Here is a 122500-nt window from a genome sequence, read left to right on the forward strand (position 1 = left end):
TGAAAAATTGTCCCTGCATGTTATGGCCCGTCTAGGCGCGGCCAGACCACAACATAAAGGGTGATCCATCCCCGTCCAACCCCAAGCAGCACGTCACACACTTAACATTTTGTGACAGTGATTTATTTACCACAAGTGCAGTTAAACAAAGGAAGGGAGCATCATAACTTCAGGGTGAACCCAAGGCCAAAACAACAAACAAAAGGTAACCTATCTCAGGAATAAACACAACTTACCTACTCAAAAGAACTAAACCAAACCACAATCACTTTCCTCCCTGCCTAACAAAAACAGGAGAAAACCGATCAAACAAAAAGGTGGTCCACCCCTACATAGAATAGAATAGAATTCAACTTTATTGTCATTGCACATACACAGGTACAGGGCAACGAAATGCAGTGTGCATCCATCCAGAAGTGCTTTAGTGATATAGATATATTACAATTTATATTAGCAATAATATAGATATGTGAGTATATTACAGAAATGGGTCTATTATGGTATGTTATAATGTACACGGTATGAAGTATGTTGTGAATATTCTATAACTATAAGTATGTACAGGCTGTAGTGAGTACAAGCTATGTACAGGCTATGAACAGGATATAAATATGAAAAACTATACAGAATATGAAATAAATAACTTTACAGAATCTGAGATATACAGCTATACAGAAATGGGAACTATGCAAGTTGTAAACAGTTGTAGGATTAAAGATTATCGAATGTACAGAATGATTATTTACACAGAGCTATACAGTAGTGCAGTTAACTGGAAATTTCTATTTGCAACTTTACACAAATTTGGTTTTGGATCCTCTTTCATAAACTGGTTAAAAATATTATATAATTCCCCAACAGCTTGTGTTAGAACAAATGACCAGACATCCTCCAGCTTCTGTCTCTTGAGGGGCACCAGGCAGGGATGCCCACTCTCCCCTTCACTATTTGCAATTTTTATTGAACCACTAGCAGCAGCAATTAGACAGAATTCAGTAATTAAGGGCATAAAATGCAAGAACGTGGAACATAAAATCAGCCTTTATGCGGATGATGTGTTACTCTTTCTCCAAAATTCACAAACCAATATCTCTGGGGTGATTGAATTGATAAACTCTTTTGCAAGAATATCAGATTACTCAATTAACTGGTCAAAATCTACAGTCCTACCGATTAATTGCTCCTTCCATAATTCCTCTTCTACACCACTGCAATCGGGAAATATAAAATATTTAGGTATTAATGTTTCTCCCAAGCTTGCAGATCTAACTAAATTAAACCATATCCCACTTTTAAAGAAGGTAGAAGATGATCTGGCTAGATGGAAATGTCTACCCATATCACTCATGGGAAGGGTTGCCGCTATAAAAATGATGGTCTTACCAAAAATAAATTATTTATTCTCAATGATCCCAACTAAACCGCCACAAGATTGGTTCAGATCTCTAGATTCATGTATGTCCAAATTCCTTTGGAAAAATAAACCCCCACGTATAAGCTTAAAAACACTACAAAAGACCAAGGATAAAGGAGGACTAGAACTGCCTAACTTTCAGCACTACTTCTTAGCCAACAGGCTTCAGTTTATCTCAGGATGGCTAAAACACACCCTCTTAGATGAACCTTGGCTAGATGTAGAACAAGCACTCTGCAATAATCTAGAGATCTCAGACCTACCATTTATCAGCTCAAACATCCAACGACATGAATGCTTTAAAAGCATCAACATCAGCTCTTCTCTGACAGCATGGTGGGAGTTTCTAAAATTGACGGCGTCTTCATTAATCCCATGCAAACGTACACCTATCTGGAACAACCCTGACATATTACAAAACAATAATATGATAAACTTTTCAGATTGGAGTGGTAAAGGAATCAAATATTTAGAACATATACTAGAAGGAACAGAATTTATTTCATTTGACGGACTAGTTACACAATATGGGATCAACAAGAAAAGATTTTTAGAATATCAACAAATTAAATCCATAGTAAAAAAGAAATTTAAACCGGGTCAAGTTGAACTACAAACACCACCAAGTGTGGTTCAATTTCTTACTCTTAAACCCCCCAAATTACTATCCAAAATATACAGAATGCTTTCTAAAACAGATGAATCAATATCACTTCCTATTGCAAAATGGGAAGCGGATTTATCAGTTAACTTAGACCTAAACTTCTGGTCTCAGATTTGCTTAAAAACCTTTCATCTAATTAGAAATCCCAGTCTTCAATTAATTCAATACAAAATATTACATAGAGTGCACTATACAGGTCATCGGATGTTCAAGATGGGCTTTAGGTCTACCAACAACTGCTCACACTGCCAAACCAACTCACCGGACAATTATATCCACGCTCTTTGGTTCTGTCCACCAGTTCAGAAGTTTTGGCGCGAGATATGTGAAGACTTATCGAAGTGTCTGAAATGTAACATTCCAACTTCCCCCTTAGTGTGTTTGTTGGGCAGCTTAGATAATGTCACTTCAGAAAAGAATATAGCCCATATGGTTTTCACTGCCCTATGCATAGCCAAGAAAACAGTCCTCATGAACTGGAAAAATAAAAATAATCTTAATTCTAACCAATATAGAAATTATCTATTAGATTACATTAGTCTTGATACAGCCTCTGCCACCACATCAGATCAATTGCTCTGGGCTCCTTTGATCAGCTCCATCACCTAGTGGGGGTGGGGGGTCATAGTTTGGTCCCGCCTTCACTGTTGTGATTGGTGTGGGGGTAGGGACAGGCTTAGGGCGTCGGGGGGTTCCCCGGAGGCATCTTCCTTGGGGGGCTCAACCCGGGGTAGCGGTCATGTCCGGTTAGGGGCTCTGTTGGCTCTCAGGTGACTGTTTCCTCGCGGCTGCGTGCAGCGGGGCTAGGGGAGGGTCTGTGCTGACGGACGTGGGTTACTGACCTGGTAGCCTGGCTGCCCCTGGGTGGGTCCGGGATGGGCGTGAGGTTCTGGGGGCGCTCCGTCTCTGGGCTGGGACCCGGACCGGGCCTCGGGGGCTTGGGTCCTGGTTGGTGTGTTGCCGGGGTTGTGGGCGGGTGGGTGCATGGGGGCCCAGCCCTGGAGCAGGGTGCCGCCGGTGCATCGAGCCACCTGGGGGGCTCTTCAACTGGTGGGGGAGATTGTCACATCTTGCAGGAGCTTTCCTCTCCTCAGGAGCTCCCTCTGCAGGAGGGGGAGATACAGGAGAGGTGGAGGAAGATCTCAGCCTGGGTGTTTATTGTCTTATGTAGTCTGGAAGATGAGTGGATGGTGGGGTGGGTGCAGTTTTCTCTGTGGTGGGGTTGGGTGGACTGTCCCGGGCTCTGTGGGGCCGGGCGGCGCTGCTGCACTGGGCCCCGGTCTGGATGGGCCTGGGCCCCCTTTCCCTGGCGGGTCGCGGAGTGTGGGGGTGCCTACTGGGGTCAGCGGGGGAGCTGGCCCCAGGGAGGGGTCACTTGCCCCTCCCTTCCTTCCCTCCCCATCTCCAGCTGCCTCCCTCTTCCCGCTCCACCACAACCACCCACACATGCAGGGCCTTGGAGTAGGGGTATGTCACCAGGGTGCAGAGGAGGCTACCCCCCCCCCCCCCCCCTCTGTCCCCTTCTGGCTGCCTCTGCCTCAATTTTATCCCACAACTTAGACATTCACATTACTCACACTCTCATTACACATACATATAGGATCTTGGGGGTGGGCACGATACACGGAGTCCAAAGTACCATCAGGGTGTACACCCCACCCCTGGCATCGTTGCCCACCTCTCAATTTTAAATACACATAGACATTGAGGGCTAGCAGGAGGGACCATGCGCTTACCTGCTGCTCTCTGGCAGGTAGCTCCAAGCCCTCCTGGGTTTTAAATGCACCTTAAAACACACATGCATCAACACTACAATGAGCGGGTGGAGGGAGGTTTGGAGTCTTCTCTCACCCCCATTCTCTGCGACCTGCTGGAGCAGGGGGGCTAGGAGGAGGAGTTGGCCGTCCGACTGCGGTCTGGAGTGTGGAGCCTTCCTGCTGCTGCGGAGTCGGGGCGGTCTGCCTCCCCCCACCGCAGGGAAAAGGGAAACACCACCTGGGTCTGGGTGCAGTTCCCCCCTCCAGGGGCGGGGGCACCTAGACCCGGTTTGTAGAGTACGCTTGGGGAGTGTGATCGTGTGTACAACGTCTCTTTATGTCTGTCTCCAGGTTGGTTGAGTGTGGAGTAAGTGCATATGAGAGCATGAGGGTGGGAATGGATGTTTGTATCTGTGTGTGCCTGTATATCTGTGTCTATATGTCAGGTTGGGTGTCAGGCGCCACCTCTCTGGGGACATCTCAGGCCCTCCAAGGTTTGGAGGCCTATCTCCCCCTACCACCACTTCCCCTGCCAGTGGCGGACCCCCTCAGACATCGGTGCGTTGGTGGTTCTTTGTGTCCGGGGATGGGCGTCCAGGTACACACCGGCTCACTCCTTGGCGGCCGCTTATCGGGGCCTGGAGCCTGGGGCTCGCTCGGGCCACTTCGGAGGTGGGGTGCCCCCGGCCTCTCGGCCTGGGGCTCGGTCACTCAGGCACGGCTGGCTGCCGGCGGAGCTCACGGGCGCGTCACTGCAACTCCCCTTGGCTTCTGCTCCGCGGCTGCTGAGTGAGCCCTCATCTGGGACTCTCCTCAGCTCTTTCTGGGACAGTGGCGCGGCTGCCCCTCTGTTGGTCTTCCTTGGTCTCTTGTGTTCTGGGGGCCTCTGGATGTCTGGAGTTTTGATCTCCTCCACACCTGCTTCATGCCCTGGAGGACGGGGCTGTGGCCCCCCCACACCCTCTAGCAGATTATTACATGAAGGAACCTTTTAAAAAACAAAAAACAAGCGCGTCCATGCTCACAGGTGTACACACGGGTGATCACACCCACAAACTACACCCTTTTTGGCTCCTACCTCAAAGCACACTGTGTTCTGTTGATCTTATGTGCTGCACAATAATGTTTAACATTTAGTATTTACTGTCATATTCCCATATATCATTGTGATGTTGTTTATTCTATTACTCTTGTTCTCTTCTGCTTGCTTTCTTTTTTCTTTCTCAGCAGGTGATCCAGGTGACTGATATATGCATTTTTTTTTCTCTGCCCGTTCTGTTGGTTTTTGTCTTTTGCCCTTCTCCCCCGTCCCTCTTCTCAGCTGTTTCTCTTTCCCTCTTTCTTTCTCCCCTTCTTTCCCCCAGTCAAGTCTGTCCCGTATTCAGTAAGTGAAAATAAAAGAAACAATAAAAGGTGAATCAAATGGACCATTACGGCAAGGCTGGGATGGTCAGTTTGGTAAAGTAAATCCGTTGGGCATCTTTCTTTGCCTTTAGACAACAATTCTGATGCAAAAGAGCCAAACGGGACAGGCCAAAAAAAAAAAAAAAAAAAAAAAAAAAAAGCAATAATATAGATATGTGAGTATATTACAGAAATGGGTCTATTATGGTATGTTATAATGTACACGGTATGAAGTATGTTGTGAATATTCTATAACTATAAGTATGTACAGGCTGTAGTGAGTACAAGCTATGTACAGGATATGAACAGGATATAAATATGAAAAACTATACAGAATATGAAATAAATAACTTTACAGAATCTGAGATATACAGCTATACAGAAATGGGAACTATGCAAGTTGTAAACAGTTGTAGGATTAAAGGTTATCGAATGTACAGAATGATTATTTACACAGAGCTATACAGTAGTGCAGTTAAGATAAGTGAGGGTGTAGATAGTTTCTACAGAGGCTATATAAAGTGCTGGTGGTTGTGAGTGGTGGTTCAGTCCATGTTATTATTGTGTGTTTGAGGGTACAGTTGTCCATTGTGGGTGTGTGTATGTTCAGTCCATGTGTTAACGTGGGTCAGATGTCAGGAGGCAGAGTTCAGGAGTCTGACAGCTGTGGGGAAGAAGCTGTTCCGGTACCTGGTGGTCTTAGTCCGGAGGCTCCTGTGGCGCCTCCCAGAGGGCAGGAGGGTGAAGAGTCCATGTGATGGGTGACTGGGGTCTTTGATGATTTTCCCAGCCCTTTTCAGACACCGCTTCCTGTAGATGTCTTTTATGGCAGGAAGTGGTGCTCCGGCGATGCGCTGGGCAGTTTTCACGACCCTCTGCAACGCCTTCCGGTCCGAGGCAGAGCAGTTCCCGTACCAGACTGTTATACAGTTGGTCAGGATGCTCTCGATGGTGCAGCGATAGAAATTCACCAGGATGTCTGAGGACAGGTGGTTCTTCCTCAGAGTCCTCAAGAAGAAGAGGCGCTGGTGAGCCTTCTTGACCAGCTTGGAGCAGTTGGTCGTCCAGGTGAGATCCTCGGAGATGTGGACTCCCAGGAACTTGAAGCTGCTCACACGCTCCACAGCCGTCCCCTTAATGTGGATGGGTGGATGTGGGTCAGCATTCCTCCTGTAGTCCACGATGAGCTCCTTGGTCTTCTCAGTGTTAAGCAGCAGGTTGTTTGTGTCGCACCACTCAGCCAGACGATCCACCTCCTCCCTGTAGGCGGCCTCATCGTTGTCACTGATGAGACCATGCTCTTACATTAACATAATATAGTGACACAGTGAACGGTCTGCCGGTTGGGTTGGGCCGAGGATGAATGAATTGGCAGTCCCTGGCGGTCTCTTTTTATCCGCTGCCTCCCAGTCCTCAGCCAATCGGTGTGAGCCATCCACCCTGGATGCACCAATCCCGGAGGAGCACCTGGACACTCAAATTCACACATGATTACGATCACAGTCGTAACACTGCAAAAGAACAGTTTGTTGCAGAATGTGTGCCTGATGTTCCAGACGATAAGCGAGGGTCCGGCAGCGACAGGAAGACACCTGGGATGAGGCGATGTTGCTTTTTCAAACTGTGCTAAAAGTCATTGTGGTTTTGATTTGACGTATGCATATATTGTATCTGCTTAACGCATGAAGGGGCGTTATAAATTTCCCTGATGATATAAAATAACTGTTTTGTGTATTGTTAAGAGAGATCTACAGCTGATGTTTTGCAGTGTACATCTCCCACACGTGTGTTCATTAAAATCATCGTTTGACTCCACCCGGCCGGATCAGTGTTGTTATTTGGATTGCCTCCTGTATCCCTCCTCAATATTTGAACCCTTAACACGGCTAATCTAGCAAACGAATTAACAACAGAGCGATTTTAGATGTTTTAGAGCTATAAGATGATAAGCTGTGTGTCTTTTTTTATAACAGTGACATGGTTGTATTTACCTTAATTAAACGAGTCGTGGTAAACCAGCAAAAAACTCAAGCCGCCAGGCTACGTAAAAAGTGTAGGGGGGCGTGTTTGCGGTCACGTCCAGCAGGTGCGTGGGCGGGAGCGTTACACAGTCGCCCCACCTCAAGTCATTACTGCGCAGACTCTGGCTCCAAATTTGCAAGATGGCAGCCTCCACAAGAGGGATATTTTGGCTTCATTTTTGCACAATGGTAGGAGGTGCTGTCGCGTCGTCCATGTTTTCTACAGTCATTGTTACAGACACTGTGGTCGTGGTTCGTGAGGCAAACCGTGTGCAGACACATGGAGGTGGGGGTGGGATAAACAAAAGGCAAGCCTTTATTGTTTGGCTGAAAAAAACACAAACAAAAGGTGAGGAATAACTAGAAAGGAACTAACAAAACTTAAAATAAAGAACACGAGGAACAGTGGAAAATGTTTCCAAAAACCTCACAAGCGGGAATGAAGAGACAGAGACACAAAACACCGGGAACGACAAACAGACGATCCGACGAGGGACGCAGGGAACGAGGAAATAGCAAACGGGAGGGAGACACAGCTGCGACTTACCAGACATGACGAGACAGGGAGGAAGCAAAACAGAAAACTTCGACGTAGGACGCAGACTGTCAAAGTAAAACAGGAAGTTGACCGGGGAGACAGAGGGAGTGAGTTACATGGAGCACAGGAACACAGGAACAAAAACCAAAAGACAAATATTGAAGTCAAAGACGATGATTCAGAAAAACAGTGCATCAAAGACCCGGGACCGCCTGCATCACCTCAGAGCGACTCTCTGTAGAGACAGAGCTCTACAGGTGTGATGTTTGCTCTGACAGCTGATGGAGAAGGTCAGGAGGAATGTTACTGTGTCTTTGTCGATCAGAGAAAGCAGATGATTGGCTGCTGAGAGAGGAACCGTAGTACTGCATGAGGAAGTCAGGAGTGGCAAACAAGTCTGTGAGGAGTGACACATGGCTTCAAGGTGGGATTACATCAGGGATCTGTCCTTCTCATTTGCAGTGCTGACGGACAGACTGAAGGCGTCTCTGTGGTGAGAGCGGGTGGAGGAGAGCCTGCAGAGGTGGAGGTGTGCTCTGGAGAGAAGAAGACTGAAAGTCAGTAGAAAGAAGACAGAATACGGGTGGACAGGTGAAGCTACAGGTAGCAAAGAGAGGCAAATACGTCGGGTCAAGCAGAGAGGAGAAGAAGAGAGTGCAGGCAGGGTGGGTTATAAAATCCTTTACACATATTAAACTCATATTAGACTCGGGAATTCATCTGACTGTGGCACAAACAAACAGTGACTACCAAAGATGACTTTAAAATATGAACAAAGTCAGTATGTACACGAGTATTTAAGAAGAGTAATTATTTAAAATGATGCTCCAGTTATAGAAGTGTGTATAAAATGGCCGTAATTCCTGAAGAGTTCATTAAACAATAACTGATCCCGGGAGGTTGATTCTGTTCATCTGGATGTTTTCAGTGGGAGAAACCTTTGTCTGTCACAGTCGTGGATCCTTCAGTCTCAGCTGACTGCAGGTTTCTAACCTTATACACAGGACAACCAGCCCACTGTTCATTCAGTGGAGCAGTCATTGTGCAAATGTCCTGTTTCTAAGGTTGGGGAAACCTGCAGGCAGCTGAGACTGAAGACGTCACCTGATGATGATGAAACGTTTCTCCCACTGAAAACATCCAGATGAACAGAATCAACGTTGGGATTTACTTACCTGATTGAACGAGTATTAAGACATTTACTGTTTTATTGATAAAAACTGAAAGTGTGCACATCAGTCTCAGCTTGATTGATCAGTTTAAAATCCCCTGTGGTGGATCACAGAGGCAAAACTACAAATAATGTGTCGTTCAACTGGATGAGAAGCTGGAGAGGTCTGCCGGCCGGACGCTGCCTACAGAAAGAGTCTGAGCCGGCTCAGATCCTTCAGTGTGTGCAGCTCTGAAGCTCCCAGCCTGGAGGAGGTGATCAGTGACTCCCAGTTTCAGCAACAGGTTCCTTCAGCCTGGCTGTGTGAGGGAACAGGAGCTCGTTCCTTCTGCTGCTGTCATTCATCCACTGGTGTCAGATCCACACATGTGGAACGGGATTAGTCACACCTCATAGTTATCTATCAATATCTCTGCTTCTACGCTCGTTTTATACGAGCGCTTGTTGTTGGTTATATATTTGTTGCTATGACAACTCAATTTCCCTCTGGGATTGATAGTCTCTCTGATTCGGACTCTGTTATCCAAAAACGAATGGCCCTGACTCAGTATAACACCAACCCATCAATCATTCGATCTGATCTACTTACTGTGGAGGTTTTAAATGCAGAAACATTTAAAACAATAAAAAAAAAAGGATTAAAAAGCTGAAACGCTGGTTTCTAACCGGAACTCTTCAGTGGGGTAGAAGCATACAAGCAGACAGCTCACTCTGTTGGTGAGATCTTTATGAAGTGAAGCACGGGACCCACGTCCTCGCTGTTTACTAACGTGCTTCAGCGACTTTTAAAATGTTAGGCTGTTGTAATGAGCAGGTTTGTCCTCTGGGTGGTGCTCTCGTTGTTTGGGTGCAGGTGTGGAGTTCAGAAACAGCACAGGCTCATAAAGCCCGTTCCTATCCAAGACCTGCCTGCTGATAACATCCTCCAGTCCTGTGACGATGAGGAGCGACTGCAGCAGGTGTCTGGTGATGAAGACCCGATGATATCACAGAGCCTGATATTTCTCCCAAACGTTGGTGCTCCATATGTGGTCCCCACAGTCACCTGTTCACAGGTGTCATCTGTCATCCTCTCTTTCAATGCAGCCTTAAACCAAATGTGCAGTGAATCCGTGACGGCAGAGCTGACACCTGAATCTGTTCTAACAGACTGAGCATGTGCGCAGCAGCACTGACCTCAAACATGAGATTCACTCTTTGATGCACGGCCGAGCTCTCAGGCCTGAGTCTGCTTAGAAAGGAGTGCAGAGGTCTCGCCGAGGCTCAGGGATTAAAGCTGGCACCGTGTAATCTGAGACGCGCTGCAGCCCACCTGCACACTTCACACACTCTTCACCAGAACTGGGAAGTAACAAAGTACAAATACTTACTGTACTTAAGTAGAATTCTCAGGTATCTGTTCTTCAGTAATTTTTCCTGACTACTTGTTACTTTTTTAAACTAGTAGCTGTACTTTCTACTCCTTACCAGAGGTGGGTCGAGTATCCAAAAATTGTACTCAAGAGTAGCGTCACTTTAAAATATTACTACTCAAGTAAAAGTGACAGGTAGTTGGTGAAAAGACTACTCAAGCACTGAGTAACTGGTTGTAATGTCTGATTTATTTTTTTTAAATAAACAAAAATAAATAAAAATACAAATTGTAATATTTTCAAAAAGAACATACGTAAAAACATCCAGATTAAGTTTTTCACAACCTAAAGCTTTTATAACCAATAGCTACAGTAAATGACATACAGTGGCTTGCAAAAGTATTCGGCCCCCTTGAACTTTTCCACATGTTGTCACATTACAGCCACAAACATGAATCAATGTTATTGGAATTCCACGTGAAAGACCAACACAAAGTGGTGCACACGTGAGAAGTGGAACGAAAATCAGACATGATTCCAAACATTTTTTTACAAATAAATAACTGCAAAGTGGGGTGTGCGTAATTATTCACCCCCTGAGTCAATACTTTGTAGAACCACCTTTTGCTGCAGTTCCAGCTGCCAGTCTTTTGGGGTCTGTCTCTAACCAGCTTTGCACAGCTACAGACTGAAATCTTTGCACATTCTTCTTTGCAAAATAGCTCCAGCTCAGTCAGATTAGATGGACAGCGTTTGTGAACAGCAGTTTTCAGATCTTGCCACAGATTCTCGATTGGCCCACCTCCACCTTTCCATGGAACACCAGCTTCCTGCTGGACAGGCAACAGCAGGTGAGACTGAGGAGTATCACATCCCACACCAGACCATCAGCTCTTCTCCCTCTACACCAGAGGTGGGCAACTCCAGGCCTCAAGGGCCGGTGTCCCTGCAGGTTTTAGATGTGTCCTTGAACCAACACAGCTTATTTAAATGGCTAAATTAGCTCCTCAACATGTCCTGAAGTTCTCCAGAGGCCTGGTAAGGAACTAATCATGTGATTCAGGTTTGTTGACCCAAGGTGAGATCTAAAACCTGCAGGACACCGGCTAGGGTTGCCAACCGTCCCTTAAAATACGGAATCGTCCCGTATTTCGAAACAAAAGCACACGTCCCGTATTGAGCTAATAAGGGACGCACTTTGTCCCGTAATACAGTGAGAATCAAAAGTAGTCTATAACTTTTAATGGAATTAACGCTTTGTTTGAAAACATAATTCCCAGCCCCTCTCCTGCTTTGTGACCAATGAGCTGACAGCACACTTACGAGTATTACAATTCAGATTACCGCTCATCTCATTGGTCGAGGAAAGGTCGCTTACGGAGAAAATACCGGAAGACAACAAATGACCACAACAAGAAGCATGGCCAACAGGGAAACAAACGCAGACACTGCGGTGCAAGTCTCGGATGACAGTACACCTAAAGCTGGGCAGACACTGTGCGATTTTTTCAGTCACGTTATTCAGCTCCTGCTCAAACTGCACGATTGACTCGCAGTTGGTAGGTCACGATGCAGGTCTCACACTATACCGCCCGATGCTCTGATGCGACCTGAGTGCTCACACTGTGCGTCCATAAAATGAAGGTTATAACAGAAAATCTGTCGCGCTCTCTCTCTCCGTCTTACACTCACACAGACACACACACCACCACCATCAACTTTGCTAAATTGCTAATGAAAAACATTGATCGGGCAGCTGTGACTGAGCAGCAGTGTAAATCCAACTATTTTCACGGTTGTTGTGGTCGTGATAATTTTGTGATGCCACATCGAAAAGGCTCGGATGAGCTTTCCAAAGTTCTACAAGTTGTGCCTCCATCGCTTGTGTCCAGATCACAGGCTGCACAGCCGTGCTGCTCCATCTTTTACACCAACGTTTACGTGTTTGCGCGCGAGCAGTGTGAGCGGCTGTGGTGAGACCCTCACGAGCGATTGATGATCGGGAGCTGGTCGTGAGGTGTTAATCACTTCTCGTTACCCCACGTATACTACACGATGCACGATGAAGGCCAAAATCGGTCCGATCACTCAAAAATCGGCTCAAAATGGGCCTAAAACCGCACAGTGTGAGCCCAGCGTTAGAGCAGCAATGTTTGTTCCCCTCAGAGAAAGGGAAGAATGGGAAAAGGAAAACACCTGGCTGGAAAACGTTAATATGGGCATGTGCAGTGAATATCAGCTCTATGTGGCCAGAAGTGTGATAATATAATTTATTTTGTGTAATAAACAACTGCAAGAATAGATGATTACAACAAATAGATGACTAATACATAAAAGTAATACATAGATGAATAATGATGATGAGTTAAGATGCGTAATCATGGGAACAAGCGGGTTTACAAACAGGAGCAGCTGATTAGCATTAGAAAAGCTGAAATAATACCTCAACTGAAGCCAATTGTACTAAATGCACTAAATGTGCACTGTTACAAGAATGTTTTTCTTTCTATTGTTTTCTATTATTTTAAGTTAAGCAGGACAGAGTTCTTTTAAAGAAAGATTTACTTATATTCTCAAAAGTTAAGCATGACAGGCTTCTGTTTAAGAAGGAGACCTGTTTTACTGTGTTAATGTTGTCATTTTGAGCTAAAAATAAATGGCTAAATGATCATTTGTTTCACATGTGTTCATATCACAAAGAATACACATCTACTTAAATCAAATTCAAGTCAAATGGTTAAAAAAATAATTTCACACACAAAAAAAGAGCTAGAAAATTCACCACACTGGGAAGGGTGAAGACAACTGGGTCGCCCGGCCCTGGCCACGAGGTGTCCCTTATTTATTTTTCAGGGAGTTGGCAACCCTAACACCGGCCCTCGTGGACTGAGATTGCCCACCTCTGGTCTAGCCTCCTAACGCAGGCTGTTTAAACCTAATAAGCTGCTGTTTGACATAATAAACCCTGTCAACCGCAGTATTGCCTTCTGGTTTAACAGTTAGAGCAGTAGAGACGAGCTGTGCTTACATGTGTGTGGAACTTTAGCTTCATTAACCAGGCTAGCTGTTAGCTTGTAGCTCATGCTAGCTAACCAGTGAGAGGTTAAAAGGACGGCCAAAGCTGCGGACACAACACCCAGAAACGTATCTCACCACAACGTAGCGCCGAAAATATGATGTGATTCTAGCTCAATCAAACTGATTGCAGGAGGAAAACCGCCTCCATATCCTCACAGTCATGTGACAGACCTCTCCACATGAGAGAGGTGGACAGGGTCCAATCCTCGAGGCCCAGTGTCCTGAAACTATTAAATGTCCTCACCACAACACACCAGAATAAAATTATTAGGTCATTAGTGGGACTCTATAGTACTTGACTGCATGCTGAGGTGGCAATTCAGCCATTTAATTCATGTGTGTTGGACTACGCCAACATGAAAACACAACATTAGACTGACATCCACCTAACCACAGTTAAAAAGAAATTTAGAGTAAACTTACCGTGATGCGGTTAGACGAGTTTTTTCATGCTGAAATGTCGGTTTGTTTTGGCTCACACTGAAGACGCGTTATATAGCTGTTCTTTTGTTCTACATTTAAGTGAAACATGCTTTGTATTTGAGGCCAAGGGTGTTCATCCTCTTCAGTTCTAGTGGAGACGGTTGCCTCTGCCATGTTTTTATGTGTTTCTTCTTTCTTGGGTCGCTCTGCCCGCCATAGTGTATAACTGGTCGTGTAACTGCATGGCTACATCTGATTGGTGAAACTGCACTGGTGGCATGATCTATTATTAGTAGCATTATCTAATGTGTGAAATTAATTATTTTAACAAGTTGAATATTGCCAAATATAGTGGAGTAAAAGTAATGTTTCTTCTTCACAAATGTACTCAAGTAAACGTAAAAAGTATGGTGCAATAAAAGTACTTTTAGAAGTACTTAAAAAAAACTTTTTATAGGAATTCATTCATTCATTCATATGAATTTTACATTTGCTCAAATCTGGATGAATCCAGGTGTGTACATCCACAGAGAGCAGCAGGTCAGCTGATCACAGCCTGCACGCTAAGAAACTACTGGAGCTCTCAGTGGAAATGACTTTCAGTCTTTCCCCCACACTGAGACATGACAGCTGATTTAAAGGTTCCTCCACCTGCTGAATCCACGTTAACCTCTGACTGTACACATATTCCTGTTTGGAGACAAAGTCCCCCTCTACAATGTAGGCAACAGGAAATAGAGACTTGTTTTTATTTCTATGCTTTTTATTCTGATTCAAGCTGAGAACAATTAGAATAAACAAAGATAGACTAAAGTTTGTATTCCCATCTATCTATCATTTAATAATTATGTTAATGTAGCACAAGGTTCAGTTAGCTTTGCACAGTAAGATCCTCCAGAGAACTACTTTTTACTTTGTTACTCTGAGTACATTTCAGAGCCAGTTCCTTTTTATTTTTACTGGAGTAAAGAAGTTGAATCAGTACTTCAGCCTTTACTGGAGTATTTTTCAACAGTAGTATTTCTGCTTCAAGTTAATTAGAAAGGTACTCTTTGTCTCAGCTGGAGCCCCCCACACATGTATGTACGTACGTACGTCTGGTGTTGCTTTGCTGCTTACCCTAACCATAAAAATGAATGCTTAACCCTTCTGCCTTCTTGGGACCTTTTTGTGCCACTGCTATGTGTTAAATGGCTGCCATTTCCACTGTGTTCAGTGGAATATAACCAAACTTGCCACAGGATAGTTTTTACCTGGCAATGTTAATATTCCAGTGTGAATTCCTTAAATCAGCCTAAAATGGCTGAGCAGCAGAAATCCCCACACCCATCACCCTGGGGACCATTTTCTGCCCATTGACTTCCATTATAAACGCTATTTTTCAACCCCAAATTATCATCATATGATTTTATTTTTTCTTCTTTTCTTGGATGTCAATGAAGACTCAGGGCCTTGAAGTTTTAATTTTTAAATTGCAAAAAAAATGCAAAAAAAATAATGGCAGGTCAAAATGTATGTTGGTGCCAATCTTTGGTCCATCTAAAGGCCTACTTATAATGACAATCACATATTACTTCAACTGGTTTTTTGTGGAAATATTTAGTTTCGTTTTTTGGTTTTTGGGGCTTATAACACAGGGCGCTCATGTAATAACACTGGGATTTGAAGGGTTAAAACAACGAAAATATAATTAAAACTTTACATGAATATTTCAGGGAGGAGTAGTTTTACAAGGTTGGCTAATTTAAAGTGGAATAAAATATGGATATATGGTCTTTTTATGGCGTGGCTGAGAATGGTCCCTAGGGTGATGGGTGTGAGTTTTTTAAAGGATGGCAGGAGGGTTAAGCCTGAGCCTAACCACAGTCATAACCCAGCTGTAGCCCTGAAATCACATTTCATTGTGAAAAAGCCTTCAGCTCTCATGGGGACCTGGGTTATGGTCCCCGTGAGTAGAGTAAATTTCAGATTTTGGTTCCCACCATGACAGGGAAAACCAGTTCACAGATACAAACACACACACAGTATTTTCATGGCTCTGCTGTTTATATGCGCTCAGGCCAATTAAAGGCTCCTTATGCAGATTTTCAAACATCTCTGAAATGCTAAAGTCAGACGGCTTCTCTCCTCCTCCTGACGCTCGTGAGTCATCTGTCACTCTGTTCTGTGGGCGTCTGAACAAACTGACTCGCTGCTGAGGCCAATTTGAGGCGAGAAGAAAGATTCTTGCCATCTGAATGAAAACACGGATCTGAGCGGAGTCGGTAGACCAATCAGTGAGTCTATGAGCGGGAGAGTCCGCACACCACACCTCCGACCTCTACAGCCAAGTCAGGTCACGTTAGTGGACTCGTGTAGCACGACTTAGAGGGCCAGGCTCGAGACCGTCACACATGTTCGTTTAAATCCTGCAGATGCGATCGTCACCTCAAACCCAGCGTCAGAGCAGTGGGGAAATAGTCCCCTGTGACAGCTGTTTGACTCCACCCTGTAAGGACTCATCTTCAGACCATGTGAGAACACGCAACATTAAAAAGTTAAGAGGTCACAAACATGATTTATGGATAAACCTCTTCCATTAATAAAGTTCTGACGCTCCATTTAAATGAGAGTCTCAGGTGAGCTCAGGTGTTCAGGAAGTTTACTCTGTACAGGAACATGCTCGTTGATTTGGTAAAATCCCAGTTGCAGGTTTTTGTATCAGGTCTAAACTGCTCAAAAGAAACACATGAACAAGTAATGTAATGTAGACAGACATCCTTTTATTGTTGATGTATTTTTAATAGATATTCAGTCAAATTCAGTGTTATTTATGTTACATAAATAACTAATAATAATTATAATATAAATAATAATTATGTAGCACTCGCCTAAAGGTGCTTTATATTATAAAAGAAGTGATCCACAGTGGGTACTGGTACTGTACTGTTGAGGATGGTGAGCCGGGGTTCTCCTAAAGTCAGCCGCCATCTCCACAGTCTTGAGTGGGTTCAGCTCCAGGTGGTTCTGACTGCACCAGTGGACCAGCTGCTCCACCTCCTGTCTGTATGCAGATTGCATCGTTCTGGACCAGACCAGTAACAGTGGTCTCCCTAACCCTTCACGAACTTCAGGTATTCTCAGATGTTCTTCTGAGGTGCAGTCGTCAGTGTAGAGCAGGGGTGGGCAATTCCAGGCCTCGAGGGCCGGTGTCCTGCAGGTTTTAGATCTCACCTTGGATCAACACACCTGAATCACATGATTAGTTCCATACCAGGCCTCTGGAGAACTTCAGGACATGTTGAGGAGCTAATTTAGCCATTTAAATCAGCTGTGTTGGTTCAAGGACACTTCTAAAACCTGCAGGGACACCGGCCCTTGAGGCCTGGAGTTGCCCACCCCTGGTGTAGAGGGAGAAGAGCTGATGGTCTGGTGTGGGATGTGATACTCCTCAGTCTCACCTGCTGTTGCCTGTCCAGCAGGAAGCTGGTGTTCCATGGAAAGGTGGAGGTGGGCACAGTGAGATGGGTGAGCTTTCGATGGAGGATATCTGGGATTACGGTGTTGAAGGCCGAGCTGAAGTCCAGGAACAGTATCCCAGGTTGGTTGGGGCGATGCAGTTGTGTGTGTTGGAGTCCCAAACTGACTGCATACTCGGCCAACCACTGTGCCCAGTTTCTCCTCGGGGTTGGCTTCCAGCTTCCTGGTTGGGTTGTTATTCCTGAATGTGGAAACAGTCTTGATCTGCACACACAAGTCCTCAAAAACATCGTTTCATGATGTCACAGTTCTATACCTCCACCCTGTACGCTGTCTCATCCCCATCAGAGATGAGCCCAAACATGGCGGTGTCATCGGCATACTTGACGATGAAGTTGGTTGGGTGGGTAGGTGTACAGGGTGTACATCAGGGGCTGAGAACGCAGCCCTGTGGGGATCCGGTGCTGACAGTGGGGGGAGGTGGGGGCCAAGTACTTACAAATAATTAGTAATGCATATTAATATCATCATTATCAACATGATGACTAGGATAATGAAAGACACCAGGTACAGCGATTGTCTGAATCCACTGTTATTTGTACAATCTCATCATCAAGTTTGCTGATGACACCACAGACTCATCTCCCTTTGAGATGAGGCAGCCTACAGAGAGGAAGTCCTGAAGTTGGCAGCCTGGTGTTCAGAGAACAACCTGGCACTGAACACCAAGAAAACCAAAGAGGTCATTGTCAACTTCAGGAGGTACAGCACTGACTTAACCCCCTTTACATCAACAGGGAGTGTGTGGAGAGGCTCCACAGCTTCCGGTTCCTTGGTGTACTCATCTCCACTGACATCTCCTGGACAGACAACATCTCAGTGGTCGTTAAAAAGGCACAAGAGCAGCTGCACTTCCTGAGGGTCCTCAGGAAGTAGAAGCTGGACTCAGACCTACCTTTTACCGCTCATTCGTGGAGAGCCTGCTTACACACTGCATCACAGTATGGTACAGCAACTGCACTAAGGCGGACAGAGTGAGGCTTCAGCTGCCCTCTCCCCTCCTTGATGTACATTTATTCCTCCCGCTGCCTCAGCACAGCAGCAAACATTATCAAGAACAGCTCCCACCCTGGTTTCAACATGTTCAGCCTGCTTTCCTCAGGGCAGCACTACAGGTGCATCAACACAAAACCCCACAGACTCAAAAACTGTTTCTTTGCAAGAGCCATAACCACCCTGAACTCACACATGCACTGACAACACAGCTCCAGCCCCCAATCCAAGGACTACTATACACAGACAACACAGCTACCATCAGCACTGTGCAATACTGAGTTACGTGCAAAAACCCACACTGTAAATACATAACATTATGTATTTTTTCCCCCAATATTTGTATATTTGTACTGGTTATATGTTTGAATACTGTTCATATGTATGTAGTGCTGCAGAACTTTTGCCTCATGTCTGCACTGAGCAGGAGATGCTCTGAATCTCATTGTACATGTGTGTGTAGTGACAAAAAAGGCATTCTATTCTATTCTATTCTATTCTATTCTATTCTATTCTATTCTATTCTAATAAAAGATTTTTCCTCTCTGTCTGTTTCTGTAGTATACAGTGAGCATGTATACATGGGGATTAAACAGGCTTAGGTTTCTTCCAGCTCCTTTTTGATTATGTTATTTATTGTGATTGTTGTTTGTATAGTTTATGTTTTAACATGTTTGAAATAAGCCCTCACAGACAGAAAACACTGTCTGCTTCTTGGGGATAACAGGAAAACCTGAACTCTGGGTCTCACATACGATCATGTAGGTCATCCTGTCATCATCATGAATAAATAAAAAGTGAAATTTTCTGATTCTTTTCACCTGCTGACACAAAGCGACTCTTCCGCCAGAGGACTCATCTTTCTCACATCTAAATAAAAGAAGAGTCCCTGAGCTATGAGTTACAGATGACAAATGAAGTCAGGTTTAATTTAGCTGCAGCGGAGTGTGAGTGAGTGAATCTGTGGGGGTGAATGCCTTTGAATAGCAGCAGTGAGTCTGCGTTCAGTGATAGAGTAGCAGTTTGTAGTGGAGGTGGTGTCGAGGTTATTGGGGCTTCTAACAACACTGACGTGTCCTGCAGCCTGCCCACACAGAAAAAATAGATCTTTCAGTTTGACTCACACGATGATCCTCCACCTCTCATCACGTTTCTCTGGACGTCTTCCCTCCTCGCAGCCCGTCTGCACGTTCATGTCGTCACTGCCTCCGTCAGACTGTATGCACGTTTGATCAAAAACACCTCACCTGTAAAAATAAACTAACAGTCCTGATGGAAGGAGAAGGTCCTCACCAAGAGTTTAGCAGGGATAAATTTAGCCAGCGCGGACAGAACAAGCTTCATTAGATTACATCATGAATAAACCCATGAGGGCACCATCTGCGTCATTTTGGTCTAACTTCATCCGCACTACTGGCACTGCAAACTTATGCAGCACAGAAACTCTGAGGAGCTGCTCTTTCACCAAAAAGTGACCCTTGATGAGTTGCTCGTTACACCTGGTCAGGAGAGTTTTGTGTTGGAGGGCATCATAGAGGATCTAAGGTTTCATATTGTCCTCCTGCTCACTGCATCTAGGTTTCAAACCTGTGCAGCATTTCCTGTTGTGGACAACGGATACTCCACTGGCTTGACCTTTGGAGTCCACCTCCTGTGGACTTATCAAACACAGAATAGTCAACCTCATTGGGGGTGAGACTGGGGAGCTTTTCGTTTGAGTTTAATTATTTCAGCATTGTGCAGAATACTTTGAGGAGTTCCACAAAAGACAGCGTTTTCTTTGGATTAGTGGGTTTCATTACTTTTGTTTGGTTAGCTTTAGTGGATGTCCAAATCCATGTATTGAAGACATAAAAAGTCCTTTGGGTCAAGTTTGCATGACCTCTGCATCCCTTAGGTATGGCTGATCTGCCAGGTTTCCTCCTAAGTGCAGTGGAGAATGTGGGTGATGCCTCAGGAACATTTTCCTGATTTATAGGGTGTAACCGGTTTCTGCTTATCGTCTGGTGCAAGTCTAATCAAGTACCTACCACAAGTATCTGTCTAGACTAGGATTGAGATTTATTCTGGATATACTGGCACAGACTCTGTGGCATTATCGTTACTGCTGCACTTGTTCTGGTACAGATGTCTATGGATTTGTGGCCTAACAAAGTACCTGGTTGGAATAATGAAATGCTTGTTTGGTTAACATGGCTAACATGACAGGAGAGATTACAAGGAGGCACAAGAAGGTCCATAGACCGTGACAGGAAGTTTTATTCTGGCAGCTTCTCTGTAGGCACCTTAGCTGTGTTCGGAGTTTTTATGAGAGCTTTGTTGAAGCTTGGTTCCTTCTTTCTTGGCATCTTGGGGATGTTTTGCTGGACTAGAGAATCTGGAGGAACCTTTAGGTATGCCACTTTGGTTGGCGCTTATACATTAATTCTAGATTTGTTATTGGTTGCTGGGCTTTTGATAAAACATTGTGGTGATTTTTTATTTTTGTTGCTGCAGACCATGTGATGTTAGACATTTGTGATGACCTCTGGCAGTCACTCTGCGACCAACGTTTTGATTTGGTCGCAGGGCTTAACAACTTCTTACTGAAACTAGCTGCAAGGATAGATCTGCCAGATGGGGCAAGACACTCCTTGCACTCTTCTGCATCAGTTATACAGTTGGAAACATCTTGTAACATGCACCAGATGTGCCATAGCAAAAACCATATCTGCCAGTCGTGTACTTCCCTTTACCAGTGGGTCCCTCGTTCTCAATGTGATCCTTTTCTTTAAGGCTCCTGGGTGTGGGACCTGGACCTGCTGAGATCGGTGGGGCTGCTTGGTAGAACAGACTCTGCGTGGTATGAAGTTTCATGTAATGGGACATTTACCATGTATTATGTCATCATAACCCCTGCTTTGTGAATAAATCTGCCTTCTTTTACCTGACAAATAATGACAGAGCTCATTTTTTAGTGTCCTAAGCCAATACTGAAAGAGCAGGTGGGGATGACTGAAACATGTGAAACAGGCTCTGTGACCATCTGTCCTCCAGTCAACCCAGTGTAGTGATGCTTCAGTTTCTGACTGCAGTGACTGCCTGTCACCCACTTAAACCAGTAAACCCAGTGAAACCAGTGTGTGGGTCCAAACATTGCTCAGTTAACATTTCCGGCTGCAGAGATGCAGTGAATGAACTCTGACTATTTGCTCAGTCTCTTCCTCTCCAACTGATTTTATCTCTCCGAACAAACTGAGCTAGTTTGAGGTCAGCCCTGCAGTGAACTCCAGCTGATCTGTACTTGGTTCACGTCCGGTCACCCAGGGCCTCCCCTCGCTAATGCTCATCCTGATGTAACAGCTGATGGTGGAGATTGTGTGCTTTGCTGTGATACTGGGAGATGCTGCTCAGTGTGTACTTCACTGTGTGGTTTACTGTGCCAAGGGCTGAAGATGAATGTGGGAATAAAGAAACATCATTGACTAACTTTTTGTTTATATTGTGCCACCAACACATAATCCATCCACTTCACTGTGCTGTCATCAGCTTAAAGTCACTGAACCTGAGGCAGGTGACTATGAAGAACGTTCATCACAGCCGGGCCTTTTCAGTGTTAGCTGGTTCGATAAAACAGCCCAGTCAGAGATGAAGGGTATCACTGTGATGGTGAATAGGCCAGCAAACACATGTTGGATAACACCTCCCACCCACTCCATGACATGCTGGTCAGTCACAGGAGCTCGTTCAGTGAGAGACTGAGATTACCGAAAAGCACCACTGAACGACACAGGAAATCATTCCTGCCTGTGGCCATCTCCCTGTACAACGCATCCACTTAACACACTGTTTGCTGCTACAACTACACATGTTTCTTTTCCAAATATTTATTTATAAGTGACTTATGTATGTATGTATGTATGTATATATATGTATATATTGTACTATTCTTAGTTAGCGTATTGTCTGTCTTGTCTTAATGTTGGTTTAAAATGGAGCACTGTAACAAAAAATAATTTCCCCCAGGGATCAATAAAGTATTCTGATTCTGATTCTGATTCTGATTAACTGGGGAAAGGAAATTCTGATAGTCATTGTTTTTAAAATGAATGTTAACCATGTAGGTATACCTATATATATATATATATATATATATATATATATATATATATATATATATATATATATGTATAAATGTGTGTGTGTGTGTGTGTGTGTATACACACACACACACACACACATTTATACATATATATATATATATATATATATATATGTATAAATGTGTGTGTGTGTGTGTGTATACACACATATATACATACACACACACACATACACACACACACACACACACACACACACACACATTTATACATATATATATATATATATATGTATATATATACATATATATATATATATATATATATATATATATATATATATATATATATATATATATATATATATATATATATATATGTATAAATGTGTGTGTGTGTGTGTGTATACACACATATATACATACACACACACACACACACACACACACACACACACACATTTATACACATATATATATATATATATATATGTATAAATGTGTGTGTGTGTGTGTGTATACACACATATATACATACACACACACACATACACACACACACACACACACACACACACACACACACATTTATACATATATATATATATATGTATAAATGTGTGTGTGTGTGTGTGTGTGTGTGTGTGTGTGTGTGTGTGTGTGTGTGTGTATACACACATATATACATACACACACACCACAACTAAAAGGAACATTAACAGGACAGAACACTCAGCATTAAGGGCTCAGGGACATTGTGACAACGGACCACAGGAGTCACAGACAATATATACACAAGAAAGAATCAGGGCAGAGAAGAAACATGTGAGGAACACAGCTGAACACAGTGTGACTGATGAGATGGGAAGCAGAACAGAACACAATGCACACAGGAAGAGTGCCATGGCAGGGATCACCGGTGTGTTTTTAGAGTGGACCCAAAAGCAGAAATGGAAGAAATGAACTGAAGTTTAAACAAAAGCGAGCCTTTATTGTGACTGATGCAAAAAAAAACAGATAAGGAAGGCGAAAACAAAGGCGGACCTAAACTACAACTTAAACTGGGAAAAGACATGAATATGAAACTGAACGGGAACATGCAAAAATGTAACTGTGCAATAATCAAAACAGCATGAACAAGAACCTGAACAGTAGGGAAAAAAACTCTGTGACCTGACGTGAAGACAAAGAACAAAGGAGACAGACGACTCAAATACACAGGAGGATAATGATGGAAGTGGAAACACCTGGGGAGACACAGCTGACACTAATGAACATGACGCCATAGGGGGACCAAAACTATACACACTGGACATGGAAACACCAGACTCTTCAAAATGAAACAGGAAACATGGAGCGACGTAAACATGACAGCACAAGCCGGACAATTAGAACATGGAACCGAGGAGAGACTAACGGACATGCATTACTGAAAGAAAAAACACTGAAGACAAGAAAAGACTCATACATCAGGACATGTGCTAGACTCAAGTACTCCCTCAACTTAACCTATTTCCAATATAACATAAGAAATCAAAAATACAAAATAAACTCAAACTGCTGGTGCACAGAGCCAGCGCCTGACAACGGGAAACTGAAAAGATAACACAGGAAGTACGAGAGACACACTGAGGCTCAGACTGACCACATACAGAGGGCACGAGCACAGATAGACATCAATAACACAGGAAACTAGACCCAAGATGACAAGGAAACAGAGGAGGAATGATAACAAACTAAGAATACAAATATTAAACAGGGATCACAACTATTGCATCGAAATCAGGGAAAGAATCGGAATCGAAACACCCTGAGTCACAGACAGAGTTTCAGTAGTTTACAGTGTAATTAATCAGATCTGCCATTCAGATATTCCAGAGTACATGTGGCCTTTAGCCTTTAATACTTGTAAAATACATTTACAGTGTGTATTATCGTAGGGTCTTTACCTTACAATAAGGCTCATCAAACACAGTGAGGCAACTGTCGTCATGATATAAATTCAATTCCTTTTTTCAGTTCAATAAAAATGAATTGAACTGATGCCCGATGTAGACCTGTGGAAACCAAACATGAATTCTCACTAACGTTATATATAATGTCATTAATTATAAACAAAACCTTCAGGAATGATTTCTGTTTTACAGGCAATACATCTATCTGTTATCTGTCCCGTCAACTCTTTCATACAGCACAGCTTTAGTAACCAAAGGGTATCCCACTTGTTTCTAATGGTAATAATGTATTGTTTTATACAGAGGAAACATGCTACACATTTCACAAGAACACACATTTTAACCAAGTGTTAATAGAAATATAAAGGCTCAGAGCAGCGTTGACTCCTGTTTTTTTTTTACAGTATATGTTCTGCCTGTTCATGATGGTTTGTGTTATTGGGGATCTAACCCGTCAGTTGTAAGGATCTCACTTTGTTTAGAACAAAGACAATGGACTGATGTTATTGGTGGTTTTCTCATGTAATTGCCATCTAAACCATATCTCTGTTTGTGTGAATTTAAACAATTTAAGCTAAAAGTTAAACTCTCACAAATTCCACAAGTTCAAACCTTCCAAATAGTACCTCTCTGAGCTGAAGCTGGTCATTGTCCAAAGAGTTTCATCAGTGCCCAGAGTGCTGATAAGCCTGATAACCTCAGTAACTGCTGGAGTCTCTCCCAGGATTCAATGGGTGAGGGTACTGGCCCTGTTTCCAGCCAATCACAGGCATCTTAGCTTAAATGTTTCTGCATTCTGTTTGGTTTTTTTCTGTACTTTTGTCTACAACCCTTTTTCTCAGCCTGCAGCTCTGTGGGCACGTTTGAAACTGACTCCTGATGTTGTGTTTCAGGCTCTTTTCATCAAGTGTTTCTGTGCTCCAGTACCCAGAATTCTTTGGGTTTGCCTCAACAGTCTTTGTGGTTCTTAAACCAACTTGTTAACTCAGCGATGAGTTTGTAGGTCAGTGAACAAACAGAGCGCCACCATGCCAGCTGGCTGCTCCGCTGCTTTCAGCCTGCGAAAGGTTTAACTTTACCACTGTCAACAGCCAATCAGGGGGCAGAACAGACAGAGGTGAACGTGAAGGAGCCTCTCAGTCTGCCAGCCATCGCTCCCATTTTTACCTGAAGACAAAGAGCTGGCTCTCAGATTTCTCCATCGCTCTGAATGGCTTTGTGAATGTGTGAAAACAGAGTTCAGCTCAGAGCTGAGGGGCTGGGTGTCTTTGAACACATGCATCAGGAGTCCAGCCTGCATGTCCAGGCCAAGATACTGAACCCATCAGGGTGTCAGTGTGTTTGTGGATGTTTGAAAGGTGCTTGAGTATAGAAGAAAAGTATCTGTATGAATGAAGCTTAGAGGAAATGTGCTTAGAGGAGAAAAGAGCTATTTAAGAACAAGTCTGTTTACCATTTACACCATGAATACCATCAGAGAGTAGCTGCCTGAAAGTTTCCCATAAGCACGTCTTCCTCTGAAAAGAGTTAGGGTTCGAGAATCAAATAAAGGCTGGTTGCAAAAAAACCCCCACTTTGAAACCTGAAAACCGAGCGGCTGGGTGCCAGCAATCACACCAAATCTGAAATAAAATGACTGATCTGCAGTAAATGAAATCACTTCCTGCTTTTCAGATCTTCATTTTGCTTTAGTTAGGATACACTTTAGTGATGTTTGAGCCAGCCCAAATCTGTGATATTAACTCATGATTGACCTTAATAAACCTTTTAAAACGGGTGGGGAACTCCAGGCCTCGAGGGCCGATGTCCTGCAGGTTCTAGATCTCACCCTGGGTCAACAGAGCTGAATTACATGATTAGTTCATTACCAGGCCTCTGGAGCACTTCAGGACATGTTGAGGAATCAGCTGACACATCTAAAATCTGCAGGACAGCGGCCCTCGAGGCCTGGAGTTCCCCACCCCTGTTTGAAAGAGTTCATAATGGCTGAGCTGTTCTCATATTTGCAGTGCAAGGTTTGTCCTGAGGGTGGCACGAACTCTCAGAGAGTCATTGAAATGCAAAGACTTGTGTTATTTAGAGTTTTCCAAAGACAGAGACAAAATGTGGATTGGTAGTCCGTTTAATGAGAAAACAATCAATGGAAATAAATTACAGAAACAACATATATTACAATTAAAGATTGATGTGAAGAGAAATGTCTTCAGTTTGTTTTTGTTTCAGCAGATTAAAGGTTTAATCTGACACAGGTGGATTTCAGCCGTTTGTCTCTCAGGAAAATAAACCAAACGTTTGTCTTTGGCTTTCATCTGAATCCAAACTGCGGCAATGCATCTAGAAATACCTATTACTGTGCAAATATCTACATTCAGTGTGTTTCATAACAATAACGAAAATAACGTTTGGCTTCAGCAACCAGATTAACTACTTTCAGCTGGAACATGCTAATAATGTGGAAATGTTCTCTGAGCAGCAGAAAACCAACACTGATGAAGCACACAGAGACATCCACGTTGCATAGTATCCTCAGCACATTCCAATGTGGAAAAGTCTCTCCCAGTATGAAACACAAAAATTCACTGAACACAGGAGACTGTCTTTCCTGGGAAAGAGCATATCAGATGTTTCTTCCTGCAGGTTGCAGGTTTCATAGAATATTTCTCAGAGGTTCTCTGACAGTTTCCAGAGTCTTTTCCACGTCTGGTAGAAGCAGCAGAGCAAAAGCCAGCTGTTCACGAGCAGCCGCACTCCTCCACGATCATATTCTGGATGTCCTTCTTGATAATCTTCTGCTCTTCGTTGTAGTAGAGCATTGACATTGCTCGCAGCCTCGTTGGCACGCAGCACGACTTGATGTTTTGAAATGGGCTGTAGCCTCTCATGCGATAATGGTTGATGACCGTTGAATGGAAAGACAGCGGTGAGCTTCCAATGCTTGCCATGTGGTTTGGACAGTCGCCTTCGCAGTAGTTGGCGTGGTAACCAGCCGGAGCGATGATCCAGTCACTCCAGCCGATGTCTTTAAAGTTCACGTAAAACTCTCGCTTGCAGCAGATGCGTATTTTCCCATCGCACTGCAGAGCTCGTTTAGCTCGGCGCTTAGCCACCTCCTCTTGAGCTCGAAGCGCCACCATGAGGAACGGCCGGTGTGACTGATCTCGTCCCGTGGCCGGTTCACCGTTTGCAGGCGTCAGGACAGGAGCGGCACCTGCTTCGAGACACAGAGGACAGGAAACCCGTAACCTAAGAGGACTGTTGCCGCCGTCCAGTAGATTCTGAACAGTGCGAGGAATGGCGAGGGTGTGCCAGCCACTACGACGGGTGTCCGCCATCTTCTCTGAAACACAGTCCTCATCATCATCGTCACGATAAAGCCGCAGCATCACTTTGCTTCTCAGGCGGTTCATCTTTGACATTTTCAGGAAGATCCAAACGTTTGCCTGCTCCACCACAGACGAGCCACTGCCCTCCCTCGAAATGTCAAAGGTCACCGCGTTTGGCCCGTCGCCTGTGAAAGAGAATAGTTAGGACATTAGCGCTGTGTCCCATTTACTACACAGAGTCAGAAAATTTCAGTCTAAAACAGTGCGATCTCTGATCCTTGACAATGACAGAGGGGCGTTCAGAATTCAGTCTGATAGTCTTTGACCTTTGACCTCTCAGATTGTATTTTAAGTGGAAACTGGATGGGTTAATGTGGATTAGGGTTGGTGTGTCTGAGTTTGGGAAGATATCAAATGAAACGTGCTGAAGACGCCTTAGGAAAAACCAACTTCATCTGGCAGTTTGTTTTTCCCTGAAGGGAAGGGAACAAACGAGGAACTTGAAACCATGACCCCGCTGACGCCCCCAGATAGAAATTTTAATGAGTGAACAAAGTCGATGTTCTTAACAGTGAAAGCTTGAATGGAGCTTCAGCCTCTAAATATATTCAATATGAGGAAAGGCACTAAAAAAAGACCAGGCCTGATTTCAGGGAATGATGTTAATGATGTTAACAAGCCTGGTCATATAGGACACTAACCCCGCCCCCACCCACCCAACACCACCCCAACAAAAAAAAGGCCCGTCCTGTCTCAGCGCTTCCTTCTTTGTCTCCTGTTAGAGAATAATTAGTGAGGCCCAGATTTATCTGAATGAACAGATTATTTACGCGCTAAGATCACTTGGTATGCTCGCCCAAATTACTGTGCACTAATTTGGGCGAGCATCCTTTGAGGGGCCTTTTGATAGAGACAACTATTTATAGAACAAAGCAAAGCAGCAATGTAACGGGTCCGTATTCACAGGAGATTTTAAAGGCTTTGCAACCATCATCATCTTCAGTAAGTCACAGTGGATTGAGAGCAGGTTAATGACAAGCAGCAAAGGTTCTGCCAGCAAAGATCTACTGCTGTTCAGACCAATGTTTCCCTCATCTTTCATCTGTTGAGACTTTCTCCAGCTGTTGTTCTCAGTGAAAATACTCTGTGGATTTAAGATGTTCTCATATTGATTGTTACTCTGAGTCTTTGTGAGCCAAACCAGCAGATCATTCGAACATTCCTGTTTGAAGTAAAGTTTGTCCGCTAATTGGTCACCAGTCTGTCTGATGGACATCGTCAGTGACTGTTTGAACTTTGATGAGAAGTTGATTTGTTAGTTTACATTTTGGGGTTCAGAAATGAAAGAAACAAGGCTGTCGTTCCATCAGAGAACCCTTCCTTGTTTCTGTCAACAGAACAAACACGTTTATTTCACTCGGAGACAAACTGGAAGTTTCAGCACTGCAGTCAAACACATGAATGTGAGCTGAATGTTCTGACCTGAACATGAAAACCTGTGGCTGAAATCTGTAAACACACTTTGACCTCTTTGGATTATTGTGAATGAGCTAAAAGAGCAAACAGACAGTCTGACATCACTGACGGTCAGTGAACCTCTGAAGAGTCTGACTCTACAGACTCCACTGAGTCTGGATCTGCTGACGTTAATAACCGAACCCTAACCCAGCCAAGAGAAAATGTTCCCTACAGACACTCTTTAATCCATCCTGAATGTCAAAGGCTCATCGTGTCTTCAGTTCTTACATTAAAGGGTTTTTTTCTGCCAGACGCCTCCTCGCAGAATTAGCTTTAACCAGTCAGAGGGCTCAGTGGTGAGCCTGAAAACTTTCTACGGCTGTATTTAACCAGAGCTAATAACACTAATAACACTGACCCTGAACTCAGAAACTGGATGTGTTCTCTGTCAGGACAAGAAGATAAACCACGCCTGACGTGCCGTGGGACTCACCTGGCTCTCCAAAGGTGATTATTTCAGATGGCGGTTCGGGTGGTGCTGAATTGCCTGTGCCCTGGCCCTCCTCCTGGATCTCCACACTGCCGTCTTCAGCCACATGGGCCACGTGAAGTTTCTTGATGGCGTTGAGCAGAGCGGCACGAGGAACTGGCTGTGTCAGGTTGGGCCGGGCGCTCAGGTGCAGCATGTTGAGAATGTGACGCTTCACTGCCTCCACCATGTCACTCTGAGCTCCGGACGAAGACGAGTTCCTCCTCAGCTGAGGCAAAGAGCACGAAGGACAGTCAGAGGACACCGCCGAGTCCTGCAGCCGTGGTGCCGGAGAGATGGTCGGAGAGGCATCGATGAGAAGCCATGCTGAGATGGAAAAGACCACGGCAGAAAGAGAACACATAATGGTTGGCGGTCTGATGCAGAGTAAAAGACAGTAGAGTTTTTATTTGAAACAGGTTTGAGATTCTTCAGATGAAATCCTCTGAAATTCAAAAGACTTCAGGGCAGAAACTAGAAACTCTGATGTGAAGTTGCTGCAGGTCTGATGCGCTGTGAGGGATGTTCTGGTGTTGTTAGTCCTCCTGGTGCTGGCCCGGTGGTCCTGAACTGAACGAACAGTGTGCAGGGTCACTCTACTCTTCCTCTCTGCTCTGTTACAGTAATTATACCTCTCAGCCTGTTTAATCCCTCCCTCCATCCACAGAGGTATTTCCCTGTGAGTCACACACACACACACACACACACACACACACACACACACACACACACACACACACACACACACACACACACACACAGTGAGCAAAGTCTCTCAGAATACCTCAGGACTGTTTGTGGAGTTTCCTCCTGAATGAACGTCACGACATAAGAGGAGGAGGAAGGAGGAAAGAGGAGGTAGTGTCCCTGATTCATTCACCACACACACACACACACACACACACACACACACACACACACACACACACACACACACACACACATGAGTCAGCGCAGCGTCATCATCACCTCACGTGGAGGAGAGACTGTGAAATAAATTTTTAGAATGGAGAGAGTTTGTTCTAAAGACCAGTCCTGCACAGAGCAGATGGAGCGTGCTCAAAACAGACTACCACACACGCACACACAGTGACATCAGCACGCCCTCTGCTGGTGGGAGTCAGGACCTACAGCGTCCTCTTCACCTGAGAGGGACCCTCTGAGTCAGTGGCTCCTATAAGTTCACACAGGTCTGTCAGCTCTGCGGCAGGAAGGAGAAACATCGGGAATATCCATGTGTGGATGTCAGTGAACTGACCGCAGATGTCTGACCTGAACAGCTGTAAAGCCTACAAATGTGACGCCATCATAACACAGGTCAAGCGTCAGCTGAAAATGTCACACAGTCACTCGTTTGTTTGATCAATTCAAGATGTCAACTGGCAAGAAGTGCTTTTTTTTGACAAAATTCAAGTGGATGTGAATTTTTGATTGATCTCACTTTTAAATGACGTAATGCTGTTACGTCATTTAAAGCAGAAGCTGTTTGAAGCATCCTGTATAAAGATGAGATCAGCAGATGATTGGACTAAAGCAGGGTTGGGGAACTCCAGGCCTCGAGGGCCGGTGTCCTGCAGGTTCTAGATCTGACCCTGGGTCAACACACCTGAATCACATGAGTAGTTCAACACTAGGCCTCTGGAGAACTTCAAGAGGAGGTCATTTAACTGTTTAAATCAGCTGTGTTGGATCATGGACACATGTAAAACCTGCAGGACACCGGCCCTTGAGGCCTGGAGTTCCCCACCCCCTGGACTAGAGCAATGATGTCAGTGCTGAGACTGACAGTGCGGAAAAGCGATGAAAAAGAACAGAAGCAGCAGTTGAGCGATTACAGATTATTAAACTTACACATAAGCTTCATTTCACTTGCTGGCCCACGTCCTCATTTTAGGTTTGACAGTGTTTTAGTCGATAAAGGTGAATGGCTTGAACATGAATTGAGCTGCGGTTTGGGGAAGGCCTTGATGGGGACTGGCGCCGGCTCCCGGGCCTGGCAGTTCCCCATGCACTAAATAGAAGAGAAGAAGTTAAAGAAAAGGGAAGGGAGGGTGGGGCACATAGACGAGAACGAAAAGCATGTAGAACTGAGGTAACATACTGTCATGGTCCTGCGACCATGACTCAGTGACTTTATGTTTATGTACTTATTGTTATTACTTTCATTATTATTCATGGCTGTTTTGGGATGGTTTGTGTTTGGGATTTTAGACACTGGGTTCTGGGTTTGTGCTCCCTCTGTTGGTCCCTGGTGTTAGTGTTCCCCTGTCTCGTCAGGTTAATCAGGTCCAGCTGTTTCCCCCATCTGTGTGTGATTTCCCAGTGTCTCTTTGTGTATTTATAGCGTGTGATTTCCTCTGCTCCTCGTCGCGTCGTCTGTGTTCCTACCTGTGTTCATCCTCTGTGTTACCCTGCGTACTCTGCATCTACCCTGTGAAATCCTCTGCGTGCTCTCCCTGCTGTTCTCCCTTCGTGTTCAGGTTTGCCACTCCTTTGTGTAGTTTCACCCAGTTTAGTTCATCCGTAGTTCTGTTTTGCCATCTCCTCTTTATGTTTGTTATTATCAATAAATCACCCTCACACCTGAATAAGTGCTGTGCCTTGAGTCCTCCTTCCACTCTCCACACGGCCGCTGCCCCGGACCGTGACAGTACGACGCGACCACAACATGGACCCAGCAGCGCTTAATCCATCCAGGGAACTACGGGAAAATCTCATCGATGCCACACAGGAGCTGATCGACCTGTGGCTGGAAAGCCCGGGTGGCACGTCCCAGCGCGCTGTAGAGAGGCGGCTACAGCGTCTGGTGACCGGTCTCCCATGGCTTCTGGGCTTGCTTTGTTCGTGGGAGCGGGAGTTCCTCCTTCTGGACCTCGGTCTTCACCCCCCGTCTGCTTTTACTTCCGAGCAGTCCGAGGCGGTGAGCGAGCGACATGTTCTGGCTTCCCCAGATTCCGAGACTCTGTTTTCTGGGGCTATCCAGAGCGGGATGGGAGACTGTTCGGATCGCTTACCCACCTTCGTGGTAACGGACCCTTCGCAAGTGGGCGTGTACAGACCCTCTGTGAAACCGAGAGACTGTTTCTCTGCCGCTCCTTCTGAGCCAGGACTCTATCACCATTCTCCGGCTCAGTTCTGTGTCCAGCCACAAGCTTCCCAGTCTGTAGCTCAACCATTAGCCTCCCTTAAGCCACAATTTTCACACTGTTTTTCCACCGCCGTTTCTGAGCAGGGAGACAAACTGTTACATTACGGACCTGTTCCTCAACAGCTGGCAACATTAGTGACTGTTACTCACTCCGGGGCTTCCCCAGAGGCGGGGTTGCTGCCCTCAGCTTACTCTGGACCCCTGGTGGCCAAGATGCCAGCTGTGAACTGCACCGGGCTGTCACTGCCTGAGCAGGGTCAGTGCTCTGCGCAGCTGCAGCCCTCCGTATGTGTGCCAGAGGCCCACGTGCCTACTGGTTTTGTTTCACATGTGCCAGAGGCCCACGTGCCTACTGGTTTTGTTTCACATGTGCCAGAGGCCCACGTGCCTGCTGGTTTTGTTTCATGTGTGCCGGGGGCCCCGGTGCCCACTGGTTCTGCGGCTGTTTTCGCTGGGGGGCCCGAGGAGCCCGTCCAGTCTCCCGCTTCGCCTGCTGGGGGGCCCGAGGAGCCCGTCCAGCCTCCTGTTTCGCCTGCTGGGGGGCCCGAGGAGCCCGTCCAGCCTCCTGCTTCGCCTGCTGGGGGGCCCGAGGATCCCGTCCGGCCACCTGTGGCTGCTTCTCCACCTGTGGCTGCAGCGCCGCCTCCTGCAGTATCATCACCCGCAGCGCTACCACCTGCTACTGCCACGCCTCAGCCTGAAGCTTCAGCCTCGCCTGGTTCTGGTCCAGCTTCATCCTCACCTGGCCCAGCTTCAGCTTCAGCGTCTGCTTCGCCTAGCCCAGCTTCAGCTACAGCTTCATCCACGCCTGGCCCGGCTTCATCCACGCCTGGCCCGGCTTCATCCTCGCCTGATTCTGGTCCAGCTTCATCCTCACCTGGCCCAGCTTCAGCTACAGCGTCAGCTTCGCCTGGCCCAGCTTCAGCTGCAGCTTCTTCATCGCCTGGCCCGGTTTCATCTTCGCCTGGCCCGGTTTCATCTTCATCTGGTCCGGCTTCATCTTTGTCTGGTCCGGCTTCATCTTCGTCTGGTCCAGCCTCCGTGTCTGCATCCTCGCCTGGTCCCGCCTTCGTGTCTGCACCCTCGTCTGGTCCCGCCTTCGTGTCTGCACCCTCGTCTGGTCCAGCCTTCGTGTCTGCACCCTCGTCTGGTCCAGCCTTCGTGTCTGCATCCTCGTCTGGTCCAGCCTTTGTGTCTGCATCATCATCTCCGCCTGCTGCGGTCCCGGCTTCCGTGCCCTCAGCCTCGCCTGGCCCAGCCTCGTTTGGGTCTGGAGCTAAACGGCCGTTTTCTGGACCGCTGGCTAGGCTACTGGCCGAGCGCCGTCGCCTGACTGGCCGCCGTTGCCTTCCGCACGGCTGGCCTCCTGAACTCTTTACGCGCCGCCGTTGCCTTCCGCACGGCCGGCCTCCTGAACTCTTTACGCGCCGCCGTTGCCTTCCGCACGGCCGGCCTCCTGAACTCTTTACGCGCCGCCGTTGCCTTCCGCACGGCCGGCCTCCTGAACTCTTTACGCGCCGCCGCTGCCTTCTTCGTGGACGGCCTCCTGAACTGTGCTTTGGACTCTGCTCCCCTGTGGGTTTTGTGTTCATCTTTGTTTTGGGACTCTGGGGCCTCCGTCTGTGGTCGTGGTCCGGTCCCTCCGTCCTGGGCCCCCTGCCGCCCGCCCGGATCTGGTGGTGTGTTTCTGTGGCTGTCGGGGGCCAGCCCTTGAGGGGGGGGTACTGTCATGGTCCTGCGACCATGACTCAGTGACTTTATGTTTATGTACTTATTGTTATTACTTTCATTATTATTCATGGCTGTTTTGGGATGGTTTGTGTTTGGGATTTTAGACACTGGGTTCTGGGTTTGTGCTCCCTCTGTTGGTCCCTGGTGTTAGTGTTCCCCTGTCTCGTCAGGTTAATCAGGTCCAGCTGTTTCCCCCATCTGTGTGTGATTTCCCAGTGTCTCTTTGTGTATTTATAGCGTGTGATTTCCTCTGCTCCTCGTCGCGTCGTCTGTGTTCCTACCTGTGTTCATCCTCTGTGTTACCCTGCGTACTCTGCATCTACCCTGTGAAATCCTCTGCGTGCTCTCCCTGCTGTTCTCCCTTCGTGTTCAGGTTTGCCACTCCTTTGTGTAGTTTCACCCAGTTTAGTTCATCCGTAGTTCTGTTTTGCCATCTCCTCTTTATGTTTGTTATTATCAATAAATCACCCTCACACCTGAATAAGTGCTGCGCCTTGAGTCCTCCTTCCACTCTCCACACGGCCGCTGCCCCGGACCGTGACACATACAGTGGGGCAAAAAAGTATTTAGTCAGCCACCGATTGTGCAAGTTCCCCCACCTAAAATGATGACAGAGGTCAGTAATTTGCACCAGAGGTACACTTCAACTGTGAGAGACAGAATGTGAAAAAAAAAATCCATGAATCCACATGGTAGGATTTGTAAAGAATTTATTCGTAAATCAGGGTGGAAAATAAGTATTTGGTCAATAACAAAAATGCAACTCAATACTTTGTAACATAACCTTTGTTGGCAATAACAGAGGTCAAACGTTTACTATAGGTCTTTACCAGGTTTGCACACACAGTAGCTGGTATTTTGGCCCATTCCTCCATGCAGATCTTCTCGAGAGCAGTGATGTTTTGGGGCTGTCGCCGAGCAACACGGACTTTCAACTCCCGCCACAGATTTTCTATGGGGTTGAGGTCTGGAGACTGGCTAGGCCACTCCAGGACTTTCAAATGCTTCTTACGGAGCCACTCCTTTGTTGCCCGGGCGGTGTGTTTTGGATCATTGTCATGTTGGAAGACCCAGCCTCGTTTCATCTTCAAAGTTCTCACTGATGGAAGGAGGTTTGGGCTCAAAATCTCACGATACATGGCCCCATTCATTCTGTCCTTAACACGGATCAGTCGTCCTGTCCCCTTGGCAGAAAAACAGCCCCATAGCATGATGTTTCCACCCCCATGCTTCACAGTAGGTATGGTGTTCTTGGGATGCAACTCAGTATTCTTCTTCCTCCAAACACGACGAGTTGAGTTTATACCAAAAAGTTCTACTTTGGTGTCATCTGACCACATGACATTCTCCCAATCCTCTGCTGTATCATCCATGTGCTCTCTGGCAAACTTCAGACGGGCCTGGACATGCACTGGCTTCAGCAGCGGAACACGTCTGGCACTGCGGGATTTGATTCCCTGCCGTTGTAGTGTGTTACTGATGGTGACCTTTGTTACTTTGGTTCCAGCTCTCTGCAGGTCATTCACCAGGTCCCCCCGTGTGGTTCTGGGATCTTTGCTCACCGTTCTCATGATCATTTTGACCCCACGGGATGAGATCTTGCGTGGAGCCCCAGATCAAGGGAGATTATCAGTGGTCTTGTATGTCTTCCATTTTCTGATGATTGCTCCCACAGTTGATTTTTTCACACCAAGCTGCTTGCCTATTGTAGAGTCACTCTTCCCAGTCTGGTGCAGGTCTACAATACTTTTCCTGGTGTCCTTCGAAAGCTCTTTGGTCTTGGCCATGGCAGAGTTTGGAGTCTGACTGTTTGAGGCTGTGGACAGGTGTCTTTTATACAGATGAGTTCAAACAGGTGCCATTCATACAGGTAACGAGTGGGGGACAGAAAAGCTTCTTACAGAAGACGTTACAGGTCTGTGAGAGCCAGAGATTTTCCTTGTTTGAGGTGACCAAATACTTATTTTCCACCCTGATTTACGAATAAATTCTTTACAAATCCTACCATGTGGATTCATGGATTTTTTTTTCACATTCTGTCTTTCACAGTTGAAGTGTACCTCTGGTGCAAATTACTGACCTCTGTCATCATTTTAAGTGGGGGAACTTGCACAATCAGTGGCTGACTAAATACTTTTTTGCCCCACTGTATATAGATAACAACTGGAAGGAGCGTGTTTGGAGATGTGGTCCCGCTCCAGAAATTCAGATACTTTATCTCCAGTTCAACATGGCTGTTGAGTGACTGGCAGAGTCATCAGCTGCACACCTGCAGAAACATTAGGACCCGCACGGCACAGAAAATAAATCTTACTGGACAGAAATGATCATGTGACTTCTTTGTAAGTGACTCATTTCCCCACTGACACTCTACATCTGAACTTCAGGTTTCCCCCACCAGACACACTGACCTGTGGAAAACAGCACTCAGGAGGTAGTGGGGTTTTGTGGTGTTTGGAAGGTTGGTGGTTAGAATCCAATCTGCATGTTGAAAGTGGTCAAAGTGCCCCAGGTGCACCCATCGAATTTACACGTCTGCATGAAAACTGAATGAGGGTAAATGTGCGAATACAGACTGCAGGGTTTAACATGCTGTGAGTGTTCACTGTGGAGAAGCGCAACATGAAACCCACTGATGTCTGAACACGGTTGGCGTGGAACGAATAATTAGCAGCTAACTAACCCTATGAACTACATAACTGTACTCAGTATTCTTACAGTGTCACAACAAATGTAACCTTTATAAGACAGAACTGAAGAGAAGGGGCTCTGAAACAGAGCCTGATGATCAAGAGTAAATTTAAATAATGTTCTAAGCTGGAAACGATCTTTTACTTCAACAACACACAAACAGAACCGCGACAAAAGCAAGACTCATGGAAACAATCCGGTCATTAAGTCTGATGTCATCAGCCGTGCCTGAGCCCAAACTCCGCTGCAGGTCAAATGAACACTGCAGCATCACTGAGAGTTAAAAGCTGTCTAAATTTTTCATCTTTAATAAAATGATCAGCGTTGCTGCTTTACCAGGTGTAACAATTAAGTTTAACATCCAGGCTTCCATGAAAATAAAAATTATTAAATTTAACAGAGTTAGAAGTTAGCAGGAAGTTAGCTCGCTAGCTTCCATCTAAACATGATATAGCATGTTCTGACTGAGAGATTTATGAAACAATTCAAACGTACAGCTCTGCTATCACGTCCAACATAAATGAAGACAGAAAACTAAACGGCAGTGACGTTTGTAGGGTTACTGAAGTTGGGCTAGCTGGTATATAATGATGTGCTACGTGATCGCTAGCGACACAGCTATGTTAGCATAACATTAGCACAGTGAAGCTGGAGGATGAACGCTAACTTTTTTCCACTCGATAAAAGTTAACGTGAGGGTTCAGAATAGTTAGGGACAAATGCAATAGCATGGCAGGATGCTGTAAACGGACCAAACTTCAGTCAGGAGAACAACCGAGATAATCCATCCACAATACGAGGTTAGTCATTAATATACTGCTGCATGGGCTGTAGTTACATCGGAAGGTTTTAAAAACTGAGCTTTAAAATGAACAGTGGTAATAAAAACTGAGAAAAGCTGACAGTGATCACTGACTGTTTTTAGGGGCTTGTTGAGATTAAATAGAACAAGATACAAAACATTAAAACATGTTAAAAACACAAAAGCCTTATTAAGCGTAGAGTAGTTTGGGCCCGGAAGCAGGATTCATCTCGTCATCACTTAAAGACAAGATAGTCTTCTCCAACATGTAGTTTGAGGCTCTGCTGCCCTCTGCTGGTTTTTTCTGGACATTAAATTCAATCAGTTCAGCTTTAGTAATACAGCACCAAGCGATAATCAATCGATAGGGGCCTCAAGGTGCTTCATGCTGCCCTGACAGGTGTTACAGGCCTGGACAGGGGCAGACATTGTTGGCGACACATTGACAAACTGGTCTATAAAGCAGCGGCCCCCAACTCCCAGGCCACGGACTGGTACTGGTCTGTGAGTCGTTTGGTACCGGGCCTCAAGAGTTCAGGCTCGGGTGTGAAATGTATGGTTTTCGGGGTTTTATCGTTAACTCGGCTTCCCTGGGTCTTTTCCCGTGTGTTATGAATAAATTTTCTAAACAATTTAGTGAACTTTATATTTCTTTTGTAGTTGTGTGTCTTTACTTGAAAGAAATATTTACGCGTTACCATAGCAACCAGAGAGCATTAAGGGGCAGAGAGGAGGATGTTACTCTCAATGTTTTTTCAGGAGCACGCTGCTAATAAAGTAAAACATTTACACAGCGAATTCACATTTATTATTATATTTACAAAATACCACAGTTTTTGTTTTGGTCGTATCATTTTATTTTGTTGTATTTATCTCCCACACCTTAAAGGCCGGTCCATGAAAATATTGTCTGAATATTAAACCAGTCTGTGGCGCAAAAAAAGGGTTGGGGACCGCTGCTCTTAAACACAAGCCAGAAAACAAAGTGAGGCAGAAATGATGTCAGCGGGATCACAGACATTTACCTCAAAGAGATCAAAGTCAGCAAATACAGGTATACATTTCCCAGCATGCTGTCTTTTTTTGACTTATTAAATCAAAAAATCTATCTAAATTGTGGTAGACCATTGTTTCATCTGCCTCCACAATAGCATCTCTCACCTTTTCAACAAAATCCAATGTGCTCTGGATGTTCAGGTGTTCAGAGCTGCCTACCAACGGGCTGAGGATCGAAGCCAGAAGGAAGAACTCCCTTTAAACACAAAGTGGCCCATACCTGCTTCATACCCTGGAGGACGGGGCTGTGGCTCCCCACACTCCCTAGCAGATCGTTACATGGAGAAACCTTTGGAATACAAGCATGCTGATCCACACAGGTATGCACACAGGTGTACACACGGGTATTCACAGACGCGGACTACAGCTTTCTTGGCTGCTGCCTCAAAGCACATTGTGCGCTGTCTATCTTGCGTGCTGCACAATATCGTTTATTATTTAGTATCTACTGATATCTACTGCTAGCTAGTTTATTGTGATGGTGCTGTTTTTTTTATTATGTTGCTCTTTGTTGTTTGCTTTCTCTTCTGTTTTTTTTCTCCATACAGGTGACCCAGGTGTTTTGTTTGTTTGTTTGTTTTTTTCCTTTCTTCCCCCCCTTCTCACCGTCTCTTCTCCCCTCTGTTTTTCTTTCTCTCCCTCTCTTTCTTTCATTCTTTCTCCCTGTCCTATCCCCCAGTCATGTCTGTCTCATTTGTAGCAACTGAAAATAAAATAAATTCATAATTATAATAAAGGTCAATCAAATGGACCAATATGGCAAGGCCATGATGATCCACTTGGTAAAATAAATCCGCTTGGCATCTTTCTTGGCCTTAAGACAACAATTCTGATGGCTAAAGATCCAAACGGGACACAAACCCCCCCCCCCCCCAAAAAAACAAAAACCACAAAGTGGCCCCACACAGGTTAGGGTTTGAGTGCCACTCAGATGTAATTATACACACAAACACACACACAGGGGATTGAATAAAATAAAATAAAATATTCATTAAAGGTGTTTTTTAGCTTTGATTATTCTATTAACTTTGTGGTGAACATTGTGTGTGTGTGTGTGTGTGTGTGTGTGTGTGTGTGCGTGTGTGTGTGTGTGTGTGTGGGGGGGGGGGGGGTCAAGATCTCTGTCTAAATAAATAATTAATGTGGGTAAATACCCAGATGACGAAACATGCAACTATTTTCCTGGTAATAACTGAAATGAGTAAAGAAAATCAACAGCCTATTTATGCAAGATCATTCATAATTTTATTGTGGGGGTTATATTGGCTGGGTCGGATTATTGGGGGCTCATAACCCACCTGGAAATTACGCCCCTGGATCACTCTGCTGCTACACAACCAATCACTCCTTATTGATTATTGATCAGAGATCATGACCCATTAGTCCAGACCTGGTTGCAGTGGCGGCTCCTGAAAAAAATCTCAGGGGGGGCAATTTTTATGATATCGACTAAAATGACCCATTTAATGAGTACATCAAACAACACAATTTTAATTTAAATTTAAAATGAACAACCATATTCTGGCCATTTGTATAGATTTGTAAAAATGAACATGAACAGATTTTTTTTTTTTTTTTTGAATGAATGAAAAATAACTATTGAAAACAACAACTGTAAACTGATTGGGGGGGTGGGCTAAAGAGAGAAAGAGAGAGGGATGGAGAAAGAGAGTAAATATGGTTAAGGGTTCTTATTTGTACAAGAACTTTGCTCGTCTGTCTTTCTGAGTGGCAAATTTCTCGATGACCCTGGTGTTGAAATCAGGAAGTTCTTGTGTGAGTTTTTTCTCTATGGACAGCATAGCCAGAGCGTTGAGCCGATCCTGAGCCATATTGTTTCTCAGGAAAGTTTTTATCCTCTTTAAAGTAGAGAAACACCTCTCCGATTCTGATGTTGTCATTGGTGTGGTGATGAGGATGTTAAGAAGACTTACAGTTTCGGTGAATGTGCGATCTAACCGAATTTGGGGGAGGCTGTGCCTCAACCGTTAACAATACCGCTGCCATCGTCTCTCTCTGACCTTATAGCTCACTTAGGCTACTGACTGAGGTAAAATTCTAGAACAGCAAATCTTCGCGCGTTTTCTGCAGGGGCGCAATTTTAAGCGCCCCCAAACCATTTAATTCAGCGACGCTGATAGGTCAAATATTTATTATTTTCCCCTGGCAACCATTTAATGATAGGCTATTTCGCTGCATATCAAGGGCGCTTTGACGAGCGCCCCAGAAGAAGAAAAACACCGTTTGTTGGTTGAACTTTAATGAGTCAGCTGGTGAAAATGTTAAAATACGCCTGGCTGTATATGGGCACACACATAGTAAAACTATCATTGATGAATTTTTTAAAAATATATATTTTTACTCCTCCACATTTGGGGGGGCGGAGCCCGAGCGCCCCCTATGGGCCAGCCGCCACTGCCTGGTTGTTAGGGTTAGCTGTCACACCTGTCACAGCTGAAGGAGCTTCTATGCCAGGGTCAGGAGTTTAGCCCATATGCGCTGTCAGGCCTTAACGTTTGTTCACCTAGAAAAAGAACGTTTTGTTGCTTAATGACGTCAGGACAGGCTTTAGATCACTTCCTGTTTACTGTAGATTTGAGTTAAAACCTGAAATAGCTCGTGAGTAAGCTGCTCCACCTGCAGATTAACCCGTGACAGTCTGAAAGCTTCGCGGACACACACACACACACACACACACACACACACACACACACACACACACACACACACACACACCGTCCAATCAGAGGAGCAAAGAGTCCTCGGCCCCGCCCCACTACACTTACACACCCCTCCCCCTCCCGTGTCTCCGGTAATCCTCCGCTCTCTCTCGGTGCGGTCGTCATGGCGGAAATTAAAACGGGAATCTTCGCTAAGAACGTGCAGAAGCGCCTGAACCGAGCCCAGGAGAAGGTGAGAGGGGGAGGAGAGGAGGAGCAGGTGATGGAGGTGATGCGGAGGGCGGATGGAGAAGCGGTGCTGGAGGCTGCAGGAGGCCCGGTCACCGCCGCTCTCTAATCCGATCGCTCACACATGAGGATCGATGTATTACTGATCATCCGCTATTGAGCCGCTCGGAGGTCACGTGATTAGCTACGGGCTGAGGAGAAAAATCATCAGAAACGGAGAAATCATCAAAAACAAATAGAGCACGTTCTGATTGGCTGAAGCAGATCGTGATGTCACGTGTGCGGTAAAACGCGTCACGCACGTTTTCCTCTTGAAAATTAAAGACGTTAGTGACGTATTTCCCAGGTCCAAGGTCGACAATGTTGTCCACGACGTGATGACGTCATTGTGCTACCTTAGTTTTATTTATCAGGCGCTTTGATGTGATTTCTCTTTCAGGTTCTGCAGAAGTTGGGAAAAGCAGACGAGACCAAAGATGAGCAGTTTGAACAGGTGGTCATCAACTTCCGGAGGCAGGAGGTAAGACGATACCTGGGATAACTAAGTGAAGTGCTTTACAAATACAGGCCATTTACCAGGTCAACTTGGCTTAGTTTACTTACAGATTTTATACAGAGCTGGAAGGTCGAAGACTTCAATGCTCTGCTCTGGATGTACAGCTCTCACTGACACTTGAAGACAAAGGCTGGATAATTACTGACAAATTGGTTAATAAGCTGAACTTGACTGTCTCCATATTTGACCTCATTATAAACCACTGCTGGTGGGAGCAGGTGTCACAGTCAGACAGTGTATATGTAAAAACACCAATGTTTGATCACTGTTTAATCAGCATTCACATTAATTTCAAAAATTCAAAGACTTTCAATTTTATACAGATGTAAATGTGTAACATAAGAGTTGCTTTCAAAATAAAAGCAACAAAATTACATTGTGATTTTCTGGTAAACGGTAAGCCATTCTCTGATGGGGAGAAACTGCATGATATATGCTTTAACAAATTTCCCTTTGACCTGAAAGGGGCCAGGCAGCCACGTGACCAGGTGTTTTTAATGCCCAGGCGTGCTGTAGATGAGATCTCAGCCATTCTAACAGATCTGCAGTGGCCTTATTTTCCAGAGATCTGATTCGTTAGTTGGCAGTTAACAGAATATGTGAGGCGAGTACAGCACCACTTACCATGGCAATGTAACCTGGTAAGACGTAAACACTCTGTGTAACCTTGAAAACACAGAGTTAAACTTTAAGTTACCTGGATTCCAAATCCTGTGTCGTAGAGAGCTCAGTTCATGCCTTTAGTGTGAAAAACCTCAGTTTATGTTTGATTTGATTGATATTGTGCATAATCACAACAACGGTTGCCTCAAGGCACTTTATATTGTAAGATAAAGACCCTATAATATAAAGAGAAAACTCAGACAAGAACTGGTGACAGTGGGAACGAAAAACTCCCTTTGAACAGGAGGAAACCTCTGCAAAATGTGGAAACCAAATTCCTCCAGTGTAAAATAACTGATATCACGTTTGTGTGTGCTTTGCCAGACTGAAGGTTCTCGGCTGCAGAGGGAGATGAAGGCCTACATGTCTGCCATTAAAGGTCTGTATGGTTCATTATCTACGTGATACAAACCTCAAATGAAAGAAACGTCTTCAGTGACACTTTGCATGATTCACAGTTTATAATGATCTTTCATTATCTAATGCTGCAACCTACTTGGAAAGTCAGAGCAGCCACAGAAGTAAACAGTCCAAGATGGCGGCAGTCAACTTTGAATCTGTACTGCCACTGTGGTGTATTTGTGACTCACTAAATAAGACATAGAGAGTACTGACCAGGCTCTATCCATGAATGTGCTGCAGGGGAGTTTTTAAGTACAAAAAATATTATTATGCTGTATTGTCAGTAATAACTGAAGGACTCTATCTTGCTAAGAACCAAAACAAATCCTGTTTTGTTTTCTCACATTGCAAACTTTCTTACTGAAACATATGAACTCAGGAGTGATGCCACTGCTGAATTACGAGGTACCTGGAATGTGGCATCAGTTCATCCTCTGTCTTAAAAAAGCTTTTTTAGTTTCTTCCCCTTCAAGACTACTTTGTTATGATTGGCTGCCCCTCACTAGGATTCTATTCAATATTCAATTCAACTCATCCATCCATCCATCCATCCATCCATCCATCTTCATCCGCTTTATCCGAGACCGGGTCGCGGGGGCAGCAGCCTAAGCAAAGAGGCCCAGACCTCTCTCTCCCCAGCCACCTCCTCCAGCTTATCCAGGGGAACACCAAGGCGTTCCCAGGCCAGCCGAGAGATATAATCTCTCCAGCGTGTCCTGGGTCTGCCCCGGGGCCTCCTCCCGGTGGGACATGCCTGGAACACCTCACCCAGGAGGCGCCCAGTTCAGTTTTATTTATACAGCACCAAATCACAACAACAGTCGCTTTAGGGTGCTTTATAACTAGGGCTGGGTATCGTCACTGATTTCTAGAATTGATTTGATTCCGATTCACAAGGTCCTGAATCGATTCGATCCACGATTCGATTCAATTCGATTTGAATCTGGGAAATTTTGCCTCAGACAGCCAGAAATATTATAATTCAGATCAGTACATTTACATATTTTTGTATCAATAAAAAGGAAGCTGACACTTGCGAGACTTTATCACAGGTGTGAGCATCACAGCAGAGGCCTTTGTGTCAAAGCAGCTGAAGATAAAACACAGAAAACATGGAGGTGATTTTCCTGGCCTGAGATTTTATAAAAATATTCTGCAGTAGATCAAAAACGAAAGAAAATCATTAATCAACTTATGAACATCACCTCTGAAGTTACAGCGGTTTTATTAGAGACACAGCTGAGCGTTTTGCATTTTGCATAATTTTAAAAAGTTTAAATTTGTTCAGAAGCCTGTTGAACGGCAGAAATTAGGTTTTCTTTTTGGAAGTAAGTAAAAGGAAAAAAAAAACAGCGGCCGACAGCGCTGTAAACAACGGTAGACGGTGCGTAACAAGCAAGCGAATAATGCAGAAAACAGATTTCAGGGATAGACGGGAAACTGTTCTTGAAGTATACAGAGAGAGAGAGAGAGAGAGCTGTGCATGAAGTGTGATTTTATTGTGGTGGAAGCAAAACAGCAAAAGTCAGAGGGAGTCCATGACGATGTTTATGTGAAGCGTAGTTTGGATCTTCTTTTGCTGCTGGTTCAGTCAATATTGTCTGGAGAGAGATCAAACTAGCAGCTTTAGAATCAGCGCAAAAAGGGCGTAAACACAAAGCGCGGACCCGCCGACACATCAGAATCAGTGAGATGTCGCCTTTCTTACCTGACGGCACGGACACGGTCGGGGCTGAAAGCCGACATCTCACTGATTCTGATCCGCAGGTCCGCGCTTTGTGTTTACGTCTTTGTGCAGAATCCGTGTTCCTGCTCTCATTTACTGTTTTAAATGTTTGGTGGTTGTTGAAATTTTGTGACGTTCTACCTGAGATTCTGGAATTTTGGGCAAAATACATTTATATAAAAAAATCGATTCAGGATTTTAATGAATCGATATTACATTATCCAAGCCAGCATCCATTTTAATCGATGAATCGATTATTAAAACCCACCCCTATTTATAACGCCTATGAGCAAGCACTTTGGTGACAGTGGGAAGGAAAAACTCCCTTTTAACAGGAAGAAACCTCCAGCAGAACCAGGCTCAGGGAGGGGCGGGGCCATCTGCTGTGACAGGTTGGGGTGAGAGAAGGAAGACAGGATAAAGACATGCTGTGGAAGAGAGACAGAGGTTAATAACAGATATGATTCAATGCAGAGAGGTCTGTTAATACATAGTGAGTGAGAAAGGTGACTGGAAAGGAAAAACTCAATGCATCATGGGAATCCCCGGCAGCCTACGTCTATTGCAGCATAACTAAGGGAGGATCCAGGGTCACCTGGTCCAGCCCTAACTATATGCTTTAGCAAAAAGGAAAGTTTGAAGCCTAATCTTGAAAGTAGAGATAGTGTCTGTCTCCTGAATCCAAACTGGAAGCTGGTTCCACAGAAGAGGGGCCTGAAAACTGAAGGCTCTGCCTCCCATTCTACTTTTAAATACTCTAGGAACAACAAGTAGGCCTGCAGAGCGAGAGCGAAGTGCTCTGATAGGGTGATATGGTACTACAAGGTCATTAAGATCAGATGGGGCCTGATTATTTGAGACCTTGTATGTGAGGAGCAGGATTTTGAATTCAATTCAGGATTTAACAGGAAGCCAAAACAGGAGAAATATGCTCTCTCTTTCTAGTCCCTGTCAGGACTCTTGCTGCAGCATTTTGGATTAGCTGAAGGCTTTTCAGGGAGTTTTTAGGACTTCCTGATAATAATGAATTACAGTCGTCCAGCCTGGAAGTAATAATTGGTGACTGTTATGATTTGGTGCTGTATAATTAAAATGGAACTGAATTAAATTGAACTACAACTCCTGAGTAAACTAACATAGCCTCACAGAAAAGGTTTCAGTTAGATGGCGCAGGTGGGCAGAGCTCTGACCTCACTATTTAAAATTTCCGGACAGGACGATAGAGAAAAGCTTATCTTCTTTACGCAGTGAGTAGCAAAGTTAAATGTTGCCATTGTGACCACCAGCTGAAATTGTACTGTCATTGGCAGGGATGCAGCAAGCATCCATCAACCTGACTCAGTCTCTGCACGAAGTCTATGAACCCGACTGGCATGGAAAGGATGACGTCCTGACCATCGGGAAGGTCAGAGTCATAAAAACATCCCAGAGTACAGAAGAACACCAAAATCCACCTGAAATATGTACCATAAACCTAGGTTTCTATTTTCTGCAGGACTGTGATGCATTGTGGGAAGACTTCCACAACAAGCTGGTGGACTCGACACTGCTAAATCTGGATGCATACCTGCAGCAGTTTCCAGATCTCAAGGCAATCAACAGTTTGGTTAGGGAATGATTTTCTGAAATGGATGCATGTCATGAAAGCTCAACTTCTTTTCGTTTCAGACCCGTGTCGCCAAAAGAAGCCGCAAACTCATTGACTATGACAGTGCCCGACACCACATGGAAACCATGCAGACGTCTGGGATGAAGAATGACCGCAAGATGATCAAAGTGAGTCATTTCATGTGTAGACGGACATTCACAAGATAAAGGATCAGCTGTTTCCTGTTACCTGTGCAGCTGTTGTATCTGTGCAGGTGTTTTGTAGTTGATTTAATCATGAACTTTGTCTGTAGGCAGAGGAGGAGCTCAAAAAGGCACAGAAGGTGTTTGATGAGTTGAATACTGGTCTACAGGAAGAACTGCCTACTCTTTGGGATCGGTGAGTTTTGACATAGCATGCTAGGTTTGAGTGGGCAACTAAAATTTCAGGGTGAGTAACTTATAAGAAAAAAGGTTAAAGCTCCTGAACAACGAGCTCCTGGTTTGAGTCTGGATTTTAATACTGACATCTTAGAGAAGACTGCTTTTGTACATGATCCCTGATAGATTGAACAAGTTATTATTAAAACACTGATTAGTTCCAGGCCATATGTAGCAACCTGCGATGGTTTCTACAGCTACTCTTAGTACCATTGATGTTAAGTTAGACTCTTTTTCTCCAATTGATCTTTCTGAGTTAACTTCAATAATTACTTCCTCCAAACCATCAACGTGTCTTTTAGACCCCATTCCTACAAAACTGCTCAAAGAAGTCCTGCCATTAATTAATGCTTCGATCTTAAATATGATCAACCTATCTCTAATAATCAGCTATGTACCACAGGCCTTCAAGCTGGCTGTAGCCCTTGTGATGTCCTCCCGATTTGCATACAATGCAGTTCATCAGGGGTCAAAAATGTCCCCACTTCATTTGACTGTTTTTTAAAGTATAAAGTATAAATTGTCAATCAATTCAGTGTTACACCTTAGTTTTACTTAAGACCAACACATTAACACAAAATTTACTCAACATTTTACATTTTAGGGCCACCAGACCTTGTTTACAAAAAATACACCCTGTTTTTTAGCGAAAACAAATTGAGAAAATAAAATATTTAATTGTTTAGATAATTTTGACTATCTGAATAACTAGAGAGTGCTGTATGTTGAACTTTAGTGAGAAAGTTTTTTTTCAAGCGTTTATAAATTTTTAATGGCAGCACATAATCACACTGGTGGTCCTCAGGGGTCAAAAATGACCCCACTTCATTTGACTGTTTTTTTAAAGTAAAAAGTATAACTTGTCAATCAATTCAGTGTTACACCTTAGTTTTACTTAAGACCAACACATTAACACAAAATTTACTCAACATTTTACATTTTAGGGCCACCAGACCTTCTTTACAAAAAATACACCCTGTTTTTTAGCGAAAACAAATTGAGAAAATAAAATATTTAATTGTTTAGATAATTTTGACTATCTGAATAACTAGAGAGTGCTGTATGTTGAACTTTAGTGAGAATTTTTTTTTCAAGCGTTTATAAATTTTTAATGGCAGCACATAATCACACTGGTGGTCCTCAGGGGTCAAAAATGACCCCACTTCATTTGACTGTTTTTTTAAAGTAAAAAGTATAACTTGTCAATCAATTCAGTGTTACACTTTAGTTTTACTTAAGACCAACACATTAACACAAAATTTACTCAACATTTTACATTTTAGGGCCACCAGACCTTGTTTACAAAAAATACACCCTGTTTTTTAGCGAAAACAAATTGAGAAAATAAAATATTTAATTGTTTAGATAATTTTGACTATCTGAATAACTAGAGAGTGCTGTATGTTGAACTTTAGTGAGAAAGTTTTTTTTCAAGCGTTTATAAATTTTTAATGGCAGCACATAATCACACTGGTGGTCCTCAGGGGTCAAAAATGACCCCACTTCATTTGACTGTTTTTTTAAAGTAAAAAGTATAAATTGTCAATCAATTCAGTGTTACACCTTAGTTTTACTTAAGACCAACACATTAACTAGAGATGGCACGATACCACTTTTTTATGTCCGATACCGATACCGATATCATAAATTTGGATATCTGCCGATACCGATATGAATCCGATATAGTGTTTTTTAATCAACAAAACTGTTTTTTAAATATCTTGCTGCATTTTGTATAAGTTCATACTCAAGTTTAAAACAACAACTACACTAAAGCTATTCTGTTATACCTGTATGCAAAAAAAAATATTTCATAGTTCAGCAATACTGATCAATCTAATAAACTTAAACCTACACCATCCTCCCTATTCTGGTATTTTAAAGAGTACTTAGCATAAATATTAAGCAACCTAACTAATAGGGTTCCAACTCCCAGCAACAACAAAAATAAAAAAATAAAAAATAGGGAACCACCCCTCACGCTCCACCTCATGATGCTTAATCGACGTAATCAACCTTAATTTGATGCAGTGTGAAAAAAAATGCACAGAAATCAATTATTTTTCAAGAAATATTAAATAGATTCAACATCTTTCTTCAACAAAATTGCAGACTGCACAGATGGTACCTTCCCAAAGGACAAAGTACTATAGCTTACTAGGGTATATTAGACTTAACAGTTACTATATACAGTAATTGACTTCTATTCATTTTACATCAAATTAAAACTTTGGGTGTCAGATAATTATTTATTAAAAGCTCGACATTTTAAATGAGAATAAGAAAGAAAAGTATGTCTTTGTGCCCCCTTTTCCCTGTTAATGCCCTATCGGCCCCCCTGGCTAAACTTTGCTAGCTCCGCCCCTGCACAGTTACCAGCGTCAGCTACGTAGAAAAAGATCCTCGAGTAGAAAGTAATATTAAATACATTCTAACAATAGCTGATCAAGCTTAAACGTGCTGCTGTTGTTCAGCCGCTGGTTTACTCTTTCTGGTGCAAAGTGGGCCAAAAACAAACTAGAGAGACGGACTCGCGACAGAAAAGCCGATCAGCTGATCGTTAAGCAGTTTCATGATTGAAGTAGCAGCAGGAGAGTCAGTCGCTCCATATATCGCTTGTTAAGCTTAACGCAGGAATGCTTTACATTCAGAGATGGACTTACACACTTGCTTTACTTCTCTCGGGATAACTTTGTCGGAGATGAAATGCTGGGTTGCTAGCGAAGCTCCAAATGCTATCCAGACCACCGACAGGTCCCGCATGCCACAGCCGCTCTATCACGTGATGCATACTGCTCTGACGTGCTAACGTTCTGAGGTGAGTTACGGCGTGTTGCAAGTTTTGTGAGGTGCTTTCGTGATATTTAATGGATCGGATTACATTTTTTATTTTTCTCCGATATCCGATCCAGTAATTTAGGTCAGTATCGGACCGATACCGATACGTAATATCGGTATCGGTCCATCTCTAACATTAACACATAATTTACTCAACATTTTACATTTTAGGGCCACCAGACCTTGTTTACAAAAAATACACCCTGTTTTTTAGCGAAAACAAATTGAGAAAATAAAATATTTAATTGTTTAGATAATTTTGACTATCTGAATAACTAGAGAGTGCTGTATGTTGAACTTTAGTGAGAAAGTTTTTTTTCAAGCGTTTATAAATTTTTTTAATGGCAGCAAATAATCACACTGGTGGTCCTCAGGGGTCAAAAATGTCCCCACTTCATTTGACTGTTTTTTTAAAGTAAAAAGTATAAATTGACAATCAATTCAGTGTTACACCTTAGTTTTACTCAAGACCAACACATTAACACATAATTTACCCAACATTTTACATTTTAGGGCCACCAGACCTTGTTTACTAAAAATACACCCTGTTTTTTAGCGAAAATAAAGCAAGAAAATTAAATATTTAATTAAATTAAATATTAAAAAAAAAATAAAAATTAAAAATTAAAAAAAGAATTCTCACTAAAGTTCAACATACAGAGTGCTGTATGTTGAACTTTAGTGAGAATTCTTTTTTTGAACCATTTATAAATTTTAAATGGCAGCACATAATCACACCTGTGGTCCTCAGGGCTCAAAAATGACCCCGTTTGCTTTGACTGTTTATAAAGCAACAAGTATAAAATATCATCCATCTCTGTGTTTCAAGGTTTTATTCAACTTTATTTCAACTCATTGCCTGACAGTTTTCTATATTTTGGCATGGTAGGAGGGCATGAGTCTGAGTGAAGGCAAACTTTCATGAGGACAAAGGCGTGTCCATATTTGACCCAAGTGCAGGAGGAAGCTCAGGTTTATTCCTCTGCACTGGTCCCATCATGGACAGCATTCTTTCTGCAGTTGCAGGCCAAGGGTCATATACAGTAAACAAGCTGTTACAGGTGATTGTTTTCTTTTGGAAACCTGCAATGTTAGGGACAACTCGCGTGTCCTGACTGCAGGACAGACGGTTTGCCATCGCACAAGAGCATGTTCCATGTACAGCTGGACCTGCATCACATGCTGCCCATGTTTTTGTCTCAAAGTTCCCTGGTTTACTTGGATGTTCTGTTGGAGGGGACAGAGTCCTTTGAAGGGGACTTGGTGCTCATACAGTCACATCAGTACCAGGATCTTACATCACAGCAGGAGGAACACCCACTTGTGTTTCAAGTCAAGTCAACACCAACACACACCATACACCTCAAATGGGAGCACGTTTGTGTCATGAACGATGATCATCTATTGTGTCTTTATCAAGAAATTATGTCCTTTTTGTGCTTCTGTGATTAATCTTGTGTCACCTTTAAAACTTCTCTACCAGACTCAGGATGTCATAAACTGGCCGTAGCGACTCTACTGGATGCACGGCAGTAAGAATCAACACACCCACATATGCCTACAGCTGCATTCGGTCCATTTTTCTTCCTCTCTCGTTGTCCCTCCTTGTTCGTCATCGAGTTGGCTGTAGAGCAGGTCATCTGCTAATTGGATGGTTGTTGGTTCAATCTCTGTGTGCTCTAGTCTGGAGTTCTTACCAAGGTGTCATTGGGCAAGTTACTGAACCCCAACTTGGTCTCTGATGCATCCATTGGCACGTGAACGTTAAAAAGCAGAATACAAGCAGAATACACTGTGTATAATGCTTTCAGTACTCGAGTAGAAAAGCCACTGAAGGAGTATGGGACCTGGCACATGTGCTTGGACTGTGGTAGATCATCTTTCTCTGAGGCACATGAGAGAGTCATGCATCGTCTGTCACTGGGAAGGTTAGAAGACCAGATCAGTGTTTCCTCACGTTACTGCAAATATTCCTCTGTCTCAGCTGATTCCTCTTTCCTGCTTGATTCTTTGTCTTCATCACGAAGAAGTCAAAAAACTCAAAAGAAATTGCAGGGCAGCAGAAAGGAGGTGGAGGAAAAATAAAAATACTATCAACCATCAAATATTTTGCGAGCAACTTAAAATGTACAATAATACATTAAGGAATTCAAGAAATTCATACTTCGCCAAAATAATCAGTAATAACAAAAATAATCCCAAGGTCCTCTTTTCCACCATAGATCATTTATTTAACCCTGATTTTAACAGCTCCCAAAGAACCCCCACAGACTCGCTCTGTGAGCAGTTTGCAGACCACTTCAGGGGAAAAATCAGCGCCATCAGATCTGATATTTTATCTAATCGCGATATGATTGTAAACACATCTGAGGGCTCGATTGTACCTGAGGAGACACTGGACAGCTTTGTCCTGGTTAATGCTGAGAACCTTCAGAAAGTTTTCTCCACAGTGAGACCCACCACATGTCTTTTAGATCCAATCCCTTCTTCACTCTTTAAAACACTTTATGGATTTTTTGAGGCTGAGCTTTTATACATGATGAATTGCTCTCTTCAGTTGGGTGTCTTCCCTGCTGCCTTTAAAACGGCGGTGGTGAGGCCCCTTCTGAAGAAGAGCAATTTGGATTGTAATGATTTTAATAACTACAGACCTGTATCCAACTCACCATTTTTAAGTAAAGTCTTAGAAAAACTTGTTTTTACTCAGATTACTGATTTTCTCAATGATAGACAGATCCTGGAGATATTCCAGTCTGGATTTAGGGTGAACCACAGCACAGAGACGGCTCTCCTAAAGGTTTTAAATGATCTTAGATGTAACTGGGACGCCCAAAAGCTCTCAGTCCTGGTGCTGCTGGATCTAAGCGCAGTCTTTGATACAGTAGACCACGCTATTCTTTTAAACAGACTGAAACACATGGTGGGCCTCTCTGGTGCTGTACACAACTGGTTCACTTCCTATCTCTCTGACAGATCTTTTATGGTGAGTATGGATACATGCTCCTCTAAGATCCATAAAATGACATGTGGTGTGCCTCAAGGGTCGGTTTTAGGCCCTGTACTTTTTAATTTGTATATGCTCCCTCTCGGCAGTGTCATCAGGAGGCATGGAGTGAACTTCCACAGTTACGCTGATGACACTCAGCTGTACATCTCCGTGTCTCCTGATGACACCAGACCAATGGATGCCCTTTTTAACTGTATCTTAGATATACGATCTTGGATGGCAGAAAACTTTTTACAGCTTAACCAGGACAAAACTGAAGTTTTAATCGTCGGTCCCAAGGCTCAGAGAGAGAAACTCTTGTCTAAATTAGAGGCATTTTCACTATGTCCTTCACTACAAGTGAAAAACCTGGGTGTTATTTTTGACTCTGAGCTTGGTTTTATCCCACATATTAAACATGTGACCAAAATTGGATTTTATCATCTAAAAAATATAGCCAGAGTCCGCCCTATTCTCTCTCGGGCCAACACAGAGATGCTGATGCATGCTTTTATTACCAGTCGCATTGATTACTGTAATGCCCTGCTCTCTGGTCTTCCTAAGAAGAATATTTCAACTTTACAACTTTTGCAAAACTCGGCAGCTCGTGTGCTGACGAAGACCAGAGGGCGGGCCCACATTACACCGGTTTTAGAATCGCTGCACTGGCTCCCCGTGTGTTTCAGGATCGATTTTAAAGTTCTTTTATTGGTTTTTAAATGTCTTAATGGTCTTGGGCCTTCTTATCTCTCAGATCTGCTTTTACCATACGAACCCTCGCGGACCCTGAGGTCCTCTGGTGCTGGCCTTTTAATTGTCCCTAAAGTCAGGACACATACTCACGGAGAGGCAGCTTTTCAGTGGTATGGTCCTCGTCTGTGGAACAGCCTGCCGGAGGAGCTCAGGGCCGCAGAGAACGTACATGTTTTTAAGAACAGGCTCAAGACCCACCTTTTTAATTTAGCTTTTACTTAGCGTTTATTTATTTTATGCTTATTTATTCTATCCTGTTATTCTATTATTAATTTAGACTTTACCTAATATTTATTGATTTTATTCTTATTCATTTTTTAATCTTCTTACTCTATTTATATTTATATTGTATCCTGTTCTTATTTACTTTATCGTTTTACCCTGTATATATCCTATTGTGTCATATCTCCAGTGTTTCCTCAGAGGGCGCTCTCTGCACCGGGGCTGTGATCGACTGGCTGCTGGGTCTCTGGGGGTCCTCTCAGCCTGGCTGGGGGGCTCCTTGGCCTCCCTCCTGCTGTGTGCCCAGCCTGGAGGCTGCGGTCTGTGACCGGCTCCCGGTGCAGACGGCTCCCTGTTATAGTGTTTCCTCACTTGGCTCATGCGAGCCCAGCCCAATTTTTACTCTTTAAGTGTGCGCGTGTGTGTGTGTGTGTGTGTGTGTGTGTGTGTGTGTGTGTGTGTGTGTGTGTGTGGGAGGGGGGGGGGGTATGTGTGTATTCACATCATTTATGTTAATGAGAGTGTGGGGAGTGAGTTGGAGGGTGGGGTGGGCTGCTTTTAACTATGTAAAGCACTTTGTGCTACATTTTTTTTTTGTATGAAAAGTGCTTTATAAATAAAGATTGATTGATTGATTGATTGATAATTGAAATGGATGATGTGTAGTCCTCTGACACATCTTCTATTTCAGTTTCACATTCTGAAAATTCAAGAAACTTCAAGAAGCCCAGTCACTTTCTCTCCAAGCTCCTCAGACTACCATGTCCTGGATGCCTGAGAACCTACTTGAACATAGTTCAGATTCTTCATCACTTTTCTTCACTTCATAGCCTTCTTCCACTTCTGCAGGTGGCTGATGTGCTTTTTCAGAGAAAGGGTAGCATGTGCTCTAAATATTGACAAATAGTTTCTATATCTTCTAACCCTGGATCTTCCTGAACATTGATTCTCCCTCCTCATTATACTAGAGGACAATATGTGCTTTGTCCTACTGGTCATTGCTTTGCACAACATGGTAAAAAAAAGTATGCTCATCAAAGTATGCAAATCTCCAGTGCAATGGAGGCTTTTGAGGATACTTTCTGTGTATGTATTATTGTAGAGTCTACCTTACAATACGAAACACTTTGATGCGGCTGTTGTTGTGATTTGGCGCTGTATAAATAAAATTTCATTGAATATAGAGCACCTGCCTCCTCATTGTGCTGCCTGTTGTGGTTGTTATGACCAGTGCTTGACCCCACACATCAGTGATCCAAGATCAAAGATGTTTGAAAGCAGTATGGTGTGAAAATACGGCTCTTTGCAACACTTTGTACTTTGGGGTCATTTTTGTCCACGAGGACCACCAACGTTATAAAATACAATAAAAACCACATAAATAAATCAAATTACTTAAAACTTATTCCAATCATTCATAGTATAGTAATGAATAACTTCTGTTATTTTCAGACCATTTGATGAATAAAAAACACATTTTTGATAGCAAAAGATTTCTTTAGAGGACAAAAATGACCCGTGGACATCACAAGGGGTAGTTAAACCTTTACTCAAAAAGCATCTCTAGACCCAGCAGTCTTAGCTAATTATAGGCCAATCTCCAACCTTCCTTTCATATCAAACATCCTTGAAAGAGTAGTTGTCAAACAGCTAACAGATCATCTGCAGAGGAATGGTTTATTTGAAGAGTTTCAGTTAGGTTTCAGAGCTCATCACAGCACAGAAACAGCTTTAGTGAAGATTACAAATGATCTTCTTATGGCCTCTGACAGTGGACTCGTCTCTGTGCTTGTCCTGCTAGACCTCAGTGCAGCGTTCGATACTGTCGACCATAATATCCTATTAGAGCGATTAGAACATGCTGTAGGTATTACAGGTAATGTCCACAAGGCTGCAGGTCCTGATGGCATCCTCGGGCGTGTTCTCAGAGCGTGTTCTGGGGAGCTTGCAGGAGTGCTGACAGACATATTCAACCTGTCCTTGGCCCACGCTGTGGTACCGGCCTGCTTCAAATCCACCTCCATTGTCCCGATACCCAAAAACTCCAACCCATCTAGCCTCAGTGACTACCTCCCAGTAGCACTCACCCCCATCATCACTAAGTGCTTAGAGCAGCTGGCCCTAGCACACTACAAATCCTGTCTCCCCCCACCCTGGACCCCCACCAATTCGCATACCGCCAGAACAGGAGCACAGAGGATGCAGTCTCCATCGCACTGCACTCTGTCCTCTCACACCTGGACAACAACAACACCTACGCCAGAATGCTGTTTATAGGGCTTTGGAGTTGACGTCACGCCGCAATGCATTGTGGGAGCGCAGCTCCATTTTCGGGGTCTACGAATCAAAACAAACACACTGTGTTGGAACGACAACGACAAGAAACATGCTTAAAAGCAGCTCAAAAGAAAACGGACGGTATAGAGACCGATTGCGTCCAGAGGCGAAGCAGCAGTACTTGAAAAAAAATAGAGTGCATCGCAAATCTGGACCCATTTGAAATACGGCAGTGGAGTAAAGACCCAGACGACTTACCGCCACTGTCCTACCCCGATATCTTCACGTATCTTGTTTGTGGAGTAAGCGCTTACACAGCGAACCAGTTTCGTAATTACAAGTCACTGGAGGCGCACATCCAATTTACAAATGGCTGGGTGCAAGATTTGGCTATTTTCAAGCCGCCAAACTCTGAGTACGTCGTCAAAGTAAGTCAGCTGGAGTGCATCGAGTGAAATAGCCATTTTCCACCCCCCACCATAATTAATGTTACACATTTATCATTTAACTGCTAAAATATCGTTATCATATTATATGCCCATAATTGTAAAGTACATGCAAATTAACACATTGATAATCGGGTAAATTATTAACGCCAATTTGTGTCCTTCCTGTCTCATTTCATTTATTGTCTTTACATCAACCAATCAAGTCACTCCATTCTATGTTTGATCGCAATTTCTATAAGTTCAGAGACGATGATATTATTCAGCTATAAAGTGTGATGTGAACATATTTAGAACTTACCGGAATGAAAATGTCTTGAGCACACCAGCTGATATCTGGAGACGTAACAGAACATGATATCAGCTCGTCTCACAGCTGCTATCCAGGCTAGACGCCTTCGTTTGGTAATATCCGATACATGAGCTCCTTCATGTTGCTTCCAGGTTGGGAAAGCATAAAAAGACAATCCAAACTTATTCCCGTGCCGGTCGTAAGATCGAACATTGCAGCCGACCACACAGCAAGTACGAACCATGTCTATGATTTCGCTCCTTACTTAGACCCCCAAAATGGCGGATCGGGCCAAAATCCTTTCCACGCCCACCCCCGTGACATCACGCTCCAAAGCCCTATAGACTTCAGTTCAGCATTCAATACAATCCACCCCTCACAACTCATCAGGAAACTGACAGACCTGGGCATCAGTTCCCTCATGTGCAAATGGTTACTGGACTTCCTGACCAACCGCCCCCAACATGTCCGGCTGGATAACCACTGCTCATCTACAATCACGATGAACACCGGTGTACCACAAGGCTGTGTGATGAGCCTTTTCCTCTACTCCCTCTTCACCCACGACTGCAGACCTGCTGATGGTTCCAACACCATCATTAAGTTTGCAGATGACACCGCGGTGATTGGCCTCATCAGTGACAACGATGAGGGCGCCTACAGGGAGGAGGTGGATCGTCTGGCTGAGTGGTGCGACACAAACAACCTGCTGCTTAACACCGAGAAGACCAAGGAGCTCATCGTGGACTACAGGAGGAATGCTGACCCACATCCACCCATCCACATTAAGGGGACGGCTGTGGAGCGTGTGAGCAGCTTCAAGTTCCTGGGAGTCCACATCTCCGAGGATCTCACCTGGACGACCAACTGCTCCAAGCTGGTTGGCTCACCAGCGCCTCTTCTTCTTGAGGACTCTGAGGAAGAACCACCTGTCCTCAGACATCCTGGTGAACTTCTATCGTTGCACCATCGAGAGCATCCTGACCAACTGTATAACAGTCTGGTACGGGAACTGCTCTGCCTCGGACCGGAAGGCGTTGCAGAAGGTCGTGAAAACTGCCCAGCGCATCGCCAGAGCACCACTTCCTGCCTTAAAGGACATCTACAGGAAGCGGTGTCTGAAAAGGGCTGGGAAAATCATCAAAGACCCCAGTCACCCATCACATGGACTCTTCACCCTCCTGCCCTCTGGGAGGCGCTACAGGAGCCTCCGGACTAAGACCACCAGGTACCAGAACAGCTTCTTCCCCACAGCTGTCAGACTCCTGAACTCTGCCTCCTGACATCTGACCCACGTTAAACTCATGGACTGGACATATACACACACCCACAACCACCTACACACACAATGGACAACTGTACCGTCAAACACACAATAATAACATGGACTGAACCACCACTCACAACCACTAGCACTTTACATACCTCTGTAGAAATTATCCACATATCTCACTTATTTTAACTGCACTACTGTATAGCTCTGTGTAAATAATCATTCTGTACAATATGATAATTTTAATTCTACAACTGTTTACAACTTGCATAGTTCCCATTTCTGTATAGCTGTATATCTCAGATTTCTGTATAGTTTTTCATATTTATATCCTGTTCATAGCCTGTACATAGCTTGTACTCACTACAGCCTGTACATATAGTTATAGAATATTCACAACATACTTCATACCGTGTACATTATAACATACCATAATAGACCCATTTCTGTAATATACTCACATATCTATATTATTGCTAATATATATTGTAATATATCTATATCACTAAAGCACTTCTGGATGGATGCACACTGCATTTCGTTGCCCTGTACCTGTGCATGTGCAATGACAACAAAGTTGAATTTTATTCTATTCTATTCTATTCTATTCTATTCTACTGTGCTGCAGTGGTTTGTATCATATCTATCTAATAGACTCCAGTTTGTGCATGTAAATGGAGAGTCCTCTTCACACACTGAGGTTAATTATGGAGTTCCACAGGGTTCAGTGCTAGGACCAGTTCTGTTTACATTATACATGCTTCCCTTAGGCAGCATCATTAGAAGACATAGCATACATTTACACTGCTATGCAGATGGCACCCAGCTCAATCTGTCCATGATGCCAGATAACACACACCAATGAGTTAAACTGCAGGAATGTCTTAAAGACATAAAGACCTGGATGGCCGCTAACTTTCTGCTTCTTAATTCAGATCAAACTGAGGTTATTGTACTCGGCCCTGAATATCTTAGAAATATGGTATCTAACCAGATTCTTACTCTGGATGGCATTACCTTGGCCTCCAGTAACGCTGTGAGGAACCTTGGAGTCATTTTTGACCAGGACATGTCCTTCACCGCACATATTGAACAAATATGTTTAATTGAATTGGTAATTGATCAGACTATGGATCAGTGACTCATTCCTGCAGTTCCTCTATTCAATTCAATTTTATTTACACAGCACCAAACCACAACAACAGTCGCCTCAAGGTGCTTTATATTGTAAGGTAGACCCTACAATAATGGATACAGAGAAAAACCCAACAATCATATGACCCCCTATGAGCAGCACTTTGGCAACAGTAGGAAGGAAAAACTCCCTTTTAACAGGAAGAAACCTCCGGAAGAACCGGCTCAGGGAGGGGCGGGGCCATCTGCTGCGACCGGTTCGCGACTCAGAATCGAGCGCAAAAAAAGACGTAAACACAGCACCGACCCGACGCATCAGGATCAGTGAGCTGTCGGCTTTTCAGCCCCGATGCCGTGTGAGGGCCGTTGGGTGAGAAAGCCGAGGAAGAGAAAGCTGATTCGGATGTGTCGGGTCCGCGTTTACGTCTTTGTGTGGCATCTGTTTACGTGCTCTCATTTGCTGTTTGTTGAAATAGTTTTGTGAGCTTTAACCTGAGATTCTGTCATTTCTGGCAAAATCCATTTATATTTAAAAGTTGATTCAGGATGTGAATATGAATCGATATCGCTTTATTCAAGCTACTCACCTCTGTCTGTCTGCCCGCCCTGGACTTTCAAACATATACACGGATTACATGAATATCTGGACCACGACCAATCAGAGAGGTCCCGCCCCTGACTATCTTTGATTGGTTTAGACCATGATAGGGGCACAATGTGTGTCTGCTGTTGACCACACGGAGACTTTCAGAGTTGCGGAGTATTTTTTATTTATTTTTTTTGTTACTCGAACAGTTGGTCGCACCAGTATTGCTCTCGTTTTATTGTTTTCTTTTTTCTTTCTCAACAGGTAATCCAGGTGATTGATAGATGTATTTTTTGTCTGCTTATTTAGTTGGTTTTTGTTTTTTGCCCTTTATCCCCGTCCCTCTTCTCCGCTGTTTTTTCCCCCTCTTCCTTTCTCCCTTTTCTTTTCCTCATTCAAGTCTGTCCCGTATTTAGCAAGTGAAAATAAAAAATAAAATAAACAATAAAAGGTGAATCAAATAGACCATTACGGCAAGGCTGGGATGGTCCATTTGGTAAAGTAAATCCGTTGGGCATCTTTCCTCGCCTTTAGACAATAATTCTGATGGCAAAAGAGCCAAACGGGACAGGCAAAAAAAAAAAAAAAGAGAAGAGAAGAGAACCTTCACAGCCCCAAATTGTAGTATTTATAAAAACAACAACAACCAAGTTTTACTTTTGTGTTCTGCAGCCGAGTTGGCTTCTACATCAGCACCTTCAAGAGTGTAACGAATCTTGAAGCAAAGTTTCATCGTGAGATCTCACTGGTGAGTTTTTCATTTCCTAAACCAACAGGGTTGCTTTTCTTTTTTTCTTCGAAATCATTTGAACTGAAAAATGTCTCTTTTAAACCATCCAGGTGTGCAGAGAACTGTACGAAGTGATGACCAAACTGGGAGAGCAGCACTCTGACAAGATATTCACCATCCAAGGGGCTCCGAGGTCAGTACAAGCTTTTTCCATAACTGAGGAAAACGAAGGTAGATCAGCGTTTGGTTTCAGTGTCTTAAACTGATTGTACAATGTGATGGCAGCAATGGGTTTAGAAAAAATCAATTTTATTATTCTGTTTTTAGTTATTCTTTCAACATAAACCAATCAAACTAGAGTTTGGGTGGCTGGGATTTAAAGATAATAGTCCAGTTTCCTTCCACAGTTCAAACACATGCATTTTAACTGGTCATCTAAGGAGCTTGGAAAGAAAAGCATCTGGACTACGATAACCTGGATGACTGAGAACCTTCACAGATTTATTAACTGGTCATTGTAAAGTACCCATAGAGTTTTAATCCACTCATCATGGACATGGATGTCATGGTAATTTGGGGCTTTTAATGATTTCTTTGAACTGTTCTTTTTCCAGAAAGTTCTTCAGAATTTATTTAGGATTAAGACAGTGTTTCCCAAACCTTTTTTGCTACGCCCCCCTTTGTTTTACAAGAAAAATGTTCGCACACGCACGCACAAACACATCCTCCAACCTCACACACCCTTATTTTGCTCCATCGTGGTTTATTTCACACTTCAAACATTTAGTAAACAATTAAACAAATACAAGTAACCTGCAATAAATTACAGGTATTAAGGAAATAAACTACTAACTCTTTTACGCTGTGTCCGCACCTACACGGGTATTTTTGAACACGCAGCTGTTTCGTCCACATAAACGGCGTTTCGAATCACAGAAAACTGAGATTTTTTTAAACTCCTTTTTTGCGTTTACGTGTGGACGAGGAATACAGAGTTCGTCACGCAACGTCAAAGGTATGTGCCTTTTTCCACGTCACGCTGTGGCCATGTTATTGTTTACATGAGATGAATTGCAGAATAGCAGATAGAGACAAAATACTGTTAATCTGACTGTCTGCAGGTTTTACACGCAGTTACTGTCCCTCCATTTACAAAGGCAGAGGCGTCACGGTGTCATTATTTTACGTGTAGTTGTTTTTTCCTGTGTAATAATGTTCAACATTGCTGTCAATACATTTTTCAAAAAAAGGCTCTCTGTGAAAAATGGGTTCAAAAACATAAACAGCTGTGGAATCCTGTTTGCCTGTGATTTGAACTGGGGGAACAAATCGTGTCAGGATCAGCCTGATGTTATTTGTATCCCGCTGTAACTTTACTGTATAAAGAGCAAACATCTCCAACATGTCAGGAGTAGTTAGTCATTACAACAAGTGTTTGTGAACTAAAAATCAAGAATGTGGGATCCTATTTGTCCGTGATTTGGAGAGCTCAGCGCTGCTCCCGACGAACGGAAAATTAATCCTGCAGGACACTGGTGCAGGTGAAGCCAAAGGGAAGATTTGCTTCACCATATTTTCTAGTCTTTGGCTTAGAATGAAGTTGGTTTGGAAACATATTCAGCGATGCTTCATTTCCTGCTTTGCGTTTGTGGGTGCCCCGTGCTAGCAGTGTCTAAGCGTTCAGGTTTTTTTTTCCCTTTTCATACCGCGACCCGCTGTAATGGCGCTGCGCCCCCCCCAGGGGGCGGGCCCCACACTTTGGGAAGGTCTAGATTAAGAGATGGAATGGCTTCTGACACTTCTTACTTGCATAAGTCCTTTCTTTGTGGCTCAGACAGTAAAAATATATATATATATTTTTTCCCCAGGAATTTTGCTCTGTCCTCAGGAGAAGACGTGTCTTCTGAATATAAACTAGCAATATAAAACTAGAAAGTTTCAGAAGAAATTTTAAGTGTGCCTATGCTGCTGCCAATGAGTGTTGTTTGCCATTGCCGGCTACAGGGAGCAAAACTCAGCAGAGCAGCCCTTCTCCACCATGAACTACGGTAAAAACAAACACTGCTCGCGCCTTACAGATGACAGCTTACAGTCTTGCGTAAAGATGAAGTGACTTCGTACAGCCCCGATTTGCAGACGCTGTGCGCAGAAGTTCAGGAGCAAAAGTCCCATTGTACCACGGCAGACATGATGATGTTTGCATGAACACGCTTTCTTAAAGCCTTTGAATGAAAACAAAAGGCTTTAAGTCAGCTTACATCACTGTCATACATATTCCTGTTGGTATATGTATGATTTCTATACATTTTACGTCAGATAAAAACGTTGTTCGTAAGATTCAGATAATTATTAAATAAAAGCCAGATATTTTAAATGAGAATAAGAAAGAAAAGTATTTCTTTGTGTCCCCCTTTCCCTGTTAATGCCCTGCCTGGCCCCCTGGCAAAACTTTGCTAGATTCGCCCCTGCACAGTTACCAGCTGTCAGCTACTTAGAAAAGGATCCTGGTGTTATTTGTCTCTCAGAAACAGCTCATAACTTCCCTTCAACTCATTCATGTCACCTAAAAGGTAAACCTGTTTCTCCATCACCTGTTCAGCTCTGATGATTCAGTAAGGACATCTCCTTGTTTCATCTTCATGTTTCCCTCTCACCAGATATACAAACCAATATCATGACCAGCAGGTTTTATAGCTGTGGCTCCAGCAAACATCAGCTGATACTAGAAATTAATATAAAAAAAATTCTAACAACAGCCGATCAAACTTAAACGTGCTGCTGTTGTTTAGCGCGACACCCGCCGATTTCCCCATTCTGGCGCAAAGTGGGCCAGATGTAAAGGTGATGACTGAAATTAGTCAATTAGTCTGTATCTGCTCAGTTTGAATCCAACAATAAGATGCTGTGCCCCAAAAGCTAAAAATAGTCTCTATCTCTTACTCACACACACACACACACACACACACACACACACGGTGTCATAGTCTATTAATTGGTAGCTTAAAAAAGAAGCTGAGGTCCATATTAGAAAAGCTGCTAAAATCATAAAACTTTACAGAATTGTAATAAATTAGCAATATAAATTGCTGGTCTGTGGTAGTGTATTAATTCGTAATGGAAAACAATAAGGTTGAACCAGGTGGAATCAAACCCACAATGTTTGGTCTGCAGACCCGTGTCATTACCAATTGCGCCACTGACAAGAGCAAGGGGTGCCTGGAAACCAGAGTGATGAGCAGTCAGAATTAGATCGCACTGAGAGGCGAAAAACGCCGTTTTTTTTGGTGTTACAAAACGTCGTGTAACTCAAAAAGTAGTTGGGATAGAAGAATAACTCTTGTACTGGGTCTTGGCATAGGCACACTTATGCACACTAACCCTAACCCTAATAAGAAGAATAAATCTGACGAATAGTAATAAGTATAAATCTGACGAATAGTAATAAGTGTGCCACTCGGCATAGGCACACTTAATAATGAAATTATCAATGTACTAAACATGGTGCATTCAGACTCAATGTCCCCAGCCACCCTTAGAATGCTTGTCCAAGCTCTACAACAGGTGGGAGTTGAAGCTCTGACGTACCAGGGCATCTCCCACTGCTACTGCACCATCACTGAATGTTTAGGTGAAGCCGGTCTGTCCAGCGTACTCCCCCACCACCTGATCCAACTCGCCACCAGGTGGTGATCCGCTCCTCTCTTCACCCGAGTTCCCAGAACATATGGCTGCATAGCTGATGATATGATTACAAAACTGATCATCGAACTGTGACCTAGGGTGTCCTAGTGCCACCTGCACTTACGGGCATCCTTATGTTCGAATGTGGTGTTCACTTTGGACAAACTGTAGTTTGCACAGAAGTCCAGTGTGGGCAGTTGCAAGTTGAGTTTAAAGGTGTTGATTATGGAGCAGGGGCTTCTTTCTTGGATGGCACCCTCTTAGTTCCTGAGATGTTTCCAGTTCATGGCAAGCTTGAGCCTTGGTGGTTCCTGGGTATTCTTGAACCAACCAATTTCCTCTGAACCTGAGGGGGACAGTTTGGGTCTTCCAGACCTAACAAAGTGTTGACTGATCCAAAAAACTTCTACTTAGTAATGTAAAGTTAAAATACCTTACCTTTTAATGTTAAAAGACATTCAGCACCACTTATTAAAAATGTAAGCGGGTGTATGTATACTTTTTTCCTATGTGGATTGTAGAGAATAAAATTTCTGGTTTTTTTTTTTTTTAGGTTACATCCTGGAAAAAGAACAGTTCAGAGAAATGATGAATAGCACAAAATTACCCTAACATTCATGGCCATGATTAGTGGATGAAAACTTCTGACTGCAGCTGTTGTCGTGTTCAAATTTTTCAGAAGGGATTCAGGAGAAATTTCTGTCGGTTAAAAAGATTTAATTTGCTTCAGCAGTTGAAATTACAAGTTGAAGCATTGAACTTCTGTGTGAACCACTGGTCTGCTACTCAGAAAGGATGACTGTCACAAATCACTGAGGACTCACACGCAGGACGCTCCAACTTGAGAAGGACACAGTGGAATTTTTTACACGTTCCACCAAGTGTATGTACAGACAGCGTAGGGAATAGTGCCATATACAAAGGTGACAGGGGTGTGGGCTCCAGGGAATCCAAGGTGGGGAGGATGGGGGGAAAACACTCGCTCCTCTTCGATCACTCACTGCTCGCCACCGGCCACTCTACAATCACTCGCTACAAGGAATCCTCTCAGGGAACACAGGGACGGGTCCGGGAATTTATATACAGAACATACACGTTAGCACAAAGGCACAGAAGTAACAAAGGCTTTATACTTTGAGAGCCCGGCTACACTGACGCGAGTCACACAATGATCCAGCGATGAATAGCAGCCATCCCTCGGCTTAAATGCTAACAGCGTAAGGGTTCAGCTGTTTCCTCTTCACGGGTGCGTAGCCGAGGGCATGAACCCACATTGAGTTCCGCCCCGGCGAGAGAGAGACAACAGTGCTACTGATCAGCTACCTGCTGATCCAAAGGGCCCTGACAATAATGGTGAAACGGGCTGTCCAGCTTATATACTGTGACAATAACAAAAGATTATTATGGCCATCTTCTCCCAACACAAATGCGGCAGTGTGCTCCTCCCATCCATTCACTTCCGACCTCCCATCTGCTCTGATTCCTGGAAGACACAGACACATAAATACACCCTACGTATCCTTGGCTATCTGCTCTTATTGTTATGCTGATTTCAGTTCAGGACATCTTTTTCGGACTTCCTGACCCAGAGACTATTCTAACCATTATCATGTATGTAAGCATGCTGCAAAAACCCTCTGCACTCTACGTGTGCAAATTTTCAAATCCAGACAACAGCGCTGAATGAAGCTCTCAACCCTCAAACACGCGCCAACACACTTATGAGAACATTTGCATTGTTTATATATTAACATAATAAAATGGCTTCATTTAATTATTTTATAAACAATTTAACAAATTTTCAACACTAAGTTTGAATGTGAGTGTGACAGAAGTCTTTGCTTAGTTTCTGTCCTGTTCATCAGTGATTCAGGACCTCTACGACTCGCGAGAACCCCATCACCACCAGAAGACGAGAGTCCACCTGATAGTCCAGATCTCAGCACCAATCATATGCTCCGTCCCATCTCACCTGGACCGCCTCGACCCAAATCTCCAATGCAGGTAAGTGTCAGGTCCCATGTAGATGTTAGTCACTGGATCTAGTTGTGTATCTGGACAAAATAATAATTTTCATTGTTTGTAAAAATGTAAATGTAGTAATTAGTTTTGCACTTGAATATTTGACCGAAGTTAATTTCATAGGTGCAGGTGTCAAACTCCAGTCCTCGAGGGCTGTGGTCCTAAACTTTTCCATGTGTCCCTGCTGCAGCACACCTGAATAACATTAATAAGACTTTATAGGACTTGACTGCAAGCTGAGGAGGCAGTTCAGCCCTTTGATTCGTGTAACAGCAGCTCATGAGTGAATGAACATGGTGCAATAAAAGTACTTTTAGAAGTACATTTTTCAAAACCCTTTACTTCACTCTAAGTTACTTGAGTAGGGTTAGGGGTTGCAGTCAAACTTTATAGTCTTGCTAATTAGCCACTAACGTTATTCAGGTGTGTTGCACCATGGACAAGCTTCAGGACAGCGGCCCTCAGTGACTGGAGTTTGACAGCCCTGGATTTGGATTGTGTTTTTAAAAACATGAAAATTTTAATAATTTTAAACACCCGACCTCACTCACAGCAGTGATCGATCACATGGCCTCATTACCAAAGCATTCAGGTGTTTCCTTTAAAAACAGAACTCTGTGGCAGTGCTGCTAACCAACTTTTGTCCTCCGCTGTTGACGGCGGAAATCTCTTTGCTGTTCCAACCTCAAAGGCTGCGAATAGGAATTTCTGTCAGTGATCAATAATGTCAAAGTCACAGCTCACCATTGTCTTTAACTGCAAAACTCGACCTGATCAGACTGAACAATAATAACAAGCGATCGATGGGTATGCATGACTGATAATGGTGTGTTTGTTTGAACTTCACGGTAACTTTCTGGGACTGTTTTTTCTTTGCTGCACACTTTTGTCTGTTGATTTGGTGAGTGAACAAGAGCTGTCTGTCCTGTGTCTGTGCCTCTGTCTGTAGATCACTACAGCAGTGTTATATACAGTCTGCAGATCATATATAACACAGTAGAGCCCAAGAGTAGAACATCACCTAGTTTCTACTGATGTTCATGAGATCTGACCTTTCCTAACATTTAACGTTCTGTACATGTCAGTGTATGTTGGTGTGTCTGTAATGTCATGGCAAGTTTCTACAACACTGGTTGAGTTTGCTAACGTGCAGTGCAAGAGCTGATATCTTAACCAGGAAATAGTGTAAAAACACCAAAACACGGAGGATCTCAATTGTCAGCCAGCCCATATGAGCTGCTGCTGATACTGAAATGTCATCAGACACCTTAAGACAAAATACAGGAATATCTGAGCATTGGTTCATTGACTCAAATAAAGACGCTGGCTGTGTAATGTGCAGATTCTTATGTATGATGTACAATAATAATTAAGTTTGTTGGTGTACAAATGATCAAAAACATTTTTACAAAAACGAAATACAACCAAAATTAAAGAAAGGAGATTTATCATTTCTAAAAAACATTTGTTGTCTAATTTTAAAATAGAGCCACGGCAGACTAGAGCACACTCTGACCATACTAACGAATGAAAACAAGTCATCACATCTCAGTGATGACTGAAAGAAAAGGAGCACTCTGCTGTTTTTTCTTACTTACAGAACTTTGAAGGAGGGTTAAGATCCACACATGAGTCAGGGTCGGGTCTGAATCCTCCTTGTCAGTCTGACATGGTGGGGGTTCACATTATAATCATGTCATAGACATGGTAAATGGACTGTTTCTTATATACAACCATTCAGTAAAGCACTGTTTTTTGTTTTAAGTGCGTTCTGACATTCACACACTGCTTCAGAGAGCAACATGGGGTGGTATCTTGCCCAAAGATTTGGTATGCAGACTGGGATCAAACCACCAACCTTCCGGTAAGTAGGTGACCTGCCCTACCACTCACCCTGTGGGTGGGTGCAGAACTAACTGAAAATACCAAACAGTTAAATCTAAACAGGCTGAAAGGTGAAACTAAAAAAACTAACCCAAAAATGCTACCACATAATCAGCAACATTCATTGTACACTAACCATTAACTAAGGTACCCAGCACACACACTTAAAAGTTAAGAACAAGTGTCCCGTCCAATCCCCCACATAGTTTCAAAGGAGCCCAGTCTATCAGTCAGAGAATAAAAAGCATGCTCTACTCTCAGACGGGATGCCAACAGGCCCTTTAGACTTTGCACAACATCAGTCCAACCCTGACCTAGCATCTGGTTCTTCCCAGTCTTCCATATTGCCAGCTTAGCTGTGCCAGACAAAAAATTAATCAGAACCAAGGTCCGTCTTTTCTGCACTGAATACTTAGGGCCAAAGACAAACAAAGGTACGGAGAAAGTCTCCCCTAAAGATTCCACCCACTCCTGCAACAAAGAAAATAAACCCACTAGCCGCGGACAACAGACCACTAAGTGCTCCAGCGTCTCCCTTTCTGAACAAAAAGGACAACCCTCCCCAGTGCTTGGGTCCAGGTGGGCTCTGTGTCTGTTCGTGGCTATTGCTCCATGTATAATCCTCCACTGGAGGTCAGCCATCCGTTTCTCAACAGGAGGCTTATACAGGACACTCCACCTGCCTTTAGGGGTAGAAACCGAAGCAAAAAACTCAGTCCATTTTGACTCCCGGATTCCAACCAGAGAGTGGAAATTCAGCACCTTAACACAGCAGAAATAAAGCTGCTTCTTGCCACAAGAGCTGAAACTATCCAGCACTGGTGTCCCCAGGGAGAGAAGCATGCCACTCCCCTCAGGCTGCTCCTCAAAGGCAGGACTGACCATCAATGAAGGGAAAACATATTCGCTGTCATCAGCCCTTTGATCAGCTAGGACACGATCACCAGCAAAGTCTCTCAGTGATGGCGACAGAGATTGCCAAACTTCCTCCATAATTCTCTCCGGCACTCTGTAGGACTTAATGCCTGTGACACCACCAAGTGCACCCAGAGACATCCTTGTAAGATGACCCAGTTTGACAACGCCAGCCTCCACAAACTTGGTCCGTATTGTAGCAGAAGAAAATACAGTGCTGGGAAAAAAGTCATTAAAAAACAGTGGCTCCTCGAAAAGCCACATCCCAGGTCTGGGGTCAGGAGTACGTGCAACCTTCAGCGTCCGCCAGGCGTTCACCACCGAGCTGTAAAATGGCACAAGTCCAGACAGATCCACCTGATCCAACTTCAGAAGAAAGAGGTGTTTATCCAATCCAAGCCGGCCCGCTCTCCTAAGCAGCAACTGAGCAGAAGTCATCCAGCTGTGACCACAGCCATACAGCAGCCTCTGTGCCGTCTGCAGTCTAAAGGTTGCTGTTCTGCACAAAACATTTATCAGGCCTTGTCCCCCCTCCGCCACAGGAAGATACAGGCCCGCCACACGAAGCCAATGCTGACCCGACCAGACAAACTTCACCAGAAGCCGCTGCACCTCTTCCAGAAGACCGCGTGGTGGCACTAAAACAAGCAATCTGTGCCATAAAAATGAGGCAACTAGATTGTTAGCTACTAGAACTCTACCCCTGTAGGACAGGTAGGGGAGCAACCGGTTCCATTTAGACAGCTTAGCCTCCACCTTTTCCCGCACTCCCTCCCAGTTCTGCTGCACAAAGTCATCACTCCCCAAGTAAACCCCAAGAGTTTTAATGCCCCTTTGACCCCAGCGAAGGTTCCCAGGAAGCTTGGGAATACTCGAGAAGTTCCACTGCCCCACCAAGCAGGCCTCACTCTTATCCCAATTAACCCTAGCTGAGGAAGCGTTTCCATACAAAACCAGACATTCCTGCAATTCCTGCACATCCCTTTGATCTGTAATAAAAACATTAACATCATCAGCATATGCTGACATAACGACAGGAGGGCTCTGAACCAGATCTGGCAAAGAGAAACCCTTCAACTTGCTTCTCAGTCTACAGAGAAAAGGCTCAATAGCAATGCTATAAAGCTGTCCAGAGATAGGGCAACCTTGTCTAATCCCTCTCCGAACCGGCACAGGACAACTCAACCCTCCTCCCACCTTCACAACACAGCAAGCATCGCTATACAACAGCTTCACCCAAGTCAGAAACCCCCACCCAACACCAAAGGTCTTCAAGGTGGAAAAAAGAAAATCATGGTCCACACGGTCAAATGCCTTCTCCTGATCAATAGAAATGATGCCAACTTTAGCATTGTACACTTTGCAAATATCAAACACATCTCTCATTAAAAATAAGTTATCAATCACAGACTGATCCAGAATACAGTAAGATTGATCCAAACCAATCAGTAGTTCAATGACCATTTTCAGTCTGTTCGATAAAACCCTGGAAAGAATCTTGTAGTCCGCACATAAAAGGGCCACTGGTCTCCAGTTTTTAAGAAGGGTTAAATCTCCCTTCTTTGGTATGAGAGAGATAACTGCATGCTTGCAGGAAGCTGGAAGTATCCCTTCTATAAAACATTCCTTAAACACGTCCAGTAGGTCCCGACCCAGAAGACTCCAGAAGTGCTTAAAAAAGTCTGATGGTAAACCATCTATTCCTGGAGCTTTGCCTAAAGCCATCTGAGACACCGCCGCAGACAGCTCATCCAAGGTCATATCCCTGTTCAAAACGTCCCGATCCCCTGGGCACAGCTGAGGAAGCCTCTGCAGAAGATCCGAAGCAGAGTCCACATCGCAGCTATCCGCACTAAACAAGTCCGTGTAAAAGGCCACTGCATGCCTTCTCATCTCAGCCAGATCCGTGGTCACCTTTCCATCCGAAAGCTGAAGACACACCATTTGCTTTCTGTGAACCACAGACTTCCCCAAATTAAAGAAAAATGTGGTTGGAGCATCCATGTCCTGGAGCCTGGCGAAACGTGCTCGAACCAAAGCTCCTTTAGCTCCCTCATGTAAAAAATGGTTAAGCTCTTGCCTTTTAGAATGTAGACAATCATTATTCTGCTGACCTAACTGTCAACCAGACACATTCTCCATATGTGTTATCTCTTTTTCAAGGTCCTGCACAGTTCTCATGATATTGGCTGTTAAAAAGAAAACTAGATCGCTGACAAAATACATGAATTTGGGACTTTTCTACCTCCCACCATTGAGTAAGGGAATCAAAATCAACCTTTCTTGATCTCCAGTAATCCCAAAAAACTAAAATTGTCACAGAATATCGATCATGCAAAATTTTTATATTAAACCGCCAAAAAGATTTGGAATTGCTGGTGGTAGATAGAAACGGGTCCATTAAAGCTAAGCGATGATCTGTAAAAACAACAGGAAAACACTGATGGTTAAAAATTCGAGCAGTAAATGAAACAGACACATAAAACCTGTCTAATCTCGCTGCACTAATCCTGCCATCAGTCACTTTCACCCAGGTATACTGCCTGGATGAGGGATGCTTCATCCGCCACGCATCAACCAAATTAATTTTCCGTAGGACATCTGATAAAGCAGAAGATGACTGAAGATGCGGCTCCGCCCCAGTCCTGTCCAAAGTAAAGTCAAGACAACAATTCCAGTCCCCACCCAACACAATACAGTCCCCTTAAGCAGCACCACTTAATTTTCCTTTTAATGTTTTAAACAAAATCTCACGTTTAGACCCTAAGGTTGGTGCATAGACAATAACAAAAGTAAAACTAAAACCTTCAATTTCAGCCTTCACCAAAAGGACTCTGCCCTTTACCATCTCTATGCTGAAAATATTTCCATTTAGAGAAGGAGAAAATAAAACAGCAACTCCTGCGCTAAAATTTGTCCCATGGCTAAGAAACTTCTGCCCTCCCCACCACAGATCCCAGTCTATTTCATTTAAACTGTCAGTATGTGTTTCTTGGAGAAAGACTATATCTAGTCTCTTCTGTTTGATCACCTCAGCTAATAAGGCTCTTTGATTTGCATCCCTGCACCCATTCACATTCCAGGAGGCCGCCCTCACTAAGAACTGAGTGAAGTATGCGTGTTAATCTAAAGGATGATGTTGTTTCTCCATAGCAGAGCCACATCAGCTACGTCTGCCACCAAATGTTTAATCAGTGATGCACCAGTCAAACTTTCTAAACACCAGACCGAGCCCTTCTCAGGTCTCTTTCACTTCACCTCATCGTGCTTTCCATCAGGGCCGAGGCAAATGGTAGAGTGCGTCTCCAATTCCTGGAAAGCACAACAGTTCTGAAGATGTCACAGGAACCAGTGTTGTAGAATCTGCCGTCTGCCATCAGAACAGTTGAAGGTTTTCTTCAGACTGGTTTATTTTGTACTTGTGTGATAAAGGTCTCAGATCTCAGACATAAACTCTGTGTGATCTGTACGCACGTAGCAGCTATCACTGTCTAACCTATGAACAAATTCAAAAACGGTATCAAAATTAAAATAAGTATTAATCATCTATTGAAGTAAATTTGGCTTCATACTTTTACAATTTAGCTGAAAAGTAAACATGTTATGGTGGAGGAAAGTTCCCCAGCCCTGTTTTAAAGGTTGGTTTAGTGCTTCAGCCTCTATCCATTTTCTGTGGGATTCTTGTGTTTTATGTCCAGTGGCAGTGATTAGACACATAATGCTGGTGCAGACATTGAAACAGTTTGTCAGAAGGTGTCTGTCTTTGGCAGCATGTTTTTATTTATTTATTTTTTTCACAATGATCATTAACAGCTCGCTGTGTTCGTTGTAGCTTAAAAAGGGGCCACCGGTGCCTCCTCCACCAAAGGTCACACCAACCAAGGAGGTGGCAGAGGAACAGATCATCGACCTCTTTGGTGGAGAATTTTTACCTGCTCCTTCGCCATCACAGGTATGAGTCCATGTGAATAATGACGGCAGATGTCGTGTGGGTGACAGACTTGCTTACTTGTTTTTGCACTGTCATCTGCAGCCCAATGAACGGCCCGGCGAATCTCTTCTTGATCTGGACTTTGATGCTTTTCAACCAGATGAAAGCGTTTCACCAGTACCACAGGTTCCCTTTATTACCCAAAAGCATCCACACATACACCTGAAAACCATAGCAGTGCACAGGTCTTATTTCTGACATCTCGGCAGGAGCGATTGAGAGCTGAGTCTTCACTTACTGTAATGATGACAATGGGAAGCAAACTGATAAATAATTCACCTGCTATCAGCTAACAGACTAGAAGACAGGTGGCGTTTCAGCTGCTGACACACCTGTTAGTAGCTCTTTGGTCCTTAATTCTCAGATTAGATTTTTATATTTCTTCTTGTTGTAGTAAAAATTACTTCTGAAGATAAGCAGTTTTATATGGATTTTCTTAAACTGTAATATATTTGACAAATCAAACAGTCCAAACATTGTTCCTTTCTTCTTGCCAGTACCTCACAAACTGTGTTAGTTATTCAGTATTTTTGCTCCTTTCAGACTGCTGTACCATGGGACATGTGGTCGGTGAGTAACTAACCCTAACCCAACTACTTCTTATTCTACAGCTTGATTTAATGAGAAAACGATCAAGTAAATCTATAAATCCAGATTGCAGTGGTAAATTCAGTTTTATCCCCTTTTTAAGGCAAATACTCAAGCTGCTCAGCCTGTAAGTAAACTCGCATAGTTCACTCTGTAATACATCATTTATTAATAAAGTTATTCACTCCATCAGATGGTCTTGTTAATCCAGTATAGTCTGCACAAAGTCAACGCTGGTCAACAAATGGATCTTTCTGGGTCAGTTTTTCTTTCTTTGGAAATGTAAATCATTATTTTACTCAGTCGTGTTATCGCTGAAGAGCTGTTGCCACATATTTACAATTTCCACAGTTTAAAAAAACATTATCAAAAAGAGGAGCTGGAGCAGTTAGTTAAATTCAGGAAGCCCCACAAAATTTATTCTGTACATCTGGATGCATCGCTCCAAAATACCGTGTCCAGAAGAACAGAATACATTTTCTGGGCTTTCCTGACATAGATAATTGAGCATTTATCAAGACCAAGACTTATGGGAGATTTCCCCAAGGCTGGTTGTCTTACCCCTGTTTAGTTTAAGACAAAAATATATTAACCACTTATACACCAAAACACAGCATAGGTTCTCGGAAGCTGTAATCTTATAGTGTTTACATGTGTAGTGGTACTAGTAGTATAACCTTTTTAAAATTAGTTTGGGGGAAAAAATCATATAACTGGTTTAAATTAAAACCCCATCATCTCATATTTAACTTTCTCTAAAATGGATTCATTCATGTTGTGAATTTTAGGTGTGTGGATTAATAAAGAAAGAAAACAAACAAACACATACCTAGAACCACCGACTAATTCATTTTGACCCCAAAGAAATTAATGCACAACAGTTGCAGCATGCCTGGTTGCCAAGCAACACTCTTTATTTGCACATGAAGACTGTTTGACATGAAGACTGCTGTATCAGAACAGCTGAGACATGGTGTCTCTTTCAGACCCCAAAATATGCCACTCCAAAAATTGGTCCACCCCAGGGATTGGGTCCCCTGACACAAACAGAGTAACATAGTGTACGCTGTTAAGTACCAGGAGGATTGCTAGGATTTATACATCGGGGAAACCAAACAACCTCTGGCGAAGCGGATGGCACAACACAGAAGAGCTACCTTGTCAGGCCAGGACTCTGCAGTCTATTTACACCTACAGGCCAGTGGACACTCTTTCAATGATGAGGATGTAACATCCTGGACAGGGAGGAATGCTGGCTTGAGGGTGGAGTCAAGGAGGCTATTTACGTGAAAAGGGAAAGACCATCTCTGAATCGAGGAAGTGAATGGCATGTCATGGCCATTGACCAAAGGTCATGACAATTTGTATGTTGTTAACGCCATAACCACATTAACGTGGCAAATCCCTGTTAGCGAGTTATCGCGGATCGGCCCGTGCGTGGGGCTGCACGGCGTCAACGCGTTATTGTGGTTAGATCATTAATGTGTTGATAGTGACTATACACAGTGCAGGTAGAACACAGTTTCCCCCTCCTGAGTCACCTGACGATTTGCCAGAATCTCTCTGAAAGTCTTTTTCCATGGCCTCTCCAAACTCCTGCTACACAAGTTTTTGCTTCTTCCACTGCCTGAGCTGCATTACGCTTGGCCTGGTACGTATCAGCTGCCACAAATTCCACAGGCTAACTGAGCCCGATAGGATTCCTTTTGCAGCCTGGTGGCTCCCTTCATCTCTGGTGTCTACAATTTGGTTTGGGGGTTACCACCATGACAGGCACCAACCACGTTGTGGCCACAGCTCAGTTCAGTGGCTTTGGCAATGGAGGTGCTGAACATGGTCCATTCAGACTCAATGTCCCCAGTCTCCTTCAGAATACTGCCGGAGGTATATGTCGAAGATCTCACGGGCCTGGGCCTCTGCAAGGCGTTCACTCACTATATGAGTTTGTCTAGCGTCCTCCCCTGCCGCCTGATTGAACTCACTACCAGGTGGTGATCAGTTGATGGCTCAGCAGCTCTCTTTACCAAAGTGTCCAGAACATATGGCCTTAGGTCTAATAATACGATTACAAAATTGATCATCGACCTGCAGCCAAGAGTGCCCTGGTGCCTGGTGCACTTATGGATACCTTCACTTTGTTTGTTATGGACAAGCTGTGATTTGCACAGAAGTTCAACATCAAAAATACCACTCAGGTTCAGATCCAGGAGGCCGTTCCTCCCGATCTAGAGTCATTTCTTTATCCAGAGTTGCACTAACTCAGGCTTCTTTCAAGACAGATGTGACATGTCCCAACTGCTAGTCTTGGTAGCTGAGGATTGGTCAGACAGGGCCTCCGCTACTGGCTGCAGCCTGACACCCAGCTCCTACGGCACTTCCTGCAGTTGGTGGGCCTACAAGAGGACGGGCCCATGTCCCTTTTGTCGGGTTGTGCCCCGCCAGGCCCCATGAACTAAGGCCCAGCCACCAGACCCTTGCCCTCAGGCACCATCCAAAGGCCTGCCTTCAGGGTGAGACCCCAGTAACCCTATCCAGGGCAGGGTAAACTGTTCCCTTAATGGTATACTACCATTGGGGCCCTGCAAGGGGACATAAGCCCACCTGACAAAATAACCCCTAGGATCCCTGGGACACACAAACCCTTCCACCATGATAAGGTAGCGATTCATGGAGGGGAAACAAATTAGGCATAATATCAGAAAGTATATTTAAAAAGAAAGCTCTTGAAAGAGCCATGTTGGGTGTTTTGAAGCTTTTCCTAATGGCATGTAAATCAATTCCTGGAATCAGATACATTTCTAAAAGGTATATAAAAGGAAAGATGGGAAAAGGGAGGATATTCTAAAGTTAACCAGAAACTTGGGAAAAAATATCAATACCAGTGGAAAAGTACCTCCTCTTTTTCCTTCAGAGAGTTTGGATGGGAGAACTTTTCAGAGCTTCAGTGCAATGTAGGTTTCTCCACGGGGAACTAACTTGCTGGAGATCCTGAGGTGAAAAGCATAGAAACCACTTCCATATTTTCTGGTCTTGCCCACAAATCAGCACATACACAAGACATTAGAAAAAAACATTTAAAGTAACAATTCTGTTATCATTTGATACCCTGTACTTAGTTTCCAAATTTCCAACTCTGGAGGGTGATAAGAAGTATTTGTTAGTAGCCGGTAAGAAAGCACTCAACAGGAAGTAACTAATTAAATCTCCCCTTCAACTGAAGTCTGGGTTGATGTGATTTACAATATTTATGTGATGTGAGAAGCTGACTCTTATTTTGAGACAGGAGTTGGAAAAAAAATCACACTCATCTGGAAACTCTGAACTCACTACACCAGATCCTCTAAGATTTGAATTTTAATAAATAAATAAATTTATTAAAATGAACAGATAATTTTCTTATCTCGAGTAAAATGCTAGTCACTATTCTCCACTGGTTTATTAGTTTTGTTTTCGTCTTTCCTTCTCTGTTTTGTTACGCTAATGATAATTATGGACCAAAAGTGCATTCAACTCAATTGTAACACTTATATTTTCTGAAAGAAAACTTGAATAACACACATCTATCTATCTCCTAGACTTCAGGAAACACAGCCTGCCTCTCCATATCAATGTCACTGGGGTGAAAAGAGCTTATGGCCACACATTCCTTGACATTCACATGTCATGGACCCCTGAGGTGGATGTAAATGCCACAGTGACAATGGGCCAAGCAGTGGCATTATTTCTTCAGGGTGTTTAGGAAGGAACCGGCTGCTTCATCACTAAAGCCTACAGAGGACTGGTGGAGAGCGTTGTCATTACTAGCGCCATTGTATGTTATGAAAAACACCACTCAAGCATAGAAGGCTCTCAAGAGAGTCATAAAGGCTACAGAGAGAATTATAAGAGCTAATCCTCCATCAATTGACTCAACATACACACAACTCTGCAAGAAAAGAGCCCAAAACATCATCAGAGACAGTTATCATCAGGGGTCACACGTCCTCAGACCAAAACAATCATGGATCGCATGCAGCTCGAGATGCAGGAGAGTGGACGTGCTGATCACGAGACGCTCTCACAACTGCTTCTTTCCTACTACAGTCAGACTGATGGCAAAAACTAAATAAGGACTAACACAAAATCTAAGTTACTCAGTGTGATATATATTTCAATGTGCAAACCCTGTGAAAATGGTCAGGTACAAGGCACTAGAATAAAAATGCAGCAGCTAATGTCTAATGGGACTATGGGTCAGAGTCCCATTGAAATTAAAGTTATGGCTATATCTGCATTCATTAAAAAAATAATCATCTACTTTACATCTAAGATGACTGCTGAGTTGTACACGTTGCTTCTTCAGGGACCTGACCGATTCTATAGACTACAGTCAAATGAAGGCAAAATGCCCCCCAAAAGTCCAACAGTTTGACTAGAAGGTTTCTAATCTAGTGGGGTTTTTTTCTTTGATTGTTTATTTTAAAACTTCCCCTTGAAGTTACATTGAAGCAGTGCAGGTGCTTCAATCAGAAAACTGAAACAGTTTGATCAGCTGTGACTGGTCATCTTTGTGCAGACGACACTGTATTCTCATTTCCTTCCATGAAACCACATGTCTGCCTGATAACATGCTGTGTTGCACAACCTTGTACTGAGGTTAGAGTGGGGAGGGGCAAACTTTAATTCATCATTCGCTACCTGTCCAAGCAGGCTGCAGATACCGGCTTTGTCGCTGACTGGTCTGCTGATTTTGGTTCAGTGTCAGCCAACGGAGAAGATGCTTCAGGAGCTGAGGAACCTGCTATCCCTGGAGGTCCGACTGTGGGGCAGGAAGGGGCACAAGAAGGGGTGCAGGGTGAGACTCGGGGCTGGCCCCAGGGAGAAGGGATTCAGCCAGGTGGAGAATCAACAGCAATCACCCGGGACAGTGAAATCACACCAGCTGAAGATGAGGTTAGCTGCTGGGAATCTCAACCTAACTCCAACCTTCATTCCTCCCTGTGCTGTGGAGAGGATGATAGTACAGGGCAGGCAGATTCAGGGGCAGATGAATTAAGGAAGGAAGATCGCAGAAAGTCTACCCCGGGACTTATATTCACCAATGAGTACGGTGAACAAATTGAGGAAATTGCAGAGGACAGAGGAGACAAATGGTCCAGGTCTCCTGAAGGGTCAGGATCTGAATATGAAACTGCTGAGGAGTGGGGTGATGGTGGTCAGGGAGGAGGCTGGGCAAGTGCTGATGATGAGCTTTCATATGATGATCGAACCCAAGAGAAGAGCCAGAAGGTTCAGGCAGGTGGAGCTGTCCCAGGAGATTGTCCTCAAACAAGAGAAGTTGTTTCCGATTGTTCTAGTATTGCAGCCAAAAGAAACAGAAATAATTCATCCGAAGCAGTGCCAGAGAGACCAGATGTTTATCAAGATCACTGTGAAACTGAAGGAGAAACAGATGAAAGAGTTTATTTCTCTGAAACACAGGGAGGTGCGTTTGATTTTGATCTTATCTCAGAAAAACAGGGAGGAGGTGCGTTTGATTCCGATCTACTTGCAGAAACTTGTGGAGGAGGTGCGTTTGATTCCGATCCTTTTGCAGAAACACAGGGAGGAGGTGCATTTGATTCCGATCCTTTTGCAGAAACACACGGAGGAGGTGCGTTTGATTCAGATCTTATTGCGGAAACAAAGGGAGGAGGTGCGTTTGATTCCGATCCTTTTGCAATAACTCAGGGAGGAGGTGCGTTTGATTCTGATCCTTTTGAAGAAAAACTGGGAGGAGGTGCGTTTGATTCTGATCCTTTTGCAGAAACACAGGGAGGAGGTGCGTTTGATTCAGATCTTATTGCGGAAACAAAGGGAGGAGGTGTGTTTGATTCCGATCCTTTTGCAGAAACAAAGGGAGGGGGTGCGTGTGATTCAGATCTTATTGCGAAAACAAAGGGAGGAGGTGCGTTTGATTCCGATCCTTTTGCAATAACTCAGGGAGGAGGTGCGTTTGATTCTGATCCTTTTGAAGAAAAACTGGGAGGAGGTGCGTTTGATTCTGATCCTTTTGCAGAAACACAGGGAGGAGGTGCGTTTGATTCCGATCCTTTTGCAGAAACTTGTGGAGGAGGTGCGTTTGATTCCGATCCTTTTGCAAAAACACAGGGAGGAGGTGCGTTTGATTCCGATCTTATTGCAGAAACACAGGGAGGGGGTGCGTTTGATTCCGATCCTTTTGAAGAAACACAGGGAGGAGGTGCGTTTGATTCTGATCCTTCTGAAGAAAAACAGGGAGGAGGTGTGTTTGATTCAGATCCTTTTGCACAATCACATTGTGGAGACAAAATGGGTGGTTTTGAATTTGATCCATTTGCTGAGACTTCAAAGAAAGCTGAGGCTGTGTTAACTGGGGATAGAAAGAGTGGGTGGGATTTTTCCAACAGTTTCTCAGCCATCTCTTCAGGGACCGGGGCTCCTGCTTCCAGCAATACCTCCTGGCAGGAAGGTAGTGGCAGCAAAAATTCTGCATCCATCTGTGGAACAGCAGCAGCAGGAAATAAAGAAGTAAACAATCCCCGAATTCACAAAGAACCAGAAAATTCAGACATGTCCGAAGATGAGGCGGCAAACCGGAGATTTGGAAAGTTGTACCAAGAGCTAGATACAGAAAAGGAAGAGGTACTTGACTCCCTTCCTTTTGTAGTTGAATGGTAGATTAGAAAAGAATAGAAACAAATTTCAAACAGACCTTTCCTGTCTACCACCCTCCCAGAGACTGAGAAACAGTGAAAGTCCTAAAACCTGGACCTCAGCCTGAGCTCCTCCTGCCTCTCCTTTTGCTTGCCTCCATCTCTTACTATCCTCTGCTTGTTCATTCCATGTTTACACCCATTTCAAAACGAGTCCATCTTTTTATTAGATTGGTCTTACTTGAAGGCTTCTAATATTATTAATACTAACATATATCTCTGGAATTCAATTTAGGTGACCAATACATTTAATGGATTTTCACAGGTAATTTTATTCTAAGCTTAAAGTAATTGGATCCAAAACACTGAAATGAATCGAGTTGTTGTGATTAGTGTCTGGGTTTTGGTAGAAGATCGTTCTTACTAAGTCAACTGAAAGTTTGGGTTTCACCAATGATTCGCTCTAATTCATTGTCATTTTTACTATTTTCTCTAGTTTCTACAAACAATTTTCAGACTTAGAGTAGAACAACGTAAAAAGATTAGAAGCAGGAAGGGGTCAATGCAGAGTTCAGAGATCACTGCCAGAGACTAGTGACTTTGAAAGTAGATGGCGAACCCAACAGCTTACTTCCACAAAGCCAAGAAGCCTTTATTGTCCAAGTAATGTTAGTCTCCTCTCCAAGTGTCTCTGTTCTATGTCACAACAATGTTTGATGAGAGTGTTCTGCAGATGTACTGAAAGTAAAGCAACAGCACTCCTGCTACATTTGAATTTTTCAAACGTAGCTCCTTAAACCTGCATTTGAGTTAAATTTGGAGATGGTTGCTTTCTCCAAAGATTCTAACCATAGCATGTTAGAGAAGAAATCTGAGAAAACTTTCACGGGGGGAAATTCTCTATGTATGATAACTCTGTTGAAATCATGGATCTCACACTTTAAGTGGCCTCATAGGACCATAATTTTTGAAGGTGCAGTTGCAGAACTTTGATTGCATCTTATCCTACATCCCCATCTCTTAAATATTTCCCTTTTATTTGTGAATGCTAAAAAATGATGCAATTCTCAGTCAGTCAGTTGTGACTTGTTTTTCTCTTTTTATTAAACACATGCACTCTTAAGGATCCATCATTTTTCGCAGATTTTGATAAGATGGTGAGTTTTATAAACATTTGTGTAAACCCCCCCCCCCCACCCCATCTTCCATCTAACTAAGTATCTACACACCTATTTACAGTTCTGTGAAAAACTGAATCCACCTCATTTTTCAGCAGCAGTAACCTGCTGTGATGCTTTCTGTGGGACTTTCTCTGTCACTGTGAAGGAGTTTATGTCCACTCACTTATGCACAGCCTTCTGAAGGTCCAACCACAGCATCTCACTCAGGTTGAGCTCTGGACTCTGACCAAACCATCGTAGTTGCTCCATTCGTTCCTGTTTCAGCCGTTCTGTTGGATGTTTGTGCTGCTGCTGATGGTCCGAGCTTCAGCTATGGGACAGACGGCCTCACACTGACTCTAGAACACTTAGACAAGAGTTCACGGTGCACTAAGATCATCGTCCCTCCTCCACCGTGCTGACAGCTGCTCTCAGGTGTTTTTGCTGATATGCTGGGTTTGATTTTGTGCGTTATGGACAAACATCTCCACTTTGGTCTTGTCTGTCTGAAGGATACTGCTCCAGGAGGCTTTCTTTTTAGACAGAAGAAGCCTTCCCCGGCAGTCCTGCATGCTCAGGCTTTTTTTTAGTCATACTGTCATGAAGTTTAAGTTTAAACCTGCAAACTGAAGAGTCTGAGATGGAGCTCTTGTATTTTTTTGGAGTTTCCCACAGTAAATGATAAATGGACTTGTAGTTGCATACTGCTTTTGTGCTTTAGCTGACCACTGCAGGCTTTTTGCTTACAAGCCGTATTCACCATAGCTGGACTGGCCATCGGGCATACCGGGCATTTGCCTGGTGGGCCGATGTTTTTTTTTTAAGTTTTTTTTTATGCTGGCCGATGTGTAAAAATAAGTCGGTTGTTTGGTGGTGGCTATGGCGGAGCTTCCACAGAGTCAGCAGGTGGATGAGAGAAAGGGGAGGCAGGAGGAGGAGAGACCCGAGGCGGCTGCCGGTCCGAGTGTCAGGTGAACTGAACTTCAGGTAAGAAGTTATCACTGCAGTGTATCTGGGTCAGATATAAACCAAGTTTAGGTGGAGTTTTTTTGCGCTGTGCTGACTTTTTACAGTCAGTTACAATAACTCGTACTGCGTACTAGCTAGCATGACGGAGTTTATATACAGCTGGGTGGGTGCTATGATGTTACTGATAAGGAATTGTATTTTACTCATAAGGTTAGTTAGTAGAGTTGCCAACCATCCCGTAAAAACGGAATCATCTCGTATTCAGAGAAAATATTACGTGTTTCGTGTTGAGCTGAAAAGGAACAGTTTGTCCCGGACTTCAGCTAGAATGGAAAAATGACACAAAGCTGGAGTTATTCTGTGTCTTCACGCTGTCAGCTGTTTCTTCTCTCATTCTCTCGCCCTCCCTCTCCTGTTGCTACTTCAATCATGAAACTGATCAATGATCAGCTGATCGTCTCTTTTTTTCTTTATCGCCCACTTTGCACCAGAAAGAGGAAACCAGCGGATGTCGCGCTAAACAACAGCAGCACGTTTAAGCTTGATCAGCTGTTGTTAGAATTTATTTAATATTAGTTTCTAGTATCAGCTGATGTTTGCTGGAGCCACAGCTGTAAAGCTGCTGGTCATGATGTCGGTTTCGATATGTGGTGAGAGGGAAACATGAAGATGAAACCAGGAGATGAACAGGTGATGGAGAAACAGGTTTACCTTTTAGGTGACATGAATGAGTTGAAGGGAAGTTATGAGCTGTTTCTGAGAGACAAATAACACCAGGATCCTTTTTTAAGTAGCTGACAGCTGGTAACTGTGCAGGGGCGGATCTAGCAAAGCTTTGCCAGGAGGCCAGGTAGGGCATTAACAGGGAGAGGAGGACACAAAGATGCACTTTCTTATTCTCATTTAAAATGTCTCACTTTAATATATAATGATCAGAATCTTAAAGACCAAAGTTTTTATCTGATCTAAAATGTATAGAAATCATACATATACCAACAAGACTGTACATCACTGTCACAACAGTGTTTGTTTTCATTCAAAGGCTTTATGGCTTTAATACCCGGTGGGCCGGTCTCTAGTCAAAATGCTCGGGCTGATTTTTTTGTCCCAGTCCAGCCCTGTTATCCACCCACTCACACACACACACATTCATTAAAGTGGGTTTTTTGTTTGTTTGTTTGTTTGTTTGTTTGTTTTAAAAGCCAAAATCCCTTGTTAAACACTGTAATGCATGCATTGGAGGAAAATTCAGTATCTTGGCCAGGGATACTTTGACATTAAGGCTGAAATAGCTGTGGAATCGTCCATTGACCTCCAGACTGCTAGACAACCCACTGAACCACAGCCATCCTATGATCTAACGTTGGGGTGGGGTAAATTTGCTGTGATGTCCACGCCAGGGAAGATTGTGTCATTGTGTTAACATACACCAGAATGGTGCAAACCAGCAAATTTCCAGAAGATCTGCTCTTACAGAGGTGCTCACACTTGATAAGCAACCATAACTGGTGCATTTTCTTCAGCATCTGGCTGCTATGGAACCTCCTAATTCCTTAATTAAGGGTGTACTTAGTTTTTCACAGAGCTGCATATGTATGTACTTATCACCTACATAGGTAACTACGTACTTTTTTTTTTTACATCATGTAAATATATGATATCAGTCCTGAGATGTATTTATTTCTGCCAGTGAAAAGTGTTAGACTGACCTAAAGCCTAACTTGTAATCATATAACTGTTTAAATGCTGGGAGCTCATATTATGAATTCTGTGGCGTTTAATGAACATCATACTAAATATTGTGAAATGAAGTGGGACATTTAAAGTTAAATGCCATCTTTCTCTGAAAAAGAATGAAGGAAACAGTGAATCAAATGACGCTCTGGAAGCTGCAGAGGCCCAAGCTGCAGGCTCAAGAGAGCCTGCAGCAGAAGACAAACCTCCATCTCTCACTACTGGAGGAGAGCAAGATGAGTGCCCACCTCTTTTTGCTGGAGAGGAACCTGTATCTTCAACTGCAGGAGCAGAGATGGAGGAACCTCCAGCTCCCCCTGCTGGTGAGGTGGAAGAATCTGGAGCTGCTCCAGCTGGTCAGGACGATACAGACACACATTCAGACAGCCTGAAGGAGGAAAAGCCTGCTGTGAGTGGATAACCTTGTAAAAATGCTGCCTTTTGTGATAACCTAATCATCATCTCATCAATATCATCACTGTGACCTCCATCTCATCGTATCATCATCATCACTGAATGAGAAAATCATTGAACTCCACACTGGAGATGTGTCAGTGTGGAAATCATTCTTCTGTTTCCAGCCTGTATCCAGTGCGCATGAAATGTCTTTTTGTGTAAGGATTTTAACCCTTTGCCCTTCTCATTTCATGCCAACAAACCCATACCCCAATCTTTACCCTACCCCATCCACTTTATGACACAAAATGAACTCAATCTCATAAAACACTGCTGCTTTTTGAAACAAAACAAAAACAAAAGCCTTTTCAATTAGCATCACTGAGTTTAAATCGTTATATTCTACTGTTTTCCCAAAAAGTTGACTATGTCCATAGCGTTTCCAGTGGGATGACAATAAAATGTTTCTCCCACTGAAAACGTCCAGATGAACAGAATCAACTTTTTGGATTTTCTTACCTGGATGATTGAGCAGGTATCAACGCAAAATCTATTTTGTTTTCCCAAAGTCAACAGTGGTATCTCCAGGCTCAGAACAGGCAGAGGTCAGTGAGGTAGGATACTCCACTTCTTCTGTTTGTTTGCTTTCACTGTCATTTTTACTGTTTATCGGCAACAATTACTGAACAACATAGGTGTGAATGTGAGTGCGAATGCTTGTCTGCATCTGTGTGTTAGCCCTGGGACAGACTGGCGACCTGTGCAGGGTGTACCCTGCCTCTCACTTGAAGACAGCTGGAATAGGCTCCAGCCCCCCCATGACCCTGAAGAGGATGGATGAAGTGTTGAAATGAAATGATGAGAATGAATGCAGCTCTCTGAAAGAGACCTTGAAGAATAATGGTTTGACCCCTACGTTGGTCGTTTTTTTGAAACAAAATTCATTTTTTTCTGTGATTTTACACATGCTGAATTCAGGGTGGTGGTCACTGTTTCATATCTCTTTTCTCACATGTGAACAGGGAGGTCAAAGTTCTAATTTTACAAGAGCAAAAGTTATTATTAAATGTTTGTTCAAACATTCAATGGCCACACAAATGTTCTCAAATGGAAATGATTTCTGTCTGTAAACAGATTCCTCCTGCTGAACAGGCCAAAACTTCTCCCAGTGAAGCAGCTTCATCGGTGAGTCTAGCATCATCACTTTAGATTCAGAAGAAATCATGAAACTTAACTCAATGCCCGTGTGTGTGTGTGAGAGAGAGTGGCTGAAATTGTCATATCAGCGTGTTCTACAAACATACAAATTGTTCCTTAATTTAGATTGGACAATAAGATCTGATTGAAGTGCAGACTTTCAGCTTTCATTCAAGGGGTTTAACAAAAGTAATGCATTAACTGTTACACAACTTCCCATTTTCACTGGAGGAATTTGTCTAAACCAGGGGTCGGCAACCCGCGGCTCTTTAGTCCTTATTTTGCGGCTCCGGGTGGTTTGGGAAAATAAATTAGAAGTATTTAGCTGAAGTGTATTTTGTTTGTGTTTAGTTCTTTTTAACTTGTAGTTCTAAATTGGAAGATTACTGTGATTTTGAAATATAAAAATAAAATTATATCGTATTATTTTTTCATCGCTCAAAATAAGCGTCACACTCGCGGAAGCCGGTGTACCCGCCGAAACGCTGTGCATTTATCGAGACTTTCAACCCCAGGCGGGCCAGTTATGGACCTTCGGATCCACATTATGTCAGCAGCTGTTCTCCACCGTGAACTACGTTAAAAACAAACACCGCTCACGCCTCACAGATGACAGCTTACAGTCCTGCGTGAAGATGAGGTTCAGGACCACAAGTCTCATTGTAAACATATCACAGCAGACCCGACGATGCTTGCATGAACAAGCTTTTCAGCATCTCTTTATTGACCGCTTTTCACACACGGTTGCTGTACACATACAGCCGGCTGTAGCTTTGCAGCTCACAGCCCGACACACACCAACACAACAGCAGAGAGAGCACAGACTTTAAGGCGGCGAGGCGTGATTGCGGGTGCCGCTCAGGTGCGTCCGACTTCCATGCAGCGGCACTGCAGACCACGCCCCGCCACACACATTAACCAGGTAAAATACATATTTAGGCAGAATTTTGCAAAGATCTATTTTTCATTTTTAGCAGCATAGTACTTTTTTCCAGTTATTTTTTAAAAGTCAGGTCAAGGCTCCAAAAGCACAAAGGCGATATGAGGGTGGCTCACAGCAGCTTTTGTCTGCTGGATCATTTTAGTTCAGCGTCTTTCCTTTGGTTATATTTCTTTAAGAGTTCAAAATGTGTTAATTACATAAATAAAAGGTAATTTTCTCTGTAGCACTTCATGGATTTAAGCAACACACCTTAGTTGCTCCGTGGATTCTTTTAAAAAGCAGTTAAAAACTTTTCTTTTCAAACAAGCCTTTTGTTGTACGTATTTTATATCCTTTACATTATTTACATTTGATCTTTTACATTGTGTATAATGTCTATTGATTGTATTGTTTATTTTAATATTTGTGTGCAGCGCTTTGTGACTGCCTGTCTGTGAAAAGCGCTTAATGAATAAACTTTGCTTACTTACTTTAGTTGTTCACACAAAGCATAAAGGTAAAAATAACAACATATACAGTGTTATCTTCACTTTAGATTTCAAAAAGTATTCCCAGCTCCCAGTGTTTTCTTTTGCGTGGAAACCGGGTCCAAGTGGCTCTTTGGGTGTTAAAGGTTGCAGACCCCTGGTCTAAACCAAGGCTCAAAACTGAAAAACTGACATAATTTCAGATATAAGAATTGTTTTTAATACTTGAAAGCAAATCATTTGCAGTTGGTAACGGCCTGTAGAATCATTACACTAGAATGTTGTTTGCTTTTTGAGATGCTCTGCGGGTCTTTACTGCAGCACAATCAGCTGCTGCTTGTTTGTGGCTCTCTGCCTTCTGTTTTGAATTTATTAACTGTAAAAGTGCCCTGCTGGGCTGAGATCAGCTAAGTCTTTCAGCCATAGAAAAATATTGCGAAATTAAGTGAGACATTTCATTTTGCAAGATGCGCTGCAGCAGTAACCTGCTGTGATGCTGTAAATATGAAATGAAAGTTTTTAGATGTGATCACTAAATGCTCAATGTCCTCTGCAGGAAAATATGCCAATCCCTTCTGTTGTGATTGAGCCTGCCTCAAGTAACGAAGGTGATGATGACCGAGATGCTGACATCATCTCTCCCACTGCAATCAGTGACAATGGGGTGACAACTGAAAACCAGAACATCAAGCATATCAGTCCTTCTGGGGGAGCGTCTGGACTTCCTGATGATTTCCTTTACAAGGTGAGGCTTCTTAGTAAAAGCAAATATTTTATGCTATCAATTGAGGAGGAAAAAGACTTTTCTAATGAACTGTTAAAATGTGGAGTCTAATGTCTGTAAACTATGATGGATACCTGCAGGTGGAGACCATACACGACTTTGAGGCTGCAAATTCAGATGAACTTGACCTGAAGAGAGGCGATGTGGTTTTGGTGGTTCCCACTGCCTCAGTGGAAGATCAGGTGATAATAGCTGGTCACACAGAAATGTAATAAATAAAAGTTCTTCACCAACATGACAAACAACATCTTAACAGGATTGTTCTGATGTTTTTGTGTGTTTGCTGCAGGATGCTGGCTGGCTCACAGGGATCAAGGAAAGCGACTGGTTAACATTTGGAGCTGGTGCTCAAAAAGGACTTTTCCCAGAAAACTTTACTCAACATTTGGAGTAAGATGTTCCCTGACATGGCAAAATGATAAGTAGAAACATGAGTAATCTGTGTCCCAGCCATTGAATCAGCATGTAGCCATTCCTTTTCTTGTACGTTGTACCTGCTGCAGCTGTCTGCTGGACAAACAATAAAGTTTCTCTGGCAGGTGAAACTGTACTAAAATGAAATGTTATTGTTAAAAAAAAAAGGAAAAAAAGAAGAGAGAGAGTAGTACTCTTCCGAGTTCCCTTGATGATTTAAGCATGGTGTGGTAGTATGTTCCACCCTCCTGTGGAAGTAAGATATGCCTTTTGTTTAAATAGAAATTATATATAAAACAATAATAACTCAACAACAAAAAGCTTGAAGTGACCAGGTGAAAACAAAGGAAAAAGATAAAACTGTCTTTGCACTGTGTGGTAATCATTTTGTTTTGCTATGAAAGACTACAGAAACTTTAATGCTGTGATTTGTTTGTGAGTGCAACATGAAACTTGGGTTTCTTTTTTCTGACACGTTGTAACTGTAACTCTTGAATCACTGTTGATGTTTTCTGTGTTATCATTATTGGGTGTGTGGTGATTGATCTTTCATTTGTAATATGTGTTGATGAACTAACTCACTGACCCGTGTTGCTTTGGTTCTGCTAAGGGGATACTGATGTTTATTGTCTGGGTTTTGGCACACAAAGTAGTGCAAATGCTGCATGAAAATCCTAAATATTCAAAGTACATATACTAAAGATGACAAATAAAGAATTTCTTGTGTGTTACGCATAGATTTGTGTATGGCATATCATCTGAAAATTTGGTTACAAGAAAAAAAAAAAAGCAAATAAGGAAATTTTTTGTCAGCGGTTTAAGTGTTTCATCAAATAGAAGGTATTAACAAACCAGTCTGCAATTATTTTTTTAGGCTTCAGAAAAATTACTCTTATACTCTAGAAAATGTAAACCTTCATCAAACTGGTTTTGATAGCCAGGTCAAGCCTCCCAGTAGACCTTTATGTGATGCACACAGCCTTGAGATAATATTGGTGTAATGAATTAAATAGTAAATTCCATGTTTGATATTGTATATGGTTCTATGCTAATAAAATAAATAATAAAATATTAATGTTTCAATCAAGTAATTGGACCAAATGGTATCTTTAATGTTTAGAAATCAGTCAAAAGATAAAAAAGGGTATGCTATTAGAATTATGTTTTAATTATTCTTTAAAGATTTAAATGGTTTACATTAGGCTATAGCCAGCTCTAAAACGGGGTTCACTGGAAATGACTGAATAACCCTAACGCCTAGAATCCACAAATTCTGTGGCATCCTGGTAGCAGCATGCACCTGCCTGCCAAGTTTGGGCCAAAATGTGAGTTTTTAGGGGTTAAGTATTGTCATGTCTAGGGTTCCCTAGTGGACTCAAAATGCAGACTTGCAGTTCTCACCTTAGTGTGTTTAATTGCAATGAATGATTCAGAAACAAATTACGCTGGGGTTAGGGGTGAAGAAAAAGGGGAAATCAAAGTTGGGAGCACGGTCCCCGAAGGGGGCCGCGCTCCAATGCACAGACCATACCTTCTCCCCTCTCAGGCGTCCAGGACCCCCCCAGTGGAGTTCCAAATGGTATGTCACAGATGCGGTTAGAGAGGTGGGGGGAGGAGGGGTGTAGAGGTTAGGACGTGGGTTACGGCCCCGTCCCCCCTGGGGAGGACCAAGGTATGCGCGGTCCTTCCCTCCTGGGCCCCTCCCTCCCCGGTCCCAAGAAGACCAGTCCTGGTCCTGAGATTGGGGTCGAGAAGTCTTATTGGTCCGCACACGGGGGTTAGGGTTTAGGAAAAAGAACAGGGACCCAGCAGCCGCTGGACCCCTGTGGAGGCACGCTCACGTCGAATGAAGTGGGCAGATGTCCCCCGTTCAAAAAATTGCCCATATAGGGTGATAATTGGCCAACTGTGCATCGTTGGGCCGTCGCGACGTTTTGGCGTAACTTGGCCTTCTTCAAGCTGGCCCAACGTGTCTGTGTGTTCGTGTTGTGTGCCTGTCTCGGCTTTTATACTGTCTGTCTCCACCCACTCTGGGTTTTCTGTTTTTTATTTAACTTTCTTTTCTTTGTACTTCTGTTTCTCAGTTTGTTCTTTTTCTATCTTGTCCTTGTCTTTTTCGTGACCTTACTGTGCTCTCTTTGTCTTTTTCTGTTGTTCTTTGTTCTGTACTCTTTCTTTTTCTGTTGTTAGGGTTGAAGAAAAGAACCTGTCCCTCCCGAAGGAGGAACAGGGCGTGCACGGGCCATCAACCCCGATGGTCCGCAGCCTCACATCCCTCTACCTCCATAATTGATTTTTAATTTGAAAGGTAAGTATTTCTTTTTTTACAGGTTTGCAAAGGTAGGTATTCTTTTTTTGCAGGTTCCCAATTTTTCCGTTACTTTGGCTTGTTTCCAATAAAGTGTTTTCAATCCCAATTTGTTTTCTGTGTGGTTTTTAATTTTGTTTTGAGTTCTCTCTAATTTGAGTTGTTAAGGAAAATCAATAAAACATGAATTAAAACATGAAATAAAATCCCCCAAAAATAACAAACTAAAATAACAAACTAACATAAAGTTGAAAAAATTAAATGAGTATGCCCTTGTCGCGACGTTTCGAAGGTGTTGCTTCTTCCTCAGGCGAGGGCATACTGAAGAGCTCTGTGTTTGAGGCTCCTATTTATACTCTCCCTCTGATCCCGCCTCCTTGGCTTTCTGTGGCTTTCTCATAATATCTTTTTTAGCTTATTGCTCTTTTCCAATTCTGCCAGACTTTTTGGCTCTCATTGTTCCCTTTTTCTTTCTTCCTTCTTTTCCAGTCTTTTCCTCTTTCCCCTTTGACTTTTCCCTTTTCATCATCCTTTTCTTTCCCTCTCCTGTCCTCTGCCCATTACCCTTCCTTTTGGTCTACATCTGTCCTCTTTCTCTTCCGAATTTTGGGCTACTACAATGCCGACTTGGCTTTAATACTACACTCTCAACCCTGCTTGGGGAGGACTCAACCCGATTTGGGGAGTAAATTTAGAAAGGAGATGTGACGTTGGGTTAGGCTTTAGGTTTCAGCTGGGGTTAGGATTACTCGGGCTTCAGATCCAGTACTGGGGTAAGGTTTAAGATTTAATTTCCAAAAATGAAGTAGAAATGGGATTATTCAAAATTGTGAAGATTTTAGGGCCAGATTAGATCAGGGGGTATATACAATAGGGCCAAAGTCCAAATTTAGGTTGGGTAATTTGAGATAAACAAATTGGTTAGGAGAAGGTAAGATGGGGGCTCGACTGCCGAAGGCAATCGGGTCCCAATGCACAGGCCATTCCTGCTCCCGGCTCAAGGAACCATGTCTCAAACTTGGTGCCCTGAAAAAGGGATCATGTTAGCATCCTGGACATGAGGTTTACATTGTGATCAGCCCCAGATGGGGGAGGGGGAGAGGGGGGGGGAAAGAAAAAGAGCGAGGGAGAGCGAGAAGTAAGAGAGAGAGAGAGAGAGTGAGAGAGGGAGAGAGAGAGAGAGAGAGAGAGGGAGGGAGGGTGGAGTTTGGAGTTGAGGGTCATCCCAATATAGGGTTAAATGTGGTTAGGTTCAGAATTGAAATCAGGATTGGGCTTCAAGGATGAAATTAAACTCAGCACAGGGTTAGGACTGGTTAGGGTCAGGATAAATCTCATGGTCAGGATGCTCCAGCAAATATACACAGACAGGCGGAGTACTGGTAACAACGATGATGATAAGGAACATGGCAACCACAGTAATAACAAAACAGTAATAATAGACAAGTATGTACAATATGTGGACTTTATGTCCTTTAAAAACTTTTTTCATTTAACCCCTTAGGGTGTACAGTGTCCAGTTTGGCAATCCAGAGTCTTTCAGCCTTCCACCTCTGCTGAGTAGTCCATCTGGGATTTGCCTGTGTCACTGTTGCTCTGACAGATTCCCAGCCATGTGATAGGAAGTGTTTAACCAGTTGTGTGTGTGTGTTTTTCTTCCTTAACACATTGTATCTATGCTGGGTAAATCTTGTCAGGATCGTGTTGCCTGTTTCTCCTACATACTGGATCCCACATTTGCTGCAAGTGATAACATATATACAATTCTTGGAGCGTGGAGTCCCATTAGCTTGTGAGCAGAATACATTTCCATTTGAGAAACTCCTCACCCATTTCTGGTGCTTAAAAAATTGCCCCTGGTCTCTGAGTTTGGGCTCAGAGAGAGGTGAGATTTTTGCCTTAATGAGGAAATCCCTCAGGTTTTTATTCCTCCTAAAGGCAGCTATTACCTTATGATCACCCAGCAATTGGGTTTTCCGGACAAGATCCTGAAAATTGTTTCTAATCACTCTGATTAGTTTGCACGTTGATGGGGCATAGGTCAAAACAACAGGCAGGACAGGTGTCAAATCAATGGGTTTTGTCTGCAGGAATGAATTAAAGCATTTCCTAAGGAAAGAGCGACAGTACCCCCTACTGGTGAGAGCTGAGAATAAAATTTTGGTCGCTGCTCTGAAGTCAGTCTGTTGTGTGCAAATTCTGTGAAATCTCAATAGTTGGGTTAGGGTTAGGGGTTAGGGGTTAGGAAATGAGCAGGCCCGGCTATGCCGGAACCTGAGTGCACGGGCCATCATTGGGACTGGTGTTGGTGCCCCCTGTTCAAAAAATTACCCTTAAGCGGGTGTAGTGCACTGGGGTTGGGCCATTCGCGACGTTTCGGCTTAATTTAGCCTTCTTCAGGCTGGCCCACCCGCTCTTGTGTTCAATTTCGCCACTCTGGGCCTTTTATACTCTTGTTTTTCGTTTCTGTTTTTCTTAACTTTTTTCTGTTTCTTAGTTTTTACTTGTTCTCAGTTTTTTCTGCTTTAGCTCTCCCTTTTTAAATCTTTTTCTGTTGTTCTTTGTTCTTTCTTTCTCTTTGTATTTCTGTTTTTCTTTATACTTGTTCTTTATTCTTTGTTTCTCCTTATCTTTCTCTTTGTATTTCTGTTTTTCTTTATACTTGTTCTTTATTCTTTGTTTCTCTTTATCTTTCTCTTTGTATCTCTGTTGTTCTTTTTTCCTTTCTGTTGTTCTTTATTATTTCTCTTTATTTCTCTTGTGTTCTTTACTTTATTCTTTCTTATATTTCTTTAAATGGCACCCCCTTCTCTTTCGACATCCCGTCCTGTTCTGTATTTTTCTCTTTTATGGCACCCCCTTCCTGTAAATCCTTTCTTTTTATACTCTGTCTTTTTTCTGACTTTTCTTGTCCTTTTTTCTCTTAGTTTAGGTTTTTAGGGCTCCCTTAGGGTTAGGGCTAGAAGGGGAGGGGGAGGGGGGCAAAGGGGTTAGGGTTAGGAAAAGGTAGTGGGTGGGGGGCTCCCCATAGTTAGGGAGAGAGGCAATGGGCAGGGGCACCACCAATCCCATGAGGCACTGGCTGGTTAGGTGTTAGGAAATGAGCAGGCCCGGCTATGCCGGAACCTGAGTGCACGGGCCATCATTGGGACTGGTGTTGGTGCCCCCTGTTCAAAAAATTACCCTTAAGCGGGTGTAGTGCACTGGGGTTGGGCCATTCGCGACGTTTCGGCTTAATTTAGCCTTCTTCAGGCTGGCCCACCCGCTCTTGTGTTCAATTTCGCCACTCTGGGCCTTTTATACTCTTGTTTTTCGTTTCTGTTTTTCTTAACTTTTTTCTGTTTCTTAGTTTTTACTTGTTCTCAGTTTTTTCTGCTTTAGCTCTCCCTTTTTAAATCTTTTTCTGTTGTTCTTTGTTCTTTCTTTCTCTTTGTATTTCTGTTTTTCTTTATACTTGTTCTTTATTCTTTGTTTCTCCTTATCTTTCTCTTTGTATTTCTGTTTTTCTTTATACTTGTTCTTTATTCTTTGTTTCTCTTTATCTTTCTCTTTGTATCTCTGTTGTTCTTTTTTCCTTTCTGTTGTTCTTTATTATTTCTCTTTATTTCTCTTGTGTTCTTTACTTTATTCTTTCTTATATTTCTTTAAATGGCACCCCCTTCTCTTTCGACATCCCGTCCTGTTCTGTATTTTTCTCTTTTATGGCACCCCCTTCCTGTAAATCCTTTCTTTTTATACTCTGTCTTTTTTCTGACTTTTCTTGTCCTTTTTTCTCTTAGTTTAGGTTTTTAGGGCTCCCTTAGGGTTAGGGCTAGAAGGGGAGGGGGAGGGGGGCAAAGGGGTTAGGGTTAGGAAAAGGTAGTGGGTGGGGGGCTCCCCATAGTTAGGGAGAGAGGCAATGGGCAGGGGCACCACCAATCCCATGAGGCACTGGCTGGTTAGGTGTTAGGAAATGAGCAGGCCCGGCTATGCCGGAACCTGAGTGCACGGGCCATCATTGGGACTGGTGTTGGTGCCCCCTGTTCAAAAAATTACCCTTAAGCGGGTGTAGTGCACTGGGGTTGGGCCATTCGCGACGTTTCGGCTTAATTTAGCCTTCTTCAGGCTGGCCCACCCGCTCTTGTGTTCAATTTCGCCACTCTGGGCCTTTTATACTCTTGTTTTTCGTTTCTGTTTTTCTTAACTTTTTTCTGTTTCTTAGTTTTTACTTGTTCTCAGTTTTTTCTGCTTTAGCTCTCCCTTTTTAAATCTTTTTCTGTTGTTCTTTGTTCTTTCTTTCTCTTTGTATTTCTGTTTTTCTTTATACTTGTTCTTTATTCTTTGTTTCTCCTTATCTTTCTCTTTGTATTTCTGTTTTTCTTTATACTTGTTCTTTATTCTTTGTTTCTCTTTATCTTTCTCTTTGTATCTCTGTTGTTCTTTTTTCCTTTCTGTTGTTCTTTATTATTTCTCTTTATTTCTCTTGTGTTCTTTACTTTATTCTTTCTTATATTTCTTTAAATGGCACCCCCTTCTCTTTCGACATCCCGTCCTGTTCTGTATTTTTCTCTTTTATGGCACCCCCTTCCTGTAAATCCTTTCTTTTTATACTCTGTCTTTTTTCTGACTTTTCTTGTCCTTTTTTCTCTTAGTTTAGGTTTTTAGGGCTCCCTTAGGGTTAGGGCTAGAAGGGGAGGGGGAGGGGGGCAAAGGGGTTAGGGTTAGGAAAAGGTAGTGGGTGGGGGGCTCCCCATAGTTAGGGAGAGAGGCAATGGGCAGGGGCACCACCAATCCCATGAGGCACTGGCTGGTTAGGTGTTAGGAAATGAGCAGGCCCGGCTATGCCGGAACCTGAGTGCACGGGCCATCATTGGGACTGGTGTTGGTGCCCCCTGTTCAAAAAATTACCCTTAAGCGGGTGTAGTGCACTGGGGTTGGGCCATTCGCGACGTTTCGGCTTAATTTAGCCTTCTTCAGGCTGGCCCACCCGCTCTTGTGTTCAATTTCGCCACTCTGGGCCTTTTATACTCTTGTTTTTCGTTTCTGTTTTTCTTAACTTTTTTCTGTTTCTTAGTTTTTACTTGTTCTCAGTTTTTTCTGCTTTAGCTCTCCCTTTTTAAATCTTTTTCTGTTGTTCTTTGTTCTTTCTTTCTCTTTGTATTTCTGTTTTTCTTTATACTTGTTCTTTATTCTTTGTTTCTCCTTATCTTTCTCTTTGTATTTCTGTTTTTCTTTATACTTGTTCTTTATTCTTTGTTTCTCTTTATCTTTCTCTTTGTATCTCTGTTGTTCTTTTTTCCTTTCTGTTGTTCTTTATTATTTCTCTTTATTTCTCTTGTGTTCTTTACTTTATTCTTTCTTATATTTCTTTAAATGGCACCCCCTTCTCTTTCGACATCCCGTCCTGTTCTGTATTTTTCTCTTTTATGGCACCCCCTTCCTGTAAATCCTTTCTTTTTATACTCTGTCTTTTTTCTGACTTTTCTTGTCCTTTTTTCTCTTAGTTTAGGTTTTTAGGGCTCCCTTAGGGTTAGGGCTAGAAGGGGAGGGTTAGGGGTTAGGGGGGTTAGGGTTAGGGGTTAGGGTTAGGGTTAGGGTTAGGATGAGTGTTTGGGCCCCTCCTCCAATTGGAGGCGGGCGGTGCACGGGCCATCCCTCGGTAAGGGGCCTGGACCTTGGATTGTCCACGGCGTCCGCCATGGCGCACCAGGGTCCAGTCAGAAGTCCATCCAACCATGGTGAGTTGGATGGAGGCGAGTGTTTTTTTTAATTGGTTTTTCTACCAAAATTTAAATTAAATTTTTAAAGTAAATTTTTAAAGCTTTAACTTAAATATGTAATTTTTAACTTAAATTTTTAAAGAAATAAAATAAAAAAATGAATTGGTTTTGAAAAAAACCTTTTAGTTATCAAAGAAAAAAGAAATCAAATTATAATAGGCCAAATAAATGAATTTGTGTGCCTATGTGGCAACGTTTCGACCTGTGAAGGTCTTCTTCAGGCCAGGCACACACTAAAATAAATGGGAAACAGGCTTGCTCTCAGAGGTCTGCTCTGTCCGGTAGTTTGGAATGAAATGAGCAGCGAGTGCCATCCCCTTCTATTTATACCCTCCCACTTTTTTTCAGTTTGAATTTAGTTTTAGAAAGCCAAATTAGTGTTTTTACCCTTTCGCTTTTAATTTTTCGAATAGAATTTTTACAAATGTATTTTTTAATCACTCCTCACTGGCAAAAACATATTTTTAGAAAGATTTTAACTTTTTAACCATGTAAATAATTTATAATCGTAGAAACAATTTTTTAACCACATTTAACCATGTCTACTGTATTTTTTTATTATTGTGTATGTAGTATTTTGTTGTAAGTCATGAATTGAGTGTTTTTAATTAATTGTAAGTAATTTTTATCCAGTAATTAGGGTTAGGGCCAAATCAAAAAATATTTAATTATGAATTATGAACCCAATTAATTAGGGTTAAGGCCAGAACATCAAGTGGTTAGGGTTTGTCACGTGGGTTGGGGCTAAAGTAAGGAATAGGGTTGGGGCCAGATTAAGGTTAATTAGGTTAGGGTTAGGGCCAGATTAATGGAGTGGTTAGGGTTAGGGCCAGAATATGGGTTGGGGCTCATTTTTTAAGGGTTTTGGTTAATTAGGTTAGGGTTAGGGCCAGATTAATGGAGTGGTTAGGGTTAGGGCCAGAATATGGGTTGGGGCTCATTTTTTAAGGGTTTTGGGACAAATTAGTATTCAAGTGGGTGGGATTAGGGCCAAATTGGTTAGGGTTAAGATTCAGTGTTTGGGTGGGGCTTAATTTACCTTCAGATTTCAATTGCTTTTAATATTTAATCCATGAGGCTGTTTGGTATCTAGCCAATAGATCCAACGCCTTTCTAATTTCTTTCGCTCTACTTCCGTCCAGGAAGAGTTGCTTTGGATTCCCGACACTCTGACTGATTGTAAGCCATGCAAAACAAAATGATGAACTAACGGAATGTGAACATTCTTTTGGTTTCTCACATTAAATCTATGTTGGGTCATTCTAAGCAGGATTGAATTTTTGGTTTGTCCAATGTATTGCTTACCGCATCTCGCACAAAATATGAGATAAATGCAATTGGTCGTGTGCGGTGAAAAAACTTGTTTGATTTCAAAAATAGTCTTTTTCACCCTATTTCGCACAAATTTGAGTCTCACAAACATTCCTGAAAGGGTATTCCTTTTCTGAAATGCTTGCACAGATGGCAATCTTGCTCTTACCAGAATGTCTTTCAAATTTTGATGTCTCCTATATGCCGAAATAACCGAATAATCCTGTAATAGACCCGAATTTTTGATGATCAATTGGTAATTGTTCTTAAATTTGTGATGTAACCTTCCAGTCATGGTTGCAAAATCAGTAACTAATGGAACAATGTTCTTCTGTTCTCTTTGTTTAGAGATCTGGAAGGTTTTAAGACATTCTCTCAAAAAGGGCCTTGAGTAACCCCGGCTCCTTAGAGCCCTGAAGAGAATGGTTACAGCTTCCCGAAAGTCCTTGTCCTTCGTGCAAATCCGTTTAAATCTTATTAATTGTGATTTCACTAATCCTCTATAGATGTGTTTGGGATGGAAACTGTTTTTAAATAATAATGCATGTGTATCAGTGTCTTTAAAATAAACTTTGATGTCCAATTTCTGGTCCGAATTGAAGGATTCCCCTTTATACACCGTCGTATCCAGAAAATGGATAGATCTTTCACCTATTTCGTACTTTACCCGAATTGACGGATCATGGGCATCTAAAATTTGGATAAAATCTGCAAAATCCTCTTTTGAATAAGTCCAAATCCCAAAGATATCATCGAGATATCTGAGATAATGGAGAGGTTTCTTATGGCACTTGTCTAGGGCTTTCTCCTCCCAGTCCGCCATAAAGATGTTTGCGTAGGCCGGGGCAAAAGTTTTGCCCATGGCCGTGCCTTTAATTTGTAAGAAATACTCCCCATTAAACTCAAAATCGTTTTTGGTCAAATTGATTTCTAGAAGCTGTAACAATTCCGTGTCCGGTCTGTCTGGATCTGGATACTTCAAGAACACATTTTCGACAGTAGACAGTCCTGACCTGATGTCTATATTCGTGTATAGACTGTCTATGTCTATGGTGAAAAAGAAGGACTCCACTGGAATTTTTAATCCATGAATTATGCTGATGAAATGATACGTGTCTTTGAGGTATGCCGGATGCTTCATCGACAGTGGAGTCAAAAAGTAATCAATAAATTTGGCGGTCTGATATGTCTCGCTTCCGCAATCAGAGACGATAGGTCTACCCGGAGGAATTTCGAAGGGCACCGTCCACTTAATTGGATCCTTATGAATCTTGGGCAGGATGTAGAATCTACGTGGCCGGGGTTCACAATCACCCTTCAAATATTGTCGTTGTCTGTTATTAATGTATTTGTTATTGTACAAATCATCAATTATCCTATGAACTTCAGGAACAGTTTTTAAATAAATTGGTTCTTTTAATTTGGTGTAATATATTTTATCACTTAATTGGCGATCGACTTCCCTTATGTACTGATCCCGATCGAGGATCACCACCACACTGCCCTTATCCGCGGGTTTGATCACTATGTGCGTATTTTTCATCAATTGTTGTAATTCGTCCTGTTCTTCTGGCAATAAATTCGGTTTCTCTGTATAGTTTTTAAAGTGTTTATTAAAATCTTTTTGATCTTTTTTAACCAGGAAATTGATTTCTGGCGGCAGCTTCTCTGCAGGTGGTGTCCAATGGGATGTAGCCATGGGAAATGAGGCCTTATGCTGTTTTGTCGAATTCCTGAAGTATGCAGCCAATTTGAGTCTCCGGTGGTAATTTTGCATGTCCAATTCCAATTTAGTTCTCTGATTCCAATTAAAGTCCATTGTCGGAACAAAGGTCAACCCCCTGTTTAGGAGAGACTTTTGCGTGTCCGACAAGGTAAAGTTTTTGGCTAAGACCATTACATTTTGGGAGAGAAGGGGCATTACTCCCTCATTCCCGTCCTGTAAGGGGCTTAACGGGGGTTCAAGTTTAAATAAGTCGCCCAATGGTCCAACATTGCCCGGCCCGTATCCTTAGTCCAGTGCACACAATCACTTTCGGTGCGGAAGTGGTTGTAGTCCAAGGCTGGAATGAATGGCATATTCCGTTCAATGTGTCCATTCAAGATCCGGAGATTGGTCCGCTCCTCACTGGACAAGAGAGTGGAGAAGTTGATGACCGGAACCCATATCTCAGAGTAAGGGAACTTCCGTTTGGCTGCCCTTACTGCCGCCTGCATCTGTTTGATGGCAGTCTGTTTCGGTTTCTGCAACCTACAGTTGATCCCAAATGCGAGGACCACCTTTTCCACTGTCACTTGGGATGTTGCGGTCGAGATAAAGGCTTGTGCGTGTCTGAAATTACCCCCAGGATAACTATCTACCTGAAGGTCACGGATTGTGAACGGGGGAATCCGGGCGAGGTTCGAATCCCCTACAATCAACCATTTTTTGTTGACACTCAAGGTCCAGTCGACCATTTTCCTATCAGTGTTAATGTGTCGCGTGACTTTGTTTTTGAACTGCAGTGGGGTACACGTCACCTCCCTTGAGCCATCATCAAACAATGGACTCCACCCAAGGTCAGGTGAATCCTGGTGCGCAGTGGGGTCCAGGTGCACCATCGCCGACACTTGAATGCTATTTCGGTCTCCCGGTTGGGGACGTGTGCCAGCGACAGCGGGGACCAATGGAGGAGTGCCGCCTAGCCTATTGTCCTCCTCTCCATCCAGGGGCTCAGACTGTGGCAATGGACGTTGTGCAGGAGTGGCACCCAGTCCGTCTACCCCCCCCTCTATGTCCACTATGTCAAAGTCAAAACTGTCGTCCTGTACCACTACCCCCCGAGGGGCCCTCCTCCCCTGTCTTTCGGGCCTGGGGTCGCTATGTTCCATGAGTGGGGCGGCCTGAACACTTGGTTCAGCCTGTCCATCTTGTGGGGGCTCTGGTGTCCCCTCAGACACATCACCAGTCATAGTTGCCACTGTCCGTCTTTTCTGGACATGTGGGTCAACGACGGTGACAAAGTTAGCCCGTGGAGGACGTACTTGTGGTCGTTTCTGTGGGCGTGCCCGTTGTGGTGGTTCATGTACGTCTTCTGACTGTTGTTCCGTGTCCAGGGGAACTGGTGTTGGTTGTGTGTCGAGGTCCATTTCCACCTCGGTACATGTTGCGACCAATGCCTCCGCATGGTCGATCACCCCCTGGGTGATTCGGGGCAAGTTTTTCTTTGCCCACCTGGTGGCCACCTCAAAGGCCGTTTGCCAGTCAGGTGGCAGAGTCCCACTGAGACCTGACAAAACGTCTTCCAATATAGTTGTGTAATGATCCTCAAGAATGATGAGTGTGGTATGTCCCCAATTCCTGGCATTGCCGTCAATCAAGTCCCTTGTTGTTTGATTGGGGCATGCAGGCTTAATCATGGTGGACAGGGTCTCGACCATGCGAGAGATCATGACAGGTTCAGGTTTCCCTGGTTCCTGGGAAACGTTCTGTAAATGGTGGACCACTTTGATGACCGAATGAAGTTGTCTGACCAACTTGGCAAATTTTGGGTCCGTGGGTTGCTGTTGACGGCCTTGGTTCAAGCGCCGAGGTCCGGCAACTGAACCAAAAGTTCCGTGTCGGGTCACTGAAGCGTAGGACCGTGAATGAGGTCCCAGATATCTAGCTGAGGTACCGAAGGGAGGCGCAGGCCGGTTAGGATGAGTGTTTGGGCCCCTCCTCCAATTGGAGGCGGGCGGTGCACGGGCCATCCCTCGGTAAGGGGCCTGGACCTTGGATTGTCCACGGCGTCCGCCATGGCGCACCAGGGTCCAGTCAGAAGTCCATCCAACCATGGTGAGTTGGATGGAGGCGAGTGTTTTTTTTAATTGGTTTTTCTACCAAAATTTAAATTAAATTTTTAAAGTAAATTTTTAAAGCTTTAACTTAAATATGTAATTTTTAACTTAAATTTTTAAAGAAATAAAATAAAAAAATGAATTGGTTTTGAAAAAAACCTTTTAGTTATCAAAGAAAAAAGAAATCAAATTATAATAGGCCAAATAAATGAATTTGTGTGCCTATGTGGCAACGTTTCGACCTGTGAAGGTCTTCTTCAGGCCAGGCACACACTAAAATAAATGGGAAACAGGCTTGCTCTCAGAGGTCTGCTCTGTCCGGTAGTTTGGAATGAAATGAGCAGCGAGTGCCATCCCCTTCTATTTATACCCTCCCACTTTTTTTCAGTTTGAATTTAGTTTTAGAAAGCCAAATTAGTGTTTTTACCCTTTCGCTTTTAATTTTTCGAATAGAATTTTTACAAATGTATTTTTTAATCACTCCTCACTGGCAAAAACATATTTTTAGAAAGATTTTAACTTTTTAACCATGTAAATAATTTATAATCGTAGAAACAATTTTTTAACCACATTTAACCATGTCTACTGTATTTTTTTATTATTGTGTATGTAGTATTTTGTTGTAAGTCATGAATTGAGTGTTTTTAATTAATTGTAAGTAATTTTTATCCAGTAATTAGGGTTAGGGCCAAATCAAAAAATATTTAATTATGAATTATGAACCCAATTAATTAGGGTTAAGGCCAGAACATCAAGTGGTTAGGGTTTGTCACGTGGGTTGGGGCTAAAGTAAGGAATAGGGTTGGGGCCAGATTAAGGTTAATTAGGTTAGGGTTAGGGCCAGATTAATGGAGTGGTTAGGGTTAGGGCCAGAATATGGGTTGGGGCTCATTTTTTAAGGGTTTTGGTTAATTAGGTTAGGGTTAGGGCCAGATTAATGGAGTGGTTAGGGTTAGGGCCAGAATATGGGTTGGGGCTCATTTTTTAAGGGTTTTGGGACAAATTAGTATTCAAGTGGGTGGGATTAGGGCCAAATTGGTTAGGGTTAAGATTCAGTGTTTGGGTGGGGCTTAATTTACCTTCAGATTTCAATTGCTTTTAATATTTAATCCATGAGGCTGTTTGGTATCTAGCCAATAGATCCAACGCCTTTCTAATTTCTTTCGCTCTACTTCCGTCCAGGAAGAGTTGCTTTGGATTCCCGACACTCTGACTGATTGTAAGCCATGCAAAACAAAATGATGAACTAACGGAATGTGAACATTCTTTTGGTTTCTCACATTAAATCTATGTTGGGTCATTCTAAGCAGGATTGAATTTTTGGTTTGTCCAATGTATTGCTTACCGCATCTCGCACAAAATATGAGATAAATGCAATTGGTCGTGTGCGGTGAAAAAACTTGTTTGATTTCAAAAATAGTCTTTTTCACCCTATTTCGCACAAATTTGAGTCTCACAAACATTCCTGAAAGGGTATTCCTTTTCTGAAATGCTTGCACAGATGGCAATCTTGCTCTTACCAGAATGTCTTTCAAATTTTGATGTCTCCTATATGCCGAAATAACCGAATAATCCTGTAATAGACCCGAATTTTTGATGATCAATTGGTAATTGTTCTTAAATTTGTGATGTAACCTTCCAGTCATGGTTGCAAAATCAGTAACTAATGGAACAATGTTCTTCTGTTCTCTTTGTTTAGAGATCTGGAAGGTTTTAAGACATTCTCTCAAAAAGGGCCTTGAGTAACCCCGGCTCCTTAGAGCCCTGAAGAGAATGGTTACAGCTTCCCGAAAGTCCTTGTCCTTCGTGCAAATCCGTTTAAATCTTATTAATTGTGATTTCACTAATCCTCTATAGATGTGTTTGGGATGGAAACTGTTTTTAAATAATAATGCATGTGTATCAGTGTCTTTAAAATAAACTTTGATGTCCAATTTCTGGTCCGAATTGAAGGATTCCCCTTTATACACCGTCGTATCCAGAAAATGGATAGATCTTTCACCTATTTCGTACTTTACCCGAATTGACGGATCATGGGCATCTAAAATTTGGATAAAATCTGCAAAATCCTCTTTTGAATAAGTCCAAATCCCAAAGATATCATCGAGATATCTGAGATAATGGAGAGGTTTCTTATGGCACTTGTCTAGGGCTTTCTCCTCCCAGTCCGCCATAAAGATGTTTGCGTAGGCCGGGGCAAAAGTTTTGCCCATGGCCGTGCCTTTAATTTGTAAGAAATACTCCCCATTAAACTCAAAATCGTTTTTGGTCAAATTGATTTCTAGAAGCTGTAACAATTCCGTGTCCGGTCTGTCTGGATCTGGATACTTCAAGAACACATTTTCGACAGTAGACAGTCCTGACCTGATGTCTATATTCGTGTATAGACTGTCTATGTCTATGGTGAAAAAGAAGGACTCCACTGGAATTTTTAATCCATGAATTATGCTGATGAAATGATACGTGTCTTTGAGGTATGCCGGATGCTTCATCGACAGTGGAGTCAAAAAGTAATCAATAAATTTGGCGGTCTGATATGTCTCGCTTCCGCAATCAGAGACGATAGGTCTACCCGGAGGAATTTCGAAGGGCACCGTCCACTTAATTGGATCCTTATGAATCTTGGGCAGGATGTAGAATCTACGTGGCCGGGGTTCACAATCACCCTTCAAATATTGTCGTTGTCTGTTATTAATGTATTTGTTATTGTACAAATCATCAATTATCCTATGAACTTCAGGAACAGTTTTTAAATAAATTGGTTCTTTTAATTTGGTGTAATATATTTTATCACTTAATTGGCGATCGACTTCCCTTATGTACTGATCCCGATCGAGGATCACCACCACACTGCCCTTATCCGCGGGTTTGATCACTATGTGCGTATTTTTCATCAATTGTTGTAATTCGTCCTGTTCTTCTGGCAATAAATTCGGTTTCTCTGTATAGTTTTTAAAGTGTTTATTAAAATCTTTTTGATCTTTTTTAACCAGGAAATTGATTTCTGGCGGCAGCTTCTCTGCAGGTGGTGTCCAATGGGATGTAGCCATGGGAAATGAGGCCTTATGCTGTTTTGTCGAATTCCTGAAGTATGCAGCCAATTTGAGTCTCCGGTGGTAATTTTGCATGTCCAATTCCAATTTAGTTCTCTGATTCCAATTAAAGTCCATTGTCGGAACAAAGGTCAACCCCCTGTTTAGGAGAGACTTTTGCGTGTCCGACAAGGTAAAGTTTTTGGCTAAGACCATTACATTTTGGGAGAGAAGGGGCATTACTCCCTCATTCCCGTCCTGTAAGGGGCTTAACGGGGGTTCAAGTTTAAATAAGTCGCCCAATGGTCCAACATTGCCCGGCCCGTATCCTTAGTCCAGTGCACACAATCACTTTCGGTGCGGAAGTGGTTGTAGTCCAAGGCTGGAATGAATGGCATATTCCGTTCAATGTGTCCATTCAAGATCCGGAGATTGGTCCGCTCCTCACTGGACAAGAGAGTGGAGAAGTTGATGACCGGAACCCATATCTCAGAGTAAGGGAACTTCCGTTTGGCTGCCCTTACTGCCGCCTGCATCTGTTTGATGGCAGTCTGTTTCGGTTTCTGCAACCTACAGTTGATCCCAAATGCGAGGACCACCTTTTCCACTGTCACTTGGGATGTTGCGGTCGAGATAAAGGCTTGTGCGTGTCTGAAATTACCCCCAGGATAACTATCTACCTGAAGGTCACGGATTGTGAACGGGGGAATCCGGGCGAGGTTCGAATCCCCTACAATCAACCATTTTTTGTTGACACTCAAGGTCCAGTCGACCATTTTCCTATCAGTGTTAATGTGTCGCGTGACTTTGTTTTTGAACTGCAGTGGGGTACACGTCACCTCCCTTGAGCCATCATCAAACAATGGACTCCACCCAAGGTCAGGTGAATCCTGGTGCGCAGTGGGGTCCAGGTGCACCATCGCCGACACTTGAATGCTATTTCGGTCTCCCGGTTGGGGACGTGTGCCAGCGACAGCGGGGACCAATGGAGGAGTGCCGCCTAGCCTATTGTCCTCCTCTCCATCCAGGGGCTCAGACTGTGGCAATGGACGTTGTGCAGGAGTGGCACCCAGTCCGTCTACCCCCCCCTCTATGTCCACTATGTCAAAGTCAAAACTGTCGTCCTGTACCACTACCCCCCGAGGGGCCCTCCTCCCCTGTCTTTCGGGCCTGGGGTCGCTATGTTCCATGAGTGGGGCGGCCTGAACACTTGGTTCAGCCTGTCCATCTTGTGGGGGCTCTGGTGTCCCCTCAGACACATCACCAGTCATAGTTGCCACTGTCCGTCTTTTCTGGACATGTGGGTCAACGACGGTGACAAAGTTAGCCCGTGGAGGACGTACTTGTGGTCGTTTCTGTGGGCGTGCCCGTTGTGGTGGTTCATGTACGTCTTCTGACTGTTGTTCCGTGTCCAGGGGAACTGGTGTTGGTTGTGTGTCGAGGTCCATTTCCACCTCGGTACATGTTGCGACCAATGCCTCCGCATGGTCGATCACCCCCTGGGTGATTCGGGGCAAGTTTTTCTTTGCCCACCTGGTGGCCACCTCAAAGGCCGTTTGCCAGTCAGGTGGCAGAGTCCCACTGAGACCTGACAAAACGTCTTCCAATATAGTTGTGTAATGATCCTCAAGAATGATGAGTGTGGTATGTCCCCAATTCCTGGCATTGCCGTCAATCAAGTCCCTTGTTGTTTGATTGGGGCATGCAGGCTTAATCATGGTGGACAGGGTCTCGACCATGCGAGAGATCATGACAGGTTCAGGTTTCCCTGGTTCCTGGGAAACGTTCTGTAAATGGTGGACCACTTTGATGACCGAATGAAGTTGTCTGACCAACTTGGCAAATTTTGGGTCCGTGGGTTGCTGTTGACGGCCTTGGTTCAAGCGCCGAGGTCCGGCAACTGAACCAAAAGTTCCGTGTCGGGTCACTGAAGCGTAGGACCGTGAATGAGGTCCCAGATATCTAGCTGAGGTACCGAAGGGAGGCGCAGGCCGGTTAGGATGAGTGTTTGGGCCCCTCCTCCAATTGGAGGCGGGCGGTGCACGGGCCATCCCTCGGTAAGGGGCCTGGACCTTGGATTGTCCACGGCGTCCGCCATGGCGCACCAGGGTCCAGTCAGAAGTCCATCCAACCATGGTGAGTTGGATGGAGGCGAGTGTTTTTTTTAATTGGTTTTTCTACCAAAATTTAAATTAAATTTTTAAAGTAAATTTTTAAAGCTTTAACTTAAATATGTAATTTTTAACTTAAATTTTTAAAGAAATAAAATAAAAAAATGAATTGGTTTTGAAAAAAACCTTTTAGTTATCAAAGAAAAAAGAAATCAAATTATAATAGGCCAAATAAATGAATTTGTGTGCCTATGTGGCAACGTTTCGACCTGTGAAGGTCTTCTTCAGGCCAGGCACACACTAAAATAAATGGGAAACAGGCTTGCTCTCAGAGGTCTGCTCTGTCCGGTAGTTTGGAATGAAATGAGCAGCGAGTGCCATCCCCTTCTATTTATACCCTCCCACTTTTTTTCAGTTTGAATTTAGTTTTAGAAAGCCAAATTAGTGTTTTTACCCTTTCGCTTTTAATTTTTCGAATAGAATTTTTACAAATGTATTTTTTAATCACTCCTCACTGGCAAAAACATATTTTTAGAAAGATTTTAACTTTTTAACCATGTAAATAATTTATAATCGTAGAAACAATTTTTTAACCACATTTAACCATGTCTACTGTATTTTTTTATTATTGTGTATGTAGTATTTTGTTGTAAGTCATGAATTGAGTGTTTTTAATTAATTGTAAGTAATTTTTATCCAGTAATTAGGGTTAGGGCCAAATCAAAAAATATTTAATTATGAATTATGAACCCAATTAATTAGGGTTAAGGCCAGAACATCAAGTGGTTAGGGTTTGTCACGTGGGTTGGGGCTAAAGTAAGGAATAGGGTTGGGGCCAGATTAAGGTTAATTAGGTTAGGGTTAGGGCCAGATTAATGGAGTGGTTAGGGTTAGGGCCAGAATATGGGTTGGGGCTCATTTTTTAAGGGTTTTGGTTAATTAGGTTAGGGTTAGGGCCAGATTAATGGAGTGGTTAGGGTTAGGGCCAGAATATGGGTTGGGGCTCATTTTTTAAGGGTTTTGGGACAAATTAGTATTCAAGTGGGTGGGATTAGGGCCAAATTGGTTAGGGTTAAGATTCAGTGTTTGGGTGGGGCTTAATTTACCTTCAGATTTCAATTGCTTTTAATATTTAATCCATGAGGCTGTTTGGTATCTAGCCAATAGATCCAACGCCTTTCTAATTTCTTTCGCTCTACTTCCGTCCAGGAAGAGTTGCTTTGGATTCCCGACACTCTGACTGATTGTAAGCCATGCAAAACAAAATGATGAACTAACGGAATGTGAACATTCTTTTGGTTTCTCACATTAAATCTATGTTGGGTCATTCTAAGCAGGATTGAATTTTTGGTTTGTCCAATGTATTGCTTACCGCATCTCGCACAAAATATGAGATAAATGCAATTGGTCGTGTGCGGTGAAAAAACTTGTTTGATTTCAAAAATAGTCTTTTTCACCCTATTTCGCACAAATTTGAGTCTCACAAACATTCCTGAAAGGGTATTCCTTTTCTGAAATGCTTGCACAGATGGCAATCTTGCTCTTACCAGAATGTCTTTCAAATTTTGATGTCTCCTATATGCCGAAATAACCGAATAATCCTGTAATAGACCCGAATTTTTGATGATCAATTGGTAATTGTTCTTAAATTTGTGATGTAACCTTCCAGTCATGGTTGCAAAATCAGTAACTAATGGAACAATGTTCTTCTGTTCTCTTTGTTTAGAGATCTGGAAGGTTTTAAGACATTCTCTCAAAAAGGGCCTTGAGTAACCCCGGCTCCTTAGAGCCCTGAAGAGAATGGTTACAGCTTCCCGAAAGTCCTTGTCCTTCGTGCAAATCCGTTTAAATCTTATTAATTGTGATTTCACTAATCCTCTATAGATGTGTTTGGGATGGAAACTGTTTTTAAATAATAATGCATGTGTATCAGTGTCTTTAAAATAAACTTTGATGTCCAATTTCTGGTCCGAATTGAAGGATTCCCCTTTATACACCGTCGTATCCAGAAAATGGATAGATCTTTCACCTATTTCGTACTTTACCCGAATTGACGGATCATGGGCATCTAAAATTTGGATAAAATCTGCAAAATCCTCTTTTGAATAAGTCCAAATCCCAAAGATATCATCGAGATATCTGAGATAATGGAGAGGTTTCTTATGGCACTTGTCTAGGGCTTTCTCCTCCCAGTCCGCCATAAAGATGTTTGCGTAGGCCGGGGCAAAAGTTTTGCCCATGGCCGTGCCTTTAATTTGTAAGAAATACTCCCCATTAAACTCAAAATCGTTTTTGGTCAAATTGATTTCTAGAAGCTGTAACAATTCCGTGTCCGGTCTGTCTGGATCTGGATACTTCAAGAACACATTTTCGACAGTAGACAGTCCTGACCTGATGTCTATATTCGTGTATAGACTGTCTATGTCTATGGTGAAAAAGAAGGACTCCACTGGAATTTTTAATCCATGAATTATGCTGATGAAATGATACGTGTCTTTGAGGTATGCCGGATGCTTCATCGACAGTGGAGTCAAAAAGTAATCAATAAATTTGGCGGTCTGATATGTCTCGCTTCCGCAATCAGAGACGATAGGTCTACCCGGAGGAATTTCGAAGGGCACCGTCCACTTAATTGGATCCTTATGAATCTTGGGCAGGATGTAGAATCTACGTGGCCGGGGTTCACAATCACCCTTCAAATATTGTCGTTGTCTGTTATTAATGTATTTGTTATTGTACAAATCATCAATTATCCTATGAACTTCAGGAACAGTTTTTAAATAAATTGGTTCTTTTAATTTGGTGTAATATATTTTATCACTTAATTGGCGATCGACTTCCCTTATGTACTGATCCCGATCGAGGATCACCACCACACTGCCCTTATCCGCGGGTTTGATCACTATGTGCGTATTTTTCATCAATTGTTGTAATTCGTCCTGTTCTTCTGGCAATAAATTCGGTTTCTCTGTATAGTTTTTAAAGTGTTTATTAAAATCTTTTTGATCTTTTTTAACCAGGAAATTGATTTCTGGCGGCAGCTTCTCTGCAGGTGGTGTCCAATGGGATGTAGCCATGGGAAATGAGGCCTTATGCTGTTTTGTCGAATTCCTGAAGTATGCAGCCAATTTGAGTCTCCGGTGGTAATTTTGCATGTCCAATTCCAATTTAGTTCTCTGATTCCAATTAAAGTCCATTGTCGGAACAAAGGTCAACCCCCTGTTTAGGAGAGACTTTTGCGTGTCCGACAAGGTAAAGTTTTTGGCTAAGACCATTACATTTTGGGAGAGAAGGGGCATTACTCCCTCATTCCCGTCCTGTAAGGGGCTTAACGGGGGTTCAAGTTTAAATAAGTCGCCCAATGGTCCAACATTGCCCGGCCCGTATCCTTAGTCCAGTGCACACAATCACTTTCGGTGCGGAAGTGGTTGTAGTCCAAGGCTGGAATGAATGGCATATTCCGTTCAATGTGTCCATTCAAGATCCGGAGATTGGTCCGCTCCTCACTGGACAAGAGAGTGGAGAAGTTGATGACCGGAACCCATATCTCAGAGTAAGGGAACTTCCGTTTGGCTGCCCTTACTGCCGCCTGCATCTGTTTGATGGCAGTCTGTTTCGGTTTCTGCAACCTACAGTTGATCCCAAATGCGAGGACCACCTTTTCCACTGTCACTTGGGATGTTGCGGTCGAGATAAAGGCTTGTGCGTGTCTGAAATTACCCCCAGGATAACTATCTACCTGAAGGTCACGGATTGTGAACGGGGGAATCCGGGCGAGGTTCGAATCCCCTACAATCAACCATTTTTTGTTGACACTCAAGGTCCAGTCGACCATTTTCCTATCAGTGTTAATGTGTCGCGTGACTTTGTTTTTGAACTGCAGTGGGGTACACGTCACCTCCCTTGAGCCATCATCAAACAATGGACTCCACCCAAGGTCAGGTGAATCCTGGTGCGCAGTGGGGTCCAGGTGCACCATCGCCGACACTTGAATGCTATTTCGGTCTCCCGGTTGGGGACGTGTGCCAGCGACAGCGGGGACCAATGGAGGAGTGCCGCCTAGCCTATTGTCCTCCTCTCCATCCAGGGGCTCAGACTGTGGCAATGGACGTTGTGCAGGAGTGGCACCCAGTCCGTCTACCCCCCCCTCTATGTCCACTATGTCAAAGTCAAAACTGTCGTCCTGTACCACTACCCCCCGAGGGGCCCTCCTCCCCTGTCTTTCGGGCCTGGGGTCGCTATGTTCCATGAGTGGGGCGGCCTGAACACTTGGTTCAGCCTGTCCATCTTGTGGGGGCTCTGGTGTCCCCTCAGACACATCACCAGTCATAGTTGCCACTGTCCGTCTTTTCTGGACATGTGGGTCAACGACGGTGACAAAGTTAGCCCGTGGAGGACGTACTTGTGGTCGTTTCTGTGGGCGTGCCCGTTGTGGTGGTTCATGTACGTCTTCTGACTGTTGTTCCGTGTCCAGGGGAACTGGTGTTGGTTGTGTGTCGAGGTCCATTTCCACCTCGGTACATGTTGCGACCAATGCCTCCGCATGGTCGATCACCCCCTGGGTGATTCGGGGCAAGTTTTTCTTTGCCCACCTGGTGGCCACCTCAAAGGCCGTTTGCCAGTCAGGTGGCAGAGTCCCACTGAGACCTGACAAAACGTCTTCCAATATAGTTGTGTAATGATCCTCAAGAATGATGAGTGTGGTATGTCCCCAATTCCTGGCATTGCCGTCAATCAAGTCCCTTGTTGTTTGATTGGGGCATGCAGGCTTAATCATGGTGGACAGGGTCTCGACCATGCGAGAGATCATGACAGGTTCAGGTTTCCCTGGTTCCTGGGAAACGTTCTGTAAATGGTGGACCACTTTGATGACCGAATGAAGTTGTCTGACCAACTTGGCAAATTTTGGGTCCGTGGGTTGCTGTTGACGGCCTTGGTTCAAGCGCCGAGGTCCGGCAACTGAACCAAAAGTTCCGTGTCGGGTCACTGAAGCGTAGGACCGTGAATGAGGTCCCAGATATCTAGCTGAGGTACCGAAGGGAGGCGCAGGCCGGTTAGGATGAGTGTTTGGGCCCCTCCTCCAATTGGAGGCGGGCGGTGCACGGGCCATCCCTCGGTAAGGGGCCTGGACCTTGGATTGTCCACGGCGTCCGCCATGGCGCACCAGGGTCCAGTCAGAAGTCCATCCAACCATGGTGAGTTGGATGGAGGCGAGTGTTTTTTTTAATTGGTTTTTCTACCAAAATTTAAATTAAATTTTTAAAGTAAATTTTTAAAGCTTTAACTTAAATATGTAATTTTTAACTTAAATTTTTAAAGAAATAAAATAAAAAAATGAATTGGTTTTGAAAAAAACCTTTTAGTTATCAAAGAAAAAAGAAATCAAATTATAATAGGCCAAATAAATGAATTTGTGTGCCTATGTGGCAACGTTTCGACCTGTGAAGGTCTTCTTCAGGCCAGGCACACACTAAAATAAATGGGAAACAGGCTTGCTCTCAGAGGTCTGCTCTGTCCGGTAGTTTGGAATGAAATGAGCAGCGAGTGCCATCCCCTTCTATTTATACCCTCCCACTTTTTTTCAGTTTGAATTTAGTTTTAGAAAGCCAAATTAGTGTTTTTACCCTTTCGCTTTTAATTTTTCGAATAGAATTTTTACAAATGTATTTTTTAATCACTCCTCACTGGCAAAAACATATTTTTAGAAAGATTTTAACTTTTTAACCATGTAAATAATTTATAATCGTAGAAACAATTTTTTAACCACATTTAACCATGTCTACTGTATTTTTTTATTATTGTGTATGTAGTATTTTGTTGTAAGTCATGAATTGAGTGTTTTTAATTAATTGTAAGTAATTTTTATCCAGTAATTAGGGTTAGGGCCAAATCAAAAAATATTTAATTATGAATTATGAACCCAATTAATTAGGGTTAAGGCCAGAACATCAAGTGGTTAGGGTTTGTCACGTGGGTTGGGGCTAAAGTAAGGAATAGGGTTGGGGCCAGATTAAGGTTAATTAGGTTAGGGTTAGGGCCAGATTAATGGAGTGGTTAGGGTTAGGGCCAGAATATGGGTTGGGGCTCATTTTTTAAGGGTTTTGGTTAATTAGGTTAGGGTTAGGGCCAGATTAATGGAGTGGTTAGGGTTAGGGCCAGAATATGGGTTGGGGCTCATTTTTTAAGGGTTTTGGGACAAATTAGTATTCAAGTGGGTGGGATTAGGGCCAAATTGGTTAGGGTTAAGATTCAGTGTTTGGGTGGGGCTTAATTTACCTTCAGATTTCAATTGCTTTTAATATTTAATCCATGAGGCTGTTTGGTATCTAGCCAATAGATCCAACGCCTTTCTAATTTCTTTCGCTCTACTTCCGTCCAGGAAGAGTTGCTTTGGATTCCCGACACTCTGACTGATTGTAAGCCATGCAAAACAAAATGATGAACTAACGGAATGTGAACATTCTTTTGGTTTCTCACATTAAATCTATGTTGGGTCATTCTAAGCAGGATTGAATTTTTGGTTTGTCCAATGTATTGCTTACCGCATCTCGCACAAAATATGAGATAAATGCAATTGGTCGTGTGCGGTGAAAAAACTTGTTTGATTTCAAAAATAGTCTTTTTCACCCTATTTCGCACAAATTTGAGTCTCACAAACATTCCTAAAAGGGTATTCCTTTTCTGAAATGCTTGCACAGATGGCAATCTTGCTCTTACCAGAATGTCTTTCAAATTTTGATGTCTCCTATATGCCGAAATAACCGAATAATCCTGTAATAGACCCGAATTTTTGATGATCAATTGGTAATTGTTCTTAAATTTGTGATGGGGGGGTTAGGGTTAGGGGTTAGGGGTTAGGGGAAATCAAGTTTGGGAGTCCGGTCCCCGAAGGGGGCCGGGCTCCAATGCACGGTCCATACCTGTTCCCATCCCGGGCGTCAAGGTCCCCCATAGCATGCCCCAAGAGGCTGTGATCGTCCAACGGACTGGTATGATGTCCTTGTCCCGTCTCCAAAAACAACCCGTAGGTAGGTTATTATTATAATTTTGTGTTTTGTGTTTTGTGTATTAATCATGTACTTGTGTGTCATTGGGCCGTCGCGACGTTTCGGCCGGTTTAGGCCTTCCTCAGGCTGGCCCAACGTGTGTGTCTGTGTGTTGTCTGTGTGCCTCTCTTGGCTTTTATAGTGTGCTGTCTCCTCCCACTCTTGGGTTTTCCGTTTCATTCTTTTTCTGTTTAATATTCTTAATGTCTTTGTCCTTTCTTTTCTTTGGCTTTCTTTGTTTTTATATTTTTTAATGGCACCCCCTTCTTAAATGTCCTTTCCAGTATTTGTCTTACGTTATTTATGGCACCCCCTTCTTATTTGTCCTTTCCTTTGGTTTTTACGTGACTTTATGATTTTATTCCTTTCTTTGTAACCATCCTGTCCCACCTTCCTTTGTCCTTGTTATGTCCTCCTCTGTGACCTTTTGTGTGATGTCCAATTGTTTTATGTCCTCCAAGTCCTCCTTATATTTTTCTGTCCCGATTATGTGTTTCTCGTTTTGGCTTTTTAGTGTTATGTCCAATTGTTTTGTATCCTCCAAATCCTCCATTTAATTTCTTGTCCTAATTATATGTATGTCTTTATTGACTTTTGTGTTTTGTCCAATTGTTTTGTGTCCTCCACGTCCTCCTTTTATTGTTTTGTCCTAATTACGTATTTGTCTTATTGACCTTTGTATTATGTCCAATTGGTTTGTGTCCTCCAATCCCTCCTTTAATTGTTTTGTCCTAATTATGTGTTTGTCTTTATTGGTTTTTGTATAATGTCCAATTGTTTGTATTCAAATCGTATGTGGTTAGGGTCAGGATGTGTTGTGTCCAATTGTTTTTATGTGTCCTTAGGGTTAGGATTGGTGAGGGGGTCAGGATACCCCCAGCCCAGTGGCCAAAGAACCTCCTGAGGGAGCCCTCAGGGAACCCCGCGCTACCCAAGCGGGCGGACAGGCGGCACTGGCGGGTTAGGGGAAATCAAGTTTGGGAGTCCGGTCCCCGAAGGGGGCCGGGCTCCAATGCACGGTCCATACCTGTTCCCATCCCGGGCGTCAAGGTCCCCCATAGCATGCCCCAAGAGGCTGTGATCGTCCAACGGACTGGTATGATGTCCTTGTCCCGTCTCCAAAAACAACCCGTAGGTAGGTTATTATTATAATTTTGTGTTTTGTGTTTTGTGTATTAATCATGTACTTGTGTGTCATTGGGCCGTCGCGACGTTTCGGCCGGTTTAGGCCTTCCTCAGGCTGGCCCAACGTGTGTGTCTGTGTGTTGTCTGTGTGCCTCTCTTGGCTTTTATAGTGTGCTGTCTCCTCCCACTCTTGGGTTTTCCGTTTCATTCTTTTTCTGTTTAATATTCTTAATGTCTTTGTCCTTTCTTTTCTTTGGCTTTCTTTGTTTTTATATTTTTTAATGGCACCCCCTTCTTAAATGTCCTTTCCAGTATTTGTCTTACGTTATTTATGGCACCCCCTTCTTATTTGTCCTTTCCTTTGGTTTTTACGTGACTTTATGATTTTATTCCTTTCTTTGTAACCATCCTGTCCCACCTTCCTTTGTCCTTGTTATGTCCTCCTCTGTGACCTTTTGTGTGATGTCCAATTGTTTTATGTCCTCCAAGTCCTCCTTATATTTTTCTGTCCCGATTATGTGTTTCTCGTTTTGGCTTTTTAGTGTTATGTCCAATTGTTTTGTATCCTCCAAATCCTCCATTTAATTTCTTGTCCTAATTATATGTATGTCTTTATTGACTTTTGTGTTTTGTCCAATTGTTTTGTGTCCTCCACGTCCTCCTTTTATTGTTTTGTCCTAATTACGTATTTGTCTTATTGACCTTTGTATTATGTCCAATTGGTTTGTGTCCTCCAATCCCTCCTTTAATTGTTTTGTCCTAATTATGTGTTTGTCTTTATTGGTTTTTGTATAATGTCCAATTGTTTGTATTCAAATCGTATGTGGTTAGGGTCAGGATGTGTTGTGTCCAATTGTTTTTATGTGTCCTTAGGGTTAGGATTGGTGAGGGGGTCAGGATACCCCCAGCCCAGTGGCCAAAGAACCTCCTGAGGGAGCCCTCAGGGAACCCCGCGCTACCCAAGCGGGCGGACAGGCGGCACTGGCGGGTTAGGGGAAATCAAGTTTGGGAGTCCGGTCCCCGAAGGGGGCCGGGCTCCAATGCACGGTCCATACCTGTTCCCATCCCGGGCGTCAAGGTCCCCCATAGCATGCCCCAAGAGGCTGTGATCGTCCAACGGACTGGTATGATGTCCTTGTCCCGTCTCCAAAAACAACCCGTAGGTAGGTTATTATTATAATTTTGTGTTTTGTGTTTTGTGTATTAATCATGTACTTGTGTGTCATTGGGCCGTCGCGACGTTTCGGCCGGTTTAGGCCTTCCTCAGGCTGGCCCAACGTGTGTGTCTGTGTGTTGTCTGTGTGCCTCTCTTGGCTTTTATAGTGTGCTGTCTCCTCCCACTCTTGGGTTTTCCGTTTCATTCTTTTTCTGTTTAATATTCTTAATGTCTTTGTCCTTTCTTTTCTTTGGCTTTCTTTGTTTTTATATTTTTTAATGGCACCCCCTTCTTAAATGTCCTTTCCAGTATTTGTCTTACGTTATTTATGGCACCCCCTTCTTATTTGTCCTTTCCTTTGGTTTTTACGTGACTTTATGATTTTATTCCTTTCTTTGTAACCATCCTGTCCCACCTTCCTTTGTCCTTGTTATGTCCTCCTCTGTGACCTTTTGTGTGATGTCCAATTGTTTTATGTCCTCCAAGTCCTCCTTATATTTTTCTGTCCCGATTATGTGTTTCTCGTTTTGGCTTTTTAGTGTTATGTCCAATTGTTTTGTATCCTCCAAATCCTCCATTTAATTTCTTGTCCTAATTATATGTATGTCTTTATTGACTTTTGTGTTTTGTCCAATTGTTTTGTGTCCTCCACGTCCTCCTTTTATTGTTTTGTCCTAATTACGTATTTGTCTTATTGACCTTTGTATTATGTCCAATTGGTTTGTGTCCTCCAATCCCTCCTTTAATTGTTTTGTCCTAATTATGTGTTTGTCTTTATTGGTTTTTGTATAATGTCCAATTGTTTGTATTCAAATCGTATGTGGTTAGGGTCAGGATGTGTTGTGTCCAATTGTTTTTATGTGTCCTTAGGGTTAGGATTGGTGAGGGGGTCAGGATACCCCCAGCCCAGTGGCCAAAGAACCTCCTGAGGGAGCCCTCAGGGAACCCCGCGCTACCCAAGCGGGCGGACAGGCGGCACTGGCGGGTTAGGGGAAATCAAGTTTGGGAGTCCGGTCCCCGAAGGGGGCCGGGCTCCAATGCACGGTCCATACCTGTTCCCATCCCGGGCGTCAAGGTCCCCCATAGCATGCCCCAAGAGGCTGTGATCGTCCAACGGACTGGTATGATGTCCTTGTCCCGTCTCCAAAAACAACCCGTAGGTAGGTTATTATTATAATTTTGTGTTTTGTGTTTTGTGTATTAATCATGTACTTGTGTGTCATTGGGCCGTCGCGACGTTTCGGCCGGTTTAGGCCTTCCTCAGGCTGGCCCAACGTGTGTGTCTGTGTGTTGTCTGTGTGCCTCTCTTGGCTTTTATAGTGTGCTGTCTCCTCCCACTCTTGGGTTTTCCGTTTCATTCTTTTTCTGTTTAATATTCTTAATGTCTTTGTCCTTTCTTTTCTTTGGCTTTCTTTGTTTTTATATTTTTTAATGGCACCCCCTTCTTAAATGTCCTTTCCAGTATTTGTCTTACGTTATTTATGGCACCCCCTTCTTATTTGTCCTTTCCTTTGGTTTTTACGTGACTTTATGATTTTATTCCTTTCTTTGTAACCATCCTGTCCCACCTTCCTTTGTCCTTGTTATGTCCTCCTCTGTGACCTTTTGTGTGATGTCCAATTGTTTTATGTCCTCCAAGTCCTCCTTATATTTTTCTGTCCCGATTATGTGTTTCTCGTTTTGGCTTTTTAGTGTTATGTCCAATTGTTTTGTATCCTCCAAATCCTCCATTTAATTTCTTGTCCTAATTATATGTATGTCTTTATTGACTTTTGTGTTTTGTCCAATTGTTTTGTGTCCTCCACGTCCTCCTTTTATTGTTTTGTCCTAATTACGTATTTGTCTTATTGACCTTTGTATTATGTCCAATTGGTTTGTGTCCTCCAATCCCTCCTTTAATTGTTTTGTCCTAATTATGTGTTTGTCTTTATTGGTTTTTGTATAATGTCCAATTGTTTGTATTCAAATCGTATGTGGTTAGGGTCAGGATGTGTTGTGTCCAATTGTTTTTATGTGTCCTTAGGGTTAGGATTGGTGAGGGGGTCAGGATACCCCCAGCCCAGTGGCCAAAGAACCTCCTGAGGGAGCCCTCAGGGAACCCCGCGCTACCCAAGCGGGCGGACAGGCGGCACTGGCGGGTTAGGGGAAATCAAGTTTGGGAGTCCGGTCCCCGAAGGGGGCCGGGCTCCAATGCACGGTCCATACCTGTTCCCATCCCGGGCGTCAAGGTCCCCCATAGCATGCCCCAAGAGGCTGTGATCGTCCAACGGACTGGTATGATGTCCTTGTCCCGTCTCCAAAAACAACCCGTAGGTAGGTTATTATTATAATTTTGTGTTTTGTGTTTTGTGTATTAATCATGTACTTGTGTGTCATTGGGCCGTCGCGACGTTTCGGCCGGTTTAGGCCTTCCTCAGGCTGGCCCAACGTGTGTGTCTGTGTGTTGTCTGTGTGCCTCTCTTGGCTTTTATAGTGTGCTGTCTCCTCCCACTCTTGGGTTTTCCGTTTCATTCTTTTTCTGTTTAATATTCTTAATGTCTTTGTCCTTTCTTTTCTTTGGCTTTCTTTGTTTTTATATTTTTTAATGGCACCCCCTTCTTAAATGTCCTTTCCAGTATTTGTCTTACGTTATTTATGGCACCCCCTTCTTATTTGTCCTTTCCTTTGGTTTTTACGTGACTTTATGATTTTATTCCTTTCTTTGTAACCATCCTGTCCCACCTTCCTTTGTCCTTGTTATGTCCTCCTCTGTGACCTTTTGTGTGATGTCCAATTGTTTTATGTCCTCCAAGTCCTCCTTATATTTTTCTGTCCCGATTATGTGTTTCTCGTTTTGGCTTTTTAGTGTTATGTCCAATTGTTTTGTATCCTCCAAATCCTCCATTTAATTTCTTGTCCTAATTATATGTATGTCTTTATTGACTTTTGTGTTTTGTCCAATTGTTTTGTGTCCTCCACGTCCTCCTTTTATTGTTTTGTCCTAATTACGTATTTGTCTTATTGACCTTTGTATTATGTCCAATTGGTTTGTGTCCTCCAATCCCTCCTTTAATTGTTTTGTCCTAATTATGTGTTTGTCTTTATTGGTTTTTGTATAATGTCCAATTGTTTGTATTCAAATCGTATGTGGTTAGGGTCAGGATGTGTTGTGTCCAATTGTTTTTATGTGTCCTTAGGGTTAGGATTGGTGAGGGGGTCAGGATACCCCCAGCCCAGTGGCCAAAGAACCTCCTGAGGGAGCCCTCAGGGAACCCCGCGCTACCCAAGCGGGCGGACAGGCGGCACTGGCGGGTTAGGGGAAATCAAGTTTGGGAGTCCGGTCCCCGAAGGGGGCCGGGCTCCAATGCACGGTCCATACCTGTTCCCATCCCGGGCGTCAAGGTCCCCCATAGCATGCCCCAAGAGGCTGTGATCGTCCAACGGACTGGTATGATGTCCTTGTCCCGTCTCCAAAAACAACCCGTAGGTAGGTTATTATTATAATTTTGTGTTTTGTGTTTTGTGTATTAATCATGTACTTGTGTGTCATTGGGCCGTCGCGACGTTTCGGCCGGTTTAGGCCTTCCTCAGGCTGGCCCAACGTGTGTGTCTGTGTGTTGTCTGTGTGCCTCTCTTGGCTTTTATAGTGTGCTGTCTCCTCCCACTCTTGGGTTTTCCGTTTCATTCTTTTTCTGTTTAATATTCTTAATGTCTTTGTCCTTTCTTTTCTTTGGCTTTCTTTGTTTTTATATTTTTTAATGGCACCCCCTTCTTAAATGTCCTTTCCAGTATTTGTCTTACGTTATTTATGGCACCCCCTTCTTATTTGTCCTTTCCTTTGGTTTTTACGTGACTTTATGATTTTATTCCTTTCTTTGTAACCATCCTGTCCCACCTTCCTTTGTCCTTGTTATGTCCTCCTCTGTGACCTTTTGTGTGATGTCCAATTGTTTTATGTCCTCCAAGTCCTCCTTATATTTTTCTGTCCCGATTATGTGTTTCTCGTTTTGGCTTTTTAGTGTTATGTCCAATTGTTTTGTATCCTCCAAATCCTCCATTTAATTTCTTGTCCTAATTATATGTATGTCTTTATTGACTTTTGTGTTTTGTCCAATTGTTTTGTGTCCTCCACGTCCTCCTTTTATTGTTTTGTCCTAATTACGTATTTGTCTTATTGACCTTTGTATTATGTCCAATTGGTTTGTGTCCTCCAATCCCTCCTTTAATTGTTTTGTCCTAATTATGTGTTTGTCTTTATTGGTTTTTGTATAATGTCCAATTGTTTGTATTCAAATCGTATGTGGTTAGGGTCAGGATGTGTTGTGTCCAATTGTTTTTATGTGTCCTTAGGGTTAGGATTGGTGAGGGGGTCAGGATACCCCCAGCCCAGTGGCCAAAGAACCTCCTGAGGGAGCCCTCAGGGAACCCCGCGCTACCCAAGCGGGCGGACAGGCGGCACTGGCGGGTTAGGGGAAATCAAGTTTGGGAGTCCGGTCCCCGAAGGGGGCCGGGCTCCAATGCACGGTCCATACCTGTTCCCATCCCGGGCGTCAAGGTCCCCCATAGCATGCCCCAAGAGGCTGTGATCGTCCAACGGACTGGTATGATGTCCTTGTCCCGTCTCCAAAAACAACCCGTAGGTAGGTTATTATTATAATTTTGTGTTTTGTGTTTTGTGTATTAATCATGTACTTGTGTGTCATTAGGGTTAGGGTTAGGGGTTAGGGGGTTAGGGGGTTAGGGTTAGGGTTAGGGGTTAGGGGGGTTAGGGTTAGGGTTAGGGTTAGGGTTAGGGGGTTAGGGTTAGGGGTTAGGGTTAGGGTTAGGGTTAGGGTTAGGGTTAGGGGTTAGGGGGGTTAGGGGAAGGGGACTGAGCCTGCCACCTCTGTGAGGCAGGAAACGCACGGGCCATCCCTCCCGAAGGAAACCCACCCTGCTGGTTGTCACGATTACGGGAAAGCCTCCGCCTTTTCCCGTATCGGACGGTGGTCCAACCTGCTGAGGCCATCCGGTCCTCAGTCTTTGGCAAAGTGTTGTGTTTGTGTTGTTGTGTTTTCTATTTTGTGTATTATTGTAGTCCTTGTAATGTGGGTTCGCCTTTGTTATCTAAATAATTATAACTCTGATTTGAGCTTTTATGTGGCGAGATACAAATGTCAAAAAATAAAAAGAAAAAAAGAAAAAAAGAAAAAAAGAAAAATTAAAACAAAAGTTTTATTTAATTAATTACAAAAAACAGTGTGCCGTACGCGCAACGTTTCGACCCTGTAAGGGTCTTCCTCAGGCGCTTGGCACACCAAGAGCTACAGAAATGAGGCTGTAATGCACAAGGCTGTGGCTATTGATGTTCACTCCTCAGAGTCCAGAGTCGAAATGAGCTCCAAGCTGACTCCACCTCCCTTTATACCCTCCCCTCTGTGTGTGTTTTTTTTAGTTTTTTAACCAAATCTTTCCAATTGTGTTGTATTGAAGCCCATATTATCCTGTGTATATAAACCATTTTTAAGATTTGAGTGTATATATGAATTTGAATATTATGGAATCCCTTGTTTTAAATATTTAATGCTTTTAACCGTATTTGTTTTGTGTAAATGTTATTTGTTTAAATAAACTGGTTTTTAGATCTTGCCCTATTATATGCCTTTTTAGATATAAATATGTTAATGTTCTACACCATGAAATCGTACTGTAAAAATTGCTGTTGTTTGTAATTCGCTGTTTTTAACATTTTACGTGATTCCACGGTTTTTAATGTAGAAATCATGGTTAGGGTTAGAATTAAGATAGGGGAGGGGATAGAGGGTATGGTTAGGGTTAGGGGGTTAGATGGGGGTCGGGTTAGGGTTAGGATTAGGATGGGGATAGGAGTATGGTTATGGTTAGGGATCGGATGGGGATAGGGTTATAATAATCACTCCAATTACTGTGGTTAGGGTTAGGATTACCCCCCCGGTTGGGGTTCCAACCTTAATGGGAATATGCCCGGGGTTTGGGTCTGAATGAGAAAATGGGGTGTCCTTCCCCTCAGGACTTAGCGTCCAATGTCGGACTACCCCCTTTCATTCAGCCCTGACGCCTCCCTCGTCCCCAGATTGAAAATCCATCTCCTTTCACATTTTCGTCTCTC

General features: G+C 43.3%; 2 protein-coding genes across 7 annotated transcripts; one reads left to right on the top strand and one right to left on the bottom strand.

The window, feature by feature from the left end:
• Positions 1-26626: 26626 nt before the first annotated feature.
• Positions 26627-30275, bottom strand: inhbab (inhibin subunit beta Ab). Its single transcript, XM_080861293.1, has 2 exons — positions 29645-30275; positions 26627-27878 (listed from the first exon to the last, which is right to left on the bottom strand). Exons 1-2 carry the CDS (start codon positions 30042-30044, stop codon positions 27103-27105), a joined length of 1176 nt encoding a protein of 391 aa, XP_080717419.1. The 5' UTR covers positions 30045-30275; the 3' UTR covers positions 26627-27102.
• Positions 30276-41899: 11624 nt separating this feature from the next.
• On the top strand, positions 41900-89761 carry amph (amphiphysin). 6 transcript variants are annotated; one of them, XM_080861262.1, is made up of 22 exons: positions 41900-42021; positions 42457-42537; positions 43561-43615; positions 46675-46769; positions 46860-46955; positions 47033-47140; positions 47266-47351; positions 60872-60947; positions 61040-61122; positions 66476-66614; positions 73273-73383; positions 73465-73548; positions 73966-73992; positions 74114-74137; positions 78700-80652; positions 81788-81820; positions 84645-84935; positions 85492-85536; positions 86057-86107; positions 88086-88274; positions 88394-88495; positions 88603-89761. In XM_080861262.1, the coding sequence occupies exons 1-22, from the start codon at positions 41953-41955 to the stop codon at positions 88705-88707; spliced, it is 3903 nt and encodes a 1300-aa protein (XP_080717388.1). In that variant the 5' UTR covers positions 41900-41952; the 3' UTR covers positions 88708-89761. The 6 variants fall into 6 exon arrangements, with proteins under 6 accessions (XP_080717388.1, XP_080717387.1, XP_080717389.1 ...); XM_080861261.1 differs by having other exon boundaries at positions 73264-73383; positions 88603-89760; XM_080861263.1 differs by having other exon boundaries at positions 73264-73383; positions 78700-78942; positions 88603-89752.
• Positions 89762-122500: the final 32739 nt, after the last annotated feature.

This window comes from Rhamphochromis sp. 'chilingali' (assembly GCF_963969265.1).
Source record: "Rhamphochromis sp. 'chilingali' genome assembly, chromosome: 16".
Taxonomy (NCBI): Eukaryota; Metazoa; Chordata; class Actinopteri; order Cichliformes; family Cichlidae; genus Rhamphochromis; species Rhamphochromis sp. 'chilingali'.

Excerpts from the sequence above, each read along its gene's own strand:
- inhbab (XM_080861293.1), bottom strand. The coding sequence starts at position 30,044 with ATGTGTTCTCTTTCTGCCGTGGTCTTTTCCATCTCAGCATGGCTTCTC. Across the intron at positions 27,879-29,644 it reads AATCACCTTTGGAGAGCCAG|GCGACGGGCCAAACGCGGTG; the intron begins GTGAGTCCCACG and ends TCTCTTTCACAG.
- amph (XM_080861261.1), top strand. The coding sequence starts at position 41,953 with ATGGCGGAAATTAAAACGGGAATCTTCGCTAAGAACGTGCAGAAGCGC. Across the intron at positions 66,615-73,263 it reads GACCCAAATCTCCAATGCAG|CTTAAAAAGGGGCCACCGGT; the intron begins GTAAGTGTCAGG and ends TGTTCGTTGTAG. Across the intron at positions 74,138-78,699 it reads ATACTCAAGCTGCTCAGCCT|GCTGCAGATACCGGCTTTGT; the intron begins GTAAGTAAACTC and ends CTGTCCAAGCAG.